Raw genomic sequence first — 126,254 nt, 5'->3', positions numbered from 1 at the left:
GATGGAATGATGATTGGATTGATGGATGGATGGATGGATGGATGGATGGATGGATGGATGGAAGGCTGGATGGAAGGCTGGTTGGATTGAAGGATGGATGGACAGACAGACGGATGGAAGGTTGGATGGATGAATGGATGGATGGACTCCTGTTTGGGTCACCCGTATGGGTCCGCTCTCACCACCACGTAACCTGGTCGCTGCCTCTCACTGAGTCTGGTCCCAGCACGTATCCCATACCCAGGATGCTCGAAGGGACACCGGGGTCTGTGGGGACCATGTGGCTCCGGCCCGGCCACACTCAGTCCCTACCTGGCAGCTTCATTAATCACGGGGGATTCGTTAGAGCACTTCCCCACCGCTCCTTGTGCCTTGCTTTCAAAGCAGTTTCCCTGCGGGAGCCCATTTGGTCTCTGGCTCGGGGCCCAGGGTCCATCCCTGGGGGGGGTGTCTCAGTGCAGAGCTCCCCCCCAGCCCTCCCGCAGCACCCACAGGGTGCAAACACCACCCTGCTCTTTTTACATGTTGGTGGATTTTTTTTTTTTTTTTTTCTTCCGGATGAGGCAGCCTGGATTTCCAGCCTTGTGGGAGCCTGGATTCCGTCTCCAACTTGCCATCTTTGACCTGGAAAACCCCGGCGGCTCGGCCTCCAGCCGTCCCGGCGAGGCTCCTCCTGCAGCAGCAGGAGCTATTTTAGCTCGCTCTGCTCTGCCCAGGTTGCTGTCTGCCTCGCTTAGCCCAGCTGCCTCCTCGCCTGACGATCCCCCTCCCGGCTCCTCTTACGCATCCCGCTATTTTTAGACTTCGCCCGCAGACCCCGGCGACGGGTTCGCAGCCCCGAAGGCAGACGGCTTCGCCGAGCAGAAGGGAAAGGAGCTGGTGGGCTCGACGGGAGCCGTTCCCTCCCCGTACCACGTTCCCTGGCCATACCACATCCCCTCCCCGAACCACGTTCCCTCCTTCCCCGCAGAAAAGGGGCTGCCTTCGCTACCGGGAGCAAAGCCGTGCGACTAAAGTCCCTCTCCCGGCAGGGTGCAGATGAGAGCGCCAGGAAACTTTCCGAGTTGATTTTTTTTTTCGACTTCTGGTGCTGTGGGTTTGTCGAGGGGTTTATTCGTTGGCTGCCACCCCCTCCCCCCGGGGGTTGTTTTGGCTCCTCTTCCGCACCCGGGGATGCGACCCTCCGTCTACCACCGGCCCCACAAAATGCTTTTGTCGAGGGGAAGCGGAAAAGCAGGCAAGGAGGTGGAGAAAAAAGGTGATGTGTCCTTGCCCGCAGGTACCGTCCAGCACCGGGTCACGCCAGAGCGCTAGGAAGGGTCACGGGCAACGACGGGACGAGGATGCGGCACCCGCCGTGGCATTTCAGCCCGTCCCCATCCCCGCAGGATCGATCGGAGACGCGGAGCTCCGGGTCTGAGCCGTGTTTGCTTTAAAGGCAAACGGAATAACCTCCTTGTGCAGCTTCGGCAGGCGAGAAAGCGGCACACGAGCTGCAAGGCCCATACGGCCGACCGCTCCTCTTGCCAAACGCAACCCTCAGCCCCACTGGAAGCCGTTGCACCCGGCTGCCCCAGCGTCGCTTCTTCCAATTTGGGGCAAAAATGCAGTAAAAAGGGAACTCAAACACCGGGGAAGGGGGAATAAAAGGCGTAGCTTCCCCTTCTGTGTGTCACAGCCCTGAACTTGTCACAGGCAGGACTCAAGCTGGCTGCCAAACTTATATTTAAATTCTATTTATATATATATATAAATAAATATAATTTATGCATATATAGTTATAGATAGACTTGTATTCTTGTAGTTCTATACCCAGCAGAGCTGCCCTGGTGATCTGACTCCCCACTTCCCGCCTTCCATGGCCATCGGAGCCCCGGTGCGAGGCTCTCTGCGACAGGACAAGGTGAGCGGCACATACGGAGGCTCGGTGTCCTCCCGAGTTCCCAAAAATCTTCCGGGAGAGATCGTCTCCCACCGTTTCCTCTTCCGTTAACCTCCAGAGATTCCCGTGGATTTTGACCCGAGTCCCGCCGGAGCAGATTCACGGCTCCTGCGTGTTGGTTTTTTACGGCCATTTTAATTAAAACCAATAAATTCCGCAGGTGAAGAGGGTCTTCCCATGGTGAAATACGCCCCGTCGAGTTTGCAGCCTCTGAATAAATCAAAACGCCGCTGTTAGCAACCGAGGCTGTAAATCGCAACCCCCCCCCTCCCCGGACGGACCCCAGCTCCCCGGGCCGATGAGCACCATGAATTTTCCTCCTCGACAGCCCGAGCATCGCTCTCGCCTCCTCGGTTTGATTTAACACAGGGGTTGGTTGGATGAGGGGGGGGGAGAGGCAGCATCCCCTCCCCCCCCACCCCCGTTATCCAGATTGCGGAGGAGAAAATACGAGCTCAGGGGATGCTACAGAGAACTTCCTAAGAGGAGCAATCCCCACAGCGGAGCAGGGCTCCAGCCAAGATGAAGTGGCACCGGTAAAACTTGGGGTGCAGAGAAGCCCCGGCTCCCACCGACGATGGGTGAGGACCTGCAGGAGCCATCGCTTCCCTTCGCCTGCCCCGTGCGCAGTCCTCGGGCTCCGCACACCCCAACGGGGCGATGCTCTCCCCTCCGATGGGACCTCCCTGCCTCAGTTTCCCCGATTTTGAGAGCTACATCCACGGCGGTCACCCGGCTCTTCAGGCGGAGCGGCAACTGAATGCAGGCGGATAAACAGCAAAGCCCTTTAAAGATTTTCCATTTGTTTTATGTATCCGCTGGGTTTATTTTTAACATTCCAGCTGGAAAAAAATAAATAAATGCCCAAGCTGAGCCGAGAGGCTGCGTTTGCTGGAATCTGCCAGGATGATTAGCCCTTTGCAGCTAACTCCTTGGAAAAGGGTCAGTGCGGGGTCTCTGGCTGTGCCAGGAACCAAGCGAAGGGATGAGCCCCTTCTCAGGGAGCTTCTCAACCATGCTAAAAGCTATTTCACACTCCCCGACCCGGCATTTTCCTCCCGCCGGGAGCGATGGGCGGCCGGACTGCGTCAGAGCTGCGCACAGCAGAGACGCAGCACCTTGCTCGGGGCCTGGGAAGCTGCTTTCACCCCGGGAAGGTGATTAAACCCTGATTCCCGAAGGACACGCACGTGCCGGATGCAGCCCTCTGCTCCGCTCCAGCTTTCTGTGCCTCCTTGGGATGGAAACCCATCCCGGGGGGTGAAACAGCCGGAGAAGCTGCGGCATCCCATCAGGATGCAAAGCGCAGGACCCAGGGCAGATACAGCACGTTAAAACCGTCCCTGTGCTCCCAATTCCCGCCCGTGCCCATCCCACCATCCCTTCGGGATGAAGCTGGGACGGCTGCCACCGAAACCCTCGTTCCGTGACAGGCAAAAACCCACCGCCACAGCGTCGTTGCTGCCTCCTCGGTCAGCGGCCCAGGAGCTGTTTACCATCTGAACCATCGGATGAATGAAAAGCCATTAATTCCCTCCGAGGTGGTTTTATGAGGCTCTTGATGAAATATCTGGATGCTTCGACACTGCGGGAGTTTTATGCCGGCAGAGCGCTGCGCAGCCTGAAAACCCCATCTCCAGGGTTGAACCAGCTGCTGGCCTTCCCTCCATGTCCTGTGTCCCCTGCTCCGTCCCTCTTGAGCCAAAAGCACCCAAAATTGCAGCAAAACCTCCTGTCTGGCCGAGACAGCTCTGTCCCAGGGCACAGGGTAAGGAATTAGTCCATCCCCAAAGCAATGAGGCGATGGAGGCACCCCAAACCTGGCTTCCCGCCGGGTCTCTGGGAAAAATAAGGCTCCTGCTTTGCAGACTCTGAAAAAGGGGCGACCTGCTGGGGGGGTCCTGCCCCAAGGAGGCGGTGGGGGGGTGACCCTCAGCATCCCACAAGCCCACCTCTGCCAAGCAGGCGGTGCTGAAGGGTCCCTGTTTGCGCCCCCACCCTGCAGCATCCCCCTAAATCCCTCACCCTGCAGCAACATCCCTCCTTATCCCCCCCAGCATCCCTCCAAAGCCCCCCCAGCATTGCTTCCCAAGTCCCTCTTCAGCATCCCCCCCCCAACCCCTCACCCCACAGCAACCCCCCCGATTTCCCCCACTGCCTCATCAAATCTGCCCCTCAGCTTCCCTCCAAAGCCCCCCCCCAACAACAGCATCCCTCCCAGTCCCTCCCCCAAGCCCCCACCCCACAGCTTCCCTCCCGAATCCCCCGGCAACATCCCCCCAAACCTCCTCAGCATCCCCCAAATCCATCCCGCACCCTCACCCCCCCCACAGCACATAGGGGGAGAAACGCACAGGGCAGGGGTGGGGTGGATTGGAGAGACCCCAGCTTTGCTCTGGGGACAAGAGGGCTGTTTGTCGTGTGTCCCCCCACCAGCCTTCTTCCAGACAAAGAAAATCCGAAACAGCCATAGCGCCGACATACATCACCCCCCGCCCCGCAAGCGCCCAGGGACCCCCGGGATGTTCGCACCCCCCAGCCCTCGCCGGCTCCGGGGGAGGGCGGCAGACAGGGACCATTGCCGCGGGGGGGGGGGCAGGTAGGGACTGGGGCGGGGAAGGCAGGGATGGAGGGGGGAGAAGCAGGGCTGGAGAGGGGGGTGTTGGTAGGGACCTGGAGGGTGGGAAGGGGGGGGTGTCAGGCAGGGACCGGGGAGAGGGGGGGCGGGGAGACAGCGAGAGGCAGGTGGGGACCTGGGGGGAGAAAGGCAGGAGGGAACGGAGGGATGGGGGGAGGCAGGCAGGCATGGGGGGGCGGGAGGGGGGCGCAGGCAGCGACGGGGAGGAGGCAGAGACCCGGGGGGGGGCGTGTGACAAGGACCTGTCGCGGGGAGAAAGGCAGACACGGACCGAGGGGAGGTGGGGGGGGGACAGCTAGGGAGCAGCGGGGAGGAGGCAGGGGCTGTAGGCAGGGAGCTGCCGGTGGGAGGCAGGCAGGGGTGGTGGCAGGGGGGCGGGCAGGGCCGCCCCCGGCCCCACGTGGCTCGGGGGACACGCCGGGTTTATAAGGCGTCTGCGGCCGCTGGGGGGTGGGGGGGTGCGGGAGGCGGCGGCGCTGGGCGGGAGCGGGACTCGAACCCGCGGCGCTCGGATGCGTGCGGTTGCCGCGGCGGGGCCAGGGCCGGCCGCGGGCCATGGAGCTGCCCACGGAGCTGCCCACGGCGGCCGGTACCGCCTGGGGCAACGGCACCGGCTGGGTCCCCCTGCCCGGCCAGGGGGCCAACGACACGGGGCCTCAGCGGGCCAAGAACGCCACCTCCATCCTCATCGCCATCGTCATCACCGCCCTCTACTCCGTGGTGTGCGTGGTGGGGCTGCTGGGCAACGTCCTGGTCATGTACGGCATCGTCAGGTGAGAGCGGGGCGTCCCGCAGGCACCCCACGCCGGAGGGGGCGAGAAGGGGGAGCGAGGGGGTGTCTGGGGTTGGGGGGGGATGGGGGGAGCAGGTGCAAGAGGGGAGCGTGCGCTGGGGGTGAGTGAATGCGCACCGAGGTGAGCGTGCGTCGAGTGTGAGACGGCAGCCGGAGTCACTGCGCACCGGGGGTGAGTGTGCGCCAGGACTGGGTGTGCACTGGGGGGGTGAGTGTGCACCGGGGGGTGAGTGTGCGCCAGGACTGGGTGTGCACTGGGGGGGTGAGTGTGCACTGGGGGGTGAGTGTGCGCCAGGACGGGGTGTGCACTGGGGGGTGAGTGTGCACCTGGGGGTGAGCGTGCACCATGTGCAAGAAGTGAGATGGCAGCAGAAGCGAGCGTGCACCGGGGGTGAGACGGCGGCAGGAGCAAGGGTGGGCATGCACCGGGTGCTCGTGAGCAGGTAGCACGGGGATGGGTGTAGCCGAGGGGTGTGATGTGCGTGAACAGCGTGTGTGCGAACACACACACACACACACACACACATGTGTGCGGAGGATGTCCAGGTGCTGTGCGAGAGGTAAAAAGCAAAGACTGTGCGCGGAGCAGCACGCGAGTGGGCATTTGTTGGGGGGGGGGGAAGCTGGGGGACACACCCCGACCCCGGCATCCGCGCGTTCCTCACCCCTGCGTGAGGACCTGGGGGAAGAGGAGCCGCAGGGCTGGTCACGCCGTGGTTTGGGAGAGGTGACAGGCTGGGGGATGATTATTTCCAACACCCAAATGCCACCGCTAAGAGCTGCCCTGTTCGCGGGGAGGCTCCCGAATCCCCGAGCACCCACCCCGCCGCCGGGGGAGAGGGGCTGGTGGGATCCCACTTGTACCTACCCCCCCCTCCATCGCCGCGACCTGAGATGCTCAGGGCACGAATTACCCGCCCCAGCCCATTCCCGGCCCCGCTGCCAGCTCGTGTTCGTGCCTTCGGCATCTCCCGCAGCCGCTGACTCCTGCCTTTCTCTAACAAAGAGCAGGAGCCCGCATCGCCCAGCCCCAGCTCACACCGCGCCCGAGCCATCCTCAGCACCCCCCCGCCAAGCTCCTAGTACCGACCGCCACAGCGAAGAGACCCCCCCTCACATCCCAGGGGACCCCGAACCCCGCTTTGGCTCCGTCCGGCATCACAGGGGGAAAGCAGGCGCCGGGGCTGGTGGAGGCACCTCTGCGGAGGCTTTCCCTGGGCAGGGAGGGGGGTTCTGCTGGGTTTTGACACCCCGGGACAAGCCGCAGGACACCAACGCCCCCCCTTTTGGCAGATGGGGCAGGGTGAGACGCTGCTGCGTCCAGGCCAGCGCTTCTGCCGGGGTGCAAAAGATCCTGCCCGTAGGAAGAGCCCCTTTATCCGAGCCGTTGGTTGATCCTCTCTGGGTCAGACGGGTTAACGTGGCCAGGGCTCGAGTTAATACGGGCCAATAAAGCCAAATCTCGCAGACCACCACCAGGGCCCCCCCCGCCGTGGTCCCCAGACCCCCCCACCCCGGTCCACTGCGGGATGGCAGCGGAGCGGGAGCTGCACTCACCATCTACACCCCGCTGTCGATGGGGCAGAGCCTTCACCACCCCCGGCCCGGCAGGACGGAGCGGTCGTCTGGCCCCCTCAACGCACCCCATCCCACACCCGAGGGGGCTTGTCCTGGGGTGGGGGGGGGGCGGGGAGAATTCATGGTGTAAATCCCAATTCCCATCACCCCAGGAATTGCTGTAACCCCAGCCCAGAGCCAAAACCCCAGGGCCAAATCAAAACCTGTGGCTGGATTTAGGCAAAAATCCCCCGCACACACACCCCCACCTCCCCAAATCCTCATTTTTTTAACCATTTCCATTCCCCCCCCCCTTCCCCCCGGCGCGCTTGCAGTCCGTAAGGGTCGTTACAGGAGGGTCAGCACAGCCCGGCAACTGCCTGCACACGAAACAAATGCGGTGACTCACCGCGGGGGAAGGAAACCAGCCTGAAACGTGCCCACCAGCCCCGCTGGGCTGCCCATCACCCTTGCATCTGGCTCCCCCCTTGCCGGGTAGCTCCGCTCCCGTGTATTTTTAACCATGGGAGAGGGTGGGTGGCAGGGCGGGGGTGTCGCTCCCGGACCCTACCTGATGCCAGAGGGGATTTTTCATCGACTCGAAGCGGCTTCAGTAAAAAAAAAAATAAAAAAATAATCGGCCCTAGACTGAAAAAGCAAATGAAGGTAATTGTCGCAGAGGCATACGCCACGTACGGTGTCACGGTGAAGGATGAGCGTTATTAGACCCCCTCCAGCTGGTGCTGCTCTCGGAGAAGAGGGAAGGCATTTCGAAGAGAAGGTTTTAACGTGCAAACAATGTCCTCCCTATTTAACTCACCGACGTCGCCTTAGAAAGCCTGACTCTGCAGCATCCCCGCATCCCGCCACCGGCGTTTCCAGCCCCCCGTTTTCCAGCCCACCGGCTGATACTGGAATTAAATGCGTCTTAATTAAAGGGAATTAAATGCCGTCCTCCGAGCCGCTGGGGCCGTGGGGAGCCACAGAGCCCGGCATGTGCCTTTGTCCCTTGCGTGGCCGAGACCGGCTGGAGTTTGTCAGGTGTTCGCTGGCAGAGCTGCTCCACGTTGGTTTGGGCTGGGACCGGTTCAGCGCCGCTGGGGAACCCCGTATCCATGTGGGATAGGGCTGTGAAATGGGATGGGCTCGGGTTCAGACCTCCCTGCCGGGGAGATGCTGGGAATCTGCCTTGCGGCCCTGGGGGATGTCTCCTGGCGTCACCTCCCGCCGCCGCCAGCCTGCGGGCACAGCTGGAGCGCGTCCTGCGGGGCTTGGGGACCTCGGCGTCCCCGGGGGATGCTGAGGATGCCGCAGAGGCCGTGGGTGCCAGGGAGCGGGTACACGCAGGACCCTGTGCCGTGGCCCCGGCTGAGCTCCCCAAAGGGACACCTCGGACACCCAGCACCCCGAGAGCCGAGCACAGCCCGGACCCAAAGCCCCCAGGGAGCTCAGCCAACCCCCCCACCCCCAGCACCCTCCGACAGCGCTGACGGCGACCGGCATTGCAATTACCGCTGCATCGTCGTCAGATGCTTTTAAAAAACACCCCTGGAAGCCAATTCGCAGCTGCGAGCTCAGGCTTGCGAGCGCCCACGGCCCCGCAGAGCCCATCAGCCCCCCGCCAGCCCCCCCCCAGGGGCTGCCAGGGCGTCCCTTCGCTGGGCGCAGGCTTCGTTCAACGGGACTCTTTAAACCCAAGGCTTAAAGCTTTTTAGCGTCTCCAAGAGTTTTGCAAGGGGTTTCTTTCGCTTATTTATTTCCACCCCCGCCCCGGAGAGGTTTGGCGAGCTAAGGGGGAACGCAGACGCCGGCATCACCGCCGGGATGCCGGGATGCGGAGCCGCCCTGCGCTCGCTCCGTCCCTTCGAGCATCATCCTGCCCTCACACACCTCCCAGATTGTTTCGTTCAAGGGCGTAACTTCCCAATCAAGGCACCGGCTTAATTGCGATGGGTTTGGCGATGGCTTTGGCAGCCCCCGGCAGCTCCATCAGCAGGAGCGGCCGGTTGGCTCTGCTGCGGTGGGATAAACCTGGAGCGACGGCTTCGTTTGTAGCTCTGGCGGGGAGGGGGGGTCACCACGATGGACCCCCCCACCCACCCACCCCATGCAGTGGGTTTGACCCTCAGCCCAGTCCTGGAGGGGGTCAAATCCTGCCCCAAAACCCCAGCTCCGGGGGATAAATTAAGTCATCCTCAACATCCCGGTTCATCCCCATCATCCCAGTTCATCCCCATCGCTGCTTTGCCCCCACCAGTACAGCCCCATCCTGCCCCAGGGAGGGGGCTACAGCCCCGGCCCCCCCCGCCATCTCTCAGGGGGTTGGGGACACGTTTACCCCGCACGGCCGAGCACGGCGTGAATAAGGGATTTTTTTTCCCCACTTTACTCGAAAAGCAGAGATCAAAGAAGCGTGAATCTACCCGAAACGACTATTTTTTTATTTTTTTTTAAATCTAGGTGAGGCAAAAACCTGACAATAACACAAATTCTCAGGTTGTTGTTTAACCTGGAATGAAACTTTTTTCTAAGAGACGCCTTCGCAAAAGAGCTCGGAACATAACGCTGAAGAGAACTGAAAAGGGCTTTTCAAGGAAAAGACTTTTTTTTTTTTTTTAATGCCATATTTAAAATTAAAAAAAAAAAAAAAAACCAACCCAAAAAACCAAGTTCAACTCAAATATTTCCACCCTCGGGCAAGGGGCCGCCATTTGCAGCCGAGGTGGATGGGGAGGGGACGCCGTTGGAGCTGGGTGCCACCCCAGCTGCTGTTTTACCCCCAAGAGAGATGGGGTTTGCAGCCTCCGTCTCCTGGCTCTACCGTGTCTTTCCCCCCCCCGACTCCCGTCGGCACGCTCTCCTGACCCTCCTGACATGGAGAAATGGATAAAACGAAGGGAATTGATGTTATCGGCAAGCCCAGGAATGCTTTTCCGACGCCAACCCGCTCTCCTGGTCTCCAGCTTGGGTGGAAGAGCATCAACCACCCGAGATCGGAGCCGTTCGATGCCCTCACCCCAATTTACTCCACGTACCCCGTCACGCCATGGGGTTCTGCCGGCCGGACCAGTATCTTTTCATCTGGCAACCAAGGGGTTGTCTCCCCCCATGCACCAGGGCCGAATTCAGCCCCTCCTCTGTTGAGGACCCCCACCCCGGGGATGCTACGGGCAGGTGTCGCCAGGCACGGAGAGGCTTGTCTTCAAACCGACGCTTTTGGTAATTAATGAGGGTGCATCTAAATGAGCTCGGGGCTGCGGGGAATGCACCGGCTGGATGGCAGCGCACGGGGAGGGTTGGAGCCGCTGGCGTAGCCCTGACTTCAGCCTCGCAAACAACCCGGCGGGGAGGGGGAGAGGGCTGCAGAGCCCCCACCCCAACCCCCAAAGTGTTGTCCGTTGGGGACCCCCAACAGCCCCGTTGGGAGCAGGGATGAGCTTCCATTTCAAACCAGCTGTGCCATTCAAGGCATCACCTTGAGCAACACCTGCAGGGCTGGATGCCCCGAGGACATAGAACCATAGAATCCCAGAATGGTTTGGGTTGGAAGGGACCTTAAAGCCCACCCAGTGCCACCCCCTGCCCTGGGCAGGGACACCTCCCACCAGCCCAGGTTGCTCCAAGCCCTGGCCAACCTGGCCTTGAACCCCTCCAGGGACGCACCCTTCCCCAGCACCCACCAAAACGATGCCTCATCCCTTCAGGAAGGGTTTTTGGCACCCAGGACCGGGCGTTTCTCTTACCGGGATGTGACGAGGACCAGAGCCGGCGTGCCAGCCACGGGTGGCCGCAGCCCTTGACGAACACCCCGGGGGACGCGGCATCGTACCCCGAGCCACGTGGTGTGGCCGAGGCAGCCAGGCTTCCCCAAAGGCTCTGGAGCTCCAGCCTGGCTAATTGGGCTGCTTCCAGATGGCCTGTTTCCGGGGGTAATCGATCCAATTTCTGCAAGTAAACTCGACAGGGAAGCAAGCTAGATAATCACAATTTACTGGGTGGAAAATCAGATATAAAGGAGGTTTCAGGAGGTAAAAGGACATTGTGCAACTGATTCGGGGAAATGGAGTAAATCGATTTAATTAGAGAAGCGACTCCTCTGAAAATTTCTGCAGATTTCCTTTGAATAAAGGCAGCCACGGGAATGAGTGTCCCCTCCCTGGTCAGGTAAGGGATAGCTGCTTCGGCAGGTTCTAAGCCACGTTCTGCAGGTGCTGGATAAGGTCTCATGTGTGCGTGTGACCCCCTGCTCAGGCACCAGGACTTCAACACACACTAAAACCATGCACAAACCCAAGTCCTTTCTCAACGTGCTCCTTGGGGTCCATCCAAAAAGCTGCTGAGCACGGCCACGCTGCAGAAGGGCACGTTGCAAGCATGTACCTTTGCCCACCGAGGGTGATGGCACCTTGCGAGCAGCCAAGGAAAGCCAGGCGGTGTCCCCTCCTCATCACTTTGACTGCCCGCACACATACTTGGCCATGGTAAGCCAGCCCTGACCATCTGGCCTTCTCTGCCACCCCCAGGTACACCAAGATGAAGACAGCCACCAACATCTACATCTTCAACCTGGCCCTGGCAGACGCGCTGGCCACCAGCACGCTGCCCTTCCAGAGCGCCAAGTACCTGATGGAGACCTGGCCCTTCGGGGAGCTGCTCTGCAAAGTCGTGCTCTCCATTGACTACTACAACATGTTCACCAGTATCTTCACCCTCACCATGATGAGCGTGGACCGCTACATCGCCGTGTGCCACCCAGTTAAGGCCCTGGATTTCCGCACGCCAGCCAAGGCCAAGATCATCAATGTCTGCATCTGGGTGCTCTCCTCCCTCATCGGCGTGCCCATCATGGCCATGGCGGTCACCAAGTCAAAAGGCAAGTGGCTTCTGGGGAAAGGTCCCCTCCTGTCCCATCTGTGACCCTCCTGGCAAACCCTGATTCTGCAGCAGGTTTGAGCTCAGGGATGGGCACACCTCCATGAGGCCGTAACCATGCCCTGCCATGGAAAATCCTCACGGTGTTATTTTCCATCTTGGCTGCAGAGGTTGGAAACGGTCCCAGAAACTGTCTTCCCGCTTCCCCATCTCCAGTCCAACCAGTGCCTCTCCCCAGCTCCTGGCACGCAAATCACGTGCCTAAAACCACCCCCAATGGTGATGCAGAGTCCCCGGCTGGCCCACGCTAAGGTCTGCAGCTCCCGTGTGAGGACACCAGCCCTTGGCTGCTAGGAAAGCTCTGGGCATCTTGAGGAAGTGGACAGGTTTCAGTGGAAGGTGACATGGGGATATGTCCACCACGGGGGTGGGGAGGGGACAGTGTGGGGATGGCCCAGGAGGCTCTGCAGGGAGCAAGTCCCTGGGTCACTGCACCCACTACATCCCATCGGCACCCCAAGGGCAGGGGGCTGGTGGCACAAAGCGCCTGGGGAATCTCTCCAAAGAGCTGGTGGGTGGGCACGGGTCTCCTTGTGTTTTTATCAAGCACGGACATGCCCCAGCCATGACCAAGCAGACGGTATTCATGGCAGACACTCCACCAGCTCCCTCTTTGATCGTCCTCTCTCCCACAGATGGGATGGTGCTGTGCACGCTCCAGTTTCCCGATCCTCCCATCTACTGGGACACCGTGACCAAGATCTGCGTCTTCATCTTCGCCTTCATGGTCCCCATCTTGGTCATCACCATCTGCTACGGGCTGATGATCCTTCGCCTGAAGAGCGTCCGCCTCCTCTCAGGCTCCAAGGAGAAGGACCGCAACCTGCGGCGCATCACGCGCATGGTGCTGGTGGTGGTGGCAGCCTTCATCATCTGCTGGACACCCATCCACATCTTCGTCATCGTCTGGACGCTGGTGGATATAGATAAGAAGAACCCCTACGTGGTGGCCAGCCTGCATTTCTGCATCGCCCTGGGTTATACCAACAGCAGCCTCAACCCCGTCCTTTACGCTTTCCTGGATGAAAATTTCAAGAGGTGTTTCCGAGAGTTTTGCCTGCCTTTCCGAGCCCGCGTGGACCAGAACAGCTTCTCCCGCGCCAGAAACACCACGCGGGAGCGCGTCTCCACCTGCACCCCTTCTGAAGCCCGCAACAAGCCAGCATGACTAGACGTGGGCAGCCTCCAAGGGGGCTGCCGGGGCCACGGAGGGGACGACCTGCACTCAGAAGTGACCCAGGTCACCACCACGGAGCTCTAGCAGAGCGGTGGCCTCAAAGACTTTTTCGTCTCGGAGAACCGAGGATGGGGGAACATCCCATGACCCAAGTCATGTTGGGAGAGGACCAAAAGGAGAAGCAACCTGGGCAGAGCTGCTCTGCTGCTGCTCCCACCGCGGCTGGGGAGATCCGACGGCCCCATACACCCACCAAGGGCTGTCACCCTCCGACACGTGGCTGTCAGCAAAGCCCAGGCATCCTGGGACACCACGGTTGCAATGACCATGTGCTTCTCCTCCTGCATGGGCCAAGACGGCATCGCAGTCTGAACAAGGGGCGAAACGCTCCCACGGCAGAAGGGGACTGTGTCGGGGGGCGATGCCACGTCATGGGACCTCACTCCATCCCCCTCTGAGCTGTGTCCAAAAACCAGACGGAGACGGGAAGAGAAAACGATGCCGCTTCAGAGACAGTGTTATCAAAGAGCTCCACATCCATAGGAAAAATTTTACTGGAGTCCTTCAAACCGGGACTGGCCCCCGAGGACAACTTCCTACTCTTGAAGTCATTACTGTATTATTTAGAGACCTCTGACCGCAGCCAGGGCAACCCTAGACATGGATGTGATGCTGGGGATGCGGCCAGGGGACCGGTGGGGAGCGGGGCGCGTCCCAAGCTCACCCCGCGTCCACGTGCCGATGCCAAATTCCCCAGGCCCAGCATCCGTCAGGGTGGCGGGGAACCGCTCCTCACCCTTCTGCCTCCAATGCCATTAAGCTCGAGAAAGATCTCGTTACGGGAGCAATTTGTAGGGACCTGAGGAGTTCCTCGCGGCGCTAAAGCAATTAGGATGGACTAATGGGCGGCGCTGCGAGGACTCTCCCTCCCCTGCCCGTTGGGTGAAGGACGAGCAGCCGCACTGCCCAGAACTCCTGTCGCAAAGCCAAAAAGGAGAGGATTTTTTAACTTTTTTTTTTTTTTTTAGTAGAAGATGGGAAAAACATCACCATCATTTCATAATTCCCCAAGCAGGGCCAGAGGTCGTGCAAGCACTGAGAAAGGACCCACGGCCCGCAGGAGGCAGAGATTCGGGGATTTGGTGCTCGGCGCTCACCTGGATGGAGCAACCATCCTTCCGAAGAAGCGGCCGAGCTCCAAGGCAGAACATCCTGCAGGAACCACCAGCCGGCGACCTCTGGACCGCGTTATCTGCTGCTAAACGATGACTGATGGGTCCTCCCAACCTTTCGCTCCCTGAATTCCTCCCCACCGGCATCCGGCAGCCGCGACTTTCCCTTCCTCTCACCTTCCCACCATGGCCGGGAGGTCAACCAAGCTGAGGAGGAGGAGGCTCGGAGGGAGCAGTAATAGCATTTAGTGGACAAATTGATGCAGCTGGAGGAAGCAGGCGAGCGCCGGGCTGCACCTGGGGCTGGTGGGCTGGCTGGGGAGCCTGGGTCGCGTCTCTGGTTTTTCCAGTTGCATCAATTAAGCCTAATCAAAGCCATTACCTCTCCTTACCAGCCCTACCTTTCTCCGGAGCCTGTGGAAATTGCGGCCTCCCCGGTCGGAAGGCAGCAGCCGCCGAGGCAGCCAAACCCCGTTTCTTTTTTCAAACGAACCAAAAAGGGTGAAATTGCCCATTCGGATCTCAAATCAGTCGCCGCTGGAGCGCGCGAGCGATCCTCCTCGTCTGCCCGCACTGTGTCCGCCCCCCTCTCGCTCGGCGTTGCATCAGCCCAGACATCTCCATCTCCCACCCAGGGCTCCTTGGGATCCCTTTGCAGGCACTGATGGGAGTCCTGGACCACCGGCAGAGCCACACATGGTCTCCTCGTCCCCTGCTGCCACAAGCATGGCTGCTCATGGAGCATCGGGTGCGGGAGGGTGAGCAGGATCAGCTCCAGGGCAGGAATTGGGGAAAAACCCCCAGGGTCCCACGAGACTGAGCTTCAGCTCCATGAGAAGAGAGACTAAGGTGTCCAGAAGGAGCTGGAGACCATCCTTCAGCTTCCCACCTCCACCCAACGTGGGGGGAAAACTCTCAGGTGGGAAAGGCTCTTGGTTTAGAGCCGCTTCATGGCAAGGGTGGGACGTCCCAGCAGAGGTGGGATGTCCTGGTAGGGGTGGGATGTCCTGACAATGCCCCAGCAGGGGGTGGATGTCCTGGCAAGGATGGGATGTCCCAGCAGGGGTGGGATGTCCCTGCAGGGGTTGGATGTCCTGGCAGGGGTGAAATGTCCCAGCAGGGGTTGGATGTCCTGGGAAGGATGGGATGTTCCAGCAGGGGTGGGATGTCCCTGCAGGGGTTGGATGTCCTGGGAAGGATGGGATGTCCCAGCAGGGGTGGGATGTCCCGGCAGGGGTGGGATGTCCTGGGAAGGATGGGATGTCCCAGCAGGGGTGGGATGTCCCTGCAGGGGTTGGATGTCCTGGGAAGGATGGGATGTCCCAGCAGGGGTGGGATGTCCCGGCAGCGCTGGGATGTCATGACAAGGGTGGGATGTCCGGACAAAGGTGGGATGTCCCACGCTGTGGACCAGGACACCTTGGGTTTCACTCCAGGCTTCAGCATGAAGCTGAATTCCAGCTTGATATCTCGATTTTTGGGGGGTAACCCCCCCAAAAATGTCATGACCCAAAATCACCGATCTCTTTAACCCGGCTCCTCTGCCCCAGCGCAGCCCCTTCTGGGACGTGTTGGGGGGACCGAGCCACGAGTGCTGGGGGCTGCACGGACTCCGCGGGCAGCTCGGCCCCCCCCACCTCCAAAGCTCAACCACCTCCATTTCCCATCCCTACGGGATCCATCCATCCCGGGGAGCCCTGCCAAATTCCCAGCCTGCTGGGAGACGTGCCTGCAACGGCCTTAAAGCGGGTTAAAAGGCTTCAAGTCATGATTTTTTTAAACGCGGCCGCACTCGGGCAGAGCTGGGAGCCCAGGATGCGGCGAGGAACGTGGCTTTTCTTAGCTTAGGTTTTGCTGAATAGGAAAAAAAAAAAAAAACCAACAAAAAAAGAGAATATTCCTAGGGAAAAGAGGACGCTGATGGCAAACGCCACACCGGAACCTTCCCAACGCCACGGACCCAGAGCATCACCCGCCTGCCCGTTCCAGCTGCATCCCGGCAGGCGCCCGAGGGCTGGTCCAGCTTCTCCCCGCAACAGGCACCCACCCGAAAAACCAGTTCCACCAGCCCCTGGTTTCGGGCTGGGAAACTGGGGTCGAATCCTGACCCAGGGAAACATCACCGGGAGCTTGTGTCTGCCCCAGGGGCGGAGCCGCGCCGCGGCTGGGATGCTCGGAGGGCGCTCTGTGTACTTATATATAGATCTATATATCCCTGTATATCTCTCTCTGTCTGTAGCTGTATGAAATCAAATTGACCCCATCCCACCCCCCCCCGCTATAGCAGCGCCCCCCCCCCCCCAGCTACCCTGCGTGTGATGGAGCCGGGGACCTCGCAAAGTGCTTCAGCCAATATTTCCAGCTCCAGCCCTCGTGATTTTGGGCTTTCGATGGCATTTCTGTACGGGAGCCGCGCTTTCTAAAAAAAAATAAATAAATAAAATAAATAAGAGATCGCAAGCGGTTTCCAGCTCTCCTTCGACTCCCAGGCACTGAAAACGAGCCGGGTCCTGCTCCGGGTGGTGTTTTGGGGAGAGGATCTACCTTTCAATTCAAGTTTTAAAAACTCTCCCGTGTTGGGAAAAGCCACTTTCCTGAAATCCCGAGGTTATTTTGCGAGCCCCGGTAACCAAAAAGCCTTTGCACCGCACCAGTGGCTATTCCAGGCGTCCCTCTGCTGCCGGTCATCAAGACAGAGTTTTATTTTAATAGCCCAGGAGCTCAAACGCCGGCCCAAATTAAGTTTGTAATTTAAATGCAAATGAGGATTTAGTGCAAAAGCAATGGAAAAGGGTATCGGAGCCTGTAACTCCACTCCCGCTAAACGAGGCCTTTGGATTTTTCAAGTCCTTATCGTTTCTGCCGCCTCGGTTTGCGAAACGCTCTGCGAGTTCCCAAAGAACGGGAAAACCCTAAAGAGCACGGGCTGGATGCGAAAAGCAGATTTCCAGGCGGGAGGTGATTTTTAGCAGGGGCGGCGTCGCTCCGGCATCGCTCCGAAACCCCTCTGCCGTCATCCGGCGCCCTCGGAAAACGACGCCGGGCACCGGCTCCAGTGATTTCACAGCCCAGTTAAACCAGCAGCCGGCCCGGCTGAATAATGCAGCGACACGGGAGCAGCCACGCACCCACAAGCTATTTCCAGGGACCGTCTTCGCAGCCTGATAACACATTTCCTACCGCAGGAAACAGTCTGGTTTGTTTTGTTTTTTTTTTTCCTCCCCCCCCCCTTTTTTAATTAATCCACCAACTAACGAACCCTAATGTAACAGGCTTTCTTCTCACACTTGTGATTAATTACGAAGCCGCCTCTTTCTTTGTCTGCGCCGCGCGCGGGTCGAGGCTGACTTTGTAATTGCGGAATTACGCGCGTGGAAAGGAGTAAAGCCGGCTTTCCCGGCGAGGACGCGGGCGATATCTCCCCCCCTCCCTCGCTGCGGAGCGGCCTGGGCTGGATTCAGGCTCTCAGCCCTGAAGAGACGCTTCTTGACTCGCAATTCATCATTTAAAAAGAGAAAAAAAAAACCCAACAAACCAAAAACCCAAACACTATGAATAATTCCTAGGGCTTTTTTTTTTTTTTTTCCCCCCCACCCCCCCCTTCCCCCTCATCTCCTTTCCTCCTTACAAATTCGGCTCAAATGGGCTGTTTAATCCCCCCCCCCCCGGCCCCACAAGCGGGGATGGGGAGGGATGCGGAGCCCAGGGACCGGCTGGGGGGGGGAGTGGGGGGGGGTGGTTGGTGTCCCCTGGGAGCACCGGGGTTCCCCTTCCCCAGCTCCGGAGGGATGATGGCCTGAGCCGGGTAAACCGTTTTCTCTTATTTTTGGGCTGTTAATGGAGAAAAACCAGGAGTCCGGCAGTTTTTGGGAAGGGACGGAGCTCCACGCAGCGCTATTTCAACCCAAATCCCACTTCCGAAACACTCAACGCGCTCCTCTACCAGGAGCCACACCAGAGCATCGCGCACCCCAGTGAGACTGGGATGTACTGGTCATGTACTGGTCAGGTTCCCGGCCTTAACGATGAGACTCAGGGAGGTGGGGAGACCCCGGTGCCAAGGGGGGGCCAACCCCTCTCCTTTGCTTACAGACCCACCATTAACAACCCGCGCCACCCGACGCGCTGCAGCGGGCTGATTAATTAGCCGGTTCCCGCTAATTTCCCCGCTTTCCCAGGGAAACCCCCCCCGCCCCCCCCCCCCCAGGCCCTGCCACGGGGGAACTCGGCAACAATTAAAGCTCCTTTGCTCTTTGAGGCAGGAAAAGAAGGACAAGAAATCAACTCAAATGTCTCCCAAACCCTCTCGAAGACGCAATTCCCTCCCGGCAGATCCCGCAGGAACATCGCAGAGGTAGATTTTTTTTTTTTTTTTTTTGGCATCCCAAAAAGCAACATGTTAAAAAACAAGGGGAAAAAAAAAAACAAACGACCCACCCATGGCTCAAACAACACGCCAAGTGCTGTTATTTCGGGGACAAAAGAGCCTCACAACGCCGGAGCTCATCCTCCGCGGATGCTGAAAGCCCCAAATCCCACGTTCCCATTTTTGTCTGTCAATTAAAAGCCTTTTACGCACTTGGAATAGCAACAGATGGGGACCGGGAATGCGGGATCGGAGCCACCAACCCGGGGACTCCCCCCGGCAATGGGAAAGGGTCCGGTTGTGCCAGTGGTGGGAAACCCGGCAATCGGACCCTGGCACAGATGGGACCCCGCCCCCCCGGGACCCAAATTCCTCCTCCTCCTCCCCAAAAACGTCACCACCTGGTCCCGCTGGTGCAAAACCCTCATTAATAAGACATTTCCCTTTCTTCAATTAAGCTGTTTTCCTTCGCCCACCCTCTCCCCGCTGCGCGGGGGCTCATCCTTCCCCCAGCTTCCAGCGGCTTCCCATTGAAGTGTCACTCCGGCTCCCAAGACAACACCGGCTGATTCATCAGCTCCGAATATTTTAAACCCTATTGTTCTCCCCAGATCTGTTTTTCCCTCTTTCTTGAAAACACCGGCGGGCTCCCTACCCACCAGGGGATGTCTTCCCCTTCCCAGGAGCAGGACCGCTCCCTTGAGGACGGACGGATGGGAACGATCCCATCCCATTTGGGAACTATCAGGGTTTTGTCCCCAGCTGCAGGTGATGGAGGAGGGAATTGCGTCGGGCTCCTGGCAGGATCCGGCCCCAGGGGGGGACCACGCAGGACGCTCCCACCAGCCTGGTCCCTGCTCGCGCTGCAAGAAATTACCCCAATCTGGGGGACGGATGCCAAAATCTGCCCGTGCTAAGGGGACGGGGAGCAACTGGGAGCACTGGGATGGGGGCTCCCGGCTTGCAGGGCAATCTGGGGAAGAGGTGGAGGTTGGCAGGTGTCCCTGCCCCGGCGTCGGTGTTACCCAGAAGGGACAAACCGTCCCTTGGCCAAGAGGCTGGATGGGTGTTTGCTCTGGGAGGTTGTCAATGGTGCCCGGGAGCGGACCCCGGCCACTGCGAGAGGCTCCCAGCTCACCGGCAGCCGAGGAAATAAGGAAAAATCCCACTCAGCAGAAGCGGGGAGGAATCCTATCCACCCACCCGGCATTTTGCCCTGTGCCACAAGGTGCTGCGCCCCGATGGGGACACCCCGCTTCGGAGGGACGGGAGCTTCTTGGTGCAAGCAGGCCAGGATCCCCGGGGAAAACCTCCCCGCGTACCAACTCAGCCCCTTGAACCAGCTTTTCTTGGTTCGGTTTTGCACCGTGAACCTCTTCCCTGTCCAAGGGTGGGACGGAGAAGGAGGGACGGGGAAGAGCCGCCCCCAGCTGACGGTGTGGGAGAAGCTGGGAGCGGAGCCGGACCCACCGGGGACACCAGCCCCAGGGACCAGCAGCCAAAGGGGCGACGAGGAGGCGACAGCCAAACCCCAGCCAGCCCCGGGTTTGCACCGGGGATGTTCCAAAGCCAAACCCATTGGTGCCAGGCTGGAGGTCCCTCGGGTCCCTCCCCAGATCCCCCGCACATCCCCTTCCCCTCCGTGCTGCCAGCAACGCCTGGCGGGGGGCTCCAGCCCTTATCAGAGCAAGTTTTATCCTTCCTAAAATAATTTTCCATGGGGTTTTGAACAGGACACCACCTCTACAGAGCCCTTACCCTCTTTGGCAGCTGCGCTATCCAGGAATTGCACCAAAAGCCACACTTCAGACTCCCCAAATCCAGCTGAACCGACAACTTAACCCATCTGCATCCAACCCCAACCCAAAACCCGGAGCCGCCTCCTTCACTCGGGCACCCGGCAGAAAAAGAAGCTGCTCTTCCAAGCCCAGCAAGCCACCGTGGCTCGTCAGCATTGCCCCGCTGCCAGAGTCGTCCCACGTCTCCCTTTATTAAGTCTCTCTGCGTTTTTTAGCTATAAATAGGCCGGCGAGGTTCAAAGCGAAGGGCGCGAAGACGCGTGAAAAGCAGCGGCCGCAGCGGGACTTTGCAGAGCCGTCGGTGTCACGGCGGCATCGATGGGCTCGGAAAAAGGGTGGCAAAGTAACTCAGGGGGAGGTGCTTTTTTTTTTTTTTCTTTTCTTTTTTTTTTTTTCCCCTGGAAGGGCTATAAAAATATCAGTGCTGTTTTGGGAAATAAGACATTAACACCGAGCTTGTCGCTGGGAATCAGGCCTGAGACGACGAGCAATTTTCCCCATCCAGCACCCGCGGACGGAGGAGCATCAAACGGAGGGTGACGGTCCCCAGGGAGCCCCATTAGCCACGACATCAGCGAACACTCGCCCATGGCTCAGCCCGCGGTGGTGGCAAATTACAGGCTCCATCTTTGGCAATAAAATACGCCGCCATGGGTCCACATCCCACCTTCAGGCTTACACGGAAAATAAAAAAGCCCTTTGCAAGGCCAACAGCGCACCAAACGCAAACCCGGCCTTTAGTGGCGGGTGCCTGCAGCACCCCCAGCCTCCTGCTGGACCCCCACCGGCTCTGCGCTGAGGCCGTATCTCATTGCACGTTAAAAATCATCCTTTCCCAGCCCAAAAGACGCGGGAGCAATGGAGACGAGGGGCTGCGGGAGCCTGAGCTGCCCCCGGTCCCCAGCAACCTCCTGCCCAAAGCCTATCCCCGGCTAAAAGCTCATTAAGGAACCTGCTCCCTCCTAAACTAATTAAGAGTAAACAGACAGTGGCGGGGGGGGGGGTCCGGTCACACCAGGGTACAGAATTTTGCTCCGTCGGTGCCAGGACACACACGCGCATCTGGCTCGGCTCCAATGGAGTCACCGTGAGTGCCCAGCCGGTGGCAGGGATGTGCCAAGTCACCTTCCAGCCGTGCTGGTGGCCTCAGCCGTGTCTCTGGAGGCCCAAATGTGCCAGGAATAGGGGGTCCCGTGGGGACAGGGAGGGTCCCACGGGGACCGTCCCCCGTCTCCCTGCCCCACGTCCCCCACTCCAGTGGCCCGGGTGTCCCCAGCGCCTTCTCCTGCTGCCATCCCGCGGCCATGTCCCACAACTGCACATGTCCGCCCACGGATGGCACTTAGACGGGGCTGTGGCCACGCTGGGACCGCGCCAGCATCCAAGGGTGGCCCCTGCAAAGCAGGCACCCATCTCGGCCCGTCCCCACGCCCCGTGGCAACAGAAGACTTGGCCCCACGCCGCGGTGGCCACGGCAGCCCCTTGGCCAGGGGTGGCAGGAGGCCAAGGCGTCCCCGGTCCGTCCCCATCTCCCCCCAAGCACCGGCCGAAGGGTGCCGAGCCTCTGCTCAGCCCTGGGGTCCCTCGGCGCAGATGCCAAAGCTCAGGTGGCAGCGCAGCTCCCCTGGCAGCTTGGGAAGAGGAACGTGGCAGGGTTCATGGAGAGAGGTGGCAGGAGGGGACACCGAGCAGCCCCTTCCTGGCCTCAGACATGATCCCCCCCCCGCCGGCTTCCAGGAGGGCTGCCCGCCCCTCCACGCCACAGGAAAACCCCGGGTTTATCAAAACTCATTTATTCCAAATGTTAAAAGATAACAGTTTTCTTCCTCTCTTCCTCAATTAATCAACCAAAATACTTTACATTTTCTCTTTAAAAAAAAAAAAAAAAATTCAACCTATTCTGAGCCCCAGCCCCGCCCCACCCCCCACCCCGCACACACCTCCCGCTTCCCCCTATTGCTATAACTTAACAGGTAAAATCTAATCGTCGCACACCCCCTTTCTCAGTCCAGGTACCTGGAAGGCAGCACGGAAAGAGAAGATGGGGGCAAGGCCGGGCGCAGGGAACGAGAGCAGCTGGACCGAGACCGGAGGCGATGGGGAGGGAGTCCCGTTGTTTGGAGCAGTTCCATGCATAGCTGGGTTTTGGTTGTCTTCTCAGCGAGGTCCCTAACAGCAAATGAAGCTCTTTCCTCAGCGAAGAGAAAAAAAAAAAAAAATCAAAAAATCGTGAAAATAACAAAAGTTCTCACCCGTGGGATGGATTTTGTTGGGTTTCCGAAGGCAATGGGAAAGAACAAGAGTGGCCCGGACTGCAAAAAGCAGCGCCGGAGGGGGCTGCTCCAGGCGGAAGGACGCGGGGGAACCTGCTCCCGGCCCCGCTGCCTGGGGGATTCTGGCTCAGATAAATAAGCGGTGATGGGAGGGGGGAGGCAGGAGCCCCCCTTTTCCAGCAGCCCCAGCTCTGTACATAGCGCAGGACGGGCATCGTCCAGCAGCGTTCCCCCTCCTTGCGGGCTCTCGGCCGCCCGGGAGCATCTCCCCACCGCAGCCATGAGCGTCGGGTGCAGGAGAGAACCCCCCCCCCCCCCCCGGAGAGTTTCTGCTGGACTGAGATCTCACCCGGAACAAGCCCCAGTGGGGTTTGCTGGGCGGCAGCAGACAAATCCAAGTCGGAGGTAAAGATGTTCGGGGTAAGGGGATGGGGGGAGCACCCAAAGACGGGGGGAACACGGGGATGGCAGAAAGCCCGATGCCCAAACCCTTTTGTGTAGTGAAGAACGAGGCCCTCAGCTTCGCCGAGAAACATTAAAAAAAACACCCAAACCGAACAAGAAGTGGAAAACCCATCCGGCCACAGCACTGAGATCAGGTTAGGACCAAGCCGATCCGGGGGAGCTGACAGAGCACCAGGCACCACGGGAAGACAGACACGCGCTCGCAGGGAGAAATCATGAGCATCCCTGAAGAGCCCTGCTCCAGCCACGCAGACGCTCCCGGGGCCCGGCTCCGGGAGCCCCCCCCCGCCCTCCCCACCACCATCGGCGGGAGACCAGAGCTGGAAACCGGTCGCCCGACCCGGGTGGAAGGTGGGGGTGTGTGCACGGGTCCCGCGATCCCGCTGGGCTCGGCTGCGCGGCGTCGCTTCATCAACTCTGCTCTTTGTCCTTGACCAGCAGCACCGTGTGTTGGCCGCCGCTGGACACGGCCAGGACCGTGCGGTTTTCCAGCTGCTTGCCCGTCATCTCCACGGGGCTCCAGACGTCGTCCTCCTCTCCCGTGCCCAGCTGGTAGTTGGTGCCCATGCCCCAGGCAAACGCTCGTCCTGAAATGGAGGTGAGGCAAGTTTTGACTTCGAAGTGGTTGCACAATGGGGTGGGGACTGGAACACCTCTCTTATGGAGAAAGGCTGAGGGATTTGGGTCTCTGGAAAAAAAGACGACTGAAGGGGGATCTTTTCAATGCTGATAAATACTGAAAGGGTGGGTGTCAGGAGGATGGGGCCAGGCTCTTCTCAGTGGGGCCCGGGGACAGGACAAGGGGTAACGGGCACAAACTTGACCATGGGAAGTTCCACCTCAACACGAGGAGGAACTTCTTTGCTGTGAGGGTGGCAGAGCCCTGGCACAGGCTGCCCAGAGAGGTGGGGGAGTCTCCGTCTCTGGAGACATCCCAAACCCGCCTGGAGGCGTTCCTGTGCCACCTGCTGTGGGTGACCCTGCTCTGGCAGGGGGTGGGACGGGATGATCTCCAGAGGGCCCTTCCAACCCCTGCCAGTCTGGGATTCTGTGACCCATCAGCCAAACCCAAGGGGACTTCGCACCCCGGCAGGGGGATGAGCAATGGGTGACAGGCAGAAGGAAGAGGAGCAGCGCTTGCAACTCAGAGAGGGGTTTCGTCACACAACCAAGGCAGCGTTTTGTCCCCAGGGAGAAAACCAGATCCACCAGCCCACTGCAAACCCTCCTCCCCACAGCCATGGGATGCTGCACACAAGCATGCCCAGCACAAGAGCACAGGGGTCTCACAGCAGCGGAGTTCAGGGTGCAGAGAAGGGACCGGCAGGCCAACGACTCCCTCCCGGTCAACACCCTGTTACCAACCTTGCTGCCAAGGGCCCACAAAAATATTTGAGGAGCAGCTGCTGCCCAGCTGCCCCCCAGGCCGGGTGCTCAATCAGTGCCAGGACCTGGCTCCGGTCCCAACCCAGCCAGCAGCGTGTGATGAAGCTGTGTGGGGCCAGATGGATCCAGGGGGGCCAGGATGGAGGGATGAGGGGTGGGGAAGGTACACAGGGTGGCATTCCCAAGCCCACGGAGGCCTGCGGCACTCACCGTCACTGCTGACGGCGTAGCCGACCGATGCACCACACGCAACGGAAGAGATGCTGGGGAGCTCCGGGATGACCGTGGGCGTGCTCTTCTCCTCCGCCCCTGCCCCGAGGCCCAGCCGGCCGTACTCGGCCCTGCCCAGGCTGTAGGCTTTACCTGGAGCACGACAGACGCACAGGAGAGGTGACTCGAGGGGGGCAGAAGACCACAGCAGGCCGTAGCTGGACCCTCTCCCCCTGGTGTGACTCCTGGAGGAGTGTCGCTCCTCCCTACCACACCCTAGATCCCAACCAGGGGGTGCAGGGTGGGATAGAGACCCCCGAGCTCCCCAAAATCCACAGGGTGGGTGGGTGCCTGGACAGACTATTGAGCCTGTGAGAGCAGAGGTCACAAGCGACTCCGGGTTCCTGCCATCCTCCCCTGCCCCTCTTTGCTGCAAATTCACACCACTCTTGTTGCCTTGAACACCGAGGTTGGAGGGCTCCAGCACGTCACCCTCACCCCAACACCTCCCCATCTGGGACAAAAGCCATGGGGAGTCCCCCGCCATCCCGGTTTGTGTGACACCCAGCCCACCCGTCACGCCGGTGCTCACCCTCCGAGTCGACGCACACCGTGTGGTGCTGCCCACCGGAGAACCCGACCCAGGACTTGGTGGAGTTCTTGAAGCACGTCAGGTTCTGCGGGGAGAAGCAGGGCTCGGTGCCCTGGGTCCCTGCGGGGTGGGACACACAATCCCAGGCAGATCAGGTCAGCGGGTACAGACAGCCCAGGCCAGGCGCCAGCACCGAGCCATCCACCCCAGGGCTCACCCCACCAGAGACTAACACAGCACCCTAAACCCCCAAAATCAAATTTCTGCTCAAACCCATGAGCTGCAGGGGCTGGGACCTAAACCCAGAGCTATGCGAGGTGACCCCCCACCCCAATTTCCAGCTCCAGTGTGTCCAGCGGGTGCTTGGTGTTCAGATTCAGGGTGCCCAGCAGCGTCTCCCGAGCAGGCCAGGGCAGCACGGGACCGGGGAGTCTGCAACGGGACCGAAGCAGGCAGGAGATGTGGAGGGACATAAGTAAAACTCACCCAGCTGGTGGTAGTTGGAGAGGCCGAATCCATAGATGTGTCCCTCCTGCGTGACGGCGAAGGTGAAGTAAGCCCCGCAAAAAGCATCCTGGAAGCGCATTTTGCCTCTGTTGCCTTTGCCTCTGACAGGGACGCGCTGGGGGACTAGCAGGCGCTCTGCGGGCAGGAGACAAGGTGTCACACGAGGCCTAATGATTTACACCCTTTTCATCCCCCCCTTAGATCCAGCTTACTGAATCCAAGCAAGCGATTTACACACAAGCCCTTGTGCAGCAGGGGAAGAGACTGGGTCTCTCTGCTCCTCTGCAAAGCGCAGAGGTGGGACCGAAGGACACAGCACCCACGCGCCTCCGAGCACCAAAGCGACTCACGCAGCCCTTTCCTTCCTCCTCGGTTGGCAAAAAGCGCAGGCACTCTCCCCAGCTGGCCCTGCTCGCCGCAGCCGCACGTGAAGAGGTCACCGTCCACCGTCAGCATCACTAAGTGGTCATTCCCTGGGAGGAGATGGAGGGAAGAGTGAAGCAGGAGTCACGCTCCAGGAAGCCAGCAAGACCCCGGGGCTGCGAACCCACACGTAAACCCCGGCTGCCCCAGCTTTCTAGAATTCGGTGGGGATACCTTGATGGCAGCTTCTGGCACAACTTAAAACAGGAGGATCTCCCTCTTCCTGATCCCAGTTCCCCATCTGAAACTCCAAAGAAGTTTCTGGACAAGTTCACCAGCTGTTCTGCTCAGCTTCCCCAAGTCTAGAAGAGGGCGAGCGCTTTGACCCTGCGGGGTCGCGGTTAGGGCGCTCTTGTGAGGCATTTTTCATCGGATTGGGTCAAATATTAACAATATTGTTGGGGCTAGAAGAGACACAAGGTCTGTTCTCTCAAGAGACAGATGAGAGCAAGCACAGCCTTGTACCTGGCTCAGAGCAGCCAAGGGGGGAGGAAAAGGACATGGACCTTCTGGACCTTCACCTCCTCCCGAGCATTGCAACACGCCCGACCCGCGCGCACCCCAGGACCTTGCTCACCTGAGACAATTTTAATGACGGGTGCACTGAGCTGGAGCTGCACAGGAATGGAGCTCGTCTTCATGGGCTCCAGCAAGCCAATCACCCCGTTGTTATCCTGGGTGGAAAGAAGACACGGGGACATGAGTCACAAAGGCAGCAACCACCATCAGCAGAGCTTCCAGTGTCCGAGAAATCAACGTACCCGGAAAGAGCCCCAGACAAACACCCTGCCGTCCTCCGTCAGCGCAGCTGTGTGACTGTCTCCCGCAGAGACCTGCACCACCTTTTCCTGCAGCTCCACCAGCCCCGGTGTGGTCTCCGACCCTTCTGCCGAGGTGTCGCGCCCGAGGGCGCCTTCATCGTTGCAGCCAAAGGTGTAAATCTGCAGATACGAGAGCGAGACAGTCAGGATGGGATCCGGAGGGGCAACAGGTTGAGTGTGAAGCTGGGGGACAGAGACCCAGCAGGCTGAACTATCCCTTTGACCCCATAAAATTTTGTGATCCATGGCATGGAAACCACACTCATCCCCAGAGCTGGAGTGAATGTGGACAGAGCAGGGTCTGATTCAGACCCTCTTGCTCCAGAACACGTCCCAGAGCTTGCAGGGAAGCGCGGCTCAGCCTCCCCATGCTCCCCTCGATGCTGCACTCACTTTTCCCGTCTGGCTAAGGCACACCGTGTGCATCCCTCCGGCTTCCACCTGCACCATCATCTCCGGCAGCGTCACCAGGGCCGGCTTCTTCCTCTCCATCACGTCCTCCCCCAGGCCCAGCTGGCCGACATCCCCCTGCCCCAGCGTCAGCACCAGGCCGGGCTGCGTGCGGTGGGACGAGTGGCAGACTGCGGGGCAGAAAAATAACAGATACAACATACCGGGGGGAAAACAACCCTTCCATTAAAGCTGGTCCCCAGGAATGGGGAGGGAAAACTGATGGGGATTTTTCTTACCTTTAATCTTCTTCTGTCCAGGAGAGTCGTCTTCTGGCACCGGGCTCTTCTTTGCAGTGCGTTTCCCTGGCATCATGCCTCGAACCTGAACACCAAAGACACCCTGTTAGGGGCTTTGCTGGAGAGTCATGGCACGGTGAGCAGTTCTTTGGTGTCTTTTTCTCCCTTCCTTCGCTTTAAAATCACCTCGGATCACCTGAGGGGGCGGCGACTGAGGATTCAAGCACCGAGCTCCCACTTTTAGAAAAACGTAGGGTTTTTTTCCTTGGGTTTTTTTATCCACGGTCCCCACTCTCAGGCAGACCTGAACCTCCGTCGGGTGACGGCACCCGGAGAATGCGGCCAGGCCAGGCCAGGCCGGGGAGGGCCCCAGCCCCCGCCTGCCCTCCCCATACAGGAACACGGTGCCGCTGGGGGGGGGGGGGGGGGAGGGCGGGGGAAGGACGACCCCGCGACCCCCCCCGTGTCCCCCATCCCAGGGACGGAGCCGTGTCGCCAGGCGGGGTGTCCCAGCCCCACGGCCCCCCATGGACCCGCCTCACCGAGCCCCCCCCCTCCTCCCCTTCCCGCCGTTTGAATTCCCCGCCCCACGTGTGGCCGCACAGGCCCCGCCGCCCGGCCCGGCCTTCCCTCCCGCTCGCCGCGGGGACCGGCCGCACCGAGGGCGGGCCGAAGCTCAGGGGGAGACCCCCCCACACACCTCTCCCCGTCCCCCGGTTTCCCCAGCCCCCCCCGGTTCCTCCCCGTCGCCCCCGGGACCGCGCCGCTCACCCACCTCCGCTCCGCCGCCGCGCTCCCGCAGCGCGCATGCGCCCAGAGAGGCAGCGCCCGCTCTCCCCCCCTCCCCCTCGGCCGGGCACAGCGCGCCCCCTGCCGGCCGGGAGGACCGAACCGCCCCCCTGCGGGCGGGGGAGAGACCTGCCACCCAAAAAATCAGATATTTAACCCAAGGAGAGACTAATTGGGTGCTGATAATGATGCAGGATAGTTATCAGCAAAATCCGGTACGTGCACGCTCTCTGGTCTGGTAGACAGGACTATAACAGCGATACCATCTAATGGAGGCTGTTATTCAGCTATTTGATGAACTTACAATACTAATTTATTATTCTAACAGGTTGCCCAGAGAGGTGGGATATATCCCATCCCTGGAAACATCCATGGTCAGGTTGGACGAGGCTCTGAGCAACCTGATCTACCTGAAAACGTCGCCGCTCACAGACTAAGTGGCCTTTAAAAGTCCCTTCCGAGCCAAAACATTCTGCGATTTAACTTATTTACGCCCCATTCGATCTGTTTGGATTGGTTTGTACAAAAGCCAGAAGTTCGGCCGCTAGGACGCTAGGAGGTACTCTGAAGCCCACCGATTCGGCGTAGTTAACGGAGAGGGCGAGTTGATTTCACACTGGGAATTTTTCAAAGCACCTACAGTAGCCTTTTGAACCACTTCCAGCATAGCAGAGATGTTCCCAACAGCCTTCTCCATCTCTGAATGTCTAATTGTGGAAATAACGAATGCAGGAGACTAAAAGCATCTTGTTTAGGATATAAAAGGGTTTTAGTAGGTGTTCCTGCCCATGGGTCACCACCACCCGTGCTGTGAACCACCGCGGCGCTGGCAGAAACGGCACCAACTGCTGGGTTTTGAAGAGAAACTGAGTTTCATAAAGCACGTTTGACCCAACTGAACTGTTCAACAGGGTCAAACATCGTTTGGACAGCAAGTTCCCCAGTTGCGGTCAGAACCCGACCATGACTTTGCCCGTTGCGTGGAACTGGGACTGATGAATTTATAGTATTTTTGGCATCTGTGCCAAATGTTTTAAGTAAGGTTCCAGGATTCTGTTTATTTGAAAAGAGCCATTTGTCAGCAAAGATTCATCTTCAAGAGTTGCAAGGACTCCTCAAGAGTCCAGTTATTGCAATTTTCTGGTCCTCATAATGATGACAATACAATTATCTTAAGCCAAAAGCCCTATTTCTTTGGCTTCCCATGGGGTTCGCTGATTGAGGGCACACCCCGCAGACCACCGGGTTCCTCCCCATTGTGGCCCTCCATCCTCATCTGCTACACACCACTCCACCATCAACCCACCATTTCAACTGGAAAACGCACTTTTATTCTCCTGCTCCTGTAGCCAGTGGCCCAGGTGTCCAGGAAACACGCCCAGAGGGACACAACTCTAGCACGTGGATCAGGAACAATCTGGGCATGAACATACACTTTCATTAACGGACCCCTTCCCTTTGGTATTCAGGATATCTTAGGATCACAGAACGATCTGGGATGGAAGGGACCTTAAAGCCCACCCAGTGCCACCCCCCTGCCCTGGGCAGGGACACCTCCCACCAGCCCAGGTTGCTCCAAGCCCCGTCCAACCTGGCCTTGAACCCCTCCAGGGATGGGGCAGCCACCCCCTCTTTGGGCAACCTGGGCCAGTGTCTCACCACCCTCACAGCCAAGAATTTCTGCCTCAGATCTCATCTAAATCTCCCCTCTTTCAGTGTAAACCCCTTCCCCCTCGTCCCATGGCCCCCCTCCCTGCTCCAGAGTCCCTCCCCAACTTTCCTGGAGCCCCTTTAAGGGACTGGAAGGTCTCCCCGGAGCCTTCTCTTCTCCAGGCTGAACAATATCCAGCCAACTGCTGGGGGCTGGCAGAAAGTAACCCATTAACGGGTGTTTTAACCCTTTATTTAAGCAGAACCTTCTCAGAAGGCTGCTGACGCCACCAGCATTGTTCTTTTGCAGAGGAGCAGCGCCCCCCCCCAGCAAACCCGGGGTACAGACCACATTAACTGCTCTGGGTTTAGCCCACAATGGCCAACATAAGGGTTCATCGGCCAGGAGATGATCCAAAACTACACCAAAGGCATCACCTCCTCCTAATCCAGCCCAAGCAGCTATTACCACGAGTACAAAGTGGGCTTCTGCACCTCTCACCACCACATTCCTAAGAGGACAGACAATTAACCTTCTTTGGTTATGTGGGAATAGTGGGAATCCCACTTCTGACTAAGTGAGAGGCACCTACAGCCGTACCTGAGATTTCTTTCACATTCCGTGACTAACCAAGCAAATCACTCACAAAGAAACACACACCAAGCCAAAAAGAAGTAAAGTTTATTTAGTTCTCTACTGCAGCTATAGGTTTACAATCAGTCAATACTTAAAGGCATTATTTGAGGTAACACAGATGTACAAATTCCTGCTCTCGCCCACATCCTATGAACAACCCCCGGTATTAAGTTTCCCCTGGAACATCCTCGCCATCAGGCGATCGCATCAGGCCAATTCATGTCTTCCCCGGCAGCTGGCATCAAGGGTGGCCCCGCTGCTGGGCGGATGCGGGTCTGCAGCCCAGCGGGCAGCAAGTCTGAGTCCACACGTGGCTTCTTTTTCTTATACTCTTCTTTCACCCCGGGCTCCCACTCTTTGAGAGCACCCCAAAGGCAGCTCCTTCCTGGTGGGCCAGGCCACTCGAGTCCCGCCCGTGACTCTGCGGTGCCTTTCGGGCATCTACATCTTAAAGTCATCACAGCCCCATGGCTCTGTCTGCTTCTCTCGTGTGTAGCTCACCCCAGGCCCTGCTGCATTGTACCACAAAATTCAGCAGCAACACAACCCATCATGTAACCGAGCCTTTTCTTCTGATACACAGGGATCTTCTCCTGCTTCCAGCCGTTTCAGATCTCTGTGGCTACATTTTGACTACGCATAACACATGAACTGACCCTTAGTTATCACCTCTATTTATTATTTGGGCCGGTAGCCTCCATATACTCACCCTCTCCCACTAGACACATCGATTCTCTTCAGTTGTTAGCATCTCATCACAAACACTCATCAGTATCTGCAACAATTTAGAAAAAAATAAAATAAAGAAAGCTTACTACTTGGCAAAAAGCACATAACGTTATTAGGTACGCGATGAGGTAAAGTCCAGCCACGCGTTCCCAGTTCTAGAGCAAATGTGACATGTGCCTACCACGTGCTTTCCCCCAAAATCACCCCAGTGCTCGGTATTAATGATACATTCCTCTTTACAAGGGGTAAAAGTCTGCTGGGACCCATTAACACACAAGAACGGGTAATTACAGGGGTCTAAGCCTCCGTGACTTTCTACTAACTTTGTTTCTGCTCTTTCCCCAATTAACGAGTCGTACAAATTAGGCCTCAAAACTAATCAAACAAATATCATTTACCTCCACTTCACTCTCCCCCTTTAAGAGAATTCAGGAATCCGCTTCTTTCCCCCCTCCATCCAGAGCCCAAAAATATCTTAAAAGCTAGGGAACATCTACGGTAAGCTTTCGCTGTTGAACAACGCTTATGAAGTCTGCATCGCTATACAATTACTTAAATCCGATCTAATTCAGCTTCCGTAAGCCACTTAGAAATACTTCGAGCTTTATTGAAGCATAAACCGACGAGGAACGCATAATTATTTAAGCAGAACCTTAAAAGCACAGTTAAGAATATGACACGATCAGTGCAATATTACTCACCTTCCAAATCAGTGCTCCACTCACTTCAAACTTCTCAAGTTTAGAACTGGAAATACAAAGAAAAACAGGATTTTAAGCAATTGCCGGGAATTTCTCCTCTAATCCCCCCCGCCCCGTGCAGAGCGGCACATGTCTCCCCATGTCCCCCCGCCCCCGAAGCCATTTTGGGTGGCAGAGCTGTTTCCTGCATGGTTTGTCTCCCCCGTCAGGGCCCGAGGGCTCGGGGAAGCAGTAGGAATATGCAGGCTGCAGGCCCGAGGCCCGGCTTGCTCTCCAACGTCGTGGAACGGGACTATACGTCATGGGCCCGAAGGCCTACGCTCCCCTGCGCCACACGGACAGAGCCGAGAGAGAGCGACTTCTCCGGATATCCACGTTGGGTCGAGGTTTTAAACCGCCGTAGCCCCCTTCACCCCCCACCAAACCCCCCACTCGCCCCCTCAGCAGCGACGATCAGTAGCGCGGAAAGAGGGACGCGGTGTGCCCGTAGCCGGCCTCGGGGTGTGGGGACCCCACGCCAGCAAGCAGGGGAGAAGGAGAAGACGAAGGAAAACGCGAAGGCCGCAGCCCCGGAGCCCCCTTCGCACCCACCTGGAGCCACCACCGCCGCCCGCGGAAAAAGAGACCGAGCTCTCGCGCGTCGCGGTATTTATAGAGCGGGCGGGGGGCGGGGCTAAGGGAGCATGCGCAGTGAGAAAGGGGCGGGGCTAAGGGGCGCCTGCGCATTGTAGTCCCTGGGGGGTGGCGGAGTTGGCGCGCGCGCGGTAGGAAGGGCGGGAAAGGCGCGCGCCGTCGCTGAGGCCTCCCCCTCCCCCCCCCCCCCCCCCCCAAATCCTTCTGTTAAATGCCTTTAAAAACACGACCACGCAAGCAGGGCTGTTGGCTTTTTTTTAAAAAAAATCCTAAAATACTTTTATTCAATAATTAAAATCTGTTGATGAGGAGACTGATATACAATGCAATCATTTAGTCTACAGGCTGTACAAAGAGGAAGCTGTGAGGGGAGACCCGCCGCCATCTCCAGGGCTGGCCATGGCAGCGGGGCGAGGGCAGGCCCCGGGGGGGACCCCGTCCGCCTGGTGTTGGCACGGCCTGGGGGGACTGGTGGCACAGCCAGGCCCATCCCGAGCGAGGAAGGAGACAGGTTTGTGAACAAGGCAAGTCCTCTCCATTCCCACACGCCTCCGTTGTCCTCCCTTCTTCACGTGAAGTGGCATCTCACACAGGGGTTACGTCTGTGCATGATACAGTAGTGGCCAATAACAGAATTCTTTAATAAAAACACCACGTTTAGGAAGAACCAATATGAGACCATCCTCAGAAGAGAAAGAATATCTTTTAAGGTCACTTTTTAAACCCCCTTCTTCCCCTCCCTTCCACCCACACAGTGAAATTATCAAGTTTCCAGTATGTTTAGCTGTAAAAATGAGAAAAGGCAAGTTTCACCCCCATTTGGGAGAGTAAAAAACATCTGAGAGGAAGCCACAATAAAAAGAATTGACTACTCTCACAGCTTCCCCAAATTAAAAAGTTTTAAAAAGGCAACAGTCTTTTCCTGGTTCTGTAATTTGTTAAACAAGCCTAGATATCCCGAGACGAGCTCTGTTAACATCACAGCAAGTGTGAGAGAATGGTGAGGGAATGTTTTATAACATTTAAGTTCTGTTTTTTTCCTCTGTCTTTTTTTTTTTTTTTTAAATTTTTTTTTACAAAAAGATGCAGCATATGTTAAAATCTATACAATTCCCTTCCAGGACAACAAACCGTTGGTCAGTAGTGATTCAAGGACATTAAGGACATGACAGAGCCGCAAGCAAAACCAAAAAAATTACGAGTCGCATGTCAGTTGTCTGCCAGGTCAGCGTCTGCACAGGGTTCTCTGTACACAGCTAATATACACACGTGCTTCCAAGCACATCCACTCGCCATTCCTCAGCTTTCCAACACTAGAGCTGCCTTGGTTTGTGTTTTTTTTTTTTTTTTTTTTTTTTTTTTTGTTTTTTTTTTTTTTACCCCCCCCTCCTCTAGGTAAAGGAGGAGGAAACGAAGGAGTTGCATCCCCCAAAAGGAGTATGTACAGCTGAGAACTGGACCTGTCCCGCCTGGGAAAGGGAGCCGGGGAACGAAACCCTTGGTTCACACGTGCATGGTCTCCTGGCAGGGACGCTGGCGCCGGAGCAGAGACGTATTGCTGAGCCGTGCGAGGTATAGTGTTCAGTTCCAGCCTGATGGCACTCGAGACGTGTTTGTTCCAGTGAAATGCTACATTCAGACAGGATTCCCCTTCCCTGGCCGAAAGCCCTTTTCTGGATATGTTTTGAAGGCAAACCTTGGAAGAGCCGAGGTTCCACCCTCTCTGTATTGCCTAGGAGAGGGACGCAGAGAACTTCCAGTCCTCTTGGGTCTCTTGCTCCCTTCTTGGAAGATTATGGTCGATGGTACCTAAAAAAGCCAAGTGAAAAAAAGCAAGCGTCACCCTTGGGACTCGGGTTAAATGGTTACTGAGGCGCTACAGATGGCCAAAAAGAGTAAACTGCGTTATCTCTAACACTGAGGGCTGAGAGTTCAATGCCAAACAATTTCACCTCTGCCTTAGAAAGCTCTTCTGCTCTGCAAACACTCAGCCACAGAGAGCAACTGTTGCAGGGAGAAAAAATCACTTGGGATCCACAGATTACTTCACAGATAACATCTGAGCTAACTACCAAGGGGTTTTGTGGCTGTGGCTCCTGCTGCGCATGTCTCTAGCCCCAGAAAAGCACACTCCAGCTGCAAGGTCGCACTGGTTTCAGATACACCTCAGATCAGCCACTGGTCACTTTGAGTTTCCAGGATCAAAGCCCCAGTTTAAAGGAAGAACAACCCACTTCATGTCTGGTACTCCTCCAGTCGCCCCCCCCACCCCCCACCAAGGCAGGAAGGGACATTCAATCCACAACTGCTGCACAGGTTGGGTTTTGTTTGTTTGTTTGTTTTTTTAAAGTTTTTAACATTTTGCCTCTCAGCACTATGCCTGCAGCGCAGCTCTCCCAACAAGATCGAAACCAAGGGAGTAACGTGTTCTCACTCACCTCGTGAACTGCTTGCTGTCCTCGTGGACTTCCATTTCACAGCTCTTAAACTCATTCAGCTCCTTCCGGATGGCAGCCTACACAAAGGGAGAGAGGTCTTTTTTTATCTCCTGCTAAGACAAATATATTAATTACCCTCTCGCCCAACTCAAGTGAGCTCAGACACGGCAAGAAGGTGCTGTACCTCCAACAGCCCTGCTCAGGGCTGATCTGTACCACCTTTCAGCGGTGAAGAGAGTTTTGATATGCAGGGCTGAGTCCCACAGCCCCTCTGGTGAAGGTCGGAGCCCAGACTGCAGCAGCCACCCCAGCTTTCGCAGTCCGTTCACACTCGGCTGAGTTCAGTCTGCCCCGCTTCCTCCCCGCTGAGGGCTGGGCCGTCCCCACAAGCGGTCAGGGAAGACAAAACCAGTTTGCTTCCCTGCCATCTTCTCGCCTGGGCCTGCCTCAGCCTGCGAGGAACAGCACTCCTGACCAACGAACGCCCTGTACTGGGCACCCTCTGGTATCACGCAGGAGCTGAGGCAGAGGGCACGCCGCCATACGGACCGTGCCCACTTGGGCTCCACATCACTACAGAGGGGGCAGCAGGCAGGGCCAGGTACAGCACAGGGGGGTGAAGGGACACTGATGGTGCTTGGTGGGTGGCAGAGGGGAAGATGAAGAAATGAAGGAAAAGGAACAGAGCAAATCTCGGCTCACACCCTTTTGCATGGGACACCCCAACCTAGCTGCTCTCCCCTACACGTGGGGACAGGGCACTCCCTGTTACCTTGTCAGCTGGTGTTAGCTTCGTCCACGGCTTATCCGCTCGCCGGTCATAGTCTTGAGCATCTGTTACTTCCACGTATTCGTTAAACCTCAGGATCTTCCTGGCCTGCAGCTCCGCCACTGTAGGCCTTTGGCTAAGCTGAACACCAGCAAGAACAAAGAAAGTTAGTTTGTGCCTTGTCCACAAAGCAGCGCAGGACTAACCATCCCGAGCAAAACTAAAACCAGTTCCCTCACTGGGCCTGAACCAGAGACACTACTAGGTCCTGCTCACAGCCTGCAAGGGAATAAAGCAAACCCTCTTACAGACAGCGTCGTTTCCTTTGGATCACGAGGCCAGGCTAGGGCAGAACCCAGGCCACATGGCCAAGGAGAAGGAAGATACCGAGGTGTTTAGTAACAGCCATCAGAAGAGTGAGCCTTGCGTGACACCCCTAAACCAAGCAAGCCCATTCCCCGCTTCAGCAATGGCAACACTCACAGGCGCTTGGGAAGCTTTTCCCAGCCACGATGAACAACCACAAGTAACTTGGACGTAATAGCTAAAAGCAGCTGTTGCTCTGCTCAGCCTCTCCCACACTGCTGTTACTTTAGAAACGGATTTTGGGGAGCCTGGTGTGAGAGTGGTGGCCACTGAAGTGCTGTGTTACAACAGCCGGACCAGCACCAGCAAACCTTTCAAGTGCCAGATGCCAAATTTAGTTCTCATCTAGCTTGTTACGCTTGATGCCAGCTCAGATCTATCACCGACAAACGTGGCTGCAGTGCCAACGGCTCACCGTTGGTGACAGTCCACGTTCCAAAGTCACTGCAGTCAGAGGGCACTGGGGACACTTACACAATAGCCCCGTGACTTCACCCACAGCAAGGTACCTACGATGTGCTCATAGCCACCACCATCCCCGCCAGCTCTGCCAGATGGCCATCACAGCACGGAGGCCAGCAGTACCTTTCTGGTGAGCCTGCGTTTGATCTCTCGCTTCTCAGCTTGACGGTCAGCTTCATTTTTCGCTGCCAAGGGAAAAGAAGAAAGACATTTTTCCTGTAAGCATCACAGGCTTTGAAAAGCGCTTTCTGGACTCGAACGCAGGAGAGTATCGAGCTGTATCAGATTATCTACATATCTGAAAGCTCATTGTGGCGTGTCTGCACTTATTACAGGCAGAGAGCGTGGTCCAACTCAATGCCCTGACTCACCGAGCACCCCCCGGCTGGCAGTGGCAATGTGGGCCTTTGCACAGCAGGAATGAGTCATTCCCTCCAGCCCTGGCTATGTTAAAGATTAATGGCCATATTGTCGAAATACATCCAAGCCACTCTGCAGATCGCTCCTCCCCAAAGCTATTATACTAATAGTTTAAAGAGAATAGCAGGGCAGATAAATATTCTAAATGGAAACTTCCTGAACTGGTATTTCCCTTTCCTCAAGATGTTTATTTAAAACTTTTGCAGAGCAAGGTATGGCCAAGAGAAACACCATTGACTGAGCAACGAACTGCTGCTTTTCAGATCATGCAAGACAATGCTGTAACGTCTGGCCCACAAACAAAAGTCCAGCCCAAACAAAAAAGAGCTTTAACGGTCCTTGCTTTTAATATCAGAGTTGTAACCAGTTCACATACTTTCCCCTGAGGTGTCAGGCAGGGGATGGGTGGCCTTTCTAGAATAGGATGCTTTGAGCTGTATTGCTTGGTTTTATCCAGAGCTGGTTTCTGATGGTAACGAAGTACTGGGAAAAAATAATGGAACTGCTTCACTACCATGATACAACCAAAGCAGACTCCTCCCATCACTACATTTCAAGCAGATTCCAGGTACACCTGGACTAAGATGTTAAAAGGCAAACTTATTTTATTACTTAGGACCACTAGAGAAGCACTACTCACGTTGAAGTATGTTCCTCTGCTCCAGTTCTTCTGCTGTCGGTCTCTGACTCAGTCGCCTGAAGAAAAGGCGTAACGTTTTATCAGCGGGGGACGAAGAGTACGGCTGCCTGGTTTCAGTGCACTGGGAAGCCTCCTCAACACCCCTCACTCACCAGCGGAGACTGCTGCCCCTTTTTGCACTCTCCTCTGCTCAAACAGCTGGTCACCCACAGGCACAGGGTTGGAAAGCGCGACGGCCTCTCAAAAGCTCAGAGGCACCTTCGCAGGGAACTCCAGGAATGGCAGAGCCTGGACTATCAGCAGCCCCAGCTTAATCCACCCCCTAACGCATCAGCACCCAGGCTGCATCTGTCCACATCTTTATACACCGTCCATATTTTACAGTGGGAACATTCCAGTAATCCTTGAGATTTTCCCCTCCCAGTCCATTTAACATCTGGAAACAGGGGCCTGTCAGGGGATATTGCTCAACTCCGAGGAAGAACTTCCAACTTTTACAACCGAGAGGGAAAAGCAACACTTCGCCTCCTAGCCCCGATCCAGCAGCAGTGCCCAAGCACCCATCGCATTCCAGCACAGGCTGCTTAGATGAGGCAGCAGCTTTGTCCAATCCCACCCCTCACACGCCACGCCAAGGGCTCAAACGTAACACCCTCCTCCATTCCTCGTACCTGATCAGCGTCGTCCCAATCTGGTGCCGAATTTCGTTCCACTCCTCCTTGCTCTTCCGAGGGAAGACAATCTTCTCCTCCTGTGGCGTGGTTGCGTTCCCCAGCTTTATAGCTAGCGTGTCTTTCCTCTTCACTTTGTTAGCCAGCGTGCCTGTGGGGAGGAAGAGAAATGGGATGCGACTGAAGACGGCGGTGCCCTGAGCACAGCGATATCGGCCACGTGCCCCTGGCAGTTGTGCTCTCCCCTGGGGCTTGCTTTCCCAGCTCTGCACTACAGCTCCCTAGCTAGCCAGAGCCAGTCACGACGGCAACAGCCAGCATTTCTGCGTGATGCCCACATGCTCACCTAATGCTATCCCAACCTGAAGGGCTGGGACAGCACAAGCTATTGCAGGAGCCATCTGCAACTGGAGTGGATGCATCTCAGCAGGTGAGCATACAGGTTTGGCTGGAGAGCCTTTGAAAAAGCGAGGGAGAGGACATGTGGTACATCATGAAACCAAGAACCAGCTGCTTTGAAGCACTGTGTGAACTAGCTCTTTGATCCAGATCTCAATACAGCCAGGCACAAGTTCAGCAGAGAAAAAAAAAAAGCAGCCAGCTGCAATGTCAAAGCCTTACTGTTATGGCTTTCATCTTCTTCCTCATCCTCATCATCTTTGTACAGGATGGGTCCCTCCGAGTCAGAGTCGCTCATCCCTTCCTCTCCTTCCTGCTCCTCTGGCAGGACCTGGGGCACCAGTTTTGGGATGACTGTGACATCTCCAATATACACACGAGGGCCCGAATTCTGCTCTTCTTCCTGGTCATCTTCTTCCTCTTCCTCATCGTCTGGACTAACGAGAAGCACACTATTACATCTCTTAACACATGCCACAGTGTCCTGGGGAATACCCCTGAGACCAACACCGTATTATCTCTCCTCAGCTCATAGAATGCAAGTCTGTGGGGAGCCCAGGAACCAGAGATGCAAGAGCAGCTTCACGATCCTGCACCGTCCCCTCTCTCCAAAGCACAGGGGAGCTCTGGCAGAGGAAATGCCAGAGGCAGGTTCTTTGCAGAACCAAACAGCCCTCTCCCCCTCCCTAGTCTGGGATTTACAGGTTTAACTCTGTTATAGTACAAGACAGTCCTTTTCGCACTTCTGTTTTGCAAAATGAAAGGCTAAGGAAGGCCACAAATGGATGAAATCCAGGACCTTGTTTTGTCTTGGTGCAATTAAAGACAGGCCTGGATTCCTGGCATCAGCCTGTGTTTGTAGTCTGGAACCCATTTCCCTTTGTGAGCAATAAAATCCCAGAACCAGGTTTAATTTCATGGGGAATCGTGCACTGGCCCCCTAAGAGCCTGAAACACAGACTCAGCCAACAGGCAAAGTGGTTTCTAGGCTGTTGCAAAAACCAGCAAAGAAGCCAGCCCTGCCCACAGCCCTCGTCACCATCACAGCTTTGTGGCCAGAAGCGGGGAATATGACACCAACATTTCAGAGCCCAGCGTGACCCACACCACTGTTAGGTGTTTACTACACAAATGCGCAGGAGGTACTCACACTTTCAGCATCTCAATGGTGACAGGCAGGGACCTCGTCCTGCCCAGGGTGCCACTGTCTTCTCCAAAGCCATCATTCTCAAAGAGCAGCGAGTGAGCCCTGTGTGACCCCTCGGCAGGAGGGGTGGCAGGCAGCGGACTCGCCAGAGCCTGCTGAATACGGATGTGCAACGGGATTTGGGGCAGGCGAGGCAGCACGTGAGGTTCGACGAACCCTTGCTCTGCCATCCTCTTCGACGTTTCCAGGGACCTGAAGTCTTCAGGAGGAGGAAGAGGAGTCGTTGTTGTCTCTTTGGGTAGGTCCAGGGAGCGTGGAGGGTCCAAGACAGGGGTGGATGCAGGCAAGGGCGTACGTGGAGGCTCCGGGGGTATGTGCGTGGGCAGCGGCGGCGAAGGCGAGGGTGGTGGGTAAGCAGAGGTCATGTGCATCGGTACTGGTGCAGGGCGGTTAGCTGTCACTGTCCTGTCATTCGGGGGCTTGGAAGTGGTAGCTACCTCTGATGTGTTGTTAGGCAGGATGCCTCTCTTCGGTGGGAGAGGAGGGGAAGGCTTGGACAAGCCTGTACCACTGTTCATTGCTTGAGAAAGTTCAGCTGAACATAAAAAAAAACACAAAACCACAACATCATAAAAGCCACTATATTTAACAGGGCATTTTCCAGATATCCTTCACCAGTGCGGAATAAGCATGGCAAAGCACTCAGAGCTTTGGACCAAGCGATCTCTGCTGCTTTTCTGCTAGAACACAGTGCCAGAAATAACCAGGTTGCAAGCCTCTAGTTTGTCCTTCCGGCAGCAAAGGTAAAACTTGGGAGAGCAGCCATGAAGAAGCAGGCTGGGAGAGGTCCGTGCATCCTGCTGCTTTGGAGAGAGAGAAAGAGCAGCAGCCCTCAAGTGACGGCAGATGGAGCTCACCCCGACCAACGCACTGCCTCAGCCAAGGAATGCAGGTATGTAGGGCACTTTATGGCTATATTTACAGCATCGGTTTGCAAAGGAATTTGAGACATCCAGGACACCTCAGACTCCAGTTGTGTTAACAACTCCCTTGCACATAAAAAAACCTTTTGGGAAGTCGCTCTCGAAGGCAAAAGTCAGAAGTGCAAGCAGCAACGTGCTCTCTCCCTTTCCATTCACCTGCCAGACCCAGCCTAAGAACACCTTGCTGCCAGCAGCTCCTGCCTGTTTGAGGATGAGGTTCTGCTGTACTCCTTCTGCGCTCTGTTCCTCAAGCCCCATATAAACGTCTCTGCTACTATAAAATAACTAGAAAACTTCCAAAAATATTTAAGAGCCTTGAGTCTACACAGAGTTTGTCTGCTGTGCGGTGGAGGAGAGAGGGAGAAATAGAAAACATGTCGTATCACAGAAAACGCCTGCGGCAGGCAGGTCTCAGGTTCCTCAAACACCCTTTGGTTCCTAGGGAAGAAGTTGCACCAGTGAAGACTGCTCTTGCTTTAGCAGTTTGTAGCCTTTAACATTCATGTATCAATGGCTTGTAGGGCTTGGAAAGGTTTTGCCCACCTGCCTGAAGAGGATCAGGTTTCCTGTACGTTTCAGCTGGAGCGGGTGATGGTCACACAGCGGTGGCCCCAGGACGGGTCTGGGAGGAATCCGCAGTACCAAACACCACAAGAGGGTGCTGCAAGCGGGGAGTGTTTCACCGAGATAAAGCGGCATAACTGGAGAGAGGTGGGCACATTTTTGGGATGTTTAGCATTTTCAGACTTTCCCCTTGTAGATTAAGGGCCAGATTGTGCGAAACACCGAGTGCCCTCAGCTCGCATCAACTTCAGCCCAGAGGTATTCCAGTATCTCCTCAGCAGCGCCCAAAGCCTGGCAGGACCAGGCGCGAGTAAGGACAGGCAGATTTTGAAAGGGACCGAGTAGCTGGCAGAAGGGAGAGGAGACAGAGGAGGACTGGGCGCCGCTCAGAGCATCCTCCCGAGCCAGCCTGTCTCCCTTCAGTGCGATAAACGCAGGCACAGCCCCTTGTGACATGCCACTGCGGCCGGATCCGGTGCTCTAGCACAGGCTGCAGCAACTGTGGCTCCTGAAACCCAGCAGCGGCACCGAGCACCATTTGCACTGCTTGGTTTTGGTTGTTTTTTTTTTTTTTCAAGCTGACGCCAATTAAATTCCCAGTCCCCAAAAGCAAGTGTTTCAATCTGATGCTGATTAAATTCCCACTCCCCAAAAGTAAGTGATTCCTGAGCCTTATTTTCAGCTACTGCATCAGACACCAGAACTGCTCAGAGAATGAACACAAGGGAACATCTTCACGACAGAACAAAGGGGCGATCTGCACATTGAGTCCTCCCTTGCCTTAGGTTATAATAGCAGCAGCAGCACAAGAACTAACACATGCCCGAGTCAGAGCATGCATCAAAGACCTGTGGAGAGCTCGCCAAGCCAATTCCGCTGCTGCTGTTGATCCACAGCAACAAAACAGGGCTGGCACAGCAACGCCTGCACGCGTGCTGCAGTTACAGCTCCGTTGTGCTGGATGCAGGGCACTGCAGAGCTGCAAAGCCTCTCAACCAGGAGACAAAAGAGGGGCTGGCTGCTCTCCTCTCCTCCACACCCCCGCAGCCGCAGGTGCGCTGAGCCCGGCCCCGTGGTGTCGCCCGACAGGCTGGGTCTCAACATAGATTTGATAGAGTGTTGTCTTCAGCCACATTTTTTGTTCCGCAAGTACCTCCTGCAATTAGCGCTGGGGCATTTCAAATACCATCTGTGATGTGTGCAAGCAGCTTAAGGAAAACAAGAAAGTATTTCATCGAGTGCTCAGGCATGGTCAGACTAATCAAGCTGGTCTGGCATACAGGAGTGTTTAATACCTTATCAAGGTCGCTTGCAAAACCTGCTAGAGCAAGGAGAAGCCCCAAGCAGAACAAGAGATGCAGTTTGTACTGAAAGCAGCAGCCCAGGCTCCTTCAGATGGTAACCTGCACCCGATCTAAGCTCCTGCCACTGCCTCCCAAACCACACCTGGGTAACGCCTCCAGTTTCTGCGATAACAGCGCAGACCTGTCGGATTCATCTTCCCAGGAACCTCCCTCCTGATCTGTACTAGCCTCTGCTAATCCAGCGCAAAGATTAGCAGGTGGTCTGTGAAATATCAACAGGCCATCGACTGGATGGAAGTCATCTCATTTACTCCAGCAGTGTTGCATCTTTAAGACCTCTAAAGAGAGTAAGGACTCATTCAGCTTTAAGAAACGCTCCGCAGACCTTCTACTTAAAAAAGTTACAGAGATAAAGACATTTAATTCCTTAAGTGGGAAGACTCAGCTCAAATTACAGTTGAGCTGATTTATCCATGGGACAAGACTTCAGGACAAGACTAATATGGCAATGCGCTGGCCACAGACCTTAGGGAAGGTGCCTGAGTATAACCAGAGAAGTCTGAATTACCCCTGCCAGCTGCTGGCGCCTCTGCCCAAAGTGGAAACCACATGGCCCAACAACGACAGCCATAACGGACCTTGTTTGGTGTGATGGGGATTTTTTGGTTTTGCTTTTTTCAAAGACCAGCTCAAAGTATCAATTCTCACTGACCATAGTCTTGCAAAGCAAAAAAAAATAAAAATCTCATACACCATCCACCAATCCTGGCTGCCCACAGCCGAAACCCATCCCTCAGTGAATCATCAGCATTCAAAGGCGCTGTCTTATGGCTGACAGAGAAATGCCATCCCCTCTTCCTTGCGCCATCCCGCCTCCTGCCAAAAGCAGGCAGAGATTCCCTCCTGCAGGTAGCTGTTGGAAACACGCACGTCTGACAGATTGGATGGCTTACGGCAGAAGACTCCAGTAATTACACTGTTCTCAGCACACGTGTGCCCTGGCAGATCTTCTGAGTCCAAACTGGACTGTATTCAGGGAAGGTGGTCACACATTCATTATACAACATGTGCTACATCATACTAAAAGTTGTCCCTTATGAACGGTACCCAGGGTACAAAAACCAGCTTACGGAGGCACTTACCTATTACTGAGTTGCTATTTCTGTTGACAGGTTTGGGAGGAGGGACGGGCGGCTGTTTGGCAGGAGCTGTACTGGTTGTACTCGTGGGAGCAGTAGTGTTGGCACTGGCAAGAGCTGGGGGCAGAGTCCTGGGGGCTGGGGAAGGGGCAGCTGTGGAATTGACTGTCTTTGCCACAACAGGGGCTGTGGTGGAGGGTGCAGTTTTTGCAGCGCTGCTGACAGGCGTTGGATCCTTTGCCTGTGCTTCGTTTGCCTCCTGAGAAGTGGAGGGAGGTCTTTTTGGAGGAAGCAGAGGCTGTCTGGGAACATGTGGCTCCTGAGGTGGTTCCGGTTCAGGCCCAGAGTGGCTGCTGGATGAGCCTGAAAAGTGAGACACCTCAGTTTAAGAGACTGGGAGACCCAGAATGGGGTGGGAAGAATCAGAAGAGAATCCAAAACTGGTCCTGGGAGAACGTGAAGCAACCAATTTTGTACACATCTGGTTTCTTACCCTGCCTTTTCTTTGGTTCCTCAGCTGGAACAATCTTCCTAAGGCTGGATGGCTTTGTGGCCTCTTCCTCCTGGTTGGCCAGGTTACAAACCCCAGGACCACCGATCGGGACTGTGTGGCCATTCTTCAGTGCGGGCGGGTTGAGCTTGTCCGGTTCTTCAGCATCTGCAAGGGGACGGGAGGGGAAGGAAGCAAACAGAAAACACTCAGAAAGCAGGAGACGGAGGAGACACGGCTGAGCTGATCGAACCGCCATCGATCCGCATCAGCTTCTCTCTGGCTTCCGAAACAGCTGGTCTTCAGTCTACCTTCTGCAGAGGAGAGCACAGCAACACCAGCTAGCTGAAGCTGAGCGCCCTTGATTTCATTAGCAACAAGCAAAACAGTACAGCCCCGTATCCCATCAAGTGCTTTTCTTCTTCAGCAGCCTCAATCTACCACCTTGTTTAGAAAGAATGCTACTGCGTTGAAAAGGAGTATGCCCAACGCTGTGCCACAGCCCAAGGAAGCTGCCATCGCAGTTAAAAGCCTCTAGCAGTTTCTGTATCTACCCACCATTACGGAGTATTCCCAAATTCTCTGCTGCGATACAAATTCCAACACTGGCCAAGTAATCTACTGGATGTGCACTATTAGGTTTTGGTAAAGTCTTAACATTAGTTTAAGCACCTCTATTTTCTTTCTGTTTCTACCCTGAATTTGGCACAAAAATCACTGCTCTAATCAAAACATCCCACAGCAAAGGTGTATTTCCTCACTTCTTTACCTTTGTTTTAATCAGAGGTAGTGATACATCTCCAGAATCTGATGTAGCTCATCTTGACTATTTCTACTTTTACAGGTGGAGTTTCCCAAATGTTTGAAGATCTCTTTTTGGGAAAAACCACTATCCTCTTTTCAGCCCATGCTTTTGAGAGCACTTAAAGCCCTAGTCACAATGAGGAAATACTCAACCACTCTCTGCCTCTAATCGCCCCGACAGAACAAACTCTTCATAACACTATTCCCCAAATCAGAGTTAGCATCCACTCTAAAGGGGCCCATTTTGACTGCTTTCCGACTCAAGAAAACTTGAGTAGATACGTCCTCAATTTGATTAAAAAATCCTTAACATTTCCAGGCTACCATCTCTCGAGCAGTTGCAGTGTATGGCAGCATGGGCCCCCCAGGCGTTAGACCCCACCATGCTCTGTTGCTCTGATTTTTGTTGATTTATTCTTTATTCCACTGCCGCCTTTACCTCTCTTCTCCCCACCCCCCGCCAAGGTACTACCCTCCCCTTCCCTAACCTGGTGTTATTCAGAAGCTGAAAGCAAAGATGCCAAGAAGCCAAAAGTTCCCCCTGCTTTCTTTTCTGAAAATAAATAAATAAATAAATAAATAGCCTTGGTTCCTGAGAGGAGCTGGAAGACGGCGCTGCCTCACTTCACTTGCTTTGCCGCCCTTCCCCACAACGCAGGAAGCGCAGACAGCAACAAGAGGGAGTTTCCTCCCCAGTCAGGGCTGAAACTCAAGAGATGAGCTGGGGCTTTTTGTGGCAGCAATCGCCTCTGTCTAGCTGGCGTTTTCAGCCAGGAGACAGGAACAGTACGATCTAGCTTTCCTGATGATTCAAACCTTGCATGCCCTTCTCTGGCACACACAGAATGCTCCTGCCAGCCTCCTCACACCACATTACTCTCGACTTCAGTTCCAGTGACCTCATTCAAGGTCACAGTCCAACGCGATCGTCTTTCCTTACTGTGAGCCCAGCACAACCTGCTGACCACCAGCCCAGAGAGCAGCAAGGTCTCCTCTCCCGGCTGCGCCGGGTTTGAAAGCCCTTGCTATACCGCTGCCCCACCTCCTCGCTCACTCCTCTCAAAGGGTTTCCAGCTTTTTTTTCCCCCCTTAAGAACTTGCCTAAGAAAATTAACTGACCTTGTAAGTTTTAAAATTGCAAGCAAATACAATAACCTACCACCACCGTCTTATGACTGCCCAAGTGTCTTAAACTCAGAGAAGGGATTAAGATAATGCGCTTTCTAATCTAACCCTCCTGACAATACTGACTGCTCCCTCGTACCTTGGGTTTGCACTTTGTCCAGATTATAGCCATCTTCTGTTTCTTAAGCCAGATCAGATGACTCAAAGCAGAAAATAATTCCATCCCTCCGCCACGCTCCTGTTACACCCTAGCAGTTTGGAAGATCTCTCCTCTGTCATCTCTGCTTGTAAGTTTGTTACCCAAAGCCTTTGATCTCTCTTCCACAGTTTCATCCTGTGAGCTCATGCACTTTTGTACCCCAGTGAACTCTTCCTCCAGCCCACCATTTACACCCTTGGGTAGCTGCAGATGGCTTTCATTACAGTATAGCCGCAAACAACTGCGTTAAGACTTTTCCTCTCAGTTTTGGTTTCAGTGGTTTGGTCTGAAAACCACTTTTTCACCTCCACTTTTCCACCTCTACTTTTCCACTTTGCATCTTTCTTAGAAGAACCCTGAGATTTGCATGAGGTGAAGGCTGTCTCTGCAGAACGCCTTTTGGGGTGCAATTTTAACACCGCTCTAAGCCAAAGACCAGGCTGCCACCCAGACGGGTGGGCTGCTCTCCCACCACACGTTCCTGGCCCCTCCCCTTGTAGCCACATCACCCAACACGTAGCCAGGTGACTAGATGGTGAAGTGATCTGCCTGAAGAGCTATCTTCGCAGGATGGCCCCAACCCAGAGGCATCAGGGATGACAGAAGAGATAAGACAACTTTGACAGCAGGGCATGACTAACTATGACACCGTACCATGAAGCATCTCGCCTATAACTCTTTGAGGAAATGCCCCTACCCAGGCAGCTCCAAAGTTAACAATCGCTTTCTTTTTCCAAGCCTACGGCCTGCGAACCTCAGCTCCGAGGTCAGCGCCTCTCCCGCGATGGTGACAGCACGGTCTGGAGCTGGCGAGCGCAAGTGTGACAGAGGAGCTTATCAGGACAAGACAAGGTGGCCGGAGAGGGACACGTACAAGGAGGACAGGATAGGAAGTGACACACAGAACACCCCTTCCCTCCCCGCTGGCAGCAGACAGGAAGATGTCTAGGACAGGCATTGCTCCTTCTCAGCAACATCTTCCTAACTGAGCGGGCTGCCTTCCTTGCCAGGTGCAAAAGTCAGACGAGGGAGGATATTGAAGAGGGCAAGACAAACAGACAGGAACTACTTTAGCAAAGAGCCATCAAATTTGTCTCCCAAAAAACCAAATGGTTGCAAGGGTGAGGTTTTGCCAGAGGAAGATCAGCTACACAGAACACAGACAGGAGGAGGAGGAGGAGAAGTTCATTTGCAGACTCACCCTGCTCAGGGTCTTCCAACAGAACCCCTCTTTTTACCAGCTCCTCTCTTGGCTTTCGCATAGAAATCTTTCGTTCTAAAACTGATATTAAATTGAAAAAAAGCACTCAGAAAACAGGGTAAGCTAGAAGTTCAAGAAGATACTTTTTTTTTTAAAGGGATCCTCTGGAGGAAATAAAAGGGCTTCAAATTTCACTGTTTTTGTGTGGATTAAGAGGAGGGAGGAGGGAACTGCACGTTCAGGCCTGTGCTTCACACTAGATTGGTGATCGTGGAGCAAACCCTCCCTCCCCACAGCTGCTTGGGGAGGTTCCTCGCAAGAAAGGAATTTGTTTGTCTGAAACTACTGCTCCATGGCAAGGTGTTTCTGGAGAGACTGCAGGTGCCGGCCCATCACCAAAGTCACATTTTGGTTCTTACACGTGTCAGCACTCAGGCTTGTGACAGCAAGCCCTTCTCACTAGCCAGGTGGCTAATGGCAGGTTTCTCAAGCAGAGGAAGGGACTCCCACCCAGCCCCGATTACTCTACCTTCCGAAGTCTCCTTAAATTTGTCACTGCTTTTCTTTTTCCTCCACTTCCAGGGTTTGAAGATCTTGCCAAAGCTTGAGAACTTGCTTTTCCTCTTTGTAGGAGGCGTGGTGTCACCCGCTTCCAAAACGTCTACCCCCATGCTGGCATCAGTTGGGGGGTGATCCACCTCTTCGGCTGTACGGAAAACAATAAAGAAGTCACCTTTGTGCTGCGGATAGCTGCTGCCATCTCCCCCCAGCCTGCCCCTTGTACACTGGGAAACGGTGGCGCACGTTCATGCAAAGAAGGTAGCAAGACTCCATGCCTTCACGTAACCCGTCAGCATTTCACGTTAGCTGGGGGAGAGACGAGAGTGGGGTTTCCAATGTTAACAGTGCAAAGGGTAACCGATAAGAGGCTTTCCCATGAAACGGGGATTAGTTTAAATTTGCAGTGTCGCGGCTTCGCCCCAGGAACACGAGTCACTTTGCTGCAGCTTCTCATCCTCAGTTGGAAGCAAGTGGTGCTAGACACAAGTAATTACATGAACACAAATACCTTCCAGACTGCAGAGACGACTTCCATGACTGTCTACACACACTGAAACTACCAGCCCCATTACAACAGCTGCATGTGCTAGAACTTAGCCTCTCTGATTTTTCCCTCTATAAATAAGGCCGGCAAAGCTGGCCAAGAGCAACAACTACACAGGAAAGCAACACAATGCAAGCCCGCGCTCCACCTACTGTACTCGATGTCTCTGGAGAACAACACAAGAAGGACACGGAGGCGGGAAGGGACAGGCAAAAAAAAAACCCCCAACTTGCTGCAACAAAAAAAAAAGCTCAAAAAGAAACAACTTGGGACGCAGAACCAGAGCATGAAACGCTAAGCTGGTGACTGTCAGTTCTGGCTTGCCTGGTGCGGCTGCTTTCTGGGTATTTGATGAAACATAAGGGAACACTTACAATCAGCAGAATCTAGCAATGCCTGCAAAAAAATAAAAATCAGAGCGCACACAACCTAAGTGAAGCCAGCTGGTGGCCCGCTTCGCGGTCTTAATTTACAGACCGAGAATCCCTTGGCTTCAGCACTGCAAAAGACAGGAGCACCCAAGCTGCGTCGCAGAACTCCGTGAAAACACGCAATGTCGAGAACAGAGCCTCGAGATTTCCTACAGCCCTACGACATGCTCCTGCCAAACACCGCATACCGCAGGCTGAGGTGCCGTGTTACAAATTGCACTTGCGCGTCTTATTTTTGAGCCTCCAAGTCAAATGTTGTGGAGTTTGCAAGCCTTCTGGGATCGCAAAAGACCTTTTAGTCAACTTCAGACAAGTCTGTATGACGCGCCTGCAGAAAAGACAATACCCTGTAGGCCGCGCAGAAAGTTCAGCCAAAAATCCCGTCTCCTGAGGCAAAGAGATTGGGAAAGGAATTTTAGGGGAAAGCCATTTTGCACATAGGACAAAGAGCTAATAACGTATCTGCTGTATCCTACAAACATCCACCAAGGATACAGACCCAGATGTGGGAAAGTGGATTCCCGCTGACATGGGGAAGGGCAGATTCAGGACCGGGGGGGCGGGGAACAAAACACCACAACAAACCCAAACAGGAAAAAAAAAAAAAAATGAGTTGTTTGGTGGAACTCTACCTGCAACCCTGTACTGGTTCCCAGCATGAGATTTCAGACCCCAGGAAGCGTCAAGCACAGGGAGCCCCAGCCCCAGGCTCCCAAGCAGCCGTCTGGGCTGGGGACAGGCCATCACTGCGCAACACCGCAGGACTGACAGACCCCAGTCTTTCAGTCTGAGCACAAGTGAAATGGAAAATCACTGTATAATAGGGAAGAGAAGAGCAGAGGCCATGCTAGCAGCACAAGGGAAACCGAAGGGTATCTCAGCAGGAGGATCTAGATCACATATGAGAAGTGCCGTCTTTCACCAAATGACGGAGGACAAGGAAAACCAGCCCAGGACTCCAGTTTACCGAGAGGCTGGAGTGGCAAGAAAGTACCACTGTGCTAACCAGCAGGAAGAAAAAGGCTAATTGTGGCCATTTCAGACTTTACCTAAAAATGCATGACCCTTCCAGCTCTGTCCAGGTTTCTCTCCTCTCGCTCCAATTAGGAGAGTGACAAGCATTCCCCTGCCACAGTCGTCTCAGAGCAGCCAGGGACTCCAGATTTCACACAGTGGTGGCTGATGAGGTTTTTCTGTTTGGTTGGTTTTGGTTTTTTTTTTTTTTTTTTTTTTTTTTTTTAAAAATCAGCCACCTAACAGAAAGCTCACTCAGAACCAGAGAAAAGCTGATGCCAGCCAACATTTATTTGAAAAAGCAAGATCAATTCAGCATCTGAACTGCTTCTTAAAAAAAAAAAAAAATCTGGCTTCATAACAGGAGAGAAATTGGGTGGAAAGTAACATACAAGATGTCAGCACCGATCTGTGATTTTCTGCGTGTCTATTCTGCGATTTTCTGCTGGGAGGGAGGGAGGGAGGAAGTGGGGACAAAAAAAGTGGCATTTCAAGCTCCCAGAAACCCAAGAGAAATTGTCTGGATGTTTAGAGGCACTTTCTTCAGAGACTAGAACATTAGCCCTGGAGTTGTACATGTAATTTTAAAAAGCAGTATTCACTTTGTTCAATAGAGCGTTCCCAAAGTTTACCAGGCAGGCAAGAGCGCTTGCCAGGCACAAGCTGTGGATTGAATTTGGATCCCAAATGCCAGGCAAAGGCATTTCCCTCACCTTCCCCAGGAGCAGGAACAGCGCTGAAGGCAGTCGTACCAAGCTCACTTCATACATACCCCTTCCCTGAATTGCTCCGAGGAATGTAACTTATGTGCTCTCTGCCACCCAAGGTGTCAGAGTGCTGCACTAAGCAAAATAAGTTATTAAAAGAAAACTCAACCATCAGGTCCGCGGATTAATGACCGGAGACCTCATCAAGCTGCGATGTCTCCATTTCCAATTAGAGGGAGAGTGACAAGCATTCCCCTGCCACAGTGGCCTCCGAGCAGCCAGGGAGGAAGAGTGGACATGAAAGGATGAGCCGAAACTGCAGGAGACACACGATACCACACGATACCCCCAACGCAGGAGCAGCTGAAAGCGGGAAGGGTGGGGGAGAGCCCACGTGCGAGTTTTACTCCAGGCGGATGAAGCTCTTTCAGCAGCTCCCGCAGTCCAGGTCTGCCTGTCAAATCAAATACCATCTCAGGGTGGAGTTTCACACCCGGTGCCTCACTGCCACTAATTGCAATCACGCAGGTTAACACAAAAGCTGGGTTTCACAATGACATTCAGCATCGATATTGAATAACTCGGTTCGTGCTTCCCTGCCCTGCCGCTCCATCCGCCATGCCACCGACTGCTTGTAGGCTCGTGCTGTGCATCAGGTCTTGTCCAACATGAACAAACTCGGTTTTCATGTTTTATAATCAGTTCCTTGTCTAAAAACAGCAATGAAAGAGGGGGAGACAGGCAAACCATGTATCCCTTCGTAGCATAAAAGCACAATCCAAATAATTTTCACCACCCCTTTTGCTCTGTGTAGAATAAAACTCAATACACGTTACTAAACGGTGAGAACATCCCAAGACAGGGTGATACCGATGCCATGAAAGCGATTTCTCCCCCTGATACAAAATGGGATTCGTTCTCTCCAGTTCTGCAGCACAGGCTGCTCCCAGGAGGGCTTGCAGTGCCTGGATCCCTTCCACAGCACTCTTCCTTTTACCATCCCTAATTACCAGACGGACATAGACATTTAAAATAGCCTGTTGTGATGCAATTATGAATTGCATTTAGTGCTAATTAGTAGGTGGATCTGCAGCTGTAGGTGTGCTTTACTGATCTGTATTTTAAATAACCTCATTGTTCAGTGATTGTTCACATTAGATAGCGCTCACACTCCCTTGCAAAAGGGCCTTCCCTTCCATTCACAGCCCATTTCCAGCTCAAACTTCCATGAAATGGTGCAGCGAGGACATTTCTGGCCCAAGTTGCCTTCACTGCGAAGGGAGCAGCAAGGTGGATTCTCTGCGCCTCCTCTTGTTCCGCTCTACAAGGTACAGGAGGGTCCCAAAGCTGCTTCGCAAGGCAAGGCAGAAATCCCTCCTTACCCCAGTCATGCACGGGGAAACTGCTAAGGAACCACAGCACAGTGCCTGGGGAACGGAACGGGAAGAAAAAAAAAGAAAAAAAAAAAGAGGAACTGGACTTGAAGGGAAGGGTGAGAAGCATCAGGGAGCTGATGCCCTTGCCCGACCTGTCCCTTGCTTGGCACCAAGGCTACTTACCTGCACGGCAAGTCCGTGTCCAAGAGAACAGCCTCACCTCCACTGCGGTGCCAGGCTGGAAAACCCATTTCAAATCTATGAAAAAGGTTAAGCGAGGTCACACAGGCCTAGGTGAACCCAGCAGAGTCCTCATTAGAAGGTCAAGAGCTTACCAATAAAGCAGGTCTCTGTTGTGTCCCCATGCCAAAGCATGACCTTGTTTAACCTTTCTGCAAGAACTCCATGAATCACCCACTTCAGAGAAGTGACCCTGAAGCAGGGAGGGCGCCGCAGAGCCCACCCTGGCACCAGCACGCCATGCTTAATGCCACGACCTGCTCCAGAGCCCTGGCTGAGAACAACTCCACAACAAAAGATCTACTCCAACCTCAGCACATCATCCTAGGCAAGCGTGGGTGCTTCTCCTGGAGATGTCCTGGAGCACCCGACCTCGGACAGACCCCCAGGACCCAGTGTGTCTGGGGAGGGAGTGATGCCCTGGCATCCCTACCAGAACCTGCTGCCGTTTCAGCTCTTCTCTCTAAAACACTTAAGACACCCCGATCCTGTTCCATCAAAACAAGCAGGTGAATTTGAGCTGTTGAAACAGCAGATTTTGTGTTAACCCAAAATGTTTAGACTGAAATAGTCTAGGGAAACGTCACAAAATTGGCACAGCCTAGAGACACAAGGCGGCAGAAAGCTCCAGCAGTGCCAAGCAGCCAGGGATGCAGTTCTCCACCAGTACGCCTGGCCAGCTGGTCCTTCAAACCCTCCCCCTGCAGACAGCTACACACATTTACTCAACTCTTGCCGTTAAAATGCTGACAGAAAACGCTCTTCTCCCACCGCACCTTGTGTTAGGTGCAAACCATTGTGCAACAACATGGGTGGTGTTGAGCTGTAATGTCGTTTTTTCCCCCCCCAGAGAAGAGAAACCATTTCCAGTGGAAGAAGCCGGAGACTCGCAGTTGGTCTCCGAGCTCATCACGCAGTCGGCAAGTGGCTGCGGTGCTGCATGTGTCATCCGCTCCCAAAGCTTTTGTCAGGCTTGGGGCTGTCATTCCTATTAAAGACGCTAAAGCTTTCACTTCTACTGCTGCTCTCAATGGCTCAAACCCGCAGAGCCAGGATCCGCGGGGTCAATTAAAAATACCACACGTGTTCACATCATTGCCATCCACACGGGACACTCGCAAGAGCAAGCAGCCATTCTAGCTGACCTTTAGGAAATACCAACGTATAAATGTAATGCTTTAATGGTCACACCGTGGTCCGAGGGAGGAAAAGCCATCGTGTGAACACAGATAGTTAACCCCCACCTTCAGAAATGAAGCCCCAGAATACCCTTTTGTACAGCAATGCACCACCAGCCTTGAAAAAGGCACAGTAGAGACTTCAGGTACCAACATGAACAAACAAAAACGCATTTATTTCACAAAGGATCATCTCTCACAGGGAAGATCCCTGCAACAGAGCGCGGCACCTCTGACGCACAGGATTAAAAACCAAAAATTAAACCCAGGCTGCATCTAGTGTACATCATCACAGGATTAGTCCTGGTGAATTTTTAAACCGTTTTAACTCGGGCCCCACACCATCAAAAGCCAGCATGGCTATGGAGAAGTTTTGTTTTGTTTTTAACTGGCACGCCATTACATAAGCTAAAAAAATCACTTCAAGATTCAAGTTCAAGACCCTAACAAAGCAAGGCTGAAGGCTACGAAGAAATCAAAGAATTGCATCCCAGATGCTGACAATTCGTATTATATTGCTACATGCCTGGGAGGGAAACTACTGATTTCTCCAGTGTTCATGAAGAAAACGGCACAATCCTTTAAGGATGAAGGGTCAGGAGCCCCAGGACAGGACTGCAGACTGAAGTTGTTCAGAAAAGACTGAGAACATGCGGCTTTTCTCCCCGAAATATCTCTGCAGGCATCCAAGAGCTGGTGGAGCAAACTAACTCCAGAAGAAGACGGGTCTCAGCACTGCCGGCACCACAACAGGCTCTTCGCCCCAGTCCTTTTCAGAAGTGTAAGATCTGTTAAATTTGATCTTCATTAAGAGACACCCTCCCAAAGGAATCAAGAAAGCCTCAGTATTTTGCTTTGACACAGGGCTCGCACAGCATGTAAATCATGAGCTTGAGCCAGATTCTTTCCATCTGCAAACCCCACTTGACTCAGAACCTGATCCAGCTCTTATCGTAGTAGTTACTACAGATTTTCCACAAATCCCACGAGTTTCTGTTCCCGAGGAGCTCACCGGGCTTTTCTGTCTCACAGTCATAGCCCCAAGGCTCGCAGACAGACAGAACCGCAGCAGCGAGACTACGCTCCAGCAAAACACAGCGTAAACGCTTAGCTGAGAGCTAAAAAGCACTCAGACAAATTAGGTGCTTCAATGCCACGGCAGCAACTCGGAACACTTCTGCTTAATCACCTTTATTTTCCTAAGTCACGCACACACCTGAAGTTCTGCTATCACAAAAGCCCCAGAAGGTGCATCAAGAAGCTTCTGCTGAGAACGTGGCTGCTCATTAGACACCCGACGTTTGGCAGCTTTGGCGTATTTTGCCGTACAGCCTGGACCTAAGGCTACAGCGGGACCGACTGCCTCGCGACACCGAGCCTGCGCGGGATCCTCACCGGCTCACGCTGTGGGACCGCAACAAACCCTCCCGTTGCCAAAACACTGTTGATGCACAGGCCGGAGAATAATTCAGCTCCCTCCTCTTTGGCTTTGTTGTGCCGGGCAGAGCAGTTAAGAATCCAAAAAAGCTTTCAAGCAAACAGCTACAACTCAGGAAAAAAAAAAAAAAAAAAAAAAGGCAAACAAAGAGTCTTTTGAGGGAAATGCTGTTAAGGTTAAAGTATCAAAAAAAAGCACTTTAGGTAAATGTTTCTAGCTTCCTATAACAGCTTTAAAAACTTCATGTGCATTTCCTGAATGGTCCAGGCAAGACGTGAATCCTGACCTTAAAGCAATAAAAGACTGTGGTCACAAAACAGCCTCAAACAGTCCCAGCCCTCAGTTTCCCTGTTTTTTGTACGTTTCTGATCACTATAATCTTCACTAGACTTTTATTTTCAACAGCATCCTGCCAAAGTTAATGCGAGAACCATCTCTTCAAGTCCACAATTTGTTCAGTGGGAGCTACACAAGCTGTGCCATCAGAAGAGACTGCAGATAGCAAATGACCAGTTGAGGAAACACCGGGTCTGCTGGCCTCCGGTCTCCGGCAAAGGACAACGCCGTTACACCAAGTGAGCCCGCTCCCCTAAAAATTACCACCGTCTCCGGTGCTTGATGAAAGAAAGAGCCCAAGACTGAACAGGTCGGTTTCTAACAGCACATAAACCCAAGGAGATGCTGCTGTTAATCTCCACCGACGCTACGAAGAAGACTGAAGTTTTACTTCTCCCTTCCACTCTCTCAATACCACTTATTTTTAGCGGCTCTCGAACAAGACAAGCTGGAGTGAACTGGGGGTGGGGAAGAGAGAATCACTGGTTTAATCCAAGCCCTAAAAATACTTGGTAGGTTCAAAGTTGTAAAAGCGAAAGAGAATGAAAAAAAATACTCTGTATCTCAGGGTGCTCTCTCCATGTGCAAATGTCAAGTGTTTCTCTAAAAATCAGATAATTCCACTTTACAGATGAGAGTAAGCAACTCAGCCCAGACAGCTGACAGCGAGTCGGGATGAGATAAAAGGGAAGAACGAGATGTGTAAAGTCCCCTTCTTATAGTCAGGGCACGGCAGTCCCAGCGCTGGGAACAGCACCCAAGACAGAGACCTGGAAACACCACTGAGCTACGCACCGCGCTCTGGAAGTGGTGCTACTTCCAAGACTTAAAGCAAGGTTGTGTTTACACAGCCTGCCAGTTACTCAGATACCTCGCAGAGTAGAGAGAGAAAACAAGCAGGAAGATATCTGCCAAGCCCTTTCTCCCCCCAAAACTACCACAGCTGCCCCAAAAAGCTGGGTGACATCCCGCACAAGGAGGTGATTTTGGGCAGCTTTGGTCCGGGCAGACTATCGGGGATGGCTCCTACCCCGCTCCGGTGAATTTTACCGCTGTCCAAGCACTTTGCAAAGGTTGCGTCTCCTCAACCTGGCCATCCAAGACAGATGCTATCCCTAAAAACTGCAGCTTGGAGAATGTCCAAAGATCAGCAGAACACGTTACACTGTGAGTGCATGTGACATGAGTAAGAAAAAGGAAGGAAATGGAATTATTTCTCTGGTTTCTCTTCCCAGCTCCCAAGCCGGGCGCAGGTTACACAAGCCCCGCATTCCACTCCTCCCGACTCCTCCGTTTCACCTGCAATCCTGCCCCGCCGCAGCCCCAAAGTTTCCTCCGTCTCCCTTGCCCTCCATTACTCACCAAAAGCAGCTGGATTTACCGGTCTCGAAAAGTGCGGCTGCCCCATTAGATTCTTTTCTAAGCAGCTCCCCAGGAGCAGGCGGGAGGGGGAGAGAGGGAAAAAAAAACGTCTACCCTGAGAGAGCACTTTAGTCCTTTAAAATGATAAATCCACGCTTCGGACTGGGAAAGAGCCCGGCGAGCGAGGCGGCTGCCAACTCTCAGGCAACGGCATGAGTGTCCGATGGTCCGGCGCAGGTCCTGTGCTCCCCGTACCCCATGGTCGGGCACTTGATTCTCATAAATAGGCGTCCGTGCCAGCTCCCTTCACGCAGGAATGCCTGTCATTCCAGAGCCGAGCTGGCTAGGGCCGAAGCTCAGGAAGGGGAGGAGACAGCCAGCCACGCTCCAGCCACTTAGCTGCATAATCCAAATCATCAACACGCCTCGCTCCTTCCCCGCATCAAGTTTAGGGAGAAGAGAGAAAAGCTGGGAGCGAGGAGAGGGGGAAAGCGGGGTGTTTTGCTCAAGGAAGGGCTTGGAGAAAGCACACATGCCAACGCACGGAGGGGTTTCACCTCCCAAATGGGATCAAGGAGGTAACAGCGTACCCGAGCCTGTAAAATACAGACCGAGGTAGCCGTCAATGAGAAAGCGCGGCACTCTAACTGTTGTAGCAGCTGCGCCATCCTCAGAGTAAAGGGAATTTCAAAAAGAGTGCCTGAACTGGTCTGCATCTAGCCAGATGTCTAAGAAAAGATACAATTTCACAGCAAATCCTCTCTCCACTAAAGTTACCAGGAAGAAGGTAGGAGCAGGGAGCGTGTCTTCTCATTCAATTTAAACATAAGAAGGAAAATAAGAGTTCGTTTTTCATTTGTATATCACAACTTGACGGTTAAGGTAACAAATATCCCCCTCAACGTTTGCATCACAATAAGAAAGATCTCCAGAGTTTAAATATGTCCACTTGGATTCTTTAATTCTTCATGAAAATTTGTGTTAGGAGTTCAGTGAATGTACATATAATTTCCAACCCCTGTACACCACACCACAGAGGAGCGGGGGAAAAAAAAAGCCTTTAAACATCCAGAAGCTTAATCTCAACTCAGGGGAAAAGGAAAAACCATTTTCAAAAACATACAGGAATTTGCTGCAGCATCACACCAGTGACTAACCAGGAACTCGAACCCGACTGACACATCCAGGTTTGTTCTCTCCACTGTAGGAAGGGCTGTAGGAAAAAGGAGTTTTAAACACACCAAGATTTGCTGCAGCCCTCGAGGTCCCTGCCCTTGTCAGGCCAAGCAGCCGCAGTACTTCAAAAAAAAAAAAAAAAAAAAAAAAAAATCGCTGAATGTTACTCAGGCAGCCAGGAAGAGTTCAGGACGAGCTCGCTACTGCAGCAGTCCCAGTAGTAAAAATCTGCTATTCTGGGAAACAACAAAATCCAAGATTGTCAATTTGGGCTGGTGCAGCTGGGAGCAATCAATGCTGCGCGTTAGTCAGAACGGACACCCGAAGCGAACGCCCGCTCCCCAGCCACGGAGATCGCCGCTCACAACCGCACGTCGCAGTGGGAGGCAGTTTTGCAGCCAACAGACCCTAGAAAAGGGAAGGGGTGGTTTTGAGATCTAGTAAAACTCCACCTAAGCCACAAACACACCTGGAAGACGCTGATGCTCTTGGTTCTTCCACTAACGTGCTAGACATGCCATCCAGACACCTTGGAAAATCCACTCCTCCTTTCTGAAGCACAGCTATAAAAACACGGGAGGAAGCGGGACGCCTCTGCACCTTCCGCCCCTACCAGCACCCGCTCATCCTTAACCCCCCAGGTCCTCGGCACACCTAACTTGTCCTTCACCTGCCGGCTGAGCACGTGACCGCCATCCCCATGGACAGCACGAGCAGGTGGAGGAGCAAGGGATCAGCAGACCCACGGGGGCGGAGGAGCAAATAGCACTCTCCTCCCTCGCGCGGAACATATGGACGTTCCCGAAAGCATTGCTCTTCTCCACCTCCCACCACCAGACATCTCCGTGCCCGTTTCTGTCTGGTCAGCCAGAGCAGTCAGTCTTCCGAGTACTTTTGATTTTCATTGTGGGCAATTACCATCCTGATTCACAGGCATGCTCCACCTCATTGAAGACTCTCTGCTTTGAAACAAAGAAAAAGCCATTTTCAAGCTATTTAAATACGCTGCCATCTGGCAGGGACCCACAAAGTTTGGAGATAGAGGCTGGAAGACTCCTCCAAGTCTGTAAATCAGCTGTCCAGCTTGGACCGAGGTCTGGAAAAAATATCCCTGCATCTGGGAATGCTACAGAACACTAAACACTGTATCTAGACTTGCCTGACTTCCAAGGAGATTAAAGCCATTGCATTTTATATTGCATTTGCTGTGAATTAAGAGTGCGCAAAGCTCTGCTGCAGAACAGATGACGCAGGGGAGGTTGTTAAAGAACAGCAGCACAATCATGTGCCTGACCCTTTATTTCTGCATTAGTAAAACATGCAACATTAGCTTAAATTTCAATGAAAGAGATTTAAACTAGTACCTCTAAATTCACAGCAGCTGCAGTCCAAGCACACGCATGACAGTTACTTGGGTTCTGGTGCTGCGCGGTTACTCACTGGGCTGCGAAGAGACGATCGTGCAATAAAGCACTCTGGATCATCGATCAGGCCTCACAAACCATCACAAAGAGATTAAGACGACTATTTGGCAAAGGCACTTGTAATAAAGTTTGTACCAGAAGCACTAATATTTGCTTCCGACATGCAGGGATGCTCAAGGAGCAGAGCTACAAATCTGCATCAGTTCTCATTGCAGCTGGGTTTAGACTTCAAACATCAGCCACAACTCTCTCCTCTTTGGGGCAGAAAGAACAAAAACCCTTCCGGAATCACAGAATGGTTTGGGTCGGAAACAACCTTAAAGATCCTCTAGTTCCACCCCACCGCCCTGGGCAGGGACACCTCCCACCAGCCCAGGCTGCTCCAAGCCCCGTCCAACCTGGCCTTGAACCCCTCCAGGGATGGGGCAGCCACAGCTTCTCTGGGCAACCTGGGCCAGGGGCTCACCACCCTCACAGCCAAGAATTTCTTCCCAATATCTCATCTAAATCTCCCCTCTTGCGGTGTAAAACCCTTCCCCCTCGTCCTATGGCTCCCCTCCCTGCTCCAGAGTCCCTCCCCGGCTTTCCTGGAGCCCCTTGAGGGACTGGAAGGGGCTGGAAGGTCTCCCCGGAGCCTTCTCTTCTCCAGGCTGAACCCCCCCAGCTCTCTCAGCCTGTCCTCACAGCAGAGGGGCTCCAGCCCTCCCAGCATCTCCGGGGCCTCCTCTGGACCCTCACAAAGAGGAACAACAAAATGCAAAGAACAACAGAAATCCAAATCAAAAGTAACACTAACGTCATTTCTAGGTGGACTCGTGGCCAAAAGAAAAACCTGCCCGTCCATCCTTCAGTTCCAGCTCCGCTGAGGAAAGTGGAAATTCTGTACCAGCAGACACAATGCGAAAAAATGTTTCTGTCTCACTCCAGCCCGAGGACAGAGCGTAAGAGCAACCGTACTTACTGTGCTCTTAAATAACCCTTTTCATTCATAGCGCTTTGTTTCACAGCTGGGGAAAAACATGGGACAAAGCAACCTGTCCCTGTTCCCCGCCAGCTCCCGTGCAGAGCACCCACGCTCAGGGTTTAGCGTCCTTTAAGGCTGCTTCAGCTCTACCAACAGCAGCGAGACAAAACGTCAGCCCCCGAACAACTGCACATTGAGGGTAAAGGAAAATCCACGTTTCGAGCAACAAAATGTCTGAAATTCCCATAATAATGCAGAAGGGCCACCTGACACAGCAGCAACTAGAAGAAACTGGAGCAAAGCCTTTACTCCTCAGGGACAGGTGACCTTTTTGAGAAGGAAGAACTTGAAATAGCAAAGAGCTTTCTACGGGAACGCAAAAAGGGATACGGCTGACAGGCCTTTGAATATTTTCCGCTAAAAATGCAGTAACCAAGAAATGCCAGTTACATGAAAGTTTTACAGGATTTCAGGAGAGTCAGATGGCTGAAATAAAACAACAAGAGGACTGGTGACGGGCAGTAAACGCCCCAGAAGTGGGGTACATCGCTTTCCTCTGAAGTTTCATTTCCTCTCCATCCAGAGCAGCATCCCATTAAAAACCCGGCATTCAAATGTTAATAGTCTGTTTATATACATTGTAAAAGGAACTCTTCTGGCTTGTTTCACTTTAAAATCTAATGAAACCCATAATGAGCACAAATATTAGCTCCTCTAATAAAGGCACTGTTGTTCACATTTCAGTTCACACCAACGTGAAACACCGCATTCATCTACGGTGACTCAAACATTTATGTTCCATGATTCAGCCACGGGAACATTAAAAAGGACTCTTGCGTTATCCCATCCATGCAGATGGAGCTGTCTATTTAAAACCAGCGATACTGGGCGTTTTCCTTTAGAGCCCATCAGCAGAAGAGTCAGCAGGAGCTACAGGATGTTCCAGGCTCTTTCCTTGCTGGACATGTACCCACCTGAAATACTAACAGGGGCCCATGGTACCTGCCAACACCAGGAGGGCTGGGCAGGGAGGAGGAGGAGGAGAAGTGGCAGCCCCACAACTCTGGATGAGTCTCACCACAATCTGTTTGCTAGCAATCCTCAGCAGCTTTGGCAGAACAAGGAGAATATGGAAAAAAAAATAAATATATATATATGTAACAGCTCTGGCCACCTACAAAGCTGACCATTTCTGGGCTGTGCTCCGAAAAGGAGCATGTGGAAGAGTTATTAAGTAGGAGAGCAGCCCAAGGGGAAGCCAGCGGGTAGGAAGCCGGGCAGTCGATCTGAAAGGTCGCAAGGCAACACAACGTGACGCTCTTCCTCTCTCCTCGCGTGGTATTAAAAGTCAGCCCGATACCCGGTGTGGAAATGGAAAATGGTTTATTTATAAGCCAGCTGGCATCGCATTGTTTAGGTTCTGTGGGCTTTGATGAAAGGGCGCTGGTTCGGATGAGACAGACAAGTGAGGTAACCGCTCCTGAGCCACATGATTTCCTCCGCGCTTCCTGTGACATTTCCAAGAGGGAAACTCCTATTTCCCACAGCATTCCAGTCGCCTTGTCCCCAACAATTCGCCAGCACGGTGATAGCAGCTGCTCGATCTCAGAAAGCAAGATCTGCCCCAGCAGAGCTACCACACCAGGGACTGCCCTGCTGCCACCATGTATGTGCTGGTGGTGGGGAAAGTGAGCGACCCATGTCCTAGAGCAGCCCAGATGTTGACCCGGGATGGAGCACAGCTGGAGGAAGAGCGTTGCTCCGGGCTCAGCAGCAGCCTCTGCCAACGAGCTGACTGACAGCACGTCCAGCCTCACGTTTAGAAGAGGAAAATAAAGCTGAGGACATGCTCCTGGAAAGCCTCGTGATCACAGCGGGTGGCTGGAACACAAGGAAATCGCTTAATCGTCACAAGGACCAGGCTAAAGAAAACTGCGTAGTAGGTCTTGGGGCCAAGAGGAGCTTAAGGCCAAACATCCCCCAGCCTTGTTTTCCAGCAGAAGATGTGCAACTTTCAATGAGAACCCATTTCAGCTAGTACTGAGAACGTATCATCTTCCATGCCTCCTCACCATTCACTATAATTACAACACATGCTAAACATTGTCTTGTTTACTAGTGAGGGAAGGCAAAGGAATGTCATCCTGACAAAATTAAAGATTCAGTCACATCTTGGCTAACTCCATCACCGCAGTGATTCACAGCTATGCCATCTTGAGGCAAGGGAACCTCCAAAGCTGACAAACTACTTTTTGGAGCACCTTGAAGCAGCAATAAAAGAAACACTGGTCAGAAGCCAAAGGAAGCACAGATACAGGACACATTCCAGCAAGGCATCAGGCATCAGCAAAGCATCAGCATATTCCCAACAGTGAAGCGCTCAGAGGCAGGATACCCATCTGCCACTTCCAGCTATGTTATTAGGAACACATTAAGCAAAAACACAGAGAAGAAAATTACATTAATTATTCCATTGTTTAGGGAAGAAATAGGCATGGCATTTAGCTTAACTCTTATTTAACCCTCTCCTTCAGCAAAAAAAATTAAGACACTCAGAAGAGCCCATAAACTAACACCACCTAAGGCTTCCCACTGCAAAACACTGGAGATAAAGAATGACAAAACTACCAGAGCTTCAGCATGAATCAAAAATACATCCCTCGCCTTTCAAACCACTACCCGGCACGTGCTTTTAGGACTGGCACAGCACAAGGACACAGTGCTCTTCCTAAGCGAGCGGCTGCAGTACAGATGTGTTTGACAGACACATCCTCTGTCTGTGTTAACTACCTCATGGGACAAACCTAAGATTTTACAGCTTAATACAGATATTATTCAAAATAACCGAGTCCTTTGGTTGAAGTAAATCCGTCTATGCCACCTATAAAACTGATGGGACAAGCACTACACTGGAGATTGCGAGTTAACAGCAAGAACAGCAGTAAATATTAAACCTCTAAAATAAGATTAAATTGAAGTTAACCCTCAGAGGTAGCACTATATTTAACTCTAGTCTGCAATGTACAGGTCAAGGTCCACAGGCTAGTATCTCTGCTCTGATTCATTAAAAGACTAATGAGCCCAAATTTCTCTTCCTACCTCTAATCCTTCAAGATGACAAACTACGTCTTGAGCTGAAAGCCTCTCTGCCCACATGCTAGCTGAAAAGAAAGGCGGCAGGATTTCTCTGTACGAGCCTTATTTCCTCTTTCTAGCGTTTCACAAAAATCTCAGCAAGCGCACTCGCTCTTCAGAGCCGAAGATGAAACTGCAGCAAAAGATTTTAGCGTTCCCTCTGCCACCCCGAAGGGCTCACCGCAGGCACGCCGCACCAATCAGCCAAATTATCCTTCAACACCTAGAGTTCCTCAGTCTGAAGTTACATTTTTTCCAAATTACTGCACAAAGGCCAGGCAGTGCCAGGGCATCCTACCACCATCCTTCACTCACTTGGCTCTGCCCGGGGAGACTTACAAAAGCGCCTTGGTTTAGCTTTTGGGGAACACCCAACTTCCCCACCGCACCTGCTCTGCTTTAATTATTGACTAGGCTAGAAGCTCCTTATTAAAATGCAAGGCAAGTTTGGCACACAATCTCAGCTTCTGATCTTCTCGAGCAGATATATTTGGAAGAGAAGCCCAGATTCCCTGCCCCGGTTCAGAAATTAAAAGAAACGGCAGATAGATTTGGCTTAAGGCACTTAAATTCAGCACGAAAAACGCTTTTTTGCACCCGTGCAACTGAAAACTCCCATAAAATCTGAAATTTTAAACCGTAACTTCGGATCCACACACAAACAACAGGTTTAAAAGCTTCCTTCAAGCGTGTTGTGTTTTTACAAGCCATTTCTACCGGAGTGAATCTAACAGGTAATTACAGGTTTGACCTCCGTCTATTGCACAAATATGCCTTTTGAAACAATGTGGATAAATATTTGCCCAATACAAGAAGACAGCTCCAAGAGGAACCATTCCAGTTTATCAACTTTGTGATTCATGTTGATACAAGCTTTATTCGCTATTTAAGGAACAAGATAACGCTTAGGAAGTTCATCTAGCCAAATACGTTTCATAGATCGACCGTGGACCACCCTAAACGGTGGCACATCCAGACCACGGGGCACACCCAGACAAGAGCCACCAGCATGACAGTGAGTGAACCTCAACCCTCCAAATATTTACCATTGCTCAACCACCACGCTGTCTCCAAGCAGCGGCGAAGCTTAAGATTGAAACCCGCCGAGTAAAAGATTGCTGCTAAAGCGATTAAAGCAACTCTTGGGTTTGGGTTGTGAAGCATCCCCCTTCCTTACCCCTCTCGAACTGGCTCACTGGGGAGAGAATTAGGGAGGCCCAAAGGAGCCGAAAGCAAAGTGTGATCTCCCTGCCTAACCCCCGTAGGCTCCTCTTGAAATCTCAGTCCCTGCCCTGATGCTCCGGTGTTTTCTGCCAGCACCAAGAGCTCTTGTGAAACCAAGCCGGTGACAGACACCAGCACGAAGCGCCATCCCAGAATATGGCACAAAAAGCAGACACGATAATCGCAAACAGGTACGCTTACATCCCACGACATACCCAGATCAGATCCCCCAAAGCCAACGCTGTTTATGCATGACATTGACTCACGCAAGCTGCAGGGACAATGCCATGGCAATTGTTTACAGTGTCAAGGCCATTTCATATAATTAAAGGAAACGTCAAGAGATGAGATAACACCCACAGTTCAGGAGGTACGGCTAATCACAACCTTGTGAGACGCGGTTTCTCCCACAGTTGCTCCCCCTTTTGTAGATACGACCCTTCACACATTCCCAGAATCCTCATGTCACATAATGGCACCTAATTCTCTTACTCCTGCACTTGCAGGCCACCAGCAGCGACCTTGTTTAGGAGCAAGTAGCACCATGCCAAAACAGTGGCCAAGTCCCCTCCCCAAGACCATTGAAGAATGCTCCTGTCTACTCACACTTGGCATGGCTGCACGTGGGGCTGCAGACCTCGCTGCCGGGAGGAAACATGGTTAAATTGAAACGGGAACGTTTCTGCCTGCCCGAGGTCTGACTGTAGCCCAGCATGACCACTGCAGTCCATCAGGACTGTCAGATACCAACAGCTGCCTGCTCCTAACAGCCACGAGCCCTGCAAGGGCAAGCTACTCAAATATTTACTTACCTTCTCAGACAAATTTTGCAGCACAAGAGTTATAGCACACTACTATTTCAAGTATGTAAGCTAACGAGCTTACAGCCAACCCGGGAAGGCTTATGTGAGCTGTGGTCCCACCTCCACTTGCAATGCAGATAACCCCCAAGCCAGGGGCCAGACAGCGCAGCGCGATTCACCTCGCTCCTGCCCGTGGCAGCCTTTGTAAGGCTCACACCTACGTTAAACACCCTGAGATAGGGGCTTGGATCAAAGAGTCATGCAGTCACGGAGCTCCACGCTACATCCCAGGGCTCCAGGAGGTTACAACGCGCTTCCCAACGCTCAAAGAAGTCAACGCTGCTCATTAGGGAGAAAAATCTTACAGGCAAAATATCAGTACAAACTCCCCACCAAAGAGTTCCCACCTCAAGATCCACAGTACACAAGACCCAGCAGCGCCAAAACTCGAGTTCAGGGCTTTTCAGCTTGCAGGAGGAATGAGCAAGAACTGTCTTTAAGGGCTGCAAAAAGAAGCCACTGGGAAAAGGAGGCACGTTTGGATTGACTTCGCAGGGGTCTGTGCCTCCCGTCAGACACCGTTCAAAGCTGCACCAACAAAAAGTTGCAAAGCAGTAAGCGTATTCTTCAAGCAGCAGTTATAGCAAGGATACATTAGAGCAAGCATTTGAATCCGTGCACAAAATTCAGAGTGTTTAAACATAAATATGAAACCACTTCTCCACGCGCTTTAGGTTTGAGACAGGGAGTTTGTTCTGGGGCTGGATTCCCCTCTAAACAAGCTGCAGAAGGCGCTCGCTCCCTTGCCGTACGAACGCCATCCCAGGGCTTCCCCCCCAAGGCCCCTGAAATTACAGGCTACAGCGACGCCATCTAAATCCATTAGTTTATCAACAGCAGGGCTAGCTGGCCCCCGGGCACTTAAACTGAAATCCTAGGTAGCCCCTTGGCTACGCCAGCCCGCGTCCTCTCCCTTGCCTTCTCGGAGGCAGCTCGTTTCTGCCCTAAGGGAGCTCCTCGGAGATTCCAAAGCAATTCTCACCTTTGTCAAGGGGGCAGAAAAGACTAAAACTTCACAGAAAAAAAACCTGCAGTTCTTACCGAGATTCAGATCAGCCTTAATAATAATAATAATAAAAAAAAAAGCTTGGAAACTAAATGCTGCCTGACCCTTCAATGGAACTTTCCCACATTTATGGAAATTTCTGGTTTGGCACAAAAACATCTGCTCATTTAGTGGGTGTTGTAGGCATCACTTCCTTACTCTAGTGATGCTGAAAGAAAAAGGCCTGTTTCATTGTTAATTGAGCCTCTGGCTACAGAGTAGAGGAAAAGAAAAATATGTTTTCCCTGACTTTGAAACTCTAATTCTCACCAGGGTTTGGAGGTCTCTCCCTCTCGCACGCTAGGCAGCAATAGCTGACTTCTATCCGAACCGTAAGTCGCTACGTTTTGCCCCACTGCAACCAAGGACAGACCTTGGCCTGGCAGTGACAATGCCATTGTGCCAGCTGAGGACAAACCCTGCGTGACGGTCAGGCCACTAAAACTTGGGAGGTCTGCAGGTCCGTCAGGAAAAGCAATCACGTCTGTAACAAACATCGGCAAGTGATGGAACACGCCTTAGAGCTTTTTTCTCTCCTCCCTACACGATCGTTTTGGTTCTTGTGTTTTCCTGACACTGGTTACCTTGCAATTTATCAGAGCGCTGAAAAACAAACTCAAGACAATCCTTTTAAAAAGCCCCACCAGTTACTTTTCTTTAGAACAATTGCCACAGGCTATGACGGACGCAAAATGACGCTTTCAAACCAGAAATGATTATACTCTGCAAATATGATGGCCCGGGAACAGTCTCCAGCACAGGAACTCACTCCACTGCAGATTCTCGATGCCAGGAAGGCATGACGAAGGGAAGTCTCCTTTTATACTTGTCCTTGTTCTTCAGTTCTTTTCCTAAACATTTATTCAGGGATGGGCTCAAGGGATCTTTGCCGTGGAAGAGTGAACGGCTTCAGAAGGCAACAGGGTGCTCATTATCAAAATCATTTTTTCCAAAAAATAATAATAATCCAGCACCACTGGAAACCAGCGCCCCACCAGCACCTCCCAAAATGAACTCTAGGAAGACTGATCAATACTTTATCCTGAACAGGAAAATAAGAAAAAGCCCAGAGATAGGGAGTGTCGAGGGTGCCAGACTGACTAGAATAATCCCATTACAGAGTTATCCAGAGCAAGCAGTTTGCTCAATATTTGCGAGATAACAGGATTAACTTCATGTTCAACATCATTTCAGCCTAATAATTGCAGAATCACTCCTAAGGCCCTAATGTCATCGATTCAACAGGGGATTCCCACCAACCCCCCCACCAGCCCCAGCTTTGAAAGCCCTGTTCATTAGCGTCAGCATCTTAAGTTAATTACTTTGAGAGATTTTCCTTTCCTCCCCAAAGCAAAATGTAACTTAACCCCTGCAACGCCCAATGCTCGAGCAGAACAAACTTCTACCTTCCCTCCTGGAAGAGCCAATGTTTACTTTCTTAATCACCACTAAGGTCTCCAAGATCTGACCTTAAGATCAAAGGGTTGGGGGTAGGGGGCAGCTTTTTCAACTTTTTGCTTGAATTTTCACAAAAGTCATGGCAGGGGCTGTTTATAGACCTCTCAATGATCAAGGGGCAGGCTCAGATGCCTGACTAACCTTCCCAGGAGCGGGAGAAGGTGTTGAGCTACCCTTTGGGACCAATGCTACCACCAGATCGGTCCAGCGAGGATCACCCCGAGTCTTTGGGAGCTATTTTCCTTGCCAAGCCATGACTCACTCTTCGCCTGGCCTTAGAAACAAGCCCCTTACTGCAGCCGCGCTGGGGAAGTAAAGGGAAAACACACAAAGCAAACAGTACACAGAGCCCTTTCCTAGCCCGCGGCGGAGAGCTGGGGAGAACCACAGCAGCCGGGCCCTGTTTTTCTACAGGATTCGAACACGGAGCACGGAAAATTATTAAATTCCACTTTTTCAAGCTCAAGGGGAAGCTTTTGGTTTGGACGCACCACACCACCACAACAAAGGTTTGGCCACCTTTATTATTTTGCCCCTAACCTGATGCAACCACAGCGTGTCACCCCATCTCACGGCATCCTGCGGGGTCACCGCCGGTGGAAGTCGACATCCACAGCCACTGCTCAGCTGCACCTTCACCATTTGTTGCTTTTTCCAGCCCAAAAAATAGAAGAGGGAATTCACTGGGGGTCCTGCTCTTGGGGGTGCCCTAGGGAAATGCAGCTTTAACAGCAAAGCGCCTTGGCTGGGGGCACGCAGTTCTGGCCCCCCGAAGGTGAAACAATGGTAGGCAGCACTCGGGGGTCCCCACCGAGCCCCGCCCCGCCCCCCCCCCCGGTGCCGGTACCGCCGCTCCCCGCCCGCTGCCGCCGCTCCCCGGTGCCGCCCGCCCTCTGGCGGCCGTTCGCGGGGAGTTTGCGGGGCCCGGGGTAGGTTTCAGGGGTACCGGAGCGGGACAAAACCCCGTGTCCCCCCCCGGCAGCGGGGAAGAAGGAGCGGGACAGGCTGGAGAGGTGGGTCCGAGCCAACCCCATGAGGTTCAAGCGCAGGGTCCTGCAGGGGGGTCCGGGCAACCCCAGCACCAACCCCGGCTGGAGGGGGAATGGCTGGAGAGCAGCCCTGGGGAGAGGGGCCCGGGGGTGTTGGGGGGTGAGAAGCTCCACACGAGCCGGCAACGCGCGTTCACAGCCCAGAAACCCCCCCGCAGCCTGGGCTGCATCCCCAGCAGCGTGGGCAGCAGGGCGAGGGGGGGATCCTGCCCCTCTGCTCCGCTCGGGGGAGACCCCCCTGCAGTGCTGCCTCCAGCGCTGGGGCACCAACAGCAGAAGGACACGGAGCTGTTGGAGCGGGGCCGGAGGAGGCCCCGGAGATGCTGGGAGGGCTGGAGCCCCTCTGCTGTGGGGACAGGCTGAGAGGGCTGGGGGGGTTCAGCCTAGAGAAGAGAAGGCTCCGGGGAGACCTTCCAGCCCCTAAAGGGGCTCCAGGAAAGCTGGGGAGGGACTCTGGATTAGGGAAGGGAGCCATGGGACGAGGGGGAAGGGTTTTACACCGCAAGAGGGGAGATTTAGATGAGATCTTGGGAAGAAATTCTTGGCTGTGAGGGTGGTGAGCCCCTGGCCCAGGTTGCCCAGAGAAGCTGTGGCTGCCCCATCCCTGGAGGGGTTCAAGGCCAGGTTGGACGGGGCTTGGAGCAACCTGGGCTGGTGGGAGGTGTGCCTGCCCAGGGCAGGGGGGTGGCACTGGATGTTATTTAAGGTCCCTTCCAATCTAAACCATTCTATGAAAGAGATGGGTGCTAGGGTCCACCGGTGGGGAACCAAACTCAGTCCCAGCCACCAACACTCCAGGCAGGGAGAGGAACGTGCTGCCTTGCAGGCAAGCATCATGTTCATCCCATGGGAGAAGTCTCACAGGTGGGGTGCTCTCTCAGACACAGATCTCTGCACCGATTCTGGCCTCCTTACATGACTTTAGCACAATTTGCTTCTATTTCCATCTCCAGATCTCTCCAGCGACCACTCTGCGATCGCCTGGGTTAGCAGCAGTGATGCCCCATACACCCGAGATGAAAGCAGGTTTCCAGGCTGAAATGGAGGATCCTGCTGAAAGGACTGAGATGCTGCATGGAGATCGTAGAGCTGAGTTACACCAGCGTGCAGAACTGCATCTTACGCAGCCTTAAGACGAGCTCTAATGGGCACCGGGATCCCCAGCAGATCCTGAGGCTGCAAAGCTCAGCTCAGAACAGCCTGAGCACCAACAGGCTAGACCGATCTTTAAGTGTAATTTAAATATTATTTTTAATGTACTAGGGAATACAAATTTACCATAACCCAGCTGGAAAGTCCCTCAGAAATATTAAAATCCGCGCTTCACAGAGCAAGACAAAACCCAGCTGGGTTGAAGAGCAATATTGTTCCCAATCAAGCCGGGGTTATCGCTCGTCCCGTCACAGTTGGATCTGTAAAAAAGCCACGCCAGACCTCTGGTTTCTTGTTGCGCTCAAGTGTTTTAGGAGACAAAAGACACCTTCAGAAATCAGAGCCAGGCTCCTTTTCAAGACAAACGAGAAAGAAATAGATAAAGCGGTGACGTCAGCGGTGACAACATGCAAGTGCTCGCGACCGGCCCGCAGCTCAGCGCCAGCCCCGCAGCCCCGCGGGGTCTGAGGCGCAGCTTTGTTCAGCCAACGGCTCAGCTAACGCTATTTACAGCTCACCAAGGCACCAACGTTAATGAGAACATTCAGTATTTTGTTTTAAAAAAGCCAGGTTTGCCATTCAGCCCGGACACATTGCTGCTGTGCGAACTAAGAAAAACAGTAATAACCAAAATCACTTCATTTATCCTAAACCCACTTACCTCTGGTTCCAGGCAGGCTCCTCTTCTACCCCCAGCCCCAATAAAATCGGCTACTTAAATCCCTTGGCGGAATTTACAGGCAGCAATGTTCCAGAGAGCAAGGTGAATTTAAGGTCCAACAAGTTGAAAATGAAAACTAGAAACTCTGGAAATCTGACCCCTCTGCTCCGTGCCCTACTTACTGAACCACAATAACTCCACACTCACTATTTCACAGCGAGTCGGCCTGAATTATCCGGAGGATTGATTACATGTCCTACAAGGTCTTATCTCTTCATACAAGGAATAAGATCATTCAATTCAATCACGAAGCACTTCAGCGGATACAACATTTCTCACTCAACATCAGCCTTTGCTACTATCTTGCTCCAGCCAGCCTGGAGGCCAAAGCATCTCATTCCCAGCACGACCCCAGCTCAGCCACTAAACCACAAAACCAGCAAAATTAACCTCCGCTTTCCTCCAGGCAGAGCGATCCGGAGGAACTGCATGGCCATTTACTACAAAACAGCTTTAAAAAAAAAAAAAAATCACTTGAAATGGGGTGCCACGGAATTACAAGGTCTCTGGCAGGTCAGCAAAATAATCTCTGTAAAACACTTGGCTTGTAGATCAGGAGGGAAAAGCAGCAAGAGTTCAGACACCTACTCAAATCATACGGGGCTTGTTCAGAGGGTGGAATTATTGGGTATTTATTTTCTTAAATGCCATACCAACTAGTAGATGGATAGCTGATCTGCATCACTTGCAAATGCAGCAGGCAGAACAGCAGCACTGGCGTCCCATTAACTGCCCCACGCACCCTGACAGCGCTCGGCACCTTAAATACGCTAAGAACTAGAACGTCCGTCACAAATTTAAGACCAAAAGGCTGTCGGGATAACATCCCAAAGTATTTTTATAATTTGTCGAGTACACTCGACTTATTTACAATAATGCTTTCACATAGGTAAGCAAGCTTTCTGTACTGCACCTTGTTTGAAAGCCAAACGGTCCCCACCGAGATCAGTTCAACCCTCTGGTCACTCTGACTAAGCACGGCAGGATTTTGCTTTTCTGCGTGCTTGCAAATTAGCATATTTCAACTGTAATTAAATGTTTCATCTCAGGCACTTTGACCACTTCGTCTCCCTCCTGTTGTATGGCACATAGCAGTTTTATTGCTGTATACATAACATACAGGATCTCGTGAGGGAATTGCAGCTTCCATGTCTTCCTGGAAAAAAAAACCAAAACTGTTCTTTTGTTCTGGAACTGGCGTTTTCATACCCAGAAAACAACCAATACCATCGCCGGCAGCCCAGTTTAAACCAAGAACCACATCGTCAAAACACTTTAGCTCAACATAAAAGTGCACGTTTGACAAGTTTTTCCCTAAATGCTGCTGAATGGTTAAGTGCCTGTCCTGGCAGCGGCCTCCAAGCAGCTGATTTCCAGTTGAAACTTAGTCACGAAAAGGGGATTCCCACCCAGCCAGTCCCCAGCACCGGCAGCAAGCTGAACAACCCCCGGATGAAAGGCCACCCTCGGATTCAAGTTCTTCAGCAAACGCCAAGAACACAACAAAGCGCCCTCCACCTCACCCTCTCCCTCCCTGCCCCTGCTTGCGCCCTTCCCTTCTTGAAGTGCGTTACCCCAAGTACCAGAATGACTGTCCTAGAGATCTGAAGCCTTGTCAGGTTTCTGAGGAACACAAGACACCGAGAGCAGCACGTATTTCCTCCTCAGCCCTGACGCCCGGTGGCAGTCACCACCAGATCAGAGGGAGGTGCGGGTGGAGACCACCTTCCCACGCAGGAAGCTCCATCCGCAGCTCTGGTCCTTGCAAAGTCCTTGTCTCTGCCACCAGCCTCCGACCCACTGATGGCACGAGACGGAAACTCATACTCACGATCCCTCTCCTTAGGTTCAAACCAACAACCTACGAGCAAAACATTTCACATCCCAGCAGCCCCTCCCTCAGCTTTCACCGCTGCTAAACACGAAAGGCTTTGCGAACAAAGGAATAGCAAGAAGAAAAGTCACTCGGCAGACACCTTTGAAGCAGAAAACTGGTTTTCCTGAGCAGGTTCTGTTTTCTCATAAGAGACGTCGCACATCCGTAGTCTTTTGCTCTTTTCTGCTTGCACGTGGTGCCTACCCAGAGGAGATGCCAAGCTTGGTGGGCCTTGGCAATGAGCAGCAGCAGCGAGAGGTCCTGGCCAAGCTGTCATGGTTTGGACAAGAGGGATCCCATGCATGTTCCACACACCAGCCATATGAAAACAAAGCGCTATTTTCAGATCCCAAGGCAACAGGCTGATGGAAACCAGTGATTAAAGGGTGTTTGGGACAGGTCATGGTCATCACACCTTTACCATTGCGTCCATCTCCCTTCTGAGCGTCAGTCTTCTAAAAGGCAGCAATGCCAGAACTTGCTCAGACAATCTAGCCCTGGAACGGCTTGATATGTATTTTTGATCTCAAACTTCCTTTCAGACAGCAGAGCTGCTAAGAAGTTGGCAGCAATGGATGTATACTAAACCGTATTGCTTCTACGGACATGCTTTGAACCAGAAGCGATCTAAAAATCCTGTTACCTACGCACATGCGATGATCACACACTCGTTTCCTTAATGGTTTCAAACCTCCGAGCATCTGAAGGTATTGTTTGCATTTTTAGGGATAAAAATGGGAATCGGGTAGCCAGCCATGCATCCTGCCAGGAACAAGTAGCAGAGCTGGTGGCATAAGAAGCAAGTACTCACATTTCTAGCCGTTTCCTCGACTCAGACTATATTTGGAGTCTAAGTCTCCAAAAGCAGCAGATTCATATCACACTGGTTTCCTTATGAGGCATGTAGCCCAGAAGTCAGCATAGACGCTAAAACAAATTACTTCTTTGTTTGCACAAAGGTTAAGGACTCGAAGAGTATTTCCTATTTTTAGTAGGAAAAGAATTGGAAAAAAAAGTAGCACAGCGGGAGATAAAGGGGATGAAAGTCAAAGGGGATGAAAGTCAGCCTCGAATAAAGAAATAACTGCAGAAGCATCCATAAACTTAGTAATTCAAGTGCTATTCTATAAAAGCAGCTTTGGGGAAAAGCCTGTGTGTACAAAGGCTACTTCACTAATTTCCCAAAATGCTTCGCAGTTGCCCCGCAGAGATTTAAACCTTTTAGGGAAGCTACTAAAAAGGTCCCTCTCCCAATACCTGCAGAGGAAGCGTGTAGCCACAAGCAGAAACTGTAAACAGAGCACTGAAGCACAGGAGGTCAAAGGACCCAAGAGCAAACACTTCCCACGAAGAAAGGTATTGCCGTGTTCCCTCCGCAGCTATTCATGAATGATTAGCCCAAAGATTGCCGGGCAGTTGAACTGCAGGCCCGCTTCCACGTTAGGGCAATCCAACGCCCCAGCAGAGCTTTCAAGGAACTACACGCACAAGGTGAGACTTGCCCTGCCAAGCACAAAGCTCCCACTTCTTCAATATTTTGCTTTTTAAGATCACGGAGGCTTACAGGCAGATGAAATGCGAGATAAGACAATCCCCTGACTAAGAAAAAGGTCCCAATTTGTCTCGTATCACGCTAAGACCAGCGCGTGGCCTTTGGGAGGGGGTCTGGGCAGGAGATGGAACAGCGGAAAGAGGCTCCGAAAATAGAGTGTGATCCTTCACCCGCACCACAGGAAGGATCTGAAGAGGGGAAAGGTATTCCAGTGATACTTCCCTTCAACAGATCACTTGTGTAGGTGGGACCCTGGAAAGCGGGGAAACTCAGCCCAGCAACGTGTATATATTTAGATTTCGTTTATTCCTCTCCCTATCCTCCATCCTCCCACCTGCCTCCCAGCTCCACTGGCGACTCGGGGGCCGCACTCTGCCTCCAGACCTCGCACCGAGGCACAATCCATCGCCGCCGCTGCCACCTCTCAGCTCCTGCACAGAACCCTGCAGGTTCCCACCACTTCTCAACCTCTTCCATCTCCAGGTGGTGTCACAGCACGAGTCAGCAGCTGAGGGCTCAGGCTGACAAGCTACACAAGTTGCTGTGACTTGAACAGTTTATGCATTCGTTAAAGCCAATGCCAGTCATTAGAGCAAAGGAATTTGGTTTTGCTTAAGTCCAGCATTAGAGTGAAAAACTAAACCACCTGACGCCGCCCTACCTACAACACATGCACGTCCAAATTACTGCAGATAACAGACACATTGTCACTTAAACTATAGTCACTTGCTCAAGGCTGTGTTCCAAGGCTCACAAGAAGTTTCTGTATATTCTTCTCTATACTTGAAAAACAACCCAGGGTAGGGTTGTTTTGAGAGCAAGTTTTAAGTTGCATACCTGTTCCAAAGCAAAGCTCTGAAACTTCACTGCAGCTGCCTGGAGACCATGCTTCCACTAGTCTTCAGGGATGAGCATGAATTAAAATCTGAAGACAACAGCAAATTTCATTTTTAATTAGCCAGGGCAGCCAGCCGAGGAGGGCTCCCCCACCCACCCATGGCTAGCGAAGCCTGACAGCTAAAAAGGATTTATGCTTCGCTGTGCAGTCCCAGTGGCCATTCGAAGCACGCCGACTCTGAACACGCGCCAATGCAGTTAACACAAAAGCCAGCCATGCAGCATTGTGAATGCGGTTAATATACAACCGGTTAAGGACAGCAATACATCAAAAAAAGCACCAGGCTTTGAGGGAACAAAGGGCATCGACTTCAGCTCAGCTCCTGCACGCAGCTCCGCCTTACCTCGTATCTCCAGTCTCAGGGCCGGGAACAACCCAGGGGTCCTGAGCTTAGCAGCACTTGGAGAATGAGCGTCCTTAAAAGCAAAGTAATTTTAAGGAAATAATAATAGAAGACCCATCTGTTTATTCTACCTTTAATATGGGGCTCTTAGCTCCCAGCACTGAGAAGGCAACACGTAAAGCTTCACAACCAGCTGTGTGGGGTGTCTGTGCGTGCAAAGATCAAGTAGAGATACTCCATCCTAAACCTGCACAGCTGAGTTCGTTCAGAGGGAAAGGGGAGGTAATTTTACTTAAGTTGGCAAAAGGCAAACAGAACATAAGGCCTTTCCCATCCCAGGCCCCCAGCGCTGCTCAAATCAGGAATCAAAGCTCTCAGCAACCTCGACAGGCTCCAACCCCACAGCTCACTGACCTACCCAAAAAATGGAGTTCAACTGCATGTAAAAAAAAAAAGGGAGAAAAAGCTTTGTGATATGAACACAGCTGGCTGCTGGCAGTCCCAGCAGAGGCCGAGTCCTGGTGAATAAGCAGAGCTCGCAGTGTTGCTCAAAGCCATCCCATTAACGCAGGCGGGAGAGATGGAAAAAACTCGCCCTGCTGCTGCCTGTGCTTTGTCCTGGGGTTGAGCAGGGAGCTGTCATCTCCACAGCCACCGCTTCTACACCAGCTGCCAGCGCCACACTCACTCTACCCACCCTCCCCCTTCCAAAGGCATCATTTGGGATTAGTTTGCCACGAGCAAATCATAAGGGAAAGCAATCACCACAAATTAAATGTGCACCTTACAGGCTAACAATTTGAGGGCACAGCAGCAATTCTTGCCACCAGGATTATAAAAGCATGACGTGGTTTTGCATGTACACTTGGCTCGTAGCTGTTCCAACTGGGCCACTGAGTTCCAACCAACTGGCTTTGCATGAAGTCAAGGACTGGCCTTGAGCATGACCTTCACAGGCCCGGTACACCCGAGCACGCCGCACCGCTGACAGGTACATCGATTCTCAAGTTTTAAGGATGGCATCACCCAGCTGCATAGGAATAAGCTAGCAATAAGATTTCTGGTCCCAGAGTGGCAATTCACTACAGAGTTAGAAGCCACCAGCTGCAACATCATGGCCCACAAGATGGGAGGTCAATATGTTTCGTGGAGACCAGCTTCCTGCAGTGCAGGCAAGAGCTTTCATGGAAATCTCATTTCAATGGGAAGGAAAAAATTGGCCATTTAGCTAGTGCCTTCCATAGCCGTTTTAGGCAAAACAGATGGAAAAAAACATTCAAGGCAATCTCTAAGTCAAAAATCTACCAGTTTTAGTTGCAACCATCCTTGCATCAGTTAAACCTAACAGCGATGGATTTGCTTGCCTCAGGGCAAGCGGTACACAGTGCCTAAAGCAAGAACTTTAAAGCCAAAATTTGTTTAATAAAAAAAAAAAATCCTACATCTTCTGCAAGACAGAGCAGCCTAGAGAAATAAATACAGAAAGAGAAGTCAGGAGCTATCAATGAGCTGATCCTTCTCTACGGCTTGCTGTGCACCTTATTCAAATCACACACCAGCTCGATGCTTCTAGCCTCTGTTAAGAAAGTGGATACTATTTGTTTTCAAGAGCTTGGGATATCCAATAGACTTGTATTCCAGGCTTCACAAAGTGGGGATTTCAAAAAAGACCTTCCGGACACACAACACAGCTTTAATCAGATCCGGTCCACACCATTAGTGCAGTCCACTTGCAACTGATGCATCTGCCAAACTAGCTTATTTTCTAATCACCTTCTACATTCGAATTGAAGACATGAAGTATAAAGCAATAAGGTTCTTTATGATGCTTAACCAACGAGGAAAGAATAGGTCCACAACTCCCGGTAAGATATCCAAGAGCGTACTCACCAGTGTTCTCTTCCATTCCTCTTGCACACTAGCTTTCTGAGCAATTCCTACAAAAACAGGAAACAGAATTGACACACAAATTAAAATTCCAAGGGCGACCAAAATCTACAGTTTCACTTCTCCATCAGCTCTGCTCAGTCTACACATAACCAGCGTGGAGGGAACCCAGAGCAGAAATCCTGCCCCAGCGAACTAGGAACGAGAGCGTGTGGCATCTTCGCCCCTCTTTGAAGGTATCACTAACCTCTAATCACACACATGCTGTGTTGGGAAGAAAAGGGAAACAAAATTAAGGTGTAATAATTACAAAGCATGAAATGTTTGTTTTGTTCCCAGGGCCAGCGTCCCACATCTGCCTCTTCAAGGAGGCATGTGTCTGCTGTAAAAGGGAACAGCTAATGCTTATCTGGCAAAGGCAGAAGAGCGCGTGCACAGGAAGTATTTTAGATGTCACACAACATCAAGACAGTTCTGAATGTACTGGGGGGGACGGGGGGGAAGACAAAAAGGAGGAACTAGGATTTCAGTAGCAAACCCAGCTTTTCTTTGGAGAAAGTTCTGAAATGAGGTGCAAGAGGAACTAAGTTCTGGGAAATGAGGAGACATCTTGATTCTGATAGATTACGTACCACGGTAAAAACGTGCTCAGCGTTTTAGAAAAAGAGAGCTTCTGTCCTGAAGAGCTTGCAGTTCAAACCCAGACAACCACAATAGGAAATGTCAACAGGCACAGCACGGGGTGATTGGGAAAGAGCTACGAAAGAAGCTGGTTTCCAATGCTCAGCAGTCAAAGCTAGCTTTTATGCGTAGCCTATTTCAGCCTCGCCCTTCCCCACCAAGTCCAGGACGGCTCATCACTGCACCTCCCGGCAGCGAAGCGCAGTTTGTTGGCTGTAACGCACCATCAGCTCAGGTGGATCATCTCCATCTGACGATGTGCTGATTTTACAGCACGTGCACAGCTTGCACAGACAGCGTGGGAGCATCACAGGGCTGCGGCGGCGATAACCCCACCACACCGTCACTGGAAGTGCGCCTCAACAAGCGATCGCCAGCAGGGCTTTTTAGCTTTGCTTTGCTCAACTGCGTGGGCGAAACGCTTCTTTTGATCAGACAACCACGCTCCAGGCTACTTCTCTCCGTGGCAGCTAGAATACCATGGCAGCATTATTCTTAAATGGGGAGAACGCCTCGACAAAGCCATTAAACTCTCAAAACACCGTCGGCAAGCACAGCATTTAAACAGCTTAGCAAAAAGCAGCGCTATCTGTGCGGCCAGTCAATCGCCCAAGAACGTCAGATGGTCTTCCTGTCAGAGGCAGATCGCCACGAGGTTACTTGGGAAACACCCTCAGAACCCCTCCAGCTTAATCCATTGACACTGTTAAAACACAGCTAACTTTCACGTGCCTTTTGGATGCGCCATTCGGTACAGCCACGCGATGCGCCTATTCTGAAGGCTGCATCAAGGACACCACGCACAAAAACTAGAACAAATGCTCCCCCCACTGAAGGCAGAAGAGCCATAACGATTTTTTTTTTACAAATACCATTATCAAGTCAGCATCTTCACACAAACCCCCAAGTTAGTAGCAACTCTACCGTACAGGGCATTTGCAGGTAAGGTCTCCCTGCCTGTCCTTTCCGTGAGCCCTTCTGGGGAGGGAAAGCAGAAGAGAAACAAATGCAGACACCTCAAAACCTACTGGAACCTCAGCATAGATGACAGCAACCCTCCTACTCCCCCAGAGCCACCCAGGAGTTCGGTTTAATTTGCCTTTCAAGGGCATTCCTGCACAGGCTGCGCTGAGCTTTGCATATTACAAGGGGCACATTTGTGCCTGGAATACTAATGCTGGCAGCGTCGCTGCTGGACACTCGCTGTACGCACCAAGGACATCTGTCATCGCCTGACAGCGCGGCTGGAAGCACCTCAGCCTCTACGGGGAGGGATCCTTCTGAGCAAAACACTAAATCCACCGTTATTAATAGAACAAGCATAAAAGGCACATCGGAGAAGGGGAAAAAAGTGATGCCAGGTTAGAGCAAGAGGGAACAGTCAGGACTCCCGCAGCATTGCCAGGAGGCTGCCCACGCAGGAGCGCTAAGAAACAGGCACGTTCTCACCGAAGCAATGGATGAAGCGGCGCAGATCCCGCTGCCGGCGTTAACTAGGACTGGCTAATTGGGAAGCTGTACGCTGCTACGGACAGTTTGAGATAACCTGCCCTGCAGAACAGAAAATTACTTTTATCCTCTACTGTCAGACATTTCCCAGGTACGTAAGCCTGAGAAAACTTGGATTTTGCATTTCCTTTGGTATGACACACGCTACAGCCCCTCTGAATATTCATGTCCTCCAAGTGCTCAGACATTCCCTGGGCCTGACAACTGTGTGAAATTCCTCTGTCACCGGCACCGCTCGGGGACACGCTGCTTTGCAGCCCTGCTCCTGCCCCTCGCTGCTGCTCAGCGGCGCAGCCAGCAGAAGCGCAGCCTTTGTCTGGCTTGTTAGTTCAAACGCTTCGCCTTCCCCCCCTCTCCAGCTCTTCGTACCAATCTAAGAATATATTCTCGTTCTGTTGACCCGTCTCTGAACTCCCAGCAGCAAGGTGATGGCTTTTTTCCAGCTAGGCAGCTAATCCACACACAATAGAAAACGACTGCTCCGCAGCCATGCTGTACCATTTTCTATGCTGTTTTCTACCCTGTTTCTTCAGTCTTAACGCGCTCTCTGCTGAAACCAGGAATTTCATCTGTCCCAGCTCTGCATCCTCCAGAGGGTGCAGTCCCACGGCAACACAGATGGACTGAAGTCCGGACTCCAGACCTCCTCCCGTGCCTTCCCAGCCCTTCCTTGGCCGGCACCGCTCCAGCCACCCAGGGAGCATCCAGAAAGCTGACCCAGATGCAAACTCAGCACTTTAAGAGGAGCACGCGGTGGGTTGGGAAGGTCAGGACCTCAACAGCCCCAACTCCAAACACCAAGTCACCACGAAGCTGCACACTAAGGTGCTGCTGGTTTGTTTTTTTCCAGCCTCGGGCAATCCACCTAGTTCAGCTACGAGCTCTACTGATTACCAGCTTATCCACTTTCTCATGGTCTCATTTTCAGCAGCTCTTACCCAGACCTCTGGAACGTTACGCTTTCAGCTTCCTCCACGGTGAAGCTCATTAGTTCTGTCCTCAGAGGCGTTTGTGATCTAGGACTGCTCATCTCCTCCAGCGACACTGAGCACCTTCCTTCAAAAGGCAAAGGGATGTTTCCAAAAGCCCAACTAAAAACCAAGCCAATTTTGATTCTTTTTCCCCAACTAAACTAGAAAACTGACAACTCTTCCAAACAGAGGTGGCACATGACGTCTCCGCAGTGCCTGCTAACAGGCTTGCCTTAGGCGTGGAAAGCCAGTTTCCATGCTGGCTCAGCTCTAAATCACCATTCCAGCGAGGGACGCGACAGCGGCTGGGCAGCTCCTACAGGGCTCTTACTGTAACGAGACACAAAACCGGAGGCTGTCTTGGGGAAAAAAGCATGTGGGGGAAAGAAAGGATGTTCTTAGAACAGTCTTGAACTCTACCCGTCGGTTGGAGGGAGAGGGAGGGGAAAGGGAAGCGTTAACAAACGCTCAGCAGCCTGAGGAACAAGGTCCTGCATTAATACAGACCGCTTCCGAGCGCTCAAGCGACATACCCATGAAAGGAAACCAAAATCACTTGACAGCCTCCCAGAAGATATTTTATTTCGACCTAATATGGTGCTACTAACTGTCAATAAACGAATATATTATAATTAATTATGCTCGTTCACTCCTTTGGCTTTACACCCTTTTAAAAATTATATTACTCCAGCAGCACCCAGAAGCCCAAATCCGGAGCCGGTCCCCGCTGGACCAGATGAGCCTCGTGAGGGACTCTCCTGCCTGCGAGAGCTCACAGTTATAACAAGAAAAAGTTATAACAAGAATAACAAGAGTTACAACAATAATAAGGCCAGCTGGGAGACTGAGGCCAGGCACCGAGCAGCCTGTTCTTCATCACACAGGGTATCCAGGGAGATTCTGAGTCTTCATCCCTGGCTTCCAACCTTTACTCAAATGGTTGAGCCAAGCCCAGCTGCAGGTGTTTCCGAAAGGCTAGGCTCCCAGCACAAACTTCCCAACCGCACCACCAGATCTGTCTGTCCATCCCTTTTTATAAATGCAATTAAAAAAAAATATTAAAAAAAAAAATCAACATTTTATTCTCTCACCAATCAATTACTCATTCCGGGAAGCCAGATGAGCGGATTTTTGCAAAGCTGAGATAACTCCACCTAATGCTCTGGGTATGCTGTCCATGAAGCCCCATGAGGTCCCCAGAGGAAGGGCTAAAGTAACTCAATTTATCTGCCAGTCATAAGATTAAGAGCACGGTAAACAATATTAAAATTCTGTCCTACAAAGCAGAATAACTCAACAGCACAGAACAGCTCTCCCAAGGGGCAGCTTATAGCACGGGTGCACAGACCAGAGTCTAAATATCACAAGGGAAATTCTTAAAAAACCTAAACAAATCAACCATGACCGATGCCCTACTATAAATTACAAGCCAAGGTGTGACAGGAGAGTTAACCTCGTGTGGGACTGAGCGGTACAGAGGGGAAGAGAGACGCGCAAGCCCTTCAGCGGATCAGCAGATGCCAAAAAGCGTGTCTGTTTTTCTGACTTCATCTAACAACCAACCGACTCCACCTAAAACTCTTGGTTTGCTCATGTCCTTCGGATACGTGTTTTGGATATCATTCCCTACAAACGGGTATGCTGGTTTCAAAATCCTCCAAGCAGCCTCTGCTGACCCAGTTTGTTCTGCGCTAATCGCGCCCAGAGCAATGGAGAGGTCAACTCCTGCACATCCTGGAGATAAATCAGAGTTATTTCCCCCCGCCTTCAATAAAAAGACACAGATGAAACCAAGTCGTTCTCCCAGCCTCATCCGGCAATGCGTCAGTGAACGGGGTGCACCGGTAATTAACAGCCCTGCAGTTTTCCTCCCTTCACGAGGATCCCAACACTCCAAACGGGAACACGGCTTGCGTTTCTTCGCTTGTTGGAAAGCAATGCCTTCGAGCAGGAACGCAGCAGCTGCTCAGCACAAGGAAAAGGTTTTGTGGAAAAAAAAAAAATCAGAAAATAGTATAATGACTATAAATGCAATTTAACTAGAATAACTAGGTTTGAGAAATCTAAATACAGTTGATATTACAGCAAACGAAACCGGCGGCTTTTCGTCACAGATTTAACATTTGATAACCAGCTCCCCATGCAAACGGCAAATATTTTTCAGCAGCCCGGTAGCTGCCTGTGGGTGGCACAGTAATATAACATTACCAGAGAGGAACTGGAAAGGGAAGGGAGCTGCGAGATGTGGTAGGCGAGCGTGTGTTTTCATCACTTGTGCAAAGTAAGCCTTAAAAATACTCATCGACGCGCTGTGCAGAACGTTGAATCATTCCAGACTCACCTTCACTCGCAGCTCTGCTACTGACCAACACGTTCCACTCTGGATAAGGCCCTTTGTCTGTCTGTGCCTCAGTTTCCCCCTCTTCAAGAGGGGATTAACATCCTTTGTAAAGCAATTCAAAACCAAATGAAACCTCGCAATCCTCCATTTCTTTGAAACCGCTGCTTGTACAGGACTCCCACAGCAGCACCTGGACACCTCACTCAGCCAACAAGACAAACACAGCAAATTTTTTTCATTCTTCTACTTGAAACAAACCAAACTCATACTCTCAAAAAAGCCATTATAGCCCCTCCCAGGTGCTTCAGTTCACTGAATGAGCCATATTTACCAAACCTTAAACAAAAGCCAGCAGCCTATAGAGAAGCATGGCACAGAGATGAACACAACATGACTTCCAAGCCAGCTCCCAGTGACAAATGCTATTTCTGTTCAGCTATCAGTAGGGTAAACACTTATAATTCGCCTCCAGACCTTTTGGCAGCTGATCAGCCACTCTGGAGGTATGGATGCACGCAGGGGGGGAAAAAAACCCTGCAGTACGAATACAGCAAACCAACCTCCCTGCTCGCTGTCCTTGAAGTGGCTGAAGGGCTTGCCTCTGCCAAAATTATCTTCCTGCTAAAAGCAGAGGGTAAAAATTAAAGCAGAACGGCTGATTTGTGCAGGGGGCAGATGCTCTTTTTATTATCGTGGAAGACGACACAGGAATAAGAGCATCCAAAGGGAGGTGGCAAGGCACGGCTACTCCTTGATCAACCTGCCAAAAGACCGAAGTCTTAAGTCACCCGAGAACAAGAGGCTATTTACCCTCTGGATTCCTGACGGACAGCTAGGCTGTAAAACTTTAGATTTACCTCTACTGTTGAGGCGAGGTGGAAGTTTTTCCCTGGAAGGCTTGACAGACGGACTCATCACCTGCAGGTTACCACACGTCTGTTTGCAGCTGGTATTTAGTGCCCCATCCTCTCAAAACTCCGTTTCATGAGCTGTCTGCCCAACGTTTAGCAACGCAGGTTTCAGCTTGGACAAGTTTCGGAGAAGACGTGACTTCAGCTTGGCTCAGCAAGAAGGTTCAACACCTAACACTTGAACCAGAACGCTCAAAGCTCCCCACCGCAGCTGCAAAACACTTCTACTGCAGACATCTTTTCAAGAGAGGATGATGTACATTTAATTATAACACAGAACAAACAAAATAGCCCATTTGGAGATCACAGATGAGAACTACAAGCAACCCAGGGCTAAAATTTAAAAAAAGCCAGAAGAGCAAGCTTGATATAATTAAACCCAGGATATTAAAGATGTTCTGGACATCCACAAAACTAAAACACACTACTTAACCTATCAAGACATACAAACCCCCAAACCGTGAGTGTTAATAAATTCTTAATACTGAAGAACACAATTCACACATTTTGCTATTACCCAGAGAAGTCTGGGCACACCAAAAGGAGAGAAGAAAAGAACTGATGTATTTGTAAAGTGGTTTCCACACAGGATCCCAGTTATCCAAGTACCCAAATTCATTTTTGCACGGTGGGACTTAAGAAAATGAACCGGTTCCACCTGCACCTGCTTCAGGATACTGCAAGCAAAAACCAATGAGCATTTGAAGTGCAGAGTTCATTTGCCCAAAATCTAAGCTGTACTTTCTATTTCTCCCTCTTTCCAAAAAGCAGGAGGTGACAAACTGAATTCTTGACCACATAAATCCCAGATTAGGAATACCGTTATTGCTGCTGGAGCCACCGCAGCAGCCGAGCGTCCCTCACCAGCTACGAAAATACCAGCTGCGCCTCGGCAAACCTAGCCCACAGCCCAGCCTCTGCACCAGAGCAAGGGCTGTATAAATTAATTAGCGCAGTAATAGGAAGCACGCAGGAGACCGGGAAATGCCTAGAGTCCAATTCACCTTTCAGAGAGGGTTATACTAGCGTAAAGGGAAAGCATTCAGGAGTGTGGTTCCTGGTCCTCAGACCTGTGAATGTTAAGAACAGAAAGTCTTGAGATGCCTTTTTTTTTTTCCTCCCCTAAAGACTATAAAACAACACACACCATATTAAACAACGAGCATCTAAGATTCAAACCCAAAAATCTGACTGCCTTAAACCACCCTAAATGCAGGCCACCGATGAAAGGATTCATCTTCACCTAGATCTTTCCCAGTTTGTTGCATTGCCACAGAAATATTAACCCCATCTTTTTTTTTTAAGGGAGAAAACATGGTAGACACAGGGCTGCGGGTCTCCCTTCCAAAAGCTACTCACAGGGCCTGTGAAATCCCAGTCCCAGCAGCACCACACTTGTTCCAACTCTGGAACTGGCACGTTTCCATCGTGTCTTTCTGCACAACTGATTTCAGTACAATGGGGCCTGTCAGAAATTAAAAACGCCTTTGTGATCACTACATACCTGCTCATACAACAGTTTGTTCTCGTACCACACCTTGCAGGGAATTTCAATTTACTCTAAAAACCTCTGACCAACTCTATCCATGGGCACAATTAGAAGGGAGAGGATTACGGACTCCAGGGTGAAGAAACTGCAACGGCCTGAAAGCACGAGACAGCTTCTCTGAAGCTAAAATCCAAAAATCAGGCTCATGATGGCAACTTCACAATGTAAATAAATACACCTGCTGGCTTGCATTTGACTGTACATAAGAAATTCAATTTTTTTGCCCCCAGTTTTAACGATTTTCTGCCCTTTTTGAATTTGCAGAGACCAATGAAGAATCTCACACCTCCGCCACAAAAGACTAATGGGAGATAATCATCACGTTCATTAGGTCTCAGCACTAAATACAGCACTTGATTTCGTGAAAAAGCTTTTCCGTTCCCGAGGAAGCCTACAGCTTTTGAAGCAGCAAAAGCCACTTCTACAACCCAACAGCACCTCCCAAGAAAAACCCGGCATCTATTGACCAAAATCCATTTTTAACCTGAGGGATGCTACTGAAAACACGAACTCAGCCTTCTGCTTGGAGCTGCCTGCCACGAAGCACGAGAATGAGCTCGTTTGGATTTATCAGCAACAAAAGCCTCCAGCCTCGACCTACCATTAAGACGCGCAGTTGAGGAGTGGGTTGCACATATCATCTGGGCTCTATATAACCTGCGTCTGCACTGCGCCATACCACGCACCCTAAAGGCACATAATAATAGGGTTACTTATTTCCCTCTGGCTTCTGGGGTAAAATACAAACCCAACTTTGCCTTAGTTTCGCGGTTTCCATTTTCGTCAAACTTTCAATGAAAACAAAGTAGCCGAGGAGAGATTGCAGTGCTGTGGTAATGCCCCCGTAATTATGACTCGATAGATGATTTCATTTGCAACCACCGTTTCCTCACCGAAATGAGGCCGCTCTTGGGCTCAGCCACCGCAAAACCAGTTTGCGAAGCGTCTCTTTTTGCCTCTTTTTAAGAGACGACAGGAATGAGTTTAGCCACTATCAAAGCGTTAAAAGGAATCTGTCGAGAAGCTTACCTGAACTCCGAAAAAGCCAGCAGCGGTCGAGGCAGTAGCTGGATTTGCGGTCCCGCCATATGGGTCTTTCCCAAAGCACCTCGCGCGTTCCTTCCTTCCTGGGATAAACACCCCACAGGGTACGTGCAATCTGATTAAACCCCCGTGCTTTCACCGGTGCACATTCGAGTACATAAACCAGGCACCTCTAATCAAATCGCATACTGAAAGGCAACACAATGTTCCCACTTGAAAAAAAAAAAAAAACACGAAATACAGGAAACCTGTGCTGTGTAGGTGTCTTTATCAGCTTCGAGTACAGAGTCAACATATGTTAACTGGACACAGCTATTTAAAACTAAAGCTCTTTCTGAACGGATGCTCTGGAATCACGTCACTGCATCTACAGCAGCCTTAAATTTCATTTTTTTAATTCAGATTTTGTCAAACACTAAGAAGTTCAGGTAGATTTTGTAGTTCAGTTGAAGCCTTATTTTTTTCTTCACAGTCTCACTACAGTAATTTCTAATTACTTCTGATTAAGATATCGAATTTCCTTAAAGAAACCCTCCCCGGGCAATTTATTCTTCTTGTGTTCCGCAGCTTTAATAAAAAGGTGCCCCAGCCATAACTAAGAAAACAGAGAAATTAATTCCCACTACTGATCTGGCAAACTCTTTACAACACAAGTACAGGCAGCAAGGCATCCCACCGTGAAAATAAGCCCATAAAGTTTCTGAACAAGAACATTTCCTCTAAAAAAAAAAAATAATTATTTGTAGTTCTCATTGCTGTGCACGAAGTTTATGAAGCAGCAACACCCTTCGCACGAGGATGGTGCTTACTACAGCAATCTGACCTAACATGCCCCAAGTTGGGTCTTAATCTGAAGGGAAAGTTGTGCCTTTCTTAAGGCTTTTGCAAAGGGGAAGGAATAAATACCACAGACCAATACCATTGCTAATTCACTCATAGCCGCTGCTATTTCAGGCCTGTTGGAGGTTTTGGACTGACACAGTGCCCCAAAAGGCAGTGGTGATCTCCTGAAACTCCATCAACAGGAATTTTTTTTTTTTTTTTCAGCCCTCTCTCATTCTCTCATTGCTACTCTACTAACTCTCAATTCAGTTATTTCAATTTGCAGCCAACACATTTAGCTGCATTAAGAGCTCAACAAACTATCACCGAGTCTTTTCGGCCACAAAAGGACCTTCAACCGTAACAATGGCTAGAAAAACACCCAACTGAACAAGTAAATCTCACATCACACCCTGCAGGCAGGCGGGCAAGTTCATAGAATCACAGAACGGTTTGGGTTGGAAGGGACCTTAAATAACATCCAGTGCCACCCCCCTGCCCTGGGCAGGGACACCTCCCACCAGCCCAGGTTGCTCCAAGCCCCGTCCAACCTGGCCTTGAACCCCTCCAGGGATGGGGCAGCCACAGCTTCTCTGGGCAACCTGGGCCAGGGGCTCACAGCCAAGAATTTCTTCCCAAGATCTCATCTCAATCTCCCCTCTTGCAGTGTAAAACCGTTCCCTCTCGTCCCATGGCTCCCCTCCCTGCTCCAGAGTCCCTCCCCAGCTTTCCTGGAGCCCCTTTAGGGACTGGAAGGGGCTGGAAGGTCTCCCCGGAGCCTTCTCTCCGCCAACTCTCAGCCTGTCCTCACAGCAGAGGGGCTCCAGCTCTCTAAAGCTGATCTGGTCCAAGAAAGCCAACACAGTGAAAACTGCTCTTCTACCTACTGTGCAAAATTAAACAAGAGGAATCAATTTCAACAGCAGCCAGCAGATCAGTGATGAGACAGGACACAGAAGGAGAAAGCATCGAGTGTCTCAAACATGTTTCCATCGCACAGAAGCTGCTAGCTGGGGAAATGCCTTCAGAGGGGGTGTATTCACTGGAAGCTCTCTGGAGCTGGCTCTCTGGTGTGCATACCTGGCCTGGTGAGCTCCCAGTTCACAAGCAGAGGGTCTCCCACATGGGACATGCCTCGGAGAGGAGCGCTCGGGGTACGTCCAGCGGCTCACAGCCCTGCCTCAGGAACCAGCACACCTGAGTGGTTTGCCAGGTCACCTTGAATAAACCCATCTAAGAGCTAAGCAAGAATTATATCCACCTCACAAGCTGATATAATAGAAGCCCAACACCAGAAAGAGCCTGTTAGAAGCTTCAGAAGAGAATTAAAATCTAATAAGGAAAAAATTCTTAAAAAACGAGCAGCTTGAACTGTAAGCTACGACTTTCTGGTGACCTCTCTTGTATACCAGATTCAGCCTTTCAGTTCTGTTCAACTGCTGTGTCCTTGGACATCAGAGCAGGTTCGTTAACGCGCTCCGTGACCCCCCCCCACACTCCCAAGCACAGCTATCGACAAGCCAGAAACTGCTGGTTTGCTCAGCAAACAAGACCTTTTGATAGGTGCCAGGGTGAGGAATGGTTACAAACCCCCCGTTCCCTCCACCCACGCCAGCACTCTCAGCAAATTTTAAACAAGAAGGTCTCTGGGCATGGACTTAACTATATCAGAGCAACAAAAAGAGCTGAAAAGGAGTGAAATTGAAGGAGAATGTGATCACTTAGAAAATGCAATAGGGAAAAGGTATATTAAGAAAAAGTGTTAACACTAGCAGGACCTAAATCCATATCGAGCCATATAAACAAAAAGCACTTTGCTAAGGCTTTTAAGACTTCAAAGGTAGCTCTGAATAAGCCTCAGGAGTTAGAAGCATCGGGCAGCCACACGTATAAGCTGACAGCATCTCTGGAAATGTAAAAATATGCTGAAATCCTGTTAGGACTGTATCCTTACCTACAGCAGGACCACTTATTTTAAATGAAAGCTGGCATCAGTCATGCGAAACACGCCTTGGTTCAGTTCTTACAGAAGGTAGCAGGTGACGAAATATTCCAAATACTCCATTTGAAGGAGGAGAAAGATTTTTCGGCGTGGCCCGTGCTTCCAAGGAGATGTCGTTAGCCACAGAGAGACTGCACAACACATACCCACTCACATTCAACACTTCACCCTGTTAGATGCATCCACGGCAAGCCCTCTCCATCCCTACTCCAGCACAACACGACCTTCTAAGGAACAAAACCCACCACTTTGTCACTGCTGACAGTCACCTCCAGCACGTACACGGTGGCTCAGCACACAGGCAAGGGCCCATATTCACTGCATACCTCTGCCAGGCGAGATAAAGAGCTCCATCCCTGCACAGAGGGATTTCTTTGCCGCATGTAAACTCCCAGCACTCCACCACTTCTCACTTCCAAATCTCAAGCTCAGCCGTTCTAGGAGGACACCTCACAGTAAGATGGCCAAAGGAAGTGTTTGTGCAGATTACACTGACCAACGGGGACAGGTTGCTTAAAAGGGAACTCAGTTCTGCAATAGAAAGGGTATTGAGGAATAGCTATTTTGATGTAAGAAGGAACTGAAGCTTGATGCAACCTGACCCAGCTTCACTCTAAATTAATGATGCTCACAGCAATCTTCAGAATTGAGAGGTATCCTTTTCCCCTCTGACACAAGGCAAAGCTGGACAGATGATGTAATCCATTTGAAGGCCACAGAGGGTATTTATCAGCCAGCTTCGGGGTTTGCCTATAAATGGGACATTTCCTAAATGACTCCATCTGAGGAACACTTCAATTCACAAAGGTGGTGTCCATAAAAACCAGTGTTTAGATACACAACAGTGGCGTAACAGCAATAAAGAGTCACCCCAGAACGCAGTGAGCTGTAAAACACCCACACCCAATCCAACACAAACCTCCAGCAGCTTTCACCGGGACTGCAGCTAACAGATTCGCACTCTCGCATCCCAACAGCGAGGATGGAGCAGGCAGAAAGCTGCAGGAGCTCTGCCAGCTTCAGTCATTTGCTTCACTGTAAATTTATCTGCTGGAACCTTTAACTGCACCTTCTCTGCAGCCTCTCCTGTCCCTCCAGATGGGCCAGGGAGCTCCAGGGAAAGGCAGAGCTGTAACTGCTGTGCAGTGGGGACTAGCTCAGATCACTCAGCTGTAACACTTTCCTACCTCCATCCCAGCTTCAGCAGCCAAAAGGAATGAAGTGACTGATTTCTTCAGCTGCCTCCCATCACTTGCCTTCAGTCTTGGGTTAGCTCTGGGTATTAACTATCTTGCTGCAGAGCCAAGCTTTGAGTAGCTTTTACCACAGCACAAACATTAGGTTTTTATGTTGCACGCCTGTATTTTGCAGCAAAGAGAGCACACCACAAAAAGAACCAAAGCACCCCAATATCCCTGATGTCTTGCACAAATATAACAGTAGTGCATCTGGGATAAAACGAGCTTTTTCTCAGGAGAAAGCACTCATCTGTGTGAGCCAAAGAACAGGCTCCCCACAAGAATTAACAGGCATGAGGAAGAGCCCCGCAGTGACAAACCATCCTGACCCCGTGGAGTTCAGCGGAGCTCTTCCATACCTGCAGCCTCCTGGCTCTTTCGGGTTAGTTTGAACTGAAAACAAAACTGGAGAAACACCTAAACCTGAAAGCTTCCTCCAGGGAGCAATTCAGTGTCAAGCACCAGGTGAGGACACGCAGGCACAACCACAGACCAGAGCAACTGCGCTTGAACCCAAAATACCTCAGTTTGGAAGGCAAGCAAAGCCGTAGCTGACGAGCGCTTCGCAGCGCTCAGAGCAGCTCTGCTGCCCTCCTCTCTGCTGGCATCAGGAATCTCACCCAGCAGCTGATCCCGGTCGAAACCAGCCTGGTGCAGAAACAGCTGGTTTTAATCCAATTCAGTTCCTCAATTTGTTTGTCACATGGCCCACAAACAGTTGTTTGAGTGTAAGGGAAGGGAGTGAACACACAGGACCCCTTCTTCAGCAGCGAGAGCAGTTTTAGGTGTTGACACAGCTGCGACCCAGAAGAGGGGTCTCACACTGGAGAGCACAGTTTGCTGCCAGAGAAGGGGTAAGACTGGGTTAGGAAGGCATCAAGTCAGGCTTCCCAGCACCACAAGCAGGCTTGAAAAATCCGACGTGAATCATCAGATCCTGCCCACTCCTCTATTCCTTTTTCCACAGCAAACACGAAGGTGCCATCCTTATCTTTCCATGCTGTTTGAACCAGTTAGATCACCAAGCCACGAGTACCTATGACAGATACTCCCAGAGCATCTAATGTTGTGACAAAACAGGACTTGTTTACTCATATTTACGAGATCTCTGCTACAAAACTATTATTAAACTCCTCCGACTTAGGAGCAAAACTCTTGAAAGGCCAACAGATCCCAATGCGCCAGGATTTGCCAGCCCCAGGTTTTGGAAGGAGCAGGACCTTGCTGTTCACAACCCAATGACCCAGGAATTCCAGTTCAACCAGTTCCACCCCTTCTGTCCCTCATTTCTCCCATTTTCTTGGAACAACAGACAACAACAAAACCCTACCCCAATCTACACCGGAATAAACAATTCATTGTATACCGATGCAATGGAAAGCCACCTGCTCCCCGCACAATTAAAAGCATTTCCAAATTCCAGCTCTCCCTCAGCCAGCGCAGACAGATGGACACAACAGGCACAGAAAACCCGCTCCACTTCCAGCAAAGCCTTTGTACTCCAGCGGCCGGAGACACAAAGCCTAATGGCAGAGCCTGCCTCCACAAGAAGTGTTTTGTTAAGGGATCACAACATAAATCAGCAATCCTCCAGCCACAAAAACAGCTCAAACTCACACTAGGCCAATTAAACTCACAATCCGCTAAAACACACATGGCACTTTCTCTGACTTCTGGGGAGCGTGTCTCTCAACTGGCATCACAGGCCCTGCCATCCAGCTGACACATCACCTGCCCCAGATATCCCCGGATAGCAACAGTAAATGTGACTAAGTTTAAAATGCATTGGCTCCGTCCTCACCACAGACAACTAGAGATTTTCACTTCTTCTGCACACCCTCCTCCCATTCAATACCGTGTTACAGGAAGGAAGTAACCCCTTTGCAGAGGAAGCAATAGCCCTGAGAGCAGGCAATAAAATGCTGAAGTGGGAGCTGATCTGCTTTTCTCACTCGGGCAGGACCTGCCCTCAACAGCGCAATCCCTCAGGTCTGCAGGCATTTGGGCTAGACCTGGGTTCCCAGCAGGAGCCGGGCTGCACTCTGCAAACAGAGCTCCTGGCCACCAGAGACTGCTGATTATTCAACCAGATACTTGCCGCTGCCTTTGCCAAGACGCAAAATCAGTGCGAGAGGCTGCTCCTCTAGTGCTTTGCAACGCACACCAAGCACCAGAGACTGAAATCTCTTGCCTTTCTCGCCGTACTTGTGGTCCCCATGTGTCGTTTAGCAAACCTGGCCATCCGCAGAACGCTTCCATGTGGAATACCGGGCACTATTGACAGGGCTGGATGCTGGTGCGGTTAATCATTTCCCCAGCAGACCTGAAGCAGATCTGCCAGTACAGCAACAACCGGCACACAGGCAGAGCTCTCACTCACCCAGCACTGCCCTCCATGGCATCCTCCCTCTCCGCACCCCGAGCACAAGGGGAAGAATTTGTGAGCACGATGCTGCGCGGCTCACATACCTAAGCACCAGTTCTCCCAGTTCAAACATACTGGGAGCTCTATCCACAGAACCCACCCTATCAGCACCACGCAGGAAATGTTTCTCGTAACTTTCGGCTTTCAACTCAGACTTCTTTGAAGAAAAATGCTAATAGCCTTTAAAAAAAAAGTTCACCAATCCAAAAACCAAAGACTCTTATGAATCTTATGAATCACACGACATTATCATTTCTCCTGCCCGTCAAAACAGAAACGTCTCACCTTGCAAAACAATCGCTGTAGTTGCCCAGACTCACAAAAATCTATCCCATCTGTTAAAAAGCTGAGCCCACTGAATGAAACTATTTGACAGGCACTCGGCGAAAAGACAGCAAACATTTCACCCCACAATGGCTACTTCAAACACAGTCAAACAGCAATTGCAAGGCAGCTCAGCTCAGTTAGCATCAGCCGTCAGAAACACAGGTTCCTAGTAAGTAATCCTTTTTTGAAGGCAGCCTGTGGGGACTCTGAATTTAAGACTCGAGCCTGCAACTGCGACAAAGTGCCACAAACACAGGTATAGAAGATCTCACGTCCCAACTACTACAGACAGAAAGCAAGGACCAAAGTGTTTCTGCCTCCAATACTGTAAGGGAAAAGGCAAATAATCCAGGACCTCCACTTTACCTGCAAAGTTCCTATGTAACTGGCAAAGCTTCTCTGATCTCAACTTCAAGGGACACCTACAATAACGCCGGAGCTAATCACCACGGAGGGGGACAGTAACGTCGCCGATGGAGCCGAGCCGCATGCTGTCATGTGCCACCCCAGCCCCTCGTGCACCACATTCTCAGCTGCTTTACCGGCTGTTTTTGAACAGCGGTTTAACCCCAATCATGATTCATCTTGGGGACACGGGCAAAAGTCACCCTGCTGCTAGTGAAGCCCGCACAGGGTAAGTTAAACACAATGATTTTTAACCAGCATCTCCCTGACAGACTCTTGGCAATAGACACCTTCTCCTTCTGTTTAATGCAGATACAAACCCATTCCCAACAGATTCCTATTTCACCCGCCGTCGTTGTCACAAGCAAGTCACATGCCACAGCAGAACCAGAATTCTGGAGGAGAAAGCTTTATTTATTTTTAAAGCATTCTTGCTCGAAAGGGGTGCAAGGATGGAGAGAATGGACAAGTGGTGCAGGCAAACGACAGCACGAGCCATCACACTTTCCCGAGAGCAACCACTAACACCAGTTTCAGACCAGGCTTTGTTGAAGCTCTAAGTTCAAGAATGCACCTCATTTTTATAGGACATGAGAGCGAGACGACATGCAGCTTTAAATACACAAAGAAACGCTATCCACCGCATTATCTTGATCATGCAAATCAAAACTCTTGCTACTGGCATTAAGAAGGAAGGCTCAAATTGCTTCCTGCAGCAAAGTCACCTTGGAAATACCTAAGAATTGGAGCTTTCGGTAAGACAGGATTAAACCGCAGTTGTGAAGAGCGTCCCGAGAACTTACGAGCCAACAGATAATGTTAAACCCCGAGGGAACGGTTTGTGGGAGAGCCGCAGGAGGACTCACCGCCATCCACCCGTATATGATTGGGTTCTTCTATCTTAACTGATAATCTAAAGGTAGTAAACTAAACACCTCACACCAACATAAGGAATCCTACTCTGCATTTACTTAGCAAGGCTGCCACACAGCACAGTAAAAACAAACCTAAAGAAATGCTCATACCGACTATTAAAAAAAAAAAAGAGTTGTTTCAGTATTCATTACATGCACCACAAATGCAGAATATCCTTCAACATCAGTCCCCTATAAAAATGACTCTGATCAGCGGCAGACATTAATAAATCGGCCATAATATTCACGTAAAACCCACGATGAACTGAGAGTGAACTCCACCCTCTCGTTAGAGATTTCACTGCTATAGAAACTATGATTAAACACACAGGGCCATGAATCAGCTATCTGAAATGAAGGTACGCCTCGGCGATCACGGAAGCGCCCAGCACTAGCGGGCACACCGACATTTCGGTCACTGAAGACACTTTTGCCCAGCATCCCAAAACCACAGCATCGTCCAGACGAGCAGCTTTAAGAGCTTTCCCAGTTCCCATGAACATTTAATCTGTCTTACCTTTTGGGTTGTTTGCTTTAGGAGCTTTTTCTTGGGGGGGGGGGGGGCGGGGAGGGTTAGGTGTTTTCTTATTTATTTTTTTGGCAGTGCTTAAAGCTGCACGCACTCATTACAGGAACAGAGAGAAGAGTTTCCAAATCCATTTTGACACAACTGGATAAAGCACCTAAAACCAAGCCCCAGATGCCTCCGGACCAGCTGCAGCTCTCTGCACTGCATTTCCAATCAAGCCCACAGAAAAGCCGGGGGAAGATGGCAGGGCTTACCAGCCGTTCCCCAGTCCAGAGTCTGAACAAAGTGGATTTAAAAGAGGTTTAATTTTCCCGGAGACTAATGCTCTCAAATCAGAATAAATCCTCCAAAAGAAGAGATTATCCATAAATTTACTAGTTATAAATGTTAATATAGCCAGTGTTTATGCAAAGACTGCTGCTTTCTCCATGCATGAGCATCACCTATACAATTTCATATTAAAGAAGAGTATTTTTCCTGGTTTCTCCCCCTACCTCCCTTTCCACACTGAAATGTCACACAGCAGCTTTATAAATACCACTTTCCAAGAGCGGCAGTAATTTACTGAAGAATCACGGCAAACTTGTTCTTATTACACTAGGAAAGCTCTGAAAAATCCTCCCCTGCAAAGGGACTTAACACAGAAAACATGGGGAGAAAAGTCCAGCACGAAACCTGGAAAAACATTCAAATTAAAAAAAAAAATAATGCAGAGCTAAAACTTCAAATTACACGTTCACAAAATGTAGGACGTGGTGCAAATTAAGACACAAGTACTTGAACACTGCTGATTCAACCCGAGCACAGCAGCAATACCCATCTGCATTGCCGGACTTGCCCAACATACTCAGACAAATGCTTCCTCCTGTTATTCACATTCTGTTTACTAAAGGCCCCATCTACACACCGTACAACACGTAGTACGATGGGACCTAGACCAGTATAACCTGGCGGCTAATTATGGCCCTTAAGGCTGAGATGCATTAACACGTCCCTCGAGCTATGAACACGAGTGTGACTACGCCCTCGCTGAGCACATGTAATCTTAGAGAGGACAGGCAAGAGGATGAGACAGGTACAGGGAAAAAGTGACTTGCCTGACATCAAACAGCGCGGCAGGAACGCAGCTGAGAGCTAAATTAAGCCTTCTGTCCACCCAAGCATCCTTATTTTCCCTGTGCTCAGCCTACTTGATAGGTAGACAGAACCCAGTCATTAGGATCCAGATTGAAGGCTTCGTTTTGAAACTAAAAGCAGATGAGAAATAGCACTGATTAATGTAATCACTAGTGTCAGATTGGTTTTGGAGATCCAGCAGTCTCGCAGCGCTCCTTCGTTCTGCTTTCCAAAGCCTGATGCGTTCACCCAGGTTTCAGCATGCCACTGCACGCACTGCAACGTGTTCTAGACACCTCACAAAGCCTGCTTAATAAATTAATCTTGAAAACTCCCTGATTTCTTTCCACCAGATGCATTTTGTGTAAGCCCACCAGCACCCCCCAGAGATGCTGGATACTTTCTTAACTCTCCCCAGTAACAGCATCGCTGGGTGAAGTACAGAAGAAGCCAGGCTGAACTCAGGCATCGGCAACCAAGAAGCCCAGGCACAAGTGAAGTTTTCCAGTCCAGGCACTTCCCCCTGCAAACTCTATTTATTCAGCAAAAAACAAAAGAAATCCAATATTTATGAGACAAGTGAAACAGAACAATAACAACAGCAAAAACCACTGCTTGTAATGTTAGGTGTCAGGTTGAGTTAGCAGGTACGAATTTTCCTCAAGTTTCCCCACTCTGCCAACGCTGGCCCTCTATTAACTGTCTTCACTTTGTGCTGAACAGGTAAGAGAAGAGCCAGATGGCCTAAAGCCACAGCTAATTCCAAAACTGCTGTAAAATAGCACAAGCCAAGAGAGCCTGACAGCACTCATTTGACAATTCCACCCAAAGGTTGATGTTACTCTAAAAAGGCGCAGCTGAGCCAAGAGACATCATGTTTAAACATGCCCACAATCTCAGTTTTTTCTGTTGATAATTGTGGGAGTCTGTGTTAAAAATTGATTTGGAAGTACAAGATGAAAAATTCTACGACCTTGCTCACCTCTGGCCCTGATCCACAGCCAGGAAGAACAGGAGACAGATCAACTTCGGAGCAGGATGTAAGCACTAATTTAACTCTCAGCACAAGGTAAATGAAGCTTCAGTGACCCTACAGGGGACAAGCCACTTCTCACCTGCTGCTAATCAAAAAAAAGTACGTGAAAAAGCCTTTGCGTCTCAATATTTCTTCTCTTTTGGCATCACACAAACACCCTTTACAGGGGAACAAACCCAAATGGACTTAACAGCCCTTCTCCTACTTCTGCCATTACACCTGGTTTGCAACAGACAGACTAGACTTAATATCCCCAACAACAAAAGACCAACCTTGCTAGCACAAATCAGACAGCCTATCACTTATTTCAGTAATTATTATCCTCCTCCTTCTAGGTCCCAGCGGATAAAGATAACCTGGGCAGCACAAGGTCACACCACACAGGAGCACAGATCAGCAACTGAAATTCTGCGGGTCCATCCAGATTTCCACTGTCAATATTGCAGCAGAGCAGCTTTTTAAAAAAAAAAAAAAAAAAAAAAAAAAGGCATTCCCAGAGAACCTGAGGCAGCCTGTTCAACCAGCAAAGACCAGTCCAAACCCTCTTGACCCCATTTCTATCCCTGCGCAAAGCCACCGAACTGTCTTCCGCACTAGGACACGAAGGCTTGCTGGTAATAGCTGTACCTGCAAACCCACCTCCTGCGGATCTTGGCAGCACACCAAACCTGCAGAAACTTTTAGAGAGCTCTGGAGAGGAGAGTAATCAATAACATACCACCACCCGTGCTTTTATGCATCTGCAGGGGAGCTCTTGCCAAGGCAGAAATAATATTGATAGGAATCATGCTTCCAGCAGGCGCTGCTAGAACAGCCGATTACTCCAGCGAATTTAGTCGGTGACAGAAACATCACTGATTTGACTTTAAGTAGGAGAGAAGAATTAGACCAGGGAACACAACCTTCACAAAGGCATGCGAGTACAGCTAATGCCAAAGTCCCCTTAAAATTGGCTCAGGCAGTTACATGCTTTGTTCAAAGCTCAAATTCTCCGGAGGCGACGACCTTTGGCGTTTCCCCCGTCCATAAGCACCTCTGGAAACTTCACCTCTGTAAGCAGAAGGCTCTGTGAACCCACTGAGACACGGCTTGTGATCCTAACCTCCTACCTGATGGCCACATCTAGCAATAGCCTCTTTTTTTGCTAAGACACCCTCGGCACCATGGTGTTTGTAACACCAAGCGCCCTGAGCCTTGAAACGCTGTGCAGACACCAAACAAGACAGTGCCTCTTAGACTTTGCTCCAAGTTTACAAATTAAAGCTTCTCAGTAGGACTCGGGCCAAGTTTTTCTTGCTTGCACCCTTAAAAGCTAACTATCTTTAGGAGAGAAAGGCTGGCACATTCAGAGAGATTCAGCCCTGCTGCAGGCAAGCGGAAGGCAATGAAGGAAGCTTGTAAGGGGCGGCCTCTGGTTTAAAATCAATAGTGGGGATTAATCTTGATGGATTTTAGACAACTAAGTCTATGGCAACACAGCTCTAATCAAGGGGTTCACTTTTGCGGGTTGCTTAACTAAAGGAAAAGCTGGCTGCCAGAATCTCAATTGTCTGCAAAGAGATTTGTACTTTTGGAGCCAGCAAAGTGAAAAGGTTCAAACCCTCTAGTTTAAGTGCCTTTAGACTTTACCAAAGTCCAAGGATCTTTACCAAATCTATTTCAAAAGGCACCGCAGCTGGAGCAGACTAGGAGCTGAGTGCAGGAGCTAGAGAAGTGCCAGACTTGCACAAACCGACCTCATCAGTATGCACCTTATTTTGCCCCATGACATTCAGCAGACATGGTTAATTAGTTCGTGATAATGCATTGCCCATCATGACTTCTGAACTTAGCTGTGCAGCTGGTAGGTAAGCAATTCTGAACTGTGTTTTGTAATCAGCATGCCAAAAGCACAAACACAAAAGAATAAAGTTAACAATCTGTTTACCCATTCCCCCCTCCTCCAATTGCTGCTGCTAGCCAACCGCTTGGGGAAAAAAATAGATATATTTCCAGTTTTCAGCAGACAGAAATCATTTGGACTGCTCTCAATTTTTGTATCTTTGCCACCGGTGCTTCATGTTATTTCACACAATTCATTCAGTATCGAGATAAAGCCTGTTCCTTTGACTAATAGCATTAAAAGCCTCTCTCTGGAGATAATTAGTCCTCCCTCCCCCATCCCTTCCCCAGTGCAACGTGGAAAGAGCATACAGTCATCAGTAAACAAAGAAATTCAAATAGTGGGACAACCAGGCTGTAGCTGGGGACGAAAGCTGCCTCTCACCTCTGCCTCTCACCTCTGCCTCTCACCTCCGTATCTCGGCACAGCTGATAATCAAAAACAAGTCAACACCACAAGCAATAGAACCAGCAACACGAGAACAGTATCTATAGATTAAGGGCTTCGGCACTTAGACATCAGGAAAACACAATTCCCCATCTGCGAGGAGCATAAATAACAACGCATAATTAGTCATCGCTAGAGGTTTTTCACAGTCACCTTCCACCCTGAAAGACTGACCCCAGTCGTTCAAAACCAGCAGATAAGAGCCAGAATCAGGAAATCTGCAGTCTACGGGTGATCCCAAGCCATGAGGAAGCCACACCAACCTCCCCACTCCTCAGTGTCTTGGGAGATACAGGAAGTCCTTTGGGGCAGAGAAAAATTAAGTAAGGACAGTCACCGTTTGGAAATCACCTTGAGATTCACAGAATTCCGTATGTCTATACACCGATTCCGCACCTGGAATCTGCCCCCTTCGATTTGGGGGAACAGTTTGGAAGGAGTTAAAACCCCCCAGCCAAAGGTATGACTGCTGGCTGGTGCATTCGCTGTCTGACTAATGCGTGACCCCACTGCGCAGAAAAGAACTGGAAATAGTTATCACCGCAGCATTGACAAGTCAGCAAGAGCTACTAATTAAACGATAAAAATAGATCTCTGAAAGGGCTTTTTTTTCCCCTCGACACAAAGCCAAGGCCTGACGCTGCCGCAGTCACACATCCATTAGTTTTCCACGGGCTCCAAACCCGCCAGGAAAACAAAAAAACCCCCACACGGCAGAAAATCCCAACTAAACAAAATTAGGGAACTGATTCTGAACGACATGGAGTATTTCTCCCACTCCCACCTTTAATGGGAGCAAGAACGAGATGACATCTTTGCCCCCAACAGCCCTACCAGCTTCCTTGTACTCCCAAAGTTCTGGTTTTGCCTGAAAAATGAACATGTTTTGAGGTGACCCAGATGATCCCAAGGATATCTGTGACTTGTCTTGTGCATGGCATCACTTAGACCAGTGACAAAAAACCAGTACCGGTGCAACTTCCAGCATCGCGTGGGTTTTGCTTTAAGCCCCCCCCCCTCCCGCTCCCTGCCAGACACAGGTTTTGTACAGTTCGTAACTGAATATTCATCAGCAACTAATAGACCCGCAGGAACTGCAGTCTCAGCGATTTTTAATACATATAATGCCCCACCACATGCCAAACACAATGAAATTTGATCAAAATAGAAGCCATTTGTTTAAATACAAGTGATTTGGCTCTCAAAACTGTCATCAAATTAAACTGGAAATCAAATTAACCAGTGACTGAATGAAGTAGAAGGCTGTATAATCACAGATTACTGATCCAGCAGCACGAAAACAAGGATGCAATCACATTCCCCTTGTTTCTGACAGTGCCCCATACTCCCAAAATGATTCCCCCCTCCCCATCCCCTCCCCTCCAGGGCTCGAGGATGCTCTGTGCCTCAGATACAGCTCATCCAGCCATTTCTTGGTAGTCCAGAAAGGAAACATTCCTTACAAAAAAACACCCTTTGAGATATTATCCGCTAACAAAGCAAGCCCTGTGAAAGTACAAGCTGACACACTTGAAACCACACTAATTTAGGACAGAGCAGTGCAGTCATTTCCAGCACTGATGGGAAGAACAAGTTTAAACCTACTCTGAACGGGAAAAGGGGTTTTTACCATCACCTTCACCAAGGTATTAACTTCAATTGGCATAACTGTGCGCCAACACGGCTCCCTCTAAGTGACCTCCTTTTGGCTCTATTTCCCCCCTTTTTATACTCTCACTTGAGAAGCAATTTAAAGTTACAATTTTAGATCTTGTCTACTCTTAAAAGTAATCCGGATTAATTTAAACGGTACGTTTGAAGAGCAACCGGCACTTATACTGAAATCATAGCAGAGGAATTTAATTATACTCCTGTGCACCTTCTATAACACCTGCACATCAGGCTAATTCAGCTGAATCCATCCTTTACCCACCAAGAACGGCCCACAGAAAACTTCATCATTCCCCCTCCACCGCGAGCAAACCCAGCTCTGCCCAGGACTTGCTGATATTCATATTTTTCCAAGGCAAGCTTCAAGTTTAAAACTCACTCCTATATAACTCAAGGCTTCTTTATCTATTAGAGGAGCAATGACAAGCATCCCCGGTTCTCTTTCCAGGCTTGCAGAAGCAACGTTTAAACACCTTAACATTTGAGAACAGCTTTTTACTTCGTTTCAGCCTCCATTAAGCACCTTCTCGCATCACTCACTTTTTTCCCCCCCCCAGCACCTTCAGCCCCAGAGAGGGGCACCAAGCCCTCACCTACCTTCACCTGGACAAACACAACCCAATGCAAAGGCAAAGAGGTAAATAATTCATCTGCACGCAAACAGAAGGAAAGAACAATTAAAGGAGAAAGCACAGCGGGGACGTTTCAAATTTCAGCCAACATTCAGCCAGAACAGATCAAACAAAGAAATACCAAAGGGGCTGACTCGGAAAGAACTTGAAAGAAAGGTGAAAGCGCTCCCACAGAAAGCGCCAGGACGGCAACACTGGCAGAAAACCGGGTTTTACTTTTAGTCACAGCCCTTCAGAGGGGAGCAGCGCAGAGAAACTGCCGCTGCTTGGGTTTTAAAGCGACTTTATAGCAAGAGTTTAAACGGCGAGCCGGCTCCCGGAGGGATTTCCCCGCCGAGGAAGCCCCCGGCCCGGCCCGGCGGCACAGCCCCAGCCTCCGGGGAGCTCCGGGGGTCCCGGTGAGGAGAGCACGGCCTTCGGCCCCCGTCCTCCCCCCCGCCTCCCCTCAGGGACCCTCCACGGGCTCGCCCCTCACAGGCCTCTCCCACCCCTCACAGGCCCCTCTCACATCCCGCCGCCCCTCATCCTCACACCGCCCCCCGCCCGGAGCGCTGCCGCCGGGCAGAGGGGTCGGACCGGGCCCGGCCCGGCCACCCCCCAGCAGGGCCGGCCGGCCGCCCTCACCTGCCGCCCGCCTCCGCCGCCGGCTCCCTCCGCCGCTCCCGGGCCGGCCCCGCCGGAAGCCTCCGTGGGAAGGGGGGCAGGGAGCATGCCGGGAGTTGTAGTCCGTCCCGCGGGGGGGCCCGCGCCCCGTTGATAGGCCACGCCCCCGGTGCAGGCCACGCCTCCCGCGACAGACCACGCCCCCTCGGCGCAGAATGGAGTGGGGGGGCCGGGGGGGGTTTGGGGTGAGGGTTTGGGTTTGGGGGTGAGGGGGGCTGTGGGGGTGCTGGTGGGGGGGGCTGAGGCTTTGGAGTCGGGGGGCAACAGGGGTTGTGGGGGTCTGTGGGGGGGTTAGAGTGAGGCTTTGGGGTCACAGGGTGACAGGGGTTGTGGGGGGTACTGGGGGGGGGTTGGGGGGAGGCTTTGGGTTTGGGGTGGGGGGGCTGTGGAAATTTGGGGTGAGGGGTGCTGGGGTGTCTTGGGGGGGGTTCAGGTGCGACTTAGGGGTCCAGGGTGACAGGGGTCATTGGGGTTTGGGGTGGGGGGTGCCAGGGTGCCAGGGGGGTTGGCGTGAGGCTTTGGGTTTGGGGGTGAGGGGGCTGTGGGGGTGAGGCTTTGGGGTCAAGGGGTGAGGGGGGGGGGCGTGGGCGTTTGGGGTGGGGGATGATGGGGTGCTGGGGGGGATCTGGGGTGAGGGAGGACATGGGAATTTGGAGCGGGGGTGCGGGGGGGTTAGGTTTTGGGGTCAAGGGACGAGGGGGTGATGGGGGTTTGGGGTAGGGGGCGCCGAGGGGGGCTGGGGCGGGGGTGATGGAGTGCTGAGAGGGATGGGGTGAAGCTTTGGGACTGTGGGTGAGGGGGGGCTGGGGGGTTTGGGGTGAGGCTTTGGGGTCAGGGGGTGATGGGGTGCCCTGGGGGGAACATTTGGGGACAGGAAGGATTTGGGGACAGGAGGATTTGGGGTCTGTATCCAGGTGCTGGGGGACTTGGGGCTGGGGGGATCTGGGGACCAAGAGGGTGCTGGGGTTATTGGGGGGGGGACTGGGGTCATCTGGGGCATTGGTGTATTGTGGGGTGGGGGTCTTGGGCCATGTAGTGCTGCAGATGGAGGGATTTGGGGTGACAGGGGGGTTAGGGGTCAGTGGGACAGCAGGGTACTGTGGGGGGGAAGGGACACTGGGGGGGCAGTTGGGACACAGGGAGCTGCCGGGTGGGGACTTGGCATCAATTCGGGCATCGCACGGGGGGACTGGGGGCTGGAGGAAGCTGGGGCCGGGGTGTCGATGAGGTGCTGGGGGGGTATTGGGGGACAGTGGGGGGAGTGGGGCAAGGTGTGGGGTGAGCCGGGGACGATGGGGGAGAGAAAACTTCGCAAAAGGCATCTCCCACCGGGGCTGGGCGCTGGGGCAGGACCCCTCCCCTCCCCGCACCCCAACCCCAACAGGGCTCCGAAGGGACGTGACACTGTCACCACCCTCCACGTCAGCCTGTCTAATTACTGGGGGGGAAGATTTTACTCTCTAATTGTTCAAATCCGCTTGTGGGGGAGCCCCTGGGGAAACAGGGTGACACATCCTCGACCCCCAAAGGGGCTCTCGGGCAGCAGGGCCCAGCCAGGGATGAGGGGACGAGGGGACAGAGCCATCGGTACATCCCTGAGGCACCGCACCCCGCTGCCCCTTCCCTTCCCCGCTGGGCGATTGCCCTAAATCGCGGGGCGAGGGGTTTTATGGGGCCACCGGCTGGCCCAGGGGCAGAAAATCAGGATTAAAACACTCCTGGGGCACACACGGGGCTTCAGATCTGACCTGCTGGAGGGAGGGAGCGTTTAACATCCTTGAACAAAACAAGGGAATAGATATTTATTTATATTTTTTAATATATATTTTTAATTTCCATTCTGTCCGGCGAAAGCTCGAACACCACCAATCCCCTGTTTTCCTTGGATGAATTTTTATATTCAAGCTTTCAATCGCTTCAACACATTAGATTACAGAAACGCTTGCTAGAGTGGGAAAAAAACCCAAAAATCTGGTCCTCGCCAACAGCTTAATGCCGACTCCACGGCGCGAGCGAGACCCCGCTGCCCGGCGAGCCCGGCTGTCCGCTCATTTGCCACCCCCCGAGTCCCGGCAGGCGGTTGTCTGTCCGTCCGTGCCATTTGTCTGGCCACACCGCTCCCTCCCGCCGCAGCATCTCCCCCCGCCGCATCCCCCCCTGCATCCCTGCGCCCTCCCATGCCGAACCCCAAATCCTCTCCGGGGAGCCCCAGTGGGGGCCGGTCTCGCTCAGCTCCCCCCCGTTAGTGGATCCCCACGTCCATCCAGAGGTGAGGTTCATGTGCCAGATCCCCTTAAGGCAAAACATCACATTTATATAATAAAACAGGTTGGTTTTATCCGCTGCTGTGCTTGAAGAGGGGGTCAAAAGCCCTTCGTTCCCGTTGGCATTAAGACCCCTCCCGGGGTGGGCACCCTGTGGGTTTGCGGCGGCACCCAACCGTCATCCCCACCTCCTGGCACCGCCATGCAAACCCTAAATCACTGCAAAACCACCCAAAATCTCCCGGCCCCGCGGCATCCCTGCCTCGGCCAGCACCAAATTCGCCCCCCCCCACGCCCCGGCAGGAGGGATGGGGAGCCTGAGATGCCGCTCCTTGGGTCACCCGGGTGGTGGCTTTAGCCCTTGGCACCCCGGTGAGGGAAAGCTGGCCCCCGAAACCCCGGTGTTCCTGGGGGGCTGTGGCGCTCAGGTCGCTTACCTGGACAGGGTGGGTTTGTTCGAGGGATTCCTGATCCCCTACAACCACAACCCCCCTTCCCCAGGCCCCCTGGCCCCCACCTCTGGGCTCCTCTGTGCCACATTTCCATCGCAGCCTCATTAATTGGTGGCCTCCAGCTCTCCGGCAAATAAATCCTGGGATGTTCAAGGCTCTGTGAGGGATTTCTGCAGGGAAAACTGCACCAGGGCCGTCTCCCGAGCTGGGAAACCACGGCTTTTACTCTCCCGGTGACACTGATGCTATTTTCAAGTCATCCCAGTGCTCCCAGCAGCTGCGGGATGCTGGAAAGGAGACGGCAGGGCTGCAGCATCCTGCCCCCCGATTTGGGTGAGCTCTCCCTGCCCAGAGAGCCGAGGAGCATCCCGGCACCGCCAGCAGAGCCAGGCAGGCAGCCTGCCGGCATCACGCACCGCCGAGATGCCAGGAGAAAGCAGGCGACGTCGGGATCCACAACCAAAATCACTCACAGCCACTCTCCCGCAGCTCCCAGTATGGCTCTGGTTTCCCGCAGCACGTGTGGATACGTTGCTGATGCTCAGCGGCTTCTCCCCATCGGGCTCCATCACCCGGGCGGGGGGTCACCAGTTCCCACCACCCCCTCGCAACGCATGGGTCACCTTCCTCCGTGACAAACCCCAGGCTCCCGGTGTCACGGCTTTGGCTAAGTCCCCCTGGAAACACGCCCAGAGGCCCAGAGCTCGCTCTTCCCTTCCTCCGCATGAATATATGTGTCTAATTCCCTTCTTCTGCAGCCAGCTCTGGGAAACGTGACTCATCCTCCAGCCGCGGTTGGGGTTCCCGTTTCAACCACGGAAGGAGAAGCCACCAGGGTGGCTGGAAATGGCTCTCCTGCCTCCGCACCGGCACGGGATGAGGATGATGATGACCATCCCGCTCGCCCCAAAGCAAAACCCAAAGGCAGCCTTGCCTGGAATTGACCCAGGAGGGAGGGTCAAGCCGTAAACCACCCTTCTTAAACACCCGGGATGATAAAGCAGCTCGTGGCGGGGTCCCACGGATTCCAGCCGCGCCGGCGCTGCGGTGGGACGCTTGCCAGCTCGCCCTCCATCCCAGCAGGAATGGCCAGGGACATCCATCAGCTCCTCCGTGCCTGTCCTTCCTCCTCCGACAGCTCCCTCCAGGGCCTCTAAATCCCAGAGAACCCATCTTGGAGAGCTAGCAAGGCAAAGCCAGCGCTTGCAAGGAGCTTCCTCTAATGTCTTAGCCAGGAACAGTGGTTTTTATCAGCCAGAGAAGCCACCGCCGGGCGATGTGCCCTTCCCAGCACCAGTATGACCAGTGTCCCACGCACGCGTGGCTGGCAATGATGCCAACCGGGTCTGTCACACGGGAAAAAACCTTGTGTCCCCATCCCGGTGTTTGCACCCCATGGGTGCAAAGGTGCGGGGTGGGGGGGGTAGGGCAGAGCAGACAACGAGCCCACCCCAGGGTGCTGTGCTCGGAGCCACCCCCTCGTCCCCCCCTTTCCTCGGTCACATCAGGGGCTGGCATCAGCCGCTCAGGACTAGCCGTATTTTATGCGTCGTGCTCGGAGCCCACCCGGCGGGTGATTAAACAGCAGAGGCGTCACCCTGCGAGGGGGTCAGGGCAGGGCACAAACACCCCCCTGCCCCCGGTACCTCCTGGATGCCGAGCAGCATCTTCGCAGGAGTAAAATGCGGAGCCGAAGGGCCGTGGCCTGGCTCCAGCAAGGCACGGGCCGCTGTGACAGCCCATGGAAGCCGCTAAAAACTCCGGCTTTGGCTATCAAACCCTCCTCCCCAAAGTCCCCCCGGCGGTTAGAGGGACCTCTTCGAGGTGTCAGGAAAATAGTGAGAGGAAAAGGCTTTGCTCCTGGGAAGCACCGGGTGCTGGCGAGTTTGCTCGCGGGCAACCGGTCCCTGTGGGGAGCCGTGAAGCCCGGCTGGGGCTCTGCGCTGCCCAGAACCTTTGTTTTCCACTCCTCCCTCCCCTTCCAGGTGTTTTTAGATAAGAACCCACATTTCACATATTACAGCTTCCAGCCCTTGGTGCACACGCTTTCCCCATGTCCCCAGGGAGTATCCCCATGGCTGTGCCCGGTGGGAAGGGAGGAAAATGGGGCATTTCCCTCGGCTGCCATCCAGGCAGGCTGCGGGCAGAGCTCGGGCTCTGCCGGGTACGTGGCACCGCTGCTCCGAGAAGCCCCCAGTCAGGGACAGGCTCGGGTACTGGACACGGTCCCAGCTCTTCTCCCTCCTTTGTGACACGACTGCGGCACGGGGAGAGCGCTGGGGATGGGGTCTGAGACCCACCGCACCGAGGGGGGACAGCCAGGTCTTGCCGATCTCTCGGGAGGGACAGGGATGCTCCAAATCCCGCATGGGAGAGGGAAGGCTGCAACTCGCATTTTCTGGTTCCTGGAGTGCGCCCTTGTCCCCCTGCCATCCCGTGATCCAGCCTCTCAGCAAGAAAACGGGATGAGGGGGGGCCTTTCCCAACGGGCAGCAGGGTTGGCAGTGGGGGTGGCAGCGGGGACACGGGGACAGTTTGCAGTGGGGTTGGCAGCAGGGACAGAGGGAGGGTTGGCAGTGGGGCCAGCAGTGGGGCTATGGGGCAGGTTTGCAGCAGGGAGATGGGGAGATGGTTTGCAGTGGGGAAGGTTTACAACAGGGAAGAGTTGCAGCAGGGATACGGGGAAGGTTTTTCAGGAGGGAGGTTTTCAGCAGGGATGCAGGGCAAGGCTGCAGGCGGGACAGTTTGGAGCAGGGATGCAGGGCAGGTTTGCAGTGAGGTGGGTTTGGAGCAGGGATGTGGGGCAGATTTGCAGTGGGGTGGGTTTGCAATGGGACAGGTTTGCAGCAGGGATGCAGGGATGCTTTGCCATGGGGCTGGTTTGGAGCAGGGATGCTGGGATGCTTTGCCATGGGGGCTGGTTTGCAGTGGGTTAGGTTTGCAGCAGGGATGCAGGGACGCTTTGGTGTGGGGCTGGTTTGCAGTGGGGCAGGTTTGCAGCAGGGATGCTGGGATGCTTTGGTGTGGAGCTGGTTTGCAGTGGGTTAGGTTTGGAGCAAGGATGCAGGGATGCTTTGGCGTGGGGCTGGTTTGGAGCAGGGATGCAGGGATGCTTTGCAGTGGGGCAGGTTTGCAGTGGGGCAGGTTTGCAGCAGGGATGCAGGGATGCTTTTGTGTGGGGCTGGTTTGGAGCAGAGATGCAGGGATGCTTTGCCATGGGGGCTGGTTTGCAGTGGGGCAGGTTTGCAGCAGGGATGCTTTGCCATGGGGCTGGTTTGCAGTGGGGCAGGTTTGCAGCAGGGATGCAGGGATGCTTTGGCGTGGGGCTGGTTTGGAGCAGGGACGCTTTGCAGTGGGGCAGGTTTGCAGCGGGCGGTTGGCCGCGCTGCTGCCGGTCCCCAGCGAGCGGCGCTGCCGCCCCAGGAAAGCCGGGAGCGGCGGGGACCGGACATCCCCGGCTCCTCCATCCCGGGCTCCTCCGTCCCCGGCTCCTCCATCCCCGGGCCCTCCAACCCCGGATCCTTCAGCCTCGGCTCCTCCATCCCCAGCTCCTCCATCCCTGGCTCCTCCATCCCCGGGCCCTCCATCCCTGGCTCCTCCATCCCTGGCTCCTCCATCCCCGGGTCCTTCATCCCCGGCTCCTCCATCCCCAGCTCCTCCATCCCTGGCTCCTCCATCCCCGGGCCCTCCATCCCTGGCTCCTCCATCCCTGGCTCCTCCATCCCCGGGTCCTTCATCCCCGGCTCCTCCATCCCCGGCCCTTCCATCCCCAGCTCCTCCAGCCCGGGCCGGTCCCACCTGGCCGTAGGAAGGTCGCCCCGGGCCAGAGCCGGGAAGCACCACTTGGCCGGGGGTCGTTTGGGCTGAAAATCCCAGGGCAGGCAAAGAAATAGAGGGTTGAGGGGTGAGTGGTGCCCGCGGAGCTGGTTTGTTCCCCAATGTCACACGGGCATGTGATGGGGACCCCTTTGCACCCATCGGGGTGCTTCGTCCCCCGGCTGGCATGGAGCTGCGGGTGCAAGGTGGCACCCAGAGGGAGGTGACAGCAGTTCGGGGACACATAATGGATTACGGCCACCCTCCCCGCACGCCGCCGTGCCATCGCTGCTGCCTGGCTGCTTTTCAAGGACTAAAATGCTCCAGCAGCCAGTTGGGATTTACAGCCTGCAGTGCCCGGAGCCTGCATTTCCCCCGGGATAAGCCCAGTTTGTCCCCAGTGAGGACAGTGAGTCGGTTTCCTGGTGACAGCCGAATTGTCACTCTTAAATCCCCAGCAAACAGCTTATTACCTGCTGCAAAGTAGCAGAGGGCTGGGAGTTCATCTGCCCCCACCCTGCCAAGCTTTCCCTCTGCGCCCGCAAGGATCGAGCTGATTTGGAGGGGCTTGTGGAGGCACTTTGGCTCCCGGCCACCGGCGGGCTGGCTTCTGCCACCCCAGGGACCCAAAGGTGCCCACCTGGGTGTGCAGGCTGGGTGCTGGCAGGGCGCAAACCCACGTATCTGGGTAAAACCCGGCTGCAAAAGCAAACGCTGGGCGGCCTGACCCCGACGACAGCGTCCACCCCGTGGCGCTGACCTGGTGGCACGGCCGCAGGCTGGCAGCCCCGGCGGGGCTGGGCACGGTGTGGGTTACGCGAGGAAGCAGGGCTGGCGCCGGGCACGGACGGTGCCAGGGGATATTTTTGGGCTTCCATGGGCAGGACACATTCTGTTCCCATGAGCTCAGGCAGCCAGCGGGGGCCGGTCCCTTCCCTCCCACCCACCCACCCACCGCCCCGCAAAACCCTCACCGGGGTCCCTGGGCAGCTCCGGGGCTCCACTGCTGGGAAGGGACTGGGAACACTGGGGCTGCGGGAGTCAATGCCATCCCATTCCGCGGCGACCACGGCCGAGGCTCTGCCCAGGCGGCTGCTCCCCGCTGGGAAATGTGCCGTCCCACGGGAGACACGGGGGATTGCGCACGGCCAGGACATGGGCACTGGGGCGAAAATGGGGCAGAGACTGCGCCCGCCATCACCCTGGCTTGAGCTGAACCTCCACGTCCCCCTCACCTGGAGGAGCTGCCTGGTTTCCATCCCAAATTTCTCCATCCCACCCTGGCAGCTGCAGGGCAATCACGGCACGGATATTCCTCCCCCTCCTCTCCAGCCCCGCACCAATCCCTGGGGGTGCTGAGCCCCATCCCGGCCAATTTCCAGGGTGAGGACATCCCTGGCTGCACCAAATCCCACCTGCCGCCGGGTTCGGTGTCGGGCTCAGCAAGAAACAACCCTTTGGCATGGCGCGATGCCACCGCACCCTCCCCGTATCGGGGCTCAACCCCGACAATGCCCCTTTTGCAAAGCACTTTGGCCTCCATCAACCTTAAAACACTCATTCAGCACAGCCCACGATTATTATTATTATTATTATTATTATTATTATTATTATTATTATTATTATTATTATTATTAATTTTCCCATTGCGCCGCTGCGTTTTAAACACCACCAACACGTAACGTTTCCAAATCGAGGGCAATTTTAGCGCGAAAAAAATTGCACGCGTTGGGGTCATACCTAGGAGCTACAGGTAGGGAGGTTATTAGCACACGTTCTGCCCCGCAAGATGGACAAGAAAAGCTGCCAATAAATTATATAGATACATATATATATATACACACACACACACGCGCGTACAAATCGCAGGGTGAGGGATTTATTGGGTTATAATTGTGACCACCTGAAAAAAAAGGAAGGGGGGGGGGTGTTTAAAACTGATCCGATGAGTTCAAGGAGGGCGGCGGAGCGGAAAAATGGGAGAAATTTGGGACCGTAGCAGAAAAATGGGAGAAAAATAAAGCAACGGGCCGGTCCTGCCTGGGTGCTGCTGCTCCGTCACGGGAAGCGCCGGGTGCCCACGGTAAATCCTTTGTGGGTTTAAAATAAATCTTGGCAGGGCGGGGAGGGAAATTTGGAGCCCAACCCGGGATTTGCTGCTAAGGCCAAGCTTTGCAAGAGCGTAGGGGAAAATAAAAAGGGATTTAAAAAAAAAAAAAATAACACTTTCGAAGAGCTTTCCTGCTTCGCCGCCGCCGCCGCCTCCCCCCTGCGATGCTCAGGGTGATGCTGGCTCCAGGCACCGGCTCCCAGTTTGGGGAGGGGGGAGCTGCTGGGTCCTGGGCACCCGCTTCTCTCTGCTTTTAATATGAGGATAAAACACCCACGGGTGCCTGTGGGGGTGGGAAAAGCGGGGGGGGTGGGGGGTGGTACTTCAATAGGGCCTCGGCGGAGGAGAGGAGCAGCAAAGATGGGGTGGACAAGGGAGGTGGCGTCCCACCCAGAGTGGGGGTGTCACCTCCCCGTCCTCTTGCAAACACAGCAGGGGACGGGCAGTAACAATAAAAACGAAGACAAAAAGATATTTTGTCCCTTCCTGGCCGCTGAAGGGGGGGGGTGGGGGGTGAGGGGGGTTGGCGGGGGGGCACGACGCCACGGCATGGGGCTGCAAAAGGTCTCCTGGGGAGAAAAACCTTGGGATGCTGGGCTGGGAGAGAGGGGTGCTGCGGCTTGGGATGCCGCCGGCCACCCCGAAAGGCCCAGATACATCCCCATGGAGATATATTTTTTTTTATTTGTATATATAGGAAAAAAAAAAAAAGAATTATTTTTTATGTATTTATATACATAAAAATATATATAATCTATTTTACATATATATTTAAGTACTGGAGGAGGTGAGCCGAGCTCACACCCCCTGCGCCCCGAGCCCAAACCACCACTCCCAAATTGGGCTCGGTCTCATCCCAGTTACTTGATGTCGCTGGGAAAAAGCGAGACGGGGAGGGGACGCCGAGCGGTGACCCCACAAGACGCCGGTGCCGATTTCGCCAGACACGCTGGGGGTGGGGGGCGGGGAAAAACTGCAGCAGAAAAGAGAGGAAGGTTTTTTTTTTCCCCCCCCTCACTTTTTTTTTTTTTTCCCCCAAAAGGCTCAGCCCCTCCTAGTGTGACTTTATGACCAGAAACGCCGCCTGTAGTTGGAGGATTTCTTCCTTTTGAACAAAATATTTCGGATGCCTCAAAGAGAGCCAGAAGGCAGCAGGGAAAAAAAAAAAATAAATAAAAGAAATAAAGCCCTCCTCGGCCAGAATCTCCCCATTGACCTGACCCTTTTCTAACGACGCTCTGATTTGCCGAGCTGTTTCAGTTCCCCAAGAGATGACATTTTTCTCACTTCTTTTTGCAAAAAAAAAAAAAAACAAAACCCCCAAAAAACCAAAAACCAACACACAAACACGATTTCCCCCCCCTGCTCTTTGCAGCTGGTGCCACCACCCCCCAGGACCTCAAGCCACATCAGGTCCCCACGGCCGGACCCCTCCGTATCTAGGGTAGAAAAGGCACCAGCGTCGAAATATTTCAAAGCATCCTCCCTAAAAATAAGCTCAAAAATAATATTTGGGGAATAAACCCACCAGAGCCGGGGGGCAGGGAGGTGCCACCCTTGCCCCAGGGACCCCCAAGCACCCGCAAGTCCCTGCGTGGCGGCGTCCCCTCTCCGGCTGGGTGACACCCTGGAAATAACAGCATTTGGGAAGCACGGGGCGGGGGGGTGGGGGGGGGACGGGGACACGACACACGACGACTTTGCTCTTCGCAGCCCGAAGGCACCGTCGGCGGCTCGAGCCTCCTGGGCCAGGGCTGGAAAAAAACACGCTGGGAAATATTTGGAGGCTGTGACTCAGGGCAGGAACGTCGCTCGGCGCATCGCCAGCCCTCAGGGCCGCCCCCCCCTGCCCCTCCGCCACCCCCCACGCCAGGGTGGGTGTTCTCCGGTGTCTTGTAAGCGAGACGTTTGCTAAAGCCGCCCGCAGTCACCCACAACGTGGAGGGGGACGCCGGCCCGGGGACTTTTGGCATCGGCAAAGCCAATGGAGACCTGCTCCCCTGCCTCAGTTTCCCCGGTGCCCTTGAGCTGCCCCCAGAACACCCCCCCACCCCGTGCATGGTGCAAATAGAGGCTCTGCCCTCCCCCCCCCCCCCCCCCCCCAGCAAACCCTTACCAAGCCCCATCCAGCCTCGCTGCCCCCAGCCCCACGTCCCCGCTCAGGTGGGAAAGGTGGTGGGTCCTACCTGTCCGTGGGGACCGGAGGGTCTCAGCTGCCCCGGAACCAGGATCGGGCCCCCCCCCTGCTTCCGAGGCGCAGGGACGTCCCTGGGTCCGTGGGGCTGGAGCAGGGGGACGGGCAGGTCCCTCCTCAGGGCTCTTATCAGCAGCTGCCAGCGGCTCCTGCCCCCACCCTGATAAGTGCTGGGCTCCCCATCACAGGGCTGGGGTGCCCCCAGTGCCGCTTCACCCCCCCCCCCCCCGAGCAGGACTGGTGCATCCCATGGGACACCCACATCAGGACGAGTGTCGGCGCCCCAAATCCCAACTTTCCAGGAGGGTGCTGAACCCAGAAGAGGTTAGCAACGGGGGCACACCGGAGCTGAGCCCATCCCCTCGGGAATGCATGGACACCCCTCCGCCCCCCAGTTTGTCCCCTTGGATAACCCAGGGCTGCTCCCAGTCGCTCCCGGAGCAGTGGGACACCCCCATTCCCTATTCTGCTATGCAGGATCAGGCCCTGGGGCTGAGCAGGGGGAAAGGGAAGCTGCGGCTCACCCCGGCTCTGCCCTGCGGAAGTGGCTGGAAAAAGGAAAAAGGAAAAAGGAAAAAGGAAAAAGGAAAAAGGAAAAAGGAAAAAGGAAAAAGGAAAAAGGAAAAAGGAAAAAAGGCGGGGGGGGGAAAGGAATAATTTTATTTTTTCAAACCAGATCTGTAGCAAAGTCACAGTAGCATTTCCCTGCCCAGTCAGGAGTAAATACACCACCACCTCCCCCAAAAAAAAAATAGAAATAACTTAACTGGAGCTAAGGTTCCGCAGAGACAAACCGAGAGCAGGCGATGCTGCTGGACCCAGACCCGCGCTCCAGCAGAGCCGGGAGCGGGGGGCCTCCCAAACGGGCACCCCCCTCACCCCGCCACCGGCGACCCGCGCCGCTGGGAAATGCTCGGGCACCCCTGGGTAAAGCTACGGCCACCCCACGTCCCACCCTGTCACCCTCAGCCGCCGGCAGCCCCCCCCCCGCCCCCGGCACAGCCCCGAAGGTGGAGGCAGCGGAGATGTGCCAGTGGCTGAAAAATGATGCCAACCAAAAAAAAAAAAAAAGAAACAAAAAAAAAAAAAGGTATAAAACACACAGCAGGCACTTCTACCTTCATCCTGCTCCTGTCCCGGCACCCAGGTTAAGAGGCACTTTGCATCCCAAATTGCAGGGGGCGCGGGCAGGCACCCCCGGCCGCGGAGGGGACGTCCCCGTGTCACTGAAGGCAGGGCAGGGGGGAGCCGCAGTCTCTCCCTCCAGCCATTCGGATGCTAAAATTGGTGGGGGGGGGGGATTCAGCTTGGGGACGAGTGGCACCGGGGGCTGCCCCACGGGGTGGTCGGACCCTTCCCACCTCTCCTGCAGTGCCCTAGAGATGTGAGGGGCAGGGGGTGTGGGGGCGGGCAGCATCCCCCACCAGCAGCTGCGCATCTTCCAGCGCAACGAGACCCCAGAAAAGCAGGGGTGAAGCCCGCGATACCCGTGGTGATCTCCGGCTCGAGGACAGTCCTCCGCGGTGGCAGGACGGGTCACCGAGGGGTAACGCCAGCACCCACAGACACCCCCGGTTTGGCATCGCTCAGGCTCACCCCAAGAAAGGCGCGGAGCAGCCCAGCACCCCCAGTTCTGCCAAGCCCAGGGCAGCATTCCGGGATCTTCCCAACGCCGACGGCTCCTTGGGGATCCCGTCTCCTGGAATGAGGGGCAGGGATGCCCCCCCTTCTTTCCTTCCAGCAGCTCCAGACCCTTAAGGGGGGAGACAATATTCCAGCAGAGTCTTTAAGGCACCAGCTCCCTCCTGGCCTTTTCCCCAAACCTGGGGCAGGAGGAGGAGGAGGAGGAGGAAGAGGAGGGAGCAGAGGCCGGTCAGGTCATGTAGCGGGTGACGGCTCTCAGGGCGTAGAGCAGAGCCGCCTGCATCCGAGCCTCCAGCAAGAGCAGGTTGATGTGCACCTAACGCGGAGAGAGCAATGTCAGGGCACCGTGGGGGGGGGGGGGGCTCGGCACCCCCCCATCGCCCTGCCGGGAAGGGAAGGGATGGGGCAGCACCTTCTCCGAGTGCTTGAAGTGTCTCCAGAACTGCGTGTACATCCGCTTGGTCGTCTTCTCCGGGTAGCAGGCCACCGTCTTGATGTAGATCTTCAAGCTGCGCTCCAGGAGCTGGTTCACCTCCCCGTAGTCGTAGTCGTCGTAGCTGGGGGAGGGAAGCAGGGACGTTACCCCGGGCATAACCCTTGCCCTTTCGCACCCTCCGGGGGTCTTTCTGGACTTAAACCCAGCCCCCCAACAGCATGAAAAGGGCTGCATCCCCAGCAGCGTGGGCAGCAGGGCGAGGGGGGGGATCCTGCCCCTCTGCTCCGCTCTGGGGAGACCCCACCTGGAGTCCTGCCTCCAGCTCTGGGGCACCAACAGCAGAAGGACACGGAGCTGTTGGAGCAGGGCCAGAGGAGGCCCCAGAGATGCTGGGAGGGCTGGAGTCCCTCTGCTGTGGGGACAGGCTGAGAGAGCTGGGGGGGTTCAGCCTGGAGAAGAGAAGGCTCCGGGGAGACCTTCCAGCCCCTTCCAGTCCCTAAAGGGGCTCCAGGAAAGCTGGGGAGGGACTCTGGATCAGGGAGGGGAGCCATGGGACCAGGGGGAATGGTTTTACACCGCAAGAGGGGAGATTTAGATGAGATATTGGGAAGAAATTCTTTGCTGTGAGGGCGGTGAGCCCCTGGCCCAGGTTGCCCAGAGAAGCTGTGGCTGCCCCATCCCTGGAGGGGTTCAAGGCCAGGTTGGCCGGGGCTTGGAGCAACCTGGGCTGGTGGGAGGTGTCCCTGCCCAGGGCAGGGGGTGGCACTGGGTGGGCTTTAACATCATTTCCAACCCAAACCATTCTACAATTCTATCACTTTGCCTCAGTCTAAGCAGCAGCAACAGTCTCAGCAAGACCAAGCCACAGGCCCCAGGCTGGACCTGCTCACGGGCTCTACCCAAGGTGGAGAACAGGCTCCATCCATGGCTCGGGGACCTACCGGATGCCGAAGACGCAGTGAACGTAGTTCCAGATGGCCCTGCGCAGCATGGAGGTGTCCACGCCGCAGTGCATGGCGATGGTGTTGTACGTCAGGTTGTAGACCACCTGGAACTTCTCATCCAGGAGCTGCCCCACATCGGGGTAGAGACGGTTGATCAGCGAGAAGCCATGGTCCTCCCAGGTGTAATCCTGCCGGAGAAAGGATGCTGGAGTAGGGGCTTGACGGGGAAACAAGGGGTCCCTTCAAAGCCAGGGACACAAGCTGGGGTTGTTGCTGTTCCCATGTTGACTCCCTCAACTATCAGCATCTGGTCGCACTGCTCAGATAGCTCCAGCCTGGTCCCAGCCCTTCGTCCCCTGCACCCACACTGTCACAGAGTCATGGAATTGTCGAGGTTGGAAGGGACCTTTCAGATCATCGAGCCCAACCATCACCCCAACACTGCCAAAGCCACCACTACCCCATGTCCCTCAGCACCACGTCTGCACGGCTTTTAAACACCTCCAGGGATGGCGACTCCACCACTGCCCTGGGCAGCTTCTTCCAGTGCTTGACAACCCTTTTGGTGAAGAAATTGTTCCTAATATCCATCCTAAACCTCCCCTGGCACAACTTGAGGCCATTTCCTCTTGTCCCATCACCTGTTCCCTGGGAGAAGTTACCGACCCTCACCTCGCTACACCCTCCTCAATGACCCTGGGACCAAGAGACAAGCAGGACCTGCCACCCAGCTCCCCGCCATGGGACACTGAGCACCCACCTGCGCACGGAAAGTGGGGGGCGCCTGCTCGCCCCTCCGCGTGAAGTCCTTGTAGCCGAAGTCGGGGTCCTCCACGAAGCAGAGGACATTGGACTGCAGAGAGTGATCCGCAACATCTACAAGGCACCACCGCAGCGGCCGTCAGCGACGTGGCGGGACCCCGGAGAGAGCCAGCCCTGCGGCTGGGGGCCTGATCCTGCTGCACCACGGGCAGACGCCGGCTCCTTCCCCAATCCCCCGCGACCTCCCCAGCCCCCCGGGACCCCGTCCCCAGCCAGCTGTCCCCCTCCCCTCCACCTCCTCACCTGCCGGAGCCACCAGCAAGCTCTCCGTCTTCTCCAGCTCGAAGCGTGTCGCCATCTCTTCCTGCGTGACACCTTCCTCCTCCAGCTGGCTTTCCTGCAGCAGCTTCATCCTCTCCATCAGCGCCTCCACCTCCCGCATGGCGTCCTTGCCCTGGAGAAGCAGAGGGCAGAGTCAACGCTGCCCCGGGTCGAGCAAGGTTGTAGAGGGATTTGCCAGCCCAGAGGAGCACGGAGCCGCTCTCCGCTCTGCCGTCACTTGGAGCAACCCCAGGGCTTGCTCTAAAGAACTGTTTGCAGGACAAAGGAGGTTTGTCCTGCCCAGATCTCAGCTGCTCTTGTGATTTATCCCAAGGGTTGGGAAGAAGGGGACAAGCCCTGGGGAGGATGCCACGGCGCGGAGGATGCCACGGCGCAGCCCTAAAGCACCTGCTGTTCCCAATAAAAGGCCCTGGGGCAGTTCCCCGTGAGAAGCACCATAAATCATAGGAACCGCAGAACACCAGGCTGGAAGGGACCACAAGGATCACCCGGTCCAACCTCTCTTGGCCAAAGCACTGTCCAGACAAGGGGGCCCAGCACCCTGCCCAGCTGACTCTTAAAAGCATCCAACGCTGAGGAATCCGCTACTTCCCTGGGGAGATTCTTCCCATAAAACGTCCCCCATGCCCTCCCTTCCCACCCCACACCCCCCTCCCCTGCAAGGCAAACCCCCCCCTCCCCGCCTTACCCCAGAGCTGTCGTCAGAGGCAGGGCTGCTGTCGCTGTGGGGCGAGGGGGGCCGGCAGCCGTGCCCCCCATCCTGCTCCTCCTCGGGGTTGATGCCGCAGCCGAAGACGAAGGAGGCGAGCGAGTGGTAGTGGGTGAGGAGCACCAGGGCCTGCACCAGCTCTGCCAGCGACCAGCTGTTCTCCCCCGTCTTCAGCAGAGCCTGCAAAGCCCACGGGGTTGGACAGACACCCCCCCCAGCGCCCCCGCCGTACCCCCCCCACCGCACCCCAGAGCCAGGGCAAGACAAGGGCAGGGAGACAGGAGGGGATTCGGGATGCGCCCCCCCCATAAACCACCTCAGAGACTCCCTCAGCCCCAAAAGGGTTAAATCTGGGGGGGGTTGGTGCAATCAGGGATGTGGCCCTTGGGGCCAAGTCCCCCAAAATTAGAGTGTTTGGGGGGGGCGGCGGGGGGGGGGCGATCCGCGCTGGCAGCATCAGGTCTCACCTCGATGTGCTCCTTGGTGATGAGCCAGGGCCGGTGGGCCAGCAGCTTGTTGATCTCATTGAGGTTCCTGAGTTTTTGGGGGGCACAGTGCAGCCCCTGCAGCCAGGTCGGGTTGCCCCCCACTTGCAGGAACTCCCCCATGTGCAAACCCACCAGGTAGGAGCACTGGTGCCGGGCTGCTGCCTGCGGGGAGAGCCGGGCAGTCAGCCCCCGGCACCGGCCAGGGGACCCCCCAACCCTGCTACGAGCCCTTGGAGAAGCCAAGGCAGGGAGACACCCCCCCACACACACACACACATCGCCCTTGGAGGGTTTTCCCTAGGGAAGAGAGTCCACACAGGGGTCTCTCCCTGCGCCCCCCCCCCCCATCAACGCTGGTCCCCAGGCGCCCTGGAGGGGAGGGGTGCTGGGGTACCCTGGGTGGGCACCACGGCACCAACTCCAAGGGGTTTCCAAGCCTCTGGGACCGCAGATCGGAGGGGTGGGGGGGGTGGGGGGGTGAGGGGGGGGAACAAGCCACGCCACGACCCACCTGCGGGGTCCTAAATGCTTTCCTGCCCCAAAACCCAGTGGAGGTGCTGCGACCACAAATAACCCCCCGGGACACCCCCCCACCACCACCCCACGGGACCCCCCACCCCACGGGACCCCCCCTCCCTCCCCCCGATCCTCACCATGATGGCGATGTAGTGGCGCTTGTGGTAGGGCAGGGGCCCGTCCATGCGCAGCAGGAGGGACTGGGTCTTCCAGAAGCTGCTGAGATACTGGGGGTGCAGCCCCATGACCATGGTGATGTTGTCCACCCTGCCCGCCGAGACGAAGGCCTCGATGAGGAGCTGCCGCAGGCTGCTCTCCGCGCCGTCCTGCAGGATCTGCCGGGATGGGGAGAGGAGGCGAGGGGGGGTGTGTGTGTGCGTGTGTGAAGGGCTGTGAGTTAGAGCCCCCCTCTGACCTAGAAGGAGACACCCCCCCCACACACACACACACACCCCTTTTCCCCATCAAGCAGGACCCCGGAGCACCCATCCCACCGCATCGGATGCTCACCCCGTGGGAGGTGCCCACCTTTGTCCCCGCCGCCCGGTAGGGACACCGCCGGTAGCCCCCGCTGCCCGTCTCCCCCCTCCCGGCCCCGGGGGGCTGGGGGTGACGGGGGGTCTCCATACCGGACCCCGCACAGCCCGGCCGGCTCAGCTCGAGGGGTGGGTTGTTTATTTGGGTGCTGGTGCGCAGCGGGGAGGAGATGGGGCTCAGCCACCACCCCCCACACACACCCCCACACACCCCCCCTCCAGCCTCTCCACCCCCACCGCGGTGACGAAACCACGGCGTTATCTCCGACAAGGAGGAACCATCTGGGAAACCGAGGCCGGGTGCGAGATAGGGCTGAGGGTGCCCCGGCATGAGGAGCCCCGGGGACCTCAGGGCACAGTGGGGGGTTTTTTTTGGGGGGGGAACACGATAGGGTAGGATGGGGGCTGCCTTTGCAGCACAGGGGAAAGACAACTGCGTTTGGCTGAGCGGGGAAACTGAGGCACGGGCAGGGCAGGGACTTGGGGCAGGAAAAAACAACTGCCCCCCCCCCCCCCAATCCCCCAAAACAAGACACCCCCCCCCGCTGCCACAGGGACACCCGCGCCTGGGTGACCCTTCCCCATCCCACCCCAGCCGGGCACTAGCAATCAGGATGGGGGGGTGGGAATCCTTCCTTAACAGCCCCCCCCACCCCAAACCCAGGGCAGGGAGGGACGGAGGAGCCCCCCCAGCAGGGAGGGACACCCCCTCCCAAGACCATCCCCCATGGCTCTTACCTCTCCCAGGGGGATGAAGGCGCTGGGACCCTTCCCCTCTCCCTCCTAGGAAGGAAAAGAGCGGTGGCTTCAGCCCGGCACCGGGGCAACCGGCAGCCACCAGCGGGACGAGGACGTGCCACCGGTGTGACGAGCGCGGTGTCACCGGAAAGGGTGACTCAGGCAGCCACCCCTGCACGGGCCACGGGGACGCGCGGCCATCGCCCCTGCGCCCTTGCGTCAGGCCGGGCAGCGCCTGATGAAATCGGGCAGGGGTGTTGCTCTGCACCCCCCCCCCCCCCCACACACACACACCCCGGGGAGAGGTGACACGCGGGGACCACGGGCCGCGCCAGGACACGGGCCAGGAGAGCGGAGACACCCCCCGGCTCTGGGTTCACCACCTCCATGGGAAAACACGGGGGACAAGCGGAGCCCGGGGAGGGGGGTCCCTGGGAAGAGCCACGGCCGACGGCCACCATAAACAGGGTGCCCGGGGGCCCCGCTGCCACCCCCGGCCACAAAACGCCCACAAACATCTCCACCGGGTAATTTTTCCCTCCCTCCCCAAATCCGTTAATGCAGTTAAGACAGAAAAAAGCCCCCCCCACCGCCCCCCCAACCCCAGCACAGGGCGGCTGCTGCTCTCCGCGCTGCCGGCACAGGGTTCAGCTCCTTTTTGACACCCCCCCCTCCCCCCCCCGCCACGCTCCATACCCCCCCCCAGCTCCCCAGGGAAGAGCGTTTCCACGCTGTATTTTCTCCTAGCAGATAATTTTCCTCCTCCCCGCCAGCGCCCAAGCAGGGTGCACCCGGGGGCAGCGACGGGGATGCCGCAAGCAGGGGTGCAATGGGATCGGGATCGCACCCCCCCTCCCCTCACCCCAGCCCTCCTGCTGCGGGGGGGGGGGAGGGGGGGGCTCAGTGGCCATGGGGACCCCCCCCACCACCACCACCCCCCCCAGAGCTGAAACACGGGGATGCAGCAGAGCCTGAATCCTCCCCCACGCAGCATCCCACCAGCTCCCGGCTTGGCAGTGGTGCAGGGGGCATGGCTGCGCCCGCATCACAGCGGCACCCATGGGTGCCAACCGCAGGCCGGGGCGGGGGGGGGGGGGGACACACATATACACACACACACATAGAGCACCCAGCCCCGAGAGCTAAAATAATCCCTGCAAAACACCTACAGAGAACCCAGAACCTGGTTTGGGGGTGGGAGAAAAGAGGGTGGAAAAGGGTTCAAGCGCTCCCAGGTCTGGGAAGGAGGAGAGAGGGATGGGGGGGTGGAGGAGTGGGGGGGGATGCACGGTGTCCCCACATACAGGGGGGACACGGTGTTTGAGTGGGACCAGGACCGAGACAGGGCAGCGGGAGCAGAAAGGGCACCCAGCAGACGAACGCCCGCAGCTCGGCGTCCTCCAGCCCACGCTCCGGATACCGGCGCCACCGCAGAGGGGGTGCCCAGGGCCCCGCTCCGGGCGGGGAAGCACCAGCCTCCTCTGCCCATTCCCTGCGGAAAACCCCCGGCATCCCTCTGCGAGCAGGAGCCGGGGTGATACCGTGAAGCTGGGACCTGTCCCCGAGCACGGGGTCACCTCCGCCGGGACCTTTGAATGGCAGCCCAGCCCCAAGCAGGATGCGAGCCCCGGATCCGGATCTGCTTGCCCAGGGAGTGGACGGGATCTCAGCGCCCCGGGATGCCCACGACCACCCCACTCCATCCCATGGCATATGTTCCCCCATGGCACACGTTTTCCCCCCCTCCACGCAAACCCAGTGGGGACCAGTGGTGCCACGGGGGGAAGCCGAGCCAGCAGCAGCCGTACCCACGGCGCCGGACACGGCAAAGCTCCCGCGGCCCATCCCAAGGGATGCCTCGGCCGGTGGAGACCTGCACCCTGCTTTGCTCCGGGTGCAGGGAGAGACACGACCAGGAGATGGGCATGGGGCAGGCAATGGCCACTGGTCACCCCCGTTTGCACCGCTGGGGGCACGGAGAGAGCCGGGCACCCTGTCCCAGCAAAGGTGTGCCTGGCCCCTGCCGGCCCCCCCAAAATAAAGGGCTCATCCCCAGCCAGGAGAGCAGGGTGCTGCCCACACGCTCTTCCCGACTGGAAGCGGGCAGCCTTCACCCAGTAACTGGGTTACTGGGTGAAGTGACCGAAGCGGGAGCCGCGCTGGTCTGCAAGATTCTTGCTGTCCTGGGGGGCTGGCGGGGGGTGGGGGGACGGGACAACAATGGCACGACCCTCGTTTTATTGCATTCCTCCCTCCCACGGCTCAGCCAGGCAGATGCTCCCCCCATCCCAGCGGCCGCGCTGCAGCCAGGCGATTCCCGGTGCCCCCCTTTCTCCCTTCCCTACATCACCCCCCTCCACCCACGGGGGTGGGCAGGGCACGGCCACCCCCCCCCCCCCGCCCCTCACCGCCATCCCAGGGCCGGGAAAACCCACGGCATCCACGCAGGGAAAAACCAAGCACGGCACTCAGCGGCGTTTTCCAAAACCGAGAAGCCTTCCAAAGCCGACGGCACAGCCGGACACCCCCCACACACACACACCCCGGCCCCCTCCAGCCCAGTAACGACGGGGAAGTTCAAACCCCCCTGCCCCCCCGGTGCTCAGCACCCAGCACCATGAGCCCCCCCGCCCTCCGCAGGACAGGCGGTGGCACGGTGGCAGTGAGGGTCCCGCTGTCGGGATTCACCTGCAGGAGACGGGACATGTCACGGCAGGGGGGACGGTGGCGGCAGGAGGAGGGTGCCTGGACCCTGGACGCGCACAACCGGGAATGCCGATGGCAGGACGGCATGACCCACTCTCTGGCCATGGAGCCACTGGGCCGGGAGCCGCTTCTCCCGGGGCGTCTTTTCCACGATGCCCTGCGAGGGGACGAGCCCCCACGGCTGGCACTGGGACGGAGACCCAAGAGCTGGAGCCAGGCACAGCCCCGGCGATGGCAGGCACCTTCTCCCACCCGCTGCCTCCAAACGACTGCGGCGGCATCGGGCACAGCCTGGCACCCTCTCCGGAGCGGGGAAGGGGCGTGGAATGGCAGGAGGTGACCACGCAGCAGCTGTCGCCACCGCCACGCGCTCCGCACGTGTCACAGCACGCCGCGGGCTGGCACCGGGCCGCAGCCCCCCCCCCGGCGAAGCCAGCAGTGCCCGCATCCCAGGGCTCCCACCGCTCCCAGCACACGGATGCTCCTGCCCTGAGTCACCGCGGACGCGGGACCGGGGTGACAGCGGGAGCAGGCTGCTGCCATCGCCGCTCCGGGCGCCGAGCCGGTTCGGCACTGACTCACGGTTTGGGGAGAAAAAGCTCCTTTGCTGCTCCAAGAGGCTCCGCAGGGGGGGTACGGCAACGGAGAGATCCCAGCAGGCAAATTCCCGGGATGGAGACGGCAGGAATTCCGAGCTCGGTTCACCCCGCTGCTTTCCGTGACAGCTCAGGGTGACCTTTGAAGGTGGATTTTAATCACCCCTGGGCAGAGGCTCGTTAATTTTGCTGCACTAAGCAATCCTCAGGGGTGCTGCCGTTAACCCCCGCCGCGCCGCCCCCGCGTAGGGCATTGCCTCCCGCTCCCGCCGATGGGGAAACTGAGGCACGGAGGCGATGCCCTGACCCATGCGACCTACTCCCAAGCTCTGGCTGGCACAGGGAGGGTGGAGGGTCTCAACGGAGACAGCGGGGGAAGGAGTTTGACCCCCTGGGAGCGGAAGGACGGGTGTGCCGAGCGGTGAGCCCCCGCCGGCGCTGGGGCCAGTGCTTAGTCAGGTGTCAGAAAAACCATTCCCGATAAGGCGAGGTTAAACAAACACCATCGCAGCCGCCCGGCAGAGCCCTCAAAACCCCGTTCCTGCCAAAAAAATGGGGCAGGAGGCCAGTCCTGGGCCGTACCAGGGGGCGAGAGCAGTGCCGGGTCTCGGCCCCCCTGACGCACGGAGCCAACGGGCCAGCACAAGCCCTTTGGCACAAGCCACGGCCACCCCTGGAAAGCAAACCCAGCCGCCACCACCCCCCCCACTCCAACACCAGGGACCCCCAGATCCCACCCCGCCTCGCCCCAAAAACCTGGAGGGGCTTGTTGGAGAAGAGCGGGACGAGCCAGCCCTGCAAACCCCACCGAGGCGCCTTCGCGGTGGGCGCGAAGGTCCCCCCCAGCCCACGGAGTTTCGGCGGTACCTGCTAGACGCCGGTGACATCCCCGCCACCATCCTGCCCCCAGTTTGCTCCAAAACACCAGTTTCAGGTTTCATCTCCCACCAGGACACGTTCCAGAGGGGGATTTCCCCCCTGCCCCCACCGGCGCCGCTGCTGGTTGGGGTATTTCCCACCCCCTGTCCCAGGGTTTCCAGCTTCCAGCCCCACGCCAGGAGCGACCGTCCCTGCGGCTACATGGGGGTGACACGGCTATTTGGGGAGCCGGCGACTCCCCGCCGGCAGAGCCACCCGGCCGTCCCTGGGGACACCTCCCCGCTGGGGACAGAGGGAAGGGGAAACGCAGGAGGAAGAGGAAAAAACCGCAAAACGTTGTGCCTTTTTTTTTTTTTTTCTGGAAAAGGGGAAAAGAAAAAAAAAAGTCTTACAAATAGAGGCAATTCCCAACTTTTCAGGGAACTCAGTAGGGTGGGGGGGGACTGAAGTCGCAGACGGGTCCCGCTGCCTGGGAGGGCCAGGGAGGTCCCACAAAGCCCCCCCGGGCACCTGCGGGCTCCAGTTTGCGCACTGGACCCCCAAAGGCAAAAGCTCTGGGCAATGCCGAGGGGTGTCCCAGAGCTCTGGGTTAACGGGGACACCAGAGACCCCAAACCCATCCCGGGAACGGCAGCAGGTGCAGAACGACCGGACGGAGCCCCCGGAGCCCCCCAGCCCCGACCTTGGTGGTCACACCCCGCGGTCACCCCCTGCCTCAGTTTCCCTTCGCCTCTCGCAGGCAGGACCCCCTGCCCGGCTCCCACACACATCCCAGCCTTTGGAGGGTCGCGGCCACCCCCAGAGCTCCCCACCCAGCCACCCCAACGTCCGGAGAGGGCCACCCTGTCCCCAAGAGCCCCGGGGTGGGCTCCCATCAGCCCCAACCTGCTCCCCCACCCCAGCACCCTTTATTTTTTGGCTCGCTGCAAATGAGCAAAAGGGTTATTTCTGCAGTTCCGACATGTCCCTACGTGTCCCGACCCTGCAGAGGGGGAGATGGCCCCCGGGAGGGGGGGGACGACGACATGGGGATGGGGGGACACAGCGGTCC

The 126,254-nt window shown here is 54.0% G+C and overlaps 4 protein-coding genes and 1 non-coding gene across 28 annotated transcripts; 1 reads left to right on the top strand and 4 right to left on the bottom strand.

The window, feature by feature from the left end:
* The first annotated feature begins 5,038 nt into the window (after positions 1 to 5,038).
* On the top strand, positions 5,039 to 16,500 carry OPRD1 (opioid receptor delta 1). Of its 2 annotated transcripts, none has more exons than XM_074562644.1 (3): positions 5,039 to 5,353; positions 11,454 to 11,803; positions 12,498 to 16,500. In XM_074562644.1, exons 1-3 carry the CDS (start codon positions 5,136 to 5,138, stop codon positions 13,028 to 13,030), a joined length of 1,101 nt encoding a protein of 366 aa, XP_074418745.1. In that variant the 5' UTR covers positions 5,039 to 5,135; the 3' UTR covers positions 13,031 to 16,500. The 2 variants fall into 2 exon arrangements, with proteins under 2 accessions (XP_074418745.1, XP_074418746.1); XM_074562645.1 differs by lacking the exon at positions 5,039 to 5,353 and adding an exon at positions 5,429 to 5,545.
* Positions 12,643 to 32,858, bottom strand: RCC1 (regulator of chromosome condensation 1). 5 transcript variants are annotated; one of them, XR_012584193.1, is made up of 13 exons: positions 32,840 to 32,858; positions 32,249 to 32,294; positions 31,528 to 31,593; positions 27,743 to 27,827; positions 27,447 to 27,634; positions 26,994 to 27,173; positions 26,810 to 26,906; positions 26,160 to 26,282; positions 25,789 to 25,944; positions 25,303 to 25,422; positions 24,711 to 24,863; positions 22,393 to 23,701; positions 12,643 to 12,775 (listed from the first exon to the last, which is right to left on the bottom strand). XR_012584193.1 is itself a non-coding variant. In XM_074562641.1 (12 exons), the coding sequence occupies exons 4-12, from the start codon at positions 27,816 to 27,818 to the stop codon at positions 23,526 to 23,528; spliced, it is 1,269 nt and encodes a 422-aa protein (XP_074418742.1). In that variant the 5' UTR covers positions 27,819 to 27,827; positions 31,528 to 31,593; positions 32,249 to 32,294; positions 32,840 to 32,858; the 3' UTR covers positions 20,203 to 23,525. The 5 variants fall into 5 exon arrangements, 3 of the variants coding, with proteins under 3 accessions (XP_074418742.1, XP_074418741.1, XP_074418744.1); XR_012584194.1 differs by lacking the exon at positions 12,643 to 12,775 and adding an exon at positions 16,555 to 16,630; XM_074562641.1 differs by lacking the exon at positions 12,643 to 12,775 and having other exon boundaries at positions 20,203 to 23,701.
* LOC141733250 (small nucleolar RNA SNORA73 family) lies at positions 32,424 to 32,628 on the bottom strand. The gene has a single exon (XR_012584247.1). It is a non-coding gene; the product is annotated as a small nucleolar RNA SNORA73 family (small nucleolar RNA).
* Positions 32,859 to 33,125: 267 nt separating the features above from the next.
* Positions 33,126 to 113,972, bottom strand: PHACTR4 (phosphatase and actin regulator 4). 18 transcript variants are annotated; one of them, XM_074563301.1, is made up of 16 exons: positions 103,033 to 103,093; positions 102,374 to 102,426; positions 77,960 to 78,006; positions 76,070 to 76,142; positions 48,532 to 48,708; positions 48,003 to 48,083; positions 44,677 to 44,841; positions 44,187 to 44,546; positions 40,197 to 40,788; positions 39,269 to 39,483; positions 38,648 to 38,798; positions 37,977 to 38,032; positions 37,040 to 37,101; positions 36,092 to 36,229; positions 35,320 to 35,396; positions 33,126 to 34,690 (listed from the first exon to the last, which is right to left on the bottom strand). In XM_074563301.1, the coding sequence occupies exons 5-16, from the start codon at positions 48,671 to 48,673 to the stop codon at positions 34,675 to 34,677; spliced, it is 2,055 nt and encodes a 684-aa protein (XP_074419402.1). In that variant the 5' UTR covers positions 48,674 to 48,708; positions 76,070 to 76,142; positions 77,960 to 78,006; positions 102,374 to 102,426; positions 103,033 to 103,093; the 3' UTR covers positions 33,126 to 34,674. The 18 variants fall into 18 exon arrangements, with proteins under 18 accessions (XP_074419402.1, XP_074419405.1, XP_074419403.1 ...); XM_074563304.1 differs by lacking the exon at positions 103,033 to 103,093 and adding an exon at positions 75,666 to 75,753; XM_074563302.1 differs by lacking the exon at positions 102,374 to 102,426 and having other exon boundaries at positions 103,033 to 103,087.
* Positions 111,461 to 124,209, bottom strand: SESN2 (sestrin 2). 2 transcript variants are annotated; one of them, XM_074563314.1, is made up of 11 exons: positions 123,711 to 124,209; positions 121,023 to 121,067; positions 119,886 to 120,083; positions 119,212 to 119,394; positions 118,724 to 118,924; positions 117,997 to 118,147; positions 117,692 to 117,807; positions 116,929 to 117,119; positions 115,964 to 116,108; positions 113,830 to 115,867; positions 111,461 to 113,467 (listed from the first exon to the last, which is right to left on the bottom strand). In XM_074563314.1, the coding sequence occupies exons 1-10, from the start codon at positions 123,831 to 123,833 to the stop codon at positions 115,781 to 115,783; spliced, it is 1,440 nt and encodes a 479-aa protein (XP_074419415.1). In that variant the 5' UTR covers positions 123,834 to 124,209; the 3' UTR covers positions 111,461 to 113,467; positions 113,830 to 115,780. The 2 variants fall into 2 exon arrangements, with proteins under 2 accessions (XP_074419415.1, XP_074419416.1); XM_074563315.1 differs by lacking the exons at positions 121,023 to 121,067; positions 123,711 to 124,209 and adding an exon at positions 120,277 to 120,451.
* Between the last annotated feature and the right edge of the window lie 2,045 nt (positions 124,210 to 126,254).

This window comes from Larus michahellis, chromosome 19 (assembly GCF_964199755.1).
Source record: "Larus michahellis chromosome 19, bLarMic1.1, whole genome shotgun sequence".
Classification (NCBI taxonomy): domain Eukaryota; kingdom Metazoa; phylum Chordata; class Aves; order Charadriiformes; family Laridae; genus Larus; species Larus michahellis.
The sequence above is the reverse complement of the archived record's forward strand: the minus strand, read 5'-3'. Positions and strand labels throughout refer to the sequence as shown.

Excerpts from the sequence above, each read along its gene's own strand:
- SESN2 (XM_074563314.1), bottom strand. The coding sequence starts at position 123,833 with ATGGCCAGAGAGTGGGTCATGCCGTCCTGCCATCGGCATTCCCGGTTG. Across the intron at positions 119,395-119,885 it reads GCCACTACATCGCCATCATG|GCAGCAGCCCGGCACCAGTG; the intron begins GTGAGGATCGGG and ends CTCTCCCCGCAG. Across the intron at positions 115,868-115,963 it reads ACTTCAAGCACTCGGAGAAG|GTGCACATCAACCTGCTCTT; the intron begins GTGCTGCCCCAT and ends TCTCCGCGTTAG.
- OPRD1 (XM_074562644.1), top strand. The coding sequence starts at position 5,136 with ATGGAGCTGCCCACGGAGCTGCCCACGGCGGCCGGTACCGCCTGGGGC. Across the intron at positions 5,354-11,453 it reads GTCATGTACGGCATCGTCAG|GTACACCAAGATGAAGACAG; the intron begins GTGAGAGCGGGG and ends TGCCACCCCCAG. Across the intron at positions 11,804-12,497 it reads GGCGGTCACCAAGTCAAAAG|ATGGGATGGTGCTGTGCACG; the intron begins GCAAGTGGCTTC and ends TCTCTCCCACAG.
- RCC1 (XM_074562641.1), bottom strand. The coding sequence starts at position 27,818 with ATGATGCCAGGGAAACGCACTGCAAAGAAGAGCCCGGTGCCAGAAGAC. Across the intron at positions 25,423-25,788 it reads CTCCAACTACCACCAGCTGG|GGACCCAGGGCACCGAGCCC; the intron begins GTGAGTTTTACT and ends CCCACCCCGCAG. Across the intron at positions 24,864-25,302 it reads GGTGTGCGTCGACTCGGAGG|GTAAAGCCTACAGCCTGGGC; the intron begins GTGAGCACCGGC and ends GTCGTGCTCCAG.
- PHACTR4 (XM_074563295.1), bottom strand. The coding sequence starts at position 49,132 with ATGGGGCTGGTAGTTTCAGTGTGTGTAGACAGTCATGGAAGTCGTCTC. Across the intron at positions 44,547-44,676 it reads GGAACCAAAGAAAAGGCAGG|GCTCATCCAGCAGCCACTCT; the intron begins GTAAGAAACCAG and ends CTCACTTTTCAG. Across the intron at positions 39,484-40,196 it reads ACCATTGAGATGCTGAAAGT|TCCAGACGATGAGGAAGAGG; the intron begins GTGAGTACCTCC and ends GCTTCTCGTTAG.